Source organism: Sorex fumeus, unplaced genomic scaffold (assembly GCF_029834395.1).
Source record: "Sorex fumeus unplaced genomic scaffold, SorFum_2.1 ptg000006l, whole genome shotgun sequence".
NCBI lineage: Eukaryota > Metazoa > Chordata > Mammalia > Eulipotyphla > Soricidae > Sorex > Sorex fumeus.
The window spans coordinates 57894367-58028258 of NW_026606063.1; the positions used below are offsets into that span (position 1 = coordinate 57894367).

Sequence of the window (133892 nt, forward strand, 5' to 3'; positions counted from 1 at the left end):
AAAGGCATAGACGGGAACCATGGTGTTCTCTCTCCATCTTTCTAGTCTGTTCTTGGAGAATGCAGGTCACACTCAGGAGACCCACAAGTCCTTGGGACAGCTCTTCAGGTACAGAGTACACTTCTAGCTATTTCTTGTACAAATAACAACACATCCTGTACACCTTACATGTGCACGTGTGCACATGTACATTTGCGCGCGCGCACACACACACACACACACACACACACACACACACACACACATCTTTGTATTGCTACGTGGCAGAGATAGCCCCATGCTCTAGGGAGGAGCATGGAAGTAATTTCCGATCCCAGCCACTACGAGAGTATGGAAAGCATACTGCTGCCCATGCTGCACTAACATTTCTGCCAGTTTCATCGGTGGATCGGTGGATTTTTTTTTTTTATCTCAAAGTCGATTTTTTTTTGTTTTTCTGTTTTTGTTTTGGGGTCACAACTGGTGATGCTTGAGGGTTACTCCTGGCTCCGCACTCAGGAATTACTTCTGGCGTTGTTTGGGGGATCGAACCTGGGTCAGCCATAGGCCAGGCAAAAGCCATACTTTTTGTACTATCATTCCAGCCCTCAAAGTGGTTTTTAATTAACTTTTCATCAATACCTTTAGACCAGCTTTCATAGGGCACCCAGCTCCTAACTAATTTGCAGTCCTCTCTCCTCTAAGGAATTTGGAATTCCAGCACTCCCCCAGCTTCTCAGGACTTCTCTGAGGACACTAAAGTTGCAGACCACTATAGTAGGCAGGCCAAGTTTTGGCTCTGCCACCAAAGGTCTGAGCATGGGACAGTCACCCACCCCTGGCCTCAGTTTCACCCTCTGTAGACAACCCTATCAAATCTCTCTCTCTCTTTTTTCTTTCTCTCTCTCTCTCTCTGGAGGGGACAATACCCAGTGATACTCAGGGGTTACTCCTGGCTCTGCATTCAGGGCCATATGAGATGTTGGGGGTTGAACCCGGGTCAGGCCCATGCAAGGCAAATGCCGTACCTGCTTTACTATTTTTCCAGCCCCAAAGATCAGATTTCTAAGGCTCTTCACCCAAAGAACAGGGAGAAAGGAAAGGCAGGTGGGCCTGCTCCCCTGCAAGTGCCGCCTGCTGGTTGTTTCCCAGGGTGAGCAGAGAAGCAAGGCCAGAAGGCTGCCTGCTAATGCACCTTTTTGCTATGGAGAATGTGGCCTCTCCCTGCTCCAGGAACTCCATCATCGTCTTGGGCAGTGTGGGATCAAAGGCATTGAGGTTGATGACCCCGCCGCCATTCCCTGACTCCAGGCCCAGGTGCGGTCCCTTCAGGTGGGCTGTCTGGAACTGTACCAGTCGCATGTCCCTGGCTGGTTGGTAGCGCCACCTCTGGGTCCGTAGCAGAGTTGTAAGCACCCTTCTTCCGGAGACCAGCATCGGAGCCTGTGGAGAGAAGGGCACATCTAATGCATGGGCAACTACCTACTGCAGCTGCCATGAGCTGTTTTTTTTTATTTTATCATTTTGTCTTGGCTCATATCCAATGATGCTCAGGCTCTGCATTCAGGAATTACTCCTGGTGATGCTCAGGGGACCGTATGGGACGTCAGGGATTGAACCTAGGCCCTATGTGCAAAGCAAATGCTCTACCCACTGTACTATCGCTCCTGCCCCCATGAGTGATTTTGAAATGGCACATTGATCCTGTTACCCTCCTACTTCAAATGCTTCCTAGCGCTTACATGACCAAGTAAGAATCCCACCAGGCCGCTCAGCCTTCTAGAAGCCTCAACTTTGCTGTCCAAACAATAGTCATTTCCTTTCTCCCAGCACTGTGCCTGTCACAGAGATAGGGCTTAGCTTCTCTGTTGGTTGAGCCAACATGACAGCAGGGGAGAGCTGGGTGGCTTCCCTCTCCCATCAGTCAAGGGTGCGAAAAGGGCAAAGGTCCCATTTTTAATGCCAGGCTCCAATCTGAGCCTACTCTCTTGTTCTGCCTCTAAGTCTGGCTCCATGCCTCCTCCTGCATCCTTGCATGGTTCCCTGCTCTCTAAAGCAACCCTTAACAGTCAGGCCGATACAAATCCCAGACTCCTGTTGCTCAACCCAACTGCTTTGCTCAGGCAAAGTCCCAACAGATCCAGGTCACCAATCTGATCCCTGTGGTGGCAGTTGAGTGGGACCAGAAAACCAGGGGTGTCAAAGAGCACCCACCCTCCTCTCCCATGCAAGCACTGTCAAAAGGCTGCGCAAGGCCAAAAGACCTGCACACCACAGATTCCAGAACAGTCACTGCTCAAGCTGAAAAACCAATCTGAACTTCGTACTTCCCCAACAGTGTCCGATTTCATTCTTTTTATTTGGGGGGGGGGGGTTCCCCAGTGAAAGGCCGAACCATCAGTTCTATTTTGCAGATGAAATCACCAAGGCTTAGAGGTCAATGGATTTGCCCAAGTTCCCAAGGACTGGAATCCAAATCTGGGTGGCAATGAAATGTTGGACTTGGGCTCACGTGTCCTGGGTGGTGGGGTGGGTCCTACAAGAGAGCCCTTCTAGAGGCACAGGCCACCCCATCTGCCACACTTGGGGTTGGGGCGGGCACTTGCTGGCTTGCTGGCGTTGACTGGGGGGAAGGCTGGGCTCTGCCCTCCCGACCACCAGGCACTGGTGGCTTCTCATTGTGTCCTCCACAGCACCCTCGGGCAGGGCGTCCCATTTGACAGAGGGCACTGAGGCTTGCAGAGGAGAGGCCAGGTGCCAAGTAAGAGTCAGCAAGAGGTCCTGGCGCGTCCTCTTCGCCTCGTGCAACAAGGATGAAAAACGGGACTTCTTCCAAAGAGGCCGAGGCTGGAGGCCGGGTTGTGCTGGCACACACGTCCCCTCCTTGCGCCAGCGGCTCCCGGTCCCCTCCCTGGGCCCAGCTCTGACGCCTGCATAAGTGGGCCGGGCCTGCGCAAACGGTCAGAGAGGCCCGGGCCGTGTACTGTGTCCCATGCTCAGAGAGAGGACAAGAGGGAAGGGGGCTGCAGCCCCGGGGCCGCCCGGCCAGGTCCAGACTCACCCTACCTGGCCGCCGGCGCTGGTCCTGCCAGGCGCCTGCGCTGTCGGGCGAGGGCTCGCGGGGCCAGGGTCCAAGGTCAGCGGGCGCGGGGACGCCGGCACCACGTCCTAGCGCCGCCACCGCTGGGCACCAGCACCCGCTGCACCGCGGAGGCGCCTCTAAGCAGCGGGTGGCCGCGGCGGGCGCTTCCTGGTGACGGCACAGGCCGCGGCCAATCGCAGGGCGCTCCTCGGTCCGTGGCAGGCGCCCGCGCCGCTTCTCCCGGGGGAGTGGCTCGCGCGAGGGGCGGGCGAGCCCCGAGGTCACCCCCCACCCTCGGCGCGCCGGGCAGGGTGCCGGCGGGGACACGCACGGAGGTAGCTCTGTGGTGCAGCATGGACCCAAAGGATGCTGCGTGCAGCTGGCTCGCTGGGTGTCCGCCCGGCCCCGCCCTGCTTCTGAGCTGCCCGAGGCACTGGTTGTTCAGTACTTGAAGTGTTGATGTTGACCGGGTCTTTTTTTAAAAAATAATATTTTATTAATGAATCACCATGAGGTATAGTTATAGGCTTAGAAACTTTTGTGTTTGCATTTCAGTATACAATGATGAGTACCCATCCCTCCACCAGTGCCCATTCTCCACCACCAATGATCCCAGTATCCTTCCCACTACTCCCACCCCCGCCTCTGTGGCAGGGCATTCCCTTTTGTGCTCTCTCTCTCTCTCTCTCTCTCTCTCTCTCTCTCTCTCTCTCTCTCTCTCTTCTCTCTCTCCCCCCCCCTCACTCCCTCCCTCTCTCCTTTTGGGTGTTGTAGTTTGCAGTAGAGGTATTAAGTGACCATCGCGTCTGGTCCATAGTCTACTTTCAACAGGTATCTCCCATCCCGACTGGGCCCTCCTAGCACCTTTTACTTGGTGGTCCCTTCTCTAACTGAGCTGCCTTTTTCCCCAGCATGTGAGGCCAGCTTCCAAGCTGTGGAGTAATCCTCCTGGTACTTATCTCTACTATTACTAGTCTTGGGTGTTAGTCTCCCATTCTGTTGTTTCCACAAATGAATGCAGTCATTCTATGTCTGTCCCTCTCTTTCTGACTCATTTCACTTAACATGATACTTTCCATGTTGATCCACATATATGCAAATTTCATGACTTCATCTTTTCTAACAGCTGCATAGTATTTCACTGTGTAGATGTACCAAAGTTTTTTTAACCAGTCATCTGTTCTGAGTCATTTTAATTTTAAAAAAAGAGCTTACAAAAATTTGAAGTTTTAGGGTGACTAGCTTTACACCTCTGTGAGTGTATAATTTCCCACCCACTTCAATTGCCATAAAGGCCCCTCTAACTCCTCTCTAACTTCCCTCAAATAACTACCAGAGTGTTCTAGTCCCTCCGTTAGGTTTTTTTTTTTTGTCAGTTTGCTTGCTTAAGTCATTCATAGCTCACATATGAGCGGAACCACCTGGCAGTTTTCTTTCACTTCCTCATTTGTTTCACTTAGCTGTATACCTCAAGTTTCATCATTTTGTTCCCAATGGCATGAGTTCATCTTTATCCCATTGAGTAAATATTATTCCACAGGTTCTTTATCCACTCACAAAGTTGATTTTGTGTTTTGATTTGTGAATAATGCTGCCCTGGGCATAGGGTCCAGACCAGTTTTTGTTTTGTTGTTGATGTTGTTAATTAAATCACCATGAGACACACAGTTACAAAGCTGCTCATGATTGGGTTTCAGTCATACAGTGTTCTATCACCCATCCTCCCACCAGTGTACATTTTCCACCACCAATGTCCCTGGTATCTCTCCTACCCCGCCCCCTCCTCCCCCAGCCTACCTCTATTGCAGGCACTTTTCTTCTCTCTCTCTCTCTCTCTTTCTCTCTCTCTCAGCATTCACTGTATCACTGTCATCCCGTTGTTCCTTGATTTGCTTGGGTGTGCACCAGTAATGTCTCTATTTGTCCTAGCCCTGAGATTTTAGCATTCTCTCCTTACTCGTCCTTCCCAATCGTGCCGCAGTGGAGGCTCTTTCAGGGTCAGGGGAATGAGACCCATCATTGTTACTGTTTATAGCATATTGAATACACCACGGGGAGCTTGCCAGGCTCTGCCTTGTGGACAGGATACTCTCAGTAGCTTGCTGTGTTCTCTGAGAGGGAGAACTAGACTATAAGAGGTTGCACCGTGAATGACAACACAACTGAAGATCTCTGGAATCCAACCACATCCATGCTCAAGGCCACTCTCCACACGCTTGGATGAGCCTCACGCATGAAGAAACTGGCAAAGGAACCCAGGTGTGCGGGACCCAGGGCTGAGATCTCCAAGCTTGCTTGGATCGGGACTCGGCCTCCTCCACCCAGATCCCCCATTTTCCAGTAGCTAGGCAGTCATGCCCACAAACTGCCCCCTGTGCCATGTAATCTCATCAATAGCCAAGATCCAGAGACTATAAAACAAAGCTCTTTGAGCATTGTGGTTTGAAATACAGATACTGAGAGGTTATCATGTTTGGTCCTTTACCTACTTTCAGCATGCAGTTCTTATCCAGAGTGATCATTTCCTGTAATGTGCAAACCACAGGTTTATTTTTATTTTTTGTTTTTTTGTAGGAATGGGTTGGTGGTGGGCGTTGGGCCATAAGTGGAGATGCTCAAGGGCTATTTCTGCTCTGTGCTCAGTCGTGCTAGGGATTTGAATCTGAGTTGGTGAGATGCAAGATATGCATTCTAAACCCTGTGCTATCTCGCTGGCCCAGTCAGAAATTTTTTTTTCAGGGAAGGTACTTCCAAGTAGTGTTCAGAGGTCTCCAAGGTTGAAGATGTTGATACTCGTGGGGGGAAGCCAGGTGGTGCAGGGAATCGATTTAGACTCAGTAGCATGCACTCTAACCCTGTACTACTTCTCTGACCTCCATGCCAAAGATTTTAAGTGATAAGTTTTACTCTAGACTCTAAATATTCACTGTCAAATACCGATCACCTAAAAGAGTACATTTTCAGCAACCAAATACATGATGGATGGATGTTTCGTCTTTTCTCTTACAACTGGCTTCTATACCATTGCCTGCTTTCTGAAGATCTATGGCTTCTCTAACTCTCTAAATTCCTCACTAGATTCTCTCCCTTCCTGCTTCAACCAAATGTCATCTTTCCAGGCACAGCTCCAACTGACATCTAGGAACTTTAATTGTTACCTTGATAGCTGAAGACAGAACCATATCGTCACTCCAACCTTTCACTTCTACGTCTGAGGAAAAGTTGAAGTTCTTACTTTTGAAAGGCTAACTGTCAGTGCTTTTGCTAGTTGTATTTATATCACAGCTGTATGTATATCTTCCTCTGCCCCCCACTCCCATTGTTGTTGATATGTGGTGATTGCCATGACCAGGGTGTTGCACATGTTTAGTTATGGTGCTCACATCCAGAGGAATATAAGATAGTAGAACCTCCTTTTTTTTTTTTTAAGAGCCCGGCAAGCTACCGAGAGTATTCGATATGCCAGACACAGTAACAACGAAGTCTCCAATGGAGACGTTACTGGGCCCGCTCGAGCAAATGTAGGAGTACTGCTATTTATTCAGCCACTGATTAGGCTGATTGAATTTTGCATGAACTCCTCCTTACTTTTTTCCCCCCATTTTTTAAATAATTTTATTTATTGAATCACCATGAGAGCAGTTACAAAGCTTTCAGGTTTAAGTCTCGGTCATACAATGAAACACCCATACCTTCACCAGTGCCCATTCTCCACCACCAAAAAACCCCAGTGTGCTCCCATGAAAGAATCCATATTAGGGCATCAAATTTTTGTGTACTTCAGCTAACTTGCAACATTGCTTTCTGTAAAACTGCTTGGCTGCTTTGCACCTGGGGGAGAGGGGACTTGGAAAATGAACAGGGCATAACTTCTTTCTAAACCAAGTGTGACAGGATTAGTTGTATTTACTGTTCCTGAAATGTATTGTCTCAGTAAAGCACCCTGCAGATTTGGGTAAAGGATAACTCAGGATGCGGGTGGTTGGGGGAAATTGCCCTTTCCTGGAGTGTATTGTCTCACTAAAGCACCCTGCAGACTTGGGTAACTCAAAATGAGGATGGTCAAGGGAGATTACCTAAGGCTTAATGATTCCGGCTATAACCTTGCTTGTGCTGACAATCGATGTATGTAAATGCCGATCTTTGAATCTATAGGCTAAGGAGTGAGGTACTTTTAAATGGATTGGTTAAGAAAGTATATGTTGTTACAAATCTATTGGCTATGAAATGCGCGGGCTTTGCTGTAACGGCCAGTGAAGGCCTATATAAGATCTCCTTTGAAGAAGTTCGGGGCTCTCAGCCACTGCTCTCTCTGGGGTATGCTGTGGAGCCCCAGCATGCTGGTCTAAATAAACCCCGTTTTTACTCCTGTAGGAATTGTGTCTATCTGGTCTCTCCGCGCCTCCCAGGGCTAGGGAACTCCCGATCCCAACACCCATCCCACACCCTCCCCCTACCTGTGGGGTAGATGATTTCCAAATCACTCTCTCTATACTTTGATCACATTCAAAATTTTGACACCACATGTGTAAACACAAAAAATAAAAAGGCCGGCGATCAGGCCATTTCCTCACTCCAGGGAGGTCGATGGCGATGGTCAGGTGAGGGAAGGAAACGAGGGCCAGGCTGGTTGGTCTTAGCAGCAGTTTATTACATGGAAGAGATGTATGTCATGGAGGCCCCAGGATCTCTCAAGCATGTGCGCCTTTGTTCTCTCAGCTTCTGTCCTCAGCCCCATCTTCCCAGGTTCTCTGATGCACGTGTCCCCCAGAGGGCCCTAAAATTTTCCTTATATAGATCATAGTACCTCTAAAGGGCGCAATATAGTGATGTCATCAAAAGGAGTTGAGGCGGCAAACCATACATTGTTTCTTTACATCCGCAGGCCAGTAAACCTGGCCTCACCTTTTTCAAGCTACAAGCACTTAGATTAGCACAACAAAGACCAGTCTGCTAGAGCTTGGAATCTACAAAATCAGCCAGCCTGGAGCCAGGCATCTACATCCCAAAGATCAGGCCTGGCTTAGCACCTGGGATCTGTATACCTAAGGCCAGCTAGGTTCCTGTGAGATAAGAGAAACTGCCTCAATATACTGAAATCATTTGCTGAAGGCAGTTTGAAGGGGAGAAAGTTCAGTCTCATCCAAGCTAGTCAGGACACAAGGAAAACTGCTTCTAGGACGTGTTTCTCCTCTCCTTGTCCAACCAACATATAAGCATACATAATATTAATCGTTTTGTATGGACACAGTAAGAAATACTTTGAGCTTATAGAATTGCTCTCCTAGGGCCATCTCGATCTCAGACTGCAGTGCTCAGGCCAGGTAGCTTTCCTATTCCTAGCAGCAGGGTCCTAGTCTCGTCGTTACTTTTGGATCATGACAGCATTTGCCTATGATCAAACTCTTAACTTATAGTTAAGAATCATGGTACCTTGGCCTGGCCCATCGCGATGCCAGGGTAGCACATAACTTACCGGCTTGCCCTGGTTCCATCCAGTCCCACGTCAGGACCTTGCCCTTGGGGTGCTAGGAAGTGAGGGCAACTGAGGCTTAAGTTGAGAAGGCAGATGCCCAGGAGTGAATAATATTCAAAGCCAATCAAATCCTAAGTTATAAAGCATAATATTAATTAATTGTCTTCCTGTATCTATACAAAAGGACATTGCATTAAAATAAACTGCTCAAAAGACATAAGGTGAGGAGAAAGGCGATATTAACTTACAGTACAAGTTCAGTGTCCTAAAAGGATGAGACCTTAAGTAGTTACAGACAAACAAAGTAATGGGAGTGACTCGGGAGCACTGTGATAGGTGCAACCTGATAAACCTAAGCTCCGTGTACTCCAACAACCACACCCACCATTATTATTTGGGATTTTACCCCAACACTCAGATCTGCTAAAAAGGCAAGAGTAGACACTTCGTTTTCTATTGCTGGTCATGAATAATATATGATGTCGCACAGTTGCAGTAGTGGCTGCACAATTTTGAAATTATGAAATTTTAACAATTAAATCTGGAGAGAGATTTCCTGCCAAAACCTGCTAGGTTCCGAGATTTGTTCCTGAGACTCTGGGATCATGGCCATTAAGCAGCTTAATCAGGAGCCAGAGAGGCTGTTCGTGGGCGGTGACTCAGGGTCTCGTTGAAATGGGGAGGAAAGGGCCAGCTCCACCCCCATCCCATGAGGCCCTGCGTGTCTCGTCACTGCGGTCCCAAACCTGACTATCCAATGGTCTCTGGTGGATGGCGGCCACCGAGCCACCAAGAAGGAGCAGGCCAAGGCACAAAACCTATTCCCACCTGGGGTGGCCCATAGCCGGTAACCTACTGTGTGGCCCACATGCATTTCTGCCAAAAGCCGTTGGGTTTCAAGATTTGTTTCTGAGACTCTGGGATCATGGCCATTAAGCAGCTTGATCAGGAGCCATAGAGGCCATTTGTGGGTGGTAACTCAAGGTCTCATTGGGACGGGGAGGAAAGGCCAACTCCACCCCCATCCCGTGAGGCCCCGTGTGTCTCATCACTGCGGGCCCAAACCTCACTGTCCAACGGCCTCTGGAAGATGGTGGCCACCAGGCCGCCAAGGGGGAGCAGGTGTAGGGACAGCACCCTTTTCCCCCTGGGGTGGTCTGGCGATAGTAACCTACTGCGTGACCCACACGCATTTCTGCCAAAGCCAATGAGAACCTCCTTTTTGAGGCTAAAGCTGATATATTTACAAAAGAACCATCCAGGAGGTCCTTGTTTTCAGGCATAAACCAGGTTGCGGGAAGCCACACAAGACCCTCTTGGAGAGATGCGCCATTGATTTCCCAGGCAACCACAGCAGAGAGACAAACCCCTCACTTGCCTCTCCAGGATGTCCCAGCGGTTTATGTTCCTGTTTTGGTGTCTGTATATACATCAGGGATCTCGGTTGCTAATGTCCAGCCATTCAGCAAAATACTTATCAGTAAGGATGTGGGTAGCATCTGAGTGATAAAAAGAAACTATCTCAGGACTGACCACAGAACAGCACTTAGCCTTTTATTCTTTGGAGGAGAGTGTCCTTTCTTTGCAAGGGCCTAGTTCCCTAAGAAATGGTTTTTCTGCCTCTACTGGTCTCTGTGAATTCTTTCCCAAACCCTACTCCCCAGCCCCATTTTGGTCACAGTGTTCACTTGCAACTTCTGGTGGTGCCAGGAATCACAAATAGCTGTGCCTTTGGGGTCTCCATGATGAAGAGCATGGCTGGGATTCAAATTCTGGGGTCTCCTGTGAGCAAGGCAGGCGTCCTGCCACAGAGCCACATTCTTAGGCCCTGTGTGCAAACATTTTATCTTCCTTATAGAATACAAATCCCTTAAAGGAAATCAATATATTTCTTCTCTACAAAATGTTCCTAAGGTGTTATCAATGGATATTTACTAAGAAAATGAATTATCTCTGCCTTCCACAGGGAAACAAATCAATGAATTATTCCAGTTCTCTCTCTTCTATCTCTTAGCTTGCTTGCTTGCTTGCTTGCTTTTTTCTTTTTTTCTTTCTTTCTTTCTTTCTTTCTTTCTTTCTTTCTTTCCTTCCTTCTTTCTTGTTGTTGTTCTTTTGTTCTTGGGCTATACCTGGTGGTGCTCAGGGCTTACTCCTGGCTCTCTTCTCAGGAATCACTCCTGGTGGTACTTGAGGGACCATATATGGTGCCGGGAATTGAACCTAGGTAAACTACATGCAACGCAAGCAACCTTATCCACTGCACTATCTCCCCCCCCCTTTAAGTTTTTTTAAATCTCTACATTCCTGGCAATACTTTATTATTATTTATTATTTTTTTAAATTTTATAATTTTTTAAAATTTTTTATTTATTTATTGAATCACTGTGGGAAAGGTTACAAAGCTTTCAGGTTTAGGTCTCAGTCATGCAAATATCAAACACATTTCCCTTTACCAATACTTATTTTTTACCATGAAGAACCCCAATAAAACCCCACCCCCACCCCTCCCCGTCCCTGTGAGGCAGATGAATTCTAGTTAACACTCTATCTGCTTTGATTAGATTCACTGTTTCAATAAAAGATTCACCACGATTATTTAGAGTTTACCCCCCCCCCCCAAATCAGACATGCTGAAAAAGTATTGTGAAGTGATTTGCTTTCTACAGCTGGGTTCAAGAATTAAATGTTGGTTTTGGATTTCTGCTATTTTACCTATTGACACTGGAAGTATTTCTACTGAAAGTCAGATAGTTAAGAAATTGGTTTCTGTGTTCTCTCCCGTGCTGGAGAGCCGCTCGTGGGGGGCAACTGGTGGCCTCGGTAGGGCGTGAAGGGCGGACCAAAACGCCCCCCTTCCCATGAGGTTTTAGTCGCCCACACACCCCCGGCTCATACTTGCTGTCCATAAAGCTCCCATGCGGCCACCATCTTTCTTTCCAGAGAGGAGAAGGCGAATGAGGCAACACCCTTTCCCCTCCGGACAGACATGATGGCCTGGATTAACGCATAGTCCTTTCACTTTTCTGCTCCAAGCTGCTGGTTTCTGCATTAAGTCCTTGTGCTTCTGGGGCTGTGGCCGTGCTGGAGAGCCGCTCGTGGGGGGCAACTGGTGACCTTGGTAGGGCGTGAAGGACGGACTGGAACGCCCCCCTTTCCATGAGGTTTTAGTCGCCCCCACACCCCCGGCTCATACCTGCTGTCCACAAGGCTCCCATGTGGCCGCCATCCTTCTTTCCAGAGAAGAGAGGGTGAATGGGGCAACACCCTTTCCCCTCCAGCAGACTTGATGGCCTGGATTAACGCATAGTCCATTCACTTTTCTGCGCCAAGATGCCGGGTTCTGCATTAAGTACTTGTGCTTCTGGGGCTGTGGCCGTGCTGGAGAGCCGCTCGTGGGGGGCAACTGGTGGCCTTGGTAGGGCGTGAAGGATGGACCGGAACGCCTCCCTTCCCATGAGGTTTTAGTCGCCCCCACACCCCCGGCTCATACCTGCTGTCCACAAGGCTCCCATGCGGCTGCCATCGTTCTTTCCAGAGAACAGAGGGCAAATGGGGCAACACCCTTTCCCCTCCGGGCAGACATGATGGCCTGGATTAACGCATAGTCCGTTTACTTTTCTGCTCCAAGCTGCTGGGTTCTGCATTAAGTCCTTGTGTTTCTGGGGCTCTGGCCGTGCTCCAAACTTAACTCTGATTTTCGGGGAGAAAGGTTGGGTGGTTTACTTCCCATTGATCACTTTGTATATAGAGAGATGTTGCGCGGCCGCATAAGCGGCCGCGCGGTTTTGAGAAAAAGTCCTAGTTCCCGCATACTCGAGCTGTGCTTGTAGAGGCTTCTGGTCACCGGGGTTCCATCTGGGGGAGGCGGGATGCGGTACCTACCCCTTCTGGGACTTCCCGGTGATCTCGGCTCTTTTTGGAACCTGTTTTTTTTCCCCCTCCGGGATCTGTGGTTCCCGCCCTCCATGTGGTCCTTCTCTTGGGCTGTATGTTGTAAAGATGGCGCTGGGGGGCGGGCTGTGGGCGTGACTTCCGGAATCAGAGGTTACCTGGGAGCTGTAGTCCCGGCAGATTTGAGAAAAAGTCCCAGTTCCCGCATACTCGAGCTGTGCTTGTAGAGGCTTCTGGTCACCGGGGTTCCATCTGGGGGAGGCGGGATGCGGTACCTACCTCATCTGGGACTTCCCGGTGATCTCGGCTCTTTTTGGAACCTGTTTTTTTTTTTTCTCTGGGATCTGTGGTTCCCGCCCTCCACGTGGTCCTTCTCTTGGGCTACTTTATTATTTTAGATCTGATGTTTCTCAGCCTGATGTTACACATCAGAATGGGTTGGGCAATTTGAGGGGATTGGATCACTAGGGAGTTCTGTATGGTGAGTGAGATATCCGTCTCACATGAGACAAGAACGTGCTGTATCTTTCACAGGCTCATTCACCCTGTGATACTAGAGAATCCTTGGGTGGGACTGAGCATCCTCTGGAACAGGGAAGAGAAGGCAGGGAAGGAAAAGCTCTTGGGTGTGCCAGGAGATGGCTCAAAGGGTTTGAGTGCATGTGATGCTGGGATGGATCCAGGGTCAGCTTCCTGCCTGGCATGAACCCCATAATAACTCCTTTGATTGGGGTGCTCACTGGGACCGTGGAGGATGCCCTCCTGACTGCTGAGCTAGCACTTTTTGGCTGAGCTGACCAGTATATGCAGGTCACTGTGTGCTGCAAGGGTCACAATTGTCATCTTCAGCACTGGCCCAGCCCTGGATGCAGATAGAGCTCACTTATGGCACTGACAGCTCAGCTGCCAGCCTTGTGCTTAGGTCTGCGCTGACACCAGGAGTCAAAACTCAGAGCTTCACATTTGTGAGGCAGGAGCTCCAGCCACTGAGCCCTTTGCCAGCCCCCTGAAACAGCATTCCTGACTCCAGTCTTTTAGACTCACTCTCAGAGGCCAGATGTTTATATGTACCAAGTTGGGTACAGGGCAGGGCAGTGGGAGGTATGGCCTTTAGCATCTGAGAACAGGCACTCCAGCAGGGTTTGAAACCAGAGAGGGCTTCATTCAAAAGGAAGTTCCAAGAGTTTCGGCTTTCCAGGCTCTGGGTCTGGGCAACAGGCCCAAAACCAGCTACACTGAGGCTTCACTTGACCCGGGAAAGAGTCTGAGCTTGACCTAAGTGCATAGAAGATACTGGGAAGTCCCAGAGAGAGAATCTAAATGCTAGGAATTTTGCATTTGAACCACCATTGTGTATGTGGGGCGTAATTGATCAAAATTGTGTGATGAGCAAATGTCTAGGTTACACTGAGTTCTGAGCAGGGTACGGGGACACCTAGGACACCAGGGGAAAAATCATCAGAGGGAATTAGAAAACACAGTATTAAGAAATGGGCAGTATCTTGGGGTTGGAACAATAGCATAGCAGGTTGGGTGCTTGCCTTGAAAGTAGACAACCCAGGTTCAGTTTCCAGCATCCCAAATGGACCCCTGAGCCCCAAACCTCTGAGCACAGAGCCAGGAATAATCTCTGAGCATTTCCAGGCATGGCCCTAAAACCAATCAATACTTTTTTTCTAAAAAGAGAAATGAACAGTCTCTTCCTATGAGTCAATGGGAAAAAAACATTGAATTGTTGTGTAGAATAAATGTAAAAGTGTTAACTCCTGGTCAGAGTGATAGTAAAGTGAATAGAGCTCTTGTTTGCACAGCCAACCCAATTCGATCCCCAGCATCCCATATGGTCCCCTGAGTCCTTCCAGTAGTCATCTCTGAGTGCAGAGCCAGGAATAAGCCCTGAACATCACCAGGTATATCCCATCTCCCCTAAAAGAGTATTAACTCCTTATTGAAGAATGAATCCTAGACTAAGTGATATTCTGTTTTTGCCTGAAAAAATCTAAGACTTCAAAGAATCGAACTGTCTCCAAGTAACATAATTCCATTACAGACCAAACTCAATAAGGTTTATAGAAATAAAACTATCTAGCATTTAACAAGGTAAAATTCATAAGATCTGGTTTCTAATCAAAAAATTGGAAAGGAGCAGGAAAACATGACTCATCCTAAGAATAAACTGAGCAATTTAACCCAACTCAGAACCAATAGATGTTAGAATCCACAAACAAGGACATAATAATAGTATTACAACCATAGTTTGTATTCTCAAATTTTAAATAAGACGTGAAAGATATATTTTTGTAAGAAGTCAAATCAAATTTTTGTTGATGCAATGCTTGAGATTAAATAAAAAAACACTATATAGGGGAGAGAGAGAGAGAGAGAGAGAGAGAGAGAGAGAGAGAGAGAGAGAGAGAGAGTACAGTGGGTAAGGTGCTGACCTTGCTTGTGCCTGATGTTGGTTCAATCTTCAGTACTCCATATAGTCTCCTCAGTCCTTCCAGGAGTTATCACGAGTACAGAGCTAGGCATAAGTGCTGAGCACAGTCTGTATTCCCCCAAAAATAGGGGAGGGAAGAGAGAAAGAGAGAAAGAGAAAGAAAGAAAGAAAGAAAGAAAGAAAGTAAGTAAGTAGGGAAGGAGGAAGGAAGGACAGAAAGAAAGGAAGGAAGGAAGGAAGGAAGGAAGGAAGGAAGGAAGGAAGGAAGGAAAGAAGGAAGGGAGGAGGGAGGACAAAGAATGAAAGGAAAGGGAAGGAAGGAAGGAAGGAAGGAAGGAAGGAAGGAAGGAAAAAATAGATTAGTGACAGATTCAATGTTACAGAAGAAGAAATGTTTAGGGAATTTAAAAACACAGCATTCGCATTTGGGACTGGAGTTTGCAATTTTTGGTAATTTTCCCAAGTGATCAGCACAAATGGGTAAAGAAGGGGTGCCTGCTCAGTGTCTCTGGGCCTTCTAGAAAACAGGGAGCTTTTCCTTAGGCCACAGGCATACAGATCTACAGGCAAGGTGATATTTAACATTCAGGGAAAGAGCACTACTCAAAAGGGAATATTCACAAATGTGAGCAAATGGTGAAATGGGGAGGGTATAGGTTTTCCAACATTCTATTAGTGTTGCTATAAACAAAGTGAAGGGGGCAAGCTTCTTGTTGAGAGAATAATCGTTGAGTGCATCAAGCACTGTAAGAGCTGAGCTAGCTTCCTGGAACATGGAAAGGAAAAGGGTCAGAAAAACAAGGAAGTCCAGAAAAGATCCAGACCTGGGCTCAACAGAAGGGCCAGTCTGCTCCCTCCTAGAAATGGAGACGATGGTTCTCCATTGGGAGAATGAAGGGAGAGGAAGCAAACTGCTGGAATCTACTTCCTGGAAATTTATAGCAGAGATACGGTAAAACAAAAACAAACAAACAAAAATACAAAAGCAATCGAACAACCGAACAAACATAAAAAGAGGAGTAGACGGGAAGGAAAGAACTCTGGACTGTAAATGTTTCTCCTTCTTGAGCAGATGGTACCCTATTCCCATAGAAGTATTTAAGCAAACTTTTAGAAAGAAGAAAAAGAAAACATCGCAGTAGGAGCCATGCCAAATGAAACACAGGGTGGAAAAGAACTTAAGCATGATGAGAAGGCCATCAGGAGCTGTGGGGGACATTTCAAACAGCTTCATAGATGCGTAGTTGGAGTCCCTGAAGGAGAGCAGAGGGAGAGGGGAACAAGGAAAACAGAGGAAGTAACAGTCACCTCTCCATGTCTGAGCCTAATGAAAACTAGAAACCCACACCCCAAAGTTTCAATAAACCCCAAGTGCAAGCAACACGAGGATATTTACAGTATGACATTTCATAAGTTGTTTGAAATTACTACAGATAAAATCTTCCAAGCAGTCAGGGCACTTCCTGTTCAGAACAATGAACTAGAAACATGGGTCCCTGTTAAGCACAGTGACAAACCTGTACACAAGACAGACTCAGGAAGAAGATGGGAGAAGGCAGGCAGTGGTGTGACACAGCGCCCGGAGTGGGGGATCTTCTCTCCTCGTGGGGGCTAAAGAATATGACATCGGAAATGCCAAGGGGCAAAAGGCAGGCCCGAGAAAATTCCGCTCTCTGAGTCAAAGGGTCAAGAAAAGGAATTTCTGGCAAGAGAGAGAAAAACTGCTGGATTCCAGCCAAACACCACAGAAGAAACTGGCCCGGTGCCCGCCTTCAAAGGTCAAGTGAGGAGGCCGGATTTTCCCTCTGGTCAGCTCTAATGAGGGATCTCAGTCCCTTGCATGTCCTCATACGTGGCAGAGTAGTGAGAGGGGCCAGTTGGGAAGGGCAAGAGGGAACAACAAGGTTCCTCTCCACTGTGGAGGTTGAGTGGGGAGAGACAGCCCCCGTCCTGCTCAGCAGTAACAAGACGTTTCTCCTGACGGATCCAGGGAAGCCGATTAAAGAACCTGGTGTCTATTCCCAACCAGTGAATAAGGCAGCATCTCCCCCACCCTAGCAGAGGACACTGGAGAGAGATCAGAATATAGGCCAGTCTTATAATACTCAAGAATAGTCAGACTTCAACAATGAAACTGAAACAGAAAGATAACAGAATTTAAAAAAAAATACAACAAAAGATGATTATTTGTAAAGATAAAGAAACAGCAAACTTGGACCAAAAATTAAAAAGAAAAACAGGTTCATTCTTGGTATCAGTAAGGTGTGCTTTCTTCTTTTTTCCATGATCACAACTAAATCTGAAGACATCAATAAAGATACAAAAAGAATGTTATTAACAACTTGCATATACCAATCTGTCAATTTTGATAACAGAGACGAATACCTCAAAAGACAGACTAATGTAATTCATCCAAATTGAGTAGAACACAATCTACCTAAAAATTAAAGAGAAAGGAACATGTCTTTTTTTGTTTGCTTGTTTTGATTTTTTTCTATTTTGGGGGCTGCGCCTGGAAATGCTCAGGGGTCACTCCTGGCTTTTTTTTTTGCTTGGGGGACTATATGGGATGCTGGAGATTGAACCAGGGATGACCGCATGCAAGACAAGTGCCTTATCCTCTGAACTATCCCTCCAGTCTAGAAACATGACTTAACTTTATTTAAAAACTAGTATTACCCTGATTCCAAAAAGAAGTCTAAGACAGTATAAAAAAAGCAAACGCCAGGTCACCGGGGCTACACCTGCATGTGACTTTGACCCACAACTTATTTCTCCTGCTCCTTAGACACAAATATTAACAAAAAAATTGGGGGGACAGGGCTCACCTGTCATGTGCTCAGAGATTATTCCTGGCTCTGTGCTCAAGGATAACTACGAGAGGGCTCAGGGGATCCCATAGAGTGCCAGAGAGCAAACCCAGGTTGCTCACAGGATTTTTATTCTGTAGCTAAAAAACCAACAATTTCCACCAAATCCCAAGGAGAGTTTTTATAGATATAGACAAAATTCTAAAATTTACACTGAAAGGCAAAAGAAATAAACAGTTATATCAATTCTGCAAAGGAAGAATAAAGTTAGAGTAATCAATTTACCTGTCTTTAAGATTTAATTACAGTAGTCAATAGTTTACGATATTGGCAGAGATGAAACAATGGACTAGAAAAAGAAAACCTAGAAATGAACCTGCACGCAAATACCCAGCTGGCTTCTGAGAAAGATAAAAAGGCAATTCAATGGAAGAAGAATAGTTATCTCAACAAATGTGTGGGAACAAATAGTTCCCTCAATAATTCAATATTTGTCCCTTAAAAGCTTTGTGAAAACAGAGAGAGAGAGAGAGAGAGAGAGAGACATACAGACATACAGACAAAGACGGAATGACAGACAGAGATAGAGAGACAGACAGATAGAGGGACAGAGGCAGAAGCAGAGAAACAGACAGAGACAGAAAAAGAGTACAGGGGTTAAGGCATGAGATAGAGGAACAGAGACAGATGCAGAGAAACAGAGACAGAGAAAGAGTACAGGGGTTAAGGCATACTGGTTTTATCCCTCACACAATATATGGCCCCTCAGGTACCGCTATACATGCCCCCTAAGCTCAGAGTCAAGAGTAGCCTCTGAGTGCTCCTCAGGTATGGCCCCCAAATCCAACCTGGGTTTCATCAGGAAATAATGCAAATGGCAATTTGCACAGACTTTAATACAAGGAAGTATTATCAGCCATATGCTGTGCCATGAGGAGTAAGTTATAATAAAAAATACAGGGGCCAGAGCAGTACGGTGGGTAGGATGTTTGCCTTGCACATGACTGACCCAGGTTCAATTCCCAGCATCCCATTGGGTCCCCCAAGCACTTCCAGGGGTGATTCCTGAGTGCAGAGCCAGGAGTAACCCCTGAACATAACCAGGTGTGACCCAAAAAGAAAAAATATAGAGAAGTAACACAAGAAGAAATACAAGGAATTTAGATTTGGAAAGAAGTGAAGCTGCAATTGTTGGTCTCTGATAAAATAACAGGTGGAAAGTTGGAGAATCTTGAGGTGCAGAGATGGGCCCAATGGACTGGAGCATATGTTTGCGTGCAGGAGACCCAGGTTCAACCCCGGACGCCACATGGTCCCTTAAACCCTGCCAGGAATCAGCAGGGCACCAAGAGTGGCCCCATGAGCACTATCTAGTATGGCCCAACTCCCCTTGAAAAGGAACTTGACTTAAACTTTATCTCTTATACAACAATATATTTTATACATTTATCAACATAACATATATATGTGTAAATATTTTGGTTTGTGGGCCACACCCAGCAGTGCTCAGGGTGTACTTACTTCTGGCTCTATGCTCAGGGATCACTCCTGGTGGATCTTGGAGGACCATATGTGGTACCAGGGATCAAACCAAGGTTGGCTGTGTGCAAGGAAAGAGTCCTACCCACTGAATTAATGCTCCAACCTGACATTTATATTTATGCCGTATATAATTTAAATTTGAGTCATATATTTTAAATAAAAATATAATATTATTAAAGTCTTAGCAGGAATTAGGGGAGAAGTTCTTGGAGACCTTGGAGAAAATTTGGATGAAGTACTTAAAAATAGCAACATCTAGACCAAGAACTCATGTCTAGGATATATACAGGAATAACAGATATAAAAGTCATCAGAGGAGGACTGGAGAGATAGTAGAGCAGGTAGAGCATTTACCTTACACGCAGCCAAACTAGGTTCGATCCCTGGCACCACATATGGTCCCCTGAACCCTGCCAGGAATGAATCCGAGTGCAGAGCCATGAGTAAGCCTTGAGTACTGCTGGATGTGGCCCCAAAGCCAGAAATAAATCAATAAAAATCAATCATCAGAGGAAAAAAACATTCTTACAAGTTAAGTATCTAAATGACATGCAGAGATGTTTCAGTGAAGACAGGAGGCAGAGAACATACAATCATGAACAGTGCTCAGTATTACATTATGAAGATGCAAGTTAAGACCACAATGAGGCAGCCCCCCACAAGTTGTAGAAGATATAAAGTGAAAAGTAGCGACAATACCGAATGCTGGAGAGAAATCAGATACGGGAATCTCTCAGACATTGCTGGGTGGAATGCAAAATGCTAATTGCCACTCTAGAAAAGAACTCAATTTTCTAGAAATAGAAACATTATTTCTTTCCTATTTTCTTAAAAAGAGAGGCCGGGAATAATACAGGGACTCAGGTAGCTGCCTTGAATGCGGCTTTATGTTCAGCAATAGAACTTCTGGGCTTTTATCTCAGAGAAATAAAAACTATACAAGACTTTCCATATGAATTTTGGCAATAGCTAAACACATGGAAACCAAAATGTTTTACAGTGGGTGAGTGCATACATAAAATGTTTATATCTATACCATGAAATAACATCTTGTCAATAAAAATAAATCAACTTTGAATACACACAATGACTTGCATAGGTCTCAAAGGCAATATGCCAAGAGGAAAAGGTGAATCTCAAAAGATCACATTCTGTTTGATGCCATTTATGTAACAACTCAAATTACAGAGACAGAGAACAAATTAATGATTGCCAGGGTTTTTGGTCTTTTATACAAAAGAGAAAAAAGTTTCTTTTTTTAAAACCCACTGTTATCTTGGAGCCCTAGGACTTGCAGCTATATATACTCTGAACCAGTAAGCCTGCAGTCACACAATGCTCTCTTGAATTTCTTCTATCTCTGTCTCTTTTTGAAAACTCACCCTACCCATTCAATCTATAAATGTTGGCATCTCTTAAGACACATTCTTTGTCTGTCCTCTCCTCCCTGGCTCAGAAGCATTACTAAGTAATCTCTTTCATGCTTGGTGCTTAAGTACCATCTACAGAAGGAAGATCAGATGGGACAAAACCCCAACTAGCTACTGGCTCTCTCTATTTTGATGCTTCAAAGGCACCATAAACTCACATTGTCTGGGTCAGAATTCCACCCGCCCCCCGCCATCATACAAGGTACTCTTCTCTGTGTCAGGGGATGTTGTGACTTTTCATCTAGCCAGGAAGCTCTCCAACCAGAATTCAGTCCTTCCCCTCCCTCCATCTTTCTCCCTTTTCCATCCTATCTTCTCCTAGAAACTTTTCCTCTCTAAATCTCCAGGATCATTAAATTTCTCACCATCCCAGACAGAGTCACCATGATAGTCTGCCTCAATGGCCTCCTGTGATGCTTCTGTGATGCTTTTTAGATTTGTTCCTCTTCTTTGACACTTAGCCCATTAATAGGCGGTATCTGATTCCCAGTGCCTTTCCTGTGGGTTGAACTTAGAGACTCAGCCTTATTAAACAGAGTGCAGTAAATGACACTGGTTAACTTCCAAGGCTGCACATTAATCAATTTGCAAGGCCTGCATATTAATCAGACTACCCTAGATTGGATGGTTTAAACAACAGAAATAGATTTTCTCACAGTTCTGGAGGCTGGAAGTCTGAGATGTTGGTGTCAATATGTTGGTTTTCTCAGGAATCTCTCTCTGGCCAGCAAATGGTCACCTCTCTGCCTTCCCACATGGCCATCATTATGTCTACACACTGGTTTCCCTGTGTGTCCCAATGTCCTCACCTGATAAGAACACTGGATTAGGGCCCACCTTAAGAGTCTCATTTTGGGGCTGGAACAATAGCACAGCGGGTAGGGTGTTTGCCTTGCACGTGGCCGACCCGGGTTCAATTCCCAGCATCCCATATGGTCTCCTGAGTACTGCCAGGGATAATTCCTGAGTGCAGAGCCAGGAGTAACCCCTGTGCATCGCTAGATGTGACCCAAAAAGCAAAAAAAAAAAAGTCTCATTTTAACTTCATTAAATCTTTTAACCTCCCAAAATTCTTATCTCTAAATACAATCATATTCTGATAGAATAAATCCAGAGCACCTGCAGTTCATTTGCCGGGGTCCTGGGAACATTTCACTGGCGGAAGAGGTGTGGGTCTCTGTTACCCAACCACCAAAGGTGGGGCTGCAGGGGGGGGCACTGCTGGTAACTGGTGCTATTGGCACTGGCACTGGGAAGTGGAGCATGTGGCAGAATCCTGGTGCTGGATTAAGCTGACAGGTCTCACAGGGCAGGCACCCAGGGAGCACAGGTAGTGCAGGAACTGACCTCTCAATACCAGTGAAACTAGGGAGCAAAGCTGTTCCTCTCTAGGGCCCTCTGTGGTCAATGCTTTAGTGTCAGCTAGCAAGAAAAAATACTTAAAAGGCCTGGATCCATCTCAGAGAGAAGGCCAAAAAAGTGTCAATCTGGCACTGAGACCCATAATAAATATGGGGTCTCATATCACAATAAACGCACAATAAACAGATAGCTGATACAGTTTCTCTCTTTGACTATTCTGCTTCCAAGACACACCTTTTTCCATGCGTTTGAACTTGGCGTAACAACTCTTATTTTTTATTTATTGAACAGTGGAGGCAATTCCTATGAGTGAAGTTTTTGTTCTTTTCTCCAAAGTCATGGTAGCCATCACTGGCTAGGTTAATGTTTCCTTCAAATTCAGTAACAGCCTTCCTGCATGCTCTGTTGCCTAAATTGTAAAATTAAGCTCTCAAAATGTGCATATAAAAATGTGCATAGAAGTGGGAAGGAGAAGTGCATATTCAAGTCAAGCCATCAAGCAGAAGATACACAACACAACATACTTCTCTTTGCTGTCATTTGAGGTCGGCCATCACCATTTTACATTCCGTATTTCCCTGTACGTCCCCTGTCCTCAATGTCCTCAATGAGAACCTCAGCGGGGGGGCGGATTCCTACCTAGAGGAGAAACCTGGAAAGGTTTGAGCTGTCAATTATTCGTCTTTTGGGATTGTCATAGTTTTCCATTAAATTTTAGCATTTTTTCTTCCATTACGCTTTATTATTAATATGATCTCTGTGAGGGTAAATCTCTGCCCCTTTCATGACAGATGAAGTCCAACGTCGTCAACCTGCCACTAGATGCTCAGCTGGTGTCCATGACAACATATTAGGGATTTAACATTGGTCTCTGCTGTGGGCCGATCAGGCACTGAGCAGCCACACTGGCCCAGTCAGTAAGGGAAAACCCGTATTGCTGAGATGGTGAATAGTCTTCGTTCCTGCCACCTTGGCCATTTTGTTCAATGGTGCATTGAGCACCTACCTGGGGTGGCTGGGGAGAGAGGCTGTTGACACTGATCATTGGTCATTAAATGTCTCCTCTGCGGTGGGGTGCCTTTTGAGTAGCGTCACATGTAGATGAGTAGCTCTAGTCTGTTCCCAGAGAGCTCCATCCACATACCCCTTCTCCAGATTTTCTTTTCACCCAGAAAATGACAAGAGTAGAGGTTTAATGTCTATGTTAACTTGGCTTGCAAAGAGGTTCTGGTATCTGTGCAAACATTATTCGGCATCTGTCTTTGAGAGCTTTGCTTGTTTGTTTTGGTGCTCAGGGCTTACTCCTGACTTTGTGCTCAGGAATAAATCCTGGCAGTCTTCAGGGGACCATATAGGGAGCAGGGGATCTGCCGCATGCAGGGCAAGCATCCTACCCACTGTACTATTGCTCCAATCCCTGAGGATATTTTCAGGATGAGATTGAAATGCAAGTTAGTGGGCTTTGAGTACAGCAAACTCCCCTTCATAATGATGGCACTGTAATTCAAACTCTTCCCCAAGTCTCCAGCTTGCTGGATATACCATCCTCCACAACCATGAGAGTCAATCTCTCTCTCTCCTCTCCTGCCCTTCTCTCTGTCCATCCATCCATCTGTCCTGGCTTATACACCAACCTTCCATTCCTAGTTCTTCCAAGTGTCTGTTCCAGTGGTTCACCTAGTCAGCATCTGGTCATGGCTCAATGTCAAGTGAAACACACAAAGTCATAAACTTTCCAAAGTCCCATCCACAGGAGAATTTTTTTTTCACATCCCCGACCTTCACAGCCATCCCTGAGTGGACTGGTCAGGCTGCAGCTGATAACCTTTGAGTGAGATCAGCATCATTTTGTGTAGACCCATCTGTAAGTCAGAATGAATTTTGTCCTCCTTGATAAACCATTCCTAGAAAACCACCCAGGAGGCCACAGGTGTGGGTTGAAAGAGAAATGAGGTGTCTGGGGTTCAAGTCAAACAAAAGTGAGTTCCTGCTGCTCTTGCTCAGCAGGAGCTCAAACAGCCACTTGGGCTCAGCCTCGCACACATCGCTTCCATCAGTGGTCAAACCACCACTGTGCACATCCACATAATGATGTCAATGACACTCGGATTGTTTGGGAACACTCAGGCCACGTGGTCACGAAGTTCAACAGTAAGTCGGGGATATTTTTGTTCATTTTCTTTGAACCATTTTTATGGAGCTATCAGAATTGACAATTAATTGACAATTCTGTCAATTATCCGTTCCATGCACACATCCCTTCAGCGCCACACCCAACATCAGCGTGCCAGTTCCCTTCTCTAGAGTTCCCAGGTCTCTTCCCATGCAAGCTCAGTCCTGTAGACAAAGTCTGTTTCTTAAAAGAACAGAAGAGGGTGTCAGATGCCCCATCTCAGAGTCTGGGTTGTGGTGATTCTCCTACTGGTGATCCCTACGGGCTCCACATGCATCTCTGTGCACCATGAACATCAGCGAGTGATGGCTCCTCCCCTGCCACCACCGTTTGCAAATGCATGAGACATGTAGGCAAGAATCACTTGACTAGTGCTCTTCTTGCTGGAGATAGTATAGCAAGAAGTATACCAAGAAGGTGCTTGCCTTGCTTGCGGCAGACCTGAATTCTATCTCTGGTACCCCAAAGGATCCCCTGAACACATAGCACAGTCGTGTGTGGCCCCAACACCCTTCTCCCTCCCTACCCCCCCCCCCCCAAATAAAGAGAATCACTTGGCTTAGTCTGTGTGATATACCAACAATACAAACAGTTCTGCAGTAATTGCTGGTCACAACCACCTCTTACCTGGTGTCCCCGCATCCATGCCGGCCGCCTTTACCCCAGTGTCTTTTTCAGCTGAAAGGTAGGTATCAAAACACTGACTGAACATGCATATCAGTGGCTTCAAGCTGCTCTCCGGATGAAGAGACGCTTCACTCTATCTACCTTCCCGTTCACCCACACTGTGTGAGGATTCTGGGCTCCAAACCCCGGGAACCCTGCCCGATCCTGGATACTGCTGACTTCTTCCCCATCCACAGTTCTTTCCCAGACTCACTCCCGCTCATCCTTCCTCAGGGAGACTCCCAAGATCATATGACCTGTCCAAGGAGTCCTTCAGATCTCCGCTTCATGGCAGTGGCACTGGTTGTACATTTACACTTGTGTGTACTTTGGTGGGGGGAGGGGCGTTTGGGCCACACCTGGAGGTACTAGGGGCTTACTCCCCACTCTGTGCTCAGGGATCACTCCTGGAGGGCTCAGGGAACCAGAGGCCATGCCAGAGGGACCCTGTGAAGTGCCTGGGATGGAACTGCAGTTGGGTTGCTTGCAAGACAAGCATCTCAGCTTCTGTACTATCTCTACAACCCCCTGTGCAATGTACCTTACTGACATTGCACATGTCTGAGATTTGGGTTTGTTTTTGTATTTGTGCTGCACTCAGTGGTGCTTGGGGCTTACTCCTGGCTCAGTACTCAGGAATAATTTCTGTAGTGCTTGGAGGACCATATGGGATGCTGGGGATCAAACCTGGGTCAGCCGTGTGCAAAGCAAATGCCTTACCCACTATGTAAAATTTATGTAAGGAATGATAGGCACTTTGGGGAAGGCATTGCAAAAATCCTGCTATTTAATTTCGGACCTTGACACAGTGTGAGAGCACAGGGACTTAAAAAAAAAAGAATGCATGATTGGGGAGCAGTGAGTCAAGGGGCAGGCAGGGATGGAAGCTGAATTGAAGAGGCCTCCCAGGCCAGATTCTTGATGTCACGTGTAGCACAGAACTGAACGGCTCTCAACACAGATCCTGCATCCACAGAAACGGTTAAGCTACCATCACAGAGGGCAAAGGGCTCTGCCACCATGGCTGTTCATTAATGGCTCTCTGGGTCATCTGGGCATGGACCCCGCCTCCACAGGAAGCTCACACACCCATGTCTCACATACAGGGCCCTGGGGTGAGGTGTGGGATACCAGTCCAAGACCGGGTCACATCCCTTCTACCTTCTAGGTCTCCCGCACTGTCCTGGACAGTCCTTCTCCAGCTGCCAGAGTCTGTCAATAGAGCAGGGACTCTGAGGGCTCCCCGGTGCTGCTGGGTGGGCCGTGACTGTGGGGACTGAAGGATGGCCTGCTCTGTGGGGCTCTATTTTTAGTGTTGGATGTTTTACTGTATTTGGTGATTTCTCAAAACAGGGAAAATGCTCTGCCAGACTGCATTTGCTATGCTCCTGGGGCTGGAACACAGCCAACACGGCACAGGAAGGGAAAATTGGTGGAGGAGGGGCTGGGCTGGGCTGGGCTGGGCTGGGATGAGGTGGGGACAAGGGTGTATATGTGTGTGTGTGTGTGTGTGTGTGTGCACGCACATGCTTGTGTGCCTATGTGCATGTGTATGTATTTTGTGCATGTGTGTGCCTCTGTGTGTGTGAGTGTAGTGTGTGTATGTATGTGTGTATGTGTGTGTGCATGTGTGTTTTGTGCATGTGTGTGCTTCTGTGTGTGCTTCTGTGTGTGTGCGTGTGTATGCATGTGTGTGTGTGCATGTGTGTGCTTGTGTGCGTGCGTGTGTGTGTGTGTGTGTGTGTGTGTGTGTGTGTGTGTGAGCGCTCCAGCTGAGGTGCCCTTCCGGGCAGGTCAGAGCTGTTTCCAAAGCACTTGGATCCCTCACTGGGCTTGTTTGTGTCCTTACCCTGGTGGCCACTCCAGAACCTTCAGTTCCACAACATCAGGGGCCAATCCCTTTCCGCTGTGTGCCAGCTGCAGTGCCAATATCACACTGGTAGGTGTCACTCCTGAGCATAGAGCCAGGAGTAGCCCCTGAGCACCCAGGGTGTGGCCCACCATCAGACCCCCAAATTTAAAAAACAAAAAAAGGTGCAAGTCAGCCCTTTTGCAACAGGCCTAAAGGGAAGTTGGGAGGGTATTGGAGGGTCTAATTTACTGGCAATTTGATTCTGAGCTCCAGGACCCCCTCCACCACCACCACCACCCCCTCCCCCCACTCCCTGACTTTCTTTTTTTCTTTTTTTCTGGGCTCTGGTTTCACTTCTATTGCCTCCCTTGGTGGCAAATAAGCAGCCAAAATCCCAGAATGGGGGGTGGGGGTAGGATGGGGGGCTGGAACAATAGTACCATGGGCATGGGCAGGGCACTTGCCTTGCACACAGCCCACCAGGGTCCTATCCGCAGCATCCTAAATGATCCCTCAAGCACTACCAGGAGTGATCCTGAGCACAGAGCCAGGAGTAACCCTGAGCACTGCCAGGTGTGCCCCTCCCTAAGGCCCAGAATGTGTCTGTGTGTGTGTGTGTGCTTGTGCCTGTGTGCGTGTGTCTGTGTATGTGTGAGCACTCCAGCTGAGGTGCATCACCTAGTGCTGAACAAGCTCTGCCCCCAGCACCTCCTTCCCCAGCTCCACTCTGGCCTCATTGGTTTTCAATCACTTGGATTTGGAAAGGACAAGGAACCAATTGGCTTAGGTGGGGCCATGGTGGCAGGGGAACACGAGGACCCCACAGGGAAAGGTGGGATCCCCAGAGAAATGGGGAGCTACTGCCAGGAGGAGAGGGACCCTGCTGGGAGGCAGATGGCCTGGCGGCACAACTCCTACCTGGAATAAATCCGTCCAGGAAGGCCAGACTGATATACAGACTCCTGAGTACATGGACTTCACCAAAGTGCCAGAGACCCAGAATGATCTGCGTCTCCTCAGGCTCAGTGCCTCATGCTTTACTCAGAAGCCTGTGTCCAGTCAGTTGACCGTCCTCCTTGCCCCTGTGGTGTGGAGGCCTGGAGAGTGACAGAGAAGTTCCCGAAGGCCTTTTCTTGCTGGGGATGTGGAGGGGCCAGTTCAGGAAGAGGGAGAGATGAGGCAGGCACAGAGCCACTTCCACAGGGGGTGCAGTTACCTTCAGAGGCAGCTAAGAGGACAGAGCAGTGGGGTCGGTGCTGCGGGTTCAGGTACGAGGCCTAGATGGGGTGCGACTGGGGCAGCACTGGCTTCTGGGGACACAGTTGTGTGTGTGTGGGGGGGAAGGCCCATGCAGGCCAGAGCCCTTGGTCTTGGCCTTCCCGGCACAGGCACTGTTCCCCGGGCAGACGGGCCCTCACCTGTATCTCGCTCTCCTTTGTAGTCTCTGAGCCCCGCTGAAGTCTGCACATTCCCTTACATGCCAAGGGACAAAGTCCATGTGAACCCTGCTGGTGTGCGTGTGACTAGCGAGATGGCTGGCCTCCTGCACAGGTGAGTGAAGGGGAGCCAGGAAGGGGCTCAGGGGTCCTCAGGGCTCACCGAAGCATCCATGGCCTTGGGGGTCTGGCCTGTGGTGGAGAAGTCTGGGGGAGCAGTGAAAAGACAAGGAATCCTACTGAGGATGTCAGAACCTGCTCCAGGCCTCAGAGCCTCGGGATTCAGTGTCTCTGCTTCTGTCTGGAACGTGTGTGTGGCAAGGAAGGTGGGGCAGACATAGGGGCAGGCAGACTTCAGATGCTCACCGGCTTCACGGACACAATGGACACTGCAGTCTGAGGAAGGTTCTCACACTGAGCTCTTTAGTCACAGTTCTATGCGACAGCTTGTGCACTCGCCGAATCACTGACTTCCCAGGACATCTCTGCAGCCTAGTATTCCCATCAGACTGGGCTTCATAAAGGCAGAGGCTGGTGTAACTCATGGTGCCAGACTGCTCAGCCTTGGGTTCCTCTCTGGAGGCTGCGACCGTTGGGCTTGCAGACATGACAGAACAATGTAGCCTTGATGTCTTGATGCCCTCCTGGAACCCCCTTCCCCCATTAATGCTTTCTTTGTATTGAGCGCATTAGACGTGTGTACGTAGGATAGTGAATAAAAGAGGCCGTGGGATGCTTCCTCGCTGCTTCTCTGCCTGAGCGAGCAAGGAGCCTCTCCAGCAAATCTCATGTCTCTGGCGTCTCTTATCTCAGTGTCCCCGACCGAAAGAATATTCGCACAACAAAACTGTTCCAAAGGAGCCCGATAAACCTTGGAACCTCTGAATTCCTAAAGTCTGATTCCCTGTGGGCTCCTCATGCCTGGTGGATGGAAGGTGTTTAACATTGATGCTGGCATGTGTCACCCGGGGGCTCACTGTGCCTGGGGTTAAAGGAGTCACATCAATGTGTCACTATGTCTAGAGTCCCTGTGTCCAGCCTCCCTTAACACCAGCCTGGATACCTGGAACTCGGAAAGATCCGGAAAGAAAGAGGGTCACTGGATTGTGACTTCTGGGTGTGAAGGAAGAGGCAGGAAACTCACAGAACAGATGCCCTGTGATTGGCTCAGAGGGCAAATGGCTCTGCAACCTTACATGACTAAGGCAGAACACATGAGTGCAGTGATGGTGTTCCTGAGGGTCCCAGGTCACTGATCAAAGGTTAGGGACTGAGGAACGCTGGTTAGAAACATAACTCCAGGGTAAGGGAATGGAGGGGGGTTTCTTCTAGAGTATGGGTCTATGAAAATCCCACTTTGGCTATTTGAAAGGTGTTACACACTCCTTTCCCGGGTGTCTCACACCATGGATATTTATGGAACAGACTACCCTTCAAGACTGTGTGTGTGTGTGTGTGTGCATGTGTGTGTTTGGGGGAGGGGCGCGTGTGGTCTTCAAGGTTAGAAATGAAAGCAAAAATGTTTGACTTTATTTGCTTCAGGCTGGGATGAAAGCAATGCAGTGTGGAAACAGTCTCCCTGCTGTGTGCTGGTGAATAGAACGGAAGGACTCACCATCCATCCATCCATCCTTTCCCCAAACCCAGTGCAGTGGGGGGGGGAACCTGTAGAATTTGATAGATTTGGGGTGTTGGGCATTTGCAAAATATAAAAATGTCTTCGCGGCTATAAAAGGAAGGACAAAGAGCTTCTCATCAGAGGATTTTTCCCTTTCAGGCAGCTTCCAGGGGCCAGTCTGGAGTGTGGTCCCCCCCTAGTGGTCAGTAGGGAGCACAGCACTTGTAACCTCAGGCCAAAGGCTGCAGGCGCACATCAGACCTCCCTGCAGGAAAGAAGACGCAAGACCCTTGGCTGTTCTAGGTTCTCATATCTTTTTTGTCAGTTTGTTTTTGTTTTGAGCCACCCCCGGCGGTGCTCAGGGGTTACTCCTGGCTCTGAGCTCAGGAGTCACTCCTGGAAGGGTTCAGGGACCATATGGGGTGCTGGGGATTGACCAGACTCAGGCTGGGTGAAAGGTGAGCGCCCTACCCTCTGTCCCATCACTCCGGCCCTGTGTTCTCATTTCCTGCCCCTCCCCCGACATAAACACCAGCTCCCTCCCGAGAGCGTGACCTTTGAAAATAAACCCAGAAAGGGAAGATGCCTGCACGCCTAGTCTGCATCTGTCCCCACCTGGGGGCACAGCCCAAGCACAGAGCACACAGGGAGGTGGCCAGGGGGGCAAAACACAAGAGATTGGAGAAGGTGCCCAGGTGCCCAGGCTTCTGGCTCGGGTTGAGCTCCAGGGCCGGACCTTGCCGGACACCTTTCCTGGCAGGAGTGGGTTGGGGGTGGGGGCATCTCTTCCGACCATGCCTTTGGGTAGGTGGCCCTGGGCAAGGCCACCATGTGCAGCCCGGCGTCACTCCCAACGACCTCCAGCACAGCACTGGGCAGGGGCCAGGCTCACCGTGTGGATGGGCAGAGCAGGCGCGTGATGTGGTTGGGATTCAGGCCCCAGGAGCTCTGCTCCTTGTCAAGTTTATTTTATTAAAATATACAGAACTGAATACCGGTGGGCACTGAGAACAGAGACACCCTCCCCCCCTCCAGGCGGTGCCCAAGGGAGACGCTTCTGCCATGCAGACATGCGGCCAGCTGGCGGCCCAGTGTGGGGGACAAGCCCTGCAGCCAGCCTGGTCCCCGCTGTCCCCCTAGGCTGTGGCCCCTTAGAAGCAGAGCTGCACCAGCAGCAGGGCAGGGCCAGGGAGGGGGTCCCTGAGCCGGGGGAAGCTGCCGCCCTTCAGGAAGAGGGGAGAGTGGGTATCAGTGCAACTCCCGGGAGAAGGATCCCATGGGGGGGCTCCCGGGGGTCCTCCAAGCCACGCCTGTCTCCACAGTCTCCGCCACTCCGCCTTTCCGCAAGGGCCCTGCTCTCCCGGGGTCAGGCCTGAGCAGGTGATGGAATGTACGTGTGGGGATGTCCCCGGAGGCCTGCCTGCCGTCATCAGGGCCACCTGGGGAGGCGGCCAGCAGGAGCAGCGCTCTCTCTCCTCTCTGCCCCTCCCTCTCCTGGACATTTCCTTTGACCTCAGGGCTGGCTCCAGCTCTCTCTCCCCTCCACCTCGTTTGTGCTTTTGAACCGGGCTGGGCTGGATCTGGGCTTAAGCTGGCCCGCGCTTCTTCCCCGGGGCAGTCTCACAGAAGCAGAGTGTTCTTGGCCCCCCACGCTCGCACTGCTGGGGTGTTTGTGCTTTGTGACAGGTTCCGGGTGGGCCCACATAAAGGGCAGCACACTGAGGCAGAACCCTAACTGGGGAGGGGGTACTCAGCCGAGGGACAGCGGGAGGGAGGCCCCCACCAGAGCTTCCCACTGATGACCTTGGGCTGCGGCAGCCTCCCTCTGGGGCCTCCCGGGGCCACAGGGCTCCTGAGCCCCGTTGGGGGGCAGTTTGCTCCAGACCCTCCTCCAGGAAGCCAGGCACTGAGAGGGCGCCCCTTGCCTGGACCATGCCCCAGAGTCCCCCAGAGGACGGTGCGTCCCTCTTGCTCAGCTCCGGTGCCCTGGAGGTCCTCTGAAGGGTTCAGGGAGTGGGGCTGGTGGACAGACGAGGCCAGAGCAGCCCCACACAGCGCCGGTGTGGTGGAGACAAACGGGAGGGAGGGTGGCTGGTCACTTCTCGGCGGGGGTGGGGTGGATACTGGCCTCTCAATGGCCACCTGACACAGCATGCCCCACTGACCCCTCTGTCAGCCTGCAGTGTGTCTGCATGTATGTTTTGTGTGAGTAGGTGAGTATATGTGAAAGTGTGTGTGTGAGTCTGAGTGGATGTGTGAGTGTGCGAGTGTGTGCGTAAGTCTGAGTGTGTGGGTGTGTACGTGTGAGAGAATGTGAGAGTGTGTGAGTGCATGTGTGTTTGTGATTGTGTGATGGTGTGAGAGGGCATGTATGTGGTTGTATGACGGTGTGAGAGTGCATGTGTGCGACTGTGAGAGTGCATGTATGTGAGAGTATGAATGAGAATGTGTATGCATGTGAGTGAGTGTGTGTGTGTGTGTGTGTGTGTACAGCAACTGTCCACCTTTTGTAAATATATTAGTGAAAGTTTTTTATGGAGACTTCTCCTGGCAGGACTGAGGTGTCTTCGGGGGCAGGCCTTAGGGACCCCTGCGTGTCCTAGATGACATTCTCAAACAGCTGCATGGAGCTCATGATGTTCTCATCCTGTGGGAAGAGAGGGCAGGCAGCCTGTCAGAGCGCTCTGAGTGGGCCAGTGACACCCCCACCCCACCCCACCACGAACAGCATCTCAGGGGACCTTGGAACCCTCACAGGTGCCTGTGTCATGGGGGTTGGGTACAGCCAGACGGTAAGCCTGCCTGGCGACCACTGTTCCCTGTGAACCCCCAGGAGAGGCGGGGAGTAAGGTACTGAGGGACAGTAGAGGTCGGAGGTGGGAGGGTGCCGGGGACAGGGGGTGTTACCACGTTCTGCCACCGCCCACCTTCTGGCAGGTCTCCAGGAACTCATCGATGGTCACCACCCCATCCTGATTCCGGTCCATTTTCTGCAACCCAAGCCACACCCTAGGTGAGTGTCGCCCCAACCTGCCTGACCTGAGAGGGTATAGCAGTGGGTGGCTAAGACCGAGGGGTCCCCAGCTTGGGGCTCAGTGCTGCCTGCCTCCCAAGTCCCCACATACACCCATCCCAGTTGCTCCTGAGCCCCACTTCCCGAGCACAGTCCCAGGCTGCCCCAGGCAGATGCAGCAACCAAGGCCCAGCTGGGATGCCTGCAGACCCCACTCCCACCCCCACTCCCCTCACACCGTCCCTGAGGGAGTTTAAGCAGCTCTTGGAAGGCTCCAGAGCATTGGCCTTGGGTGTGAGCTGCCCACCAGCCTTGACCATCTGCAGGTCAGGAAGCAGGGATGGGCACATCACAGCCCCCAGACAATCGGGTGGGAGATGCAAGGTCCTCTGTGTGTGTGTGTGTCTGTGTGAGTGTGTATCTGTGTGTGTGTGTGGGGGTGGAGCTTCCCTTAGGCTCCCTCCTGGCCCACCGGGGACACACCTGGAAGAACCTTTCTACGTGCTCCAGAGGGGCGTCGTCCCGAAGCACTGGGCAGGTGTGGCGGCCCATCATGTCATAGATGGACTTCATGATGGCCAGCATCTCCTGCGGGATGGGCGCCGTGTGAGTCACAGGATGGGCTGAGTGGGAGTCAGGGCACCCCCACCGCGTGCCTGCCGCCATCCTAGCCCCACAGCTGGGGTGGCATGGGGGAGCCAGACTTGGACTCTTAGGTGCCCTCTCCCAATTCTGCATCTCTGCATGTTCTGGCTCAGACCTGGCCTGAAAAGGCCCTCACTAGCTCCCTCTGCTGGTGGGAACCGGGCCAGCCCCAGATGAACCCTGCAAAGCAGTAGGAGTTGCGGTGAGGGGCATGCAAACCCCGTTGTCCTCCCCCCCCCCCCCCCCCCCCCCGAGCGAGTCCCACTCCTGCCCAACAGTTCTCTCAGGGCCAGGCTGCAGCTGCAGGGGAGAGACAGGGGTGTGTGGGGCGGCGGGCGTGGGGGCACAGGCCGCCCCCTACCTCTTTGGTGATGTAACCGTCCTTGTTAATGTCATACAGGTTGAAGGCCCACTTCAGCTTCTCGTGCACAGTGCCCCGCAGGAGGATGGACAGGCCCACCACAAAGTCCTGTGGGCGAGAGGGTACGAGTGGCCACCGGCGCCCAGGTTCTACTCCCAGCTGCTGTGCGGGCCCTCGAATTCCACTCCCTTGCTGGGGAGGGGGCCTGTCACAGGCCACGCAGGGGGCTCTCAGCTCAACAGCACGAGCGTGTGTGCACATAGTCATGCGTGTGTATAGGAATCTGTGTTTGCTTATGAGCACCCGCATGTACATGCATGTGTATGTGTGTGATATGCGTGCATGTGTGTGTGGCGGGGGCGAGCATGATGGCTGGGAGTCATATTCTCAAATTCAAATGCACCACCTAAGGCACAGTGAGAGACCTGTGGGTCCTGGGAAGGTAGAGGCAGGCGAAGTACCCTAACGGAGGGAGCATACCCCTGTCAGCTCCCCTCGAAGCTGCCTCTGGGCACCTGGAAACTTCTATTTTACAGGCTCAGCTCTGGGTCACCACACACAGGAGGCCTCCTGCTGGACAAATGTGACCAGACATGATGTTCCAGTGGGGGCTGGCTGGGAAGCCCAGTGGTCTGTGAGAGCCGCTGGAGGAAGGCCTGGTGTGGGCCAGGCCCCATACTCGGGCCCAGCCTGCTCCATCCAGGTGTGAGCCCAGATGCTGGGCAAGGAGGGACAGAGAGGGCTGCAGGGGGGAGACACCAGAGACGTAGACCCCACTCAATATGCTGGGTCTGGGGAAAAGGAACAGAGTAATATGGATTAAATATTATTCCAGGAGGAAGAAAATTAACCTATTGGATTCAGAAACTAGGACTCTGGCATTCTTAAAGTAAAACCAGGCTCTTTTTGGAAAAAGACCATTAGGGAACAGGAAAAAGTGCCTGGGAACTGAAAAGAAAGCAAAATGATAGGCTCAGAAGTTGGACTGGAGGGTGCAGACTCTTCCAGAAAGCAGCAGAAAAGAAAGACGCTGGCAAATCAGAGAGAAAAGAGGAACATGAGAGGGAAAATGAGGAAGAACTGGAGGAAATGGGGGGAAGGCTCTGAGTGAGGTGAGAGAGTGAGTGTCCCCCTTTACCAGAGGGACAGCCGGGCCCAGCTGTCCCACGAATGCAGATTGTAGGCAGAGACATATGATGGAGACATTATAAAAGGGTGGGTCTAAAGAGAGAATCCTACAAACTTCCAGAGAGAAAAAAATCACAAAATAAACAGAACCAGATCCACACACAGGCATAATTAGTTCCACCTTATGAGGTAGGATCAGGTGCACACAGGAGGGATCAGGTACACACAGGTGGGATCAGGTGCACACAGGTGGGATCAGGTGCACACAGGTGGGATCAGGTGCACACAGGCAGAATCAAGTACCCAGGGGCAGGATCAGGTACACACAGGTGGGATCAGGTGCACACAGGCAAGATCAAGTACCCAGAGGCAGGATCAGGTGCACACAGGTGGTATCAGGTGCACACAGGTGGGATCAGGTGCACACAGGTGGGATCAGGTGCACACAGGTGGGATCAGGTGCACACAGGCAGAATCAAGTACCCAGGGGCAGGATCAGGTACACACAGGTGGGATCAGGTGCACACAGGCAAGATCAAGTACCCAGAGGCAGGATCAGGTGCACACAGGTGGTATCAGGTGCACACAGGTGGGATCAGGTGCACACAGGTGGGATCAGGTGCACACAGGTGGGATCAGGTGCACACAGGCAGAATCAAGTACCCAGGGGCAGGATCAGGTACACACAGGTGGGATCAGGTGCACACAGGCAAGATCAAGTACCCAGAGGCAGGATCAGGTGCACACAGGTGGGATCAGGTGCACACAGGTGGGATCAGGTGCACACAGGCGGAATCAGGTACACACAAGCAGGATCAGGTGCACATAGGCGGGATCAGGTGCACACAGGCAGGATCAGATGCACACAGGTGGGATCAGGTGCACACAGGTGGGATCAGGTGCACACAGGCAGAATCAGGTACACACAGGTGTGATCAGGTGCACACAGGTAGGATCAGATGCACAGAGGTAGGATCAGGTGCACACAGGTGGGATCAGGTACCCATAAGCAGATCAGGTGTACACAGGCAGGATCAGGTGCACACAGGTAGGATCAGGTACACACAGGCAAAATCAGGTACACACAAGCAGGACCAGGTACACACAGGCGGGATCAGGTGCACAGATAGGATTGGGTAAAAACACAAGCAGGATCTCCCTCCTTCAGGCCCTCCTGCCCCAGGCCTCCTATGCTGGCTTAAGGACCTGGGATCTCCCTTGGGATAAAGGCATCTCTGCCAGAGCAGGCCAGTGAAATCCAGATGCCATCAGGGTTCAGAACACACGCACCACCTGAAACCAGAGGCACTAACTCCCCAAGAGCCAACTCTGGAGCGATCCCTGAACACAGCAGCAGGGGCCCAGAGCACTGTTCCCTCTGCTTCCCCAAAGCACCAACCAGACAGGCACATAGAGGCCCAGATAGCAGCAGAGAAGGCCTGTATCAGAAGGACTTCGGCACCAACACCCTATCACAGTGCCCCCAGACAGACCTAGCACACAGAACCCAGGAGGCCGTCGGGGTGGGGAGCCAGGCCCACTGACCCAGGCCCTTCTCTGCTGGGCCAGAAAACCTGTGTGCCAGGCCTGTGCCCACACGGGCCCTGGGTTCCTCCTCCTCCCTGAAATCCTGGCCGCTTCCTCAGGGATACCTGGCCATGGGGGGCTTGGCACAGGCACTTCCCTGCCACCACTGGGCACTGGGCACCATGTGGTGTCACTGAAACCGTGGTGAGAACACTCAGGATTGAGGGGGGCAGTCAGCCAGCGGTGTCGCATGGGAGGTGAGACACCCACAGATGGTGAGCGCGGACTCCTGCAGTGCAGAGAGGCACAGCAAATCCATCCAAGCCGACAGTGACAAAACCCCTCCCGGGTTCCTCACACCCCTGCCTGGGCGCCTGGGGGAGAGGGCAGGGCCCTTGAAGTCACTGGCAGAGTGGGGGCCCCTCTGGTCTGAGTCACTGGGCTGGGCTGACCTGCAGCATATAAATAAATGCAGCAGCATTAGGACGAGTTATTATTACACCAGCACGGCCAGGGGCCTTCTACCCGCCCGCCCGCCTTCCTGTCAGCTGCCCATGATCCCTAGGAGCGGAGCAGCAGGCGCGGAGCTGGGGATCGATCGGGCTGGCTCTCAGCGAGGCTTTCCTCTCCAAAGAGGTTTCAGTGTTTCTCCCGCAGCTATTTATAGGGGCCGCGCTCCACAGATGGGCCACTCTCAAATGACTCCAGTGCTGGGCCTGCGCAGAGGATGGGAGAGCTGGCTTCTGCCTCCTGCCGGGGACCACCAGGGTCCCTGCATCCACACTGCAGCCCTCTCAGGCTGGGGCCTTCCAGCTGGGCTCCTCCAAGGGGGTGCACTCCCAGGCTGCTGCCGTGCCTCTGCACTGGGCCCACTTCTTAGGGGCAAACGCAGGCTGGGGTGACCTGCTCAGAGGCAGCCCCTGGGCTCGGTGGGGCTGCAAGGGCAGCAAAGGCCGAGGACAGCATGGCCAGACGGTGAAACCCAATCCCCTACCGCACAGTCAGGCTCAGAGCCAGCTGGGCACACTCTGCCCGCTCCCCCAGGGCCACACGGCCAGTGTCTGAGCCCTGGACATCCTGGGAGGGAAGACCCCACCCTTCCCCTCACCACATGGGCTGCAGGGCAGGAGACGGGGGTGGGGGGACCTACCTCAAAGTGGATGGCCCCGTTCCCGTCGGCGTCAAAGGCGTTGAAGAGAAAGTGTGCGTAGGTGGTGGCATCTGGGGGTGGCAGAGAGAGGGCTGGGGGCAGGCCCAGGCAGCCCCAAGGGTTCCGGCTGGGTCCCCTCTCCTATAGCACTAGGGCAGCCCCAGGCCTCCAGGGCAGGGAGGGGGAGAGGGGAGGCTGGATCCAGGTGAAAGGACCCCCTTGTGCAGGGCTGTGGGCAGGCAAGCAGGGGAGAGGTGGGTGGGTGCACGGGTGGGTGGGGGCACTCACACTTACCTCCCTGAGGAAAGAACTGGGAGTAAATGAGTTTGAAGGTGTCCTCATCCACCAGGCCTGTGGGACACTCCTGTAACAGAAAGCCACCTTACTCAGAGACCTGGGCGCCCCCCACCCCCACCCCTAGGGCTGGGCTCTCTCTACTCCCTAGGACTGTCACTGCTGAGACCCTGCTGAGGGGAGCACAGAGGGGCACTAGGCAGAGGCAGAGGCAGCGGGGGTGGGGGTGGGGCACCAGGCGGGGGGTCGGGGAGAGGCATGGGGGAGTTGGGAGGGGGACCAGGCAGATGCTGGTGGGGGAAGGCAGGAGAGAGGTGGGAGGGGCATCAGAGTAGAGGCAAAGGAGGCAAGGGAGAAGCAGGAGGGGCACCAGGCAGAGGTATAAGGACCCTTGGAACGCTTCTTGGGGGTGCTGGGAGAATGGCCGTTGGCTGCGCCTCTAACACCTGGCCCCCTCGGAGAACTCACATTCTTGAAGCCCCTGTAGAGTGACTGCAGCTCCTTCTTGGTGAACTTGGTCTGCGCCTGCAGCTGGTCCAACCCTTCGGGCTGATGTCGTACTGTGGACAGCTCCAGCTCACTGTCGCTGCCATCTGCAGGCACAGACCCAGGAGGGGAAGGTGTGTGACGCCCTCCTCCATCCGGCTCAGAGAGCAGGGAACGCCCTGCTGGACACACCCGTCCCCGCCTGCCCATGGTCACTCTGCCTCCAAGCTGGTTCCCCTGCCTGTATGTCTGCCCTTAGTTCCAGAGGTGGGATGGGAGAGGCGGAGCAGGGGGGCTTGTCCTCGGGGGACACTGAAGAAAGGAAGGCTGAAAGGAAGCCAAGAGCTAACATGTGGATACCTCTTCCATGCAGCCCTTCCTGACTGCACGGGATGGGAGAGCACCTTTTAGCCCCTGGCTGGGGCCACCTGGTATGTTGTATGTGAGTTATTCACATGTGGACCAAGACAGAGCAGAGACGAGAGCTTTCCTGCTTCGAGAGACCATGCAAATGTCACTACCTGTGACTGTCCATAAAGGTTGCATTCAGACGGCCTCTGCACCTCTGCCACTCAGATGTGCAGACACCTCCTGGCATCTTTGGGAGGGCACATGGCACTTCTACACACCCTCCCTGAGTGTTGGCGAGAGGTCCTCCAAAACTGTGACTTTGAGTGAAGTGCTGCTGGTGAAACCGGGTCCTCACCCCTGAACGGTAGAAATCTTCCCCCTCCGGCCGGTGGACTCAGGGGACTGGATGCAAGAGACCACGTGGTTAGTGGGGGGCACTAGCCCCTGAGGGCTGAGCCGTAGGTACAGTCCCTGCACACAGCCACCCCCTTGGGGCTGTGGCTTTCTGCACAGGCACCTGCCAGCTGCCTGCTGTGATGCCCGCACCCCCATGCAACCTCCTGTGGAGCCCGGCACTGCGCTGGCACAGACCACTGCTGAGTCTCCCCAGGCAGGGGCGGCTCTCTCTGGGGCCTCCCTAGGAGCCCCGTCCGCCTGCACTCCTCAGGCCTTCTCATGGAACATCCCGCCTGTTTAAGTGAGCATCGCCGGGAGTGGACCTCGGGCCTCCTGAGCACCACAAGGAACACCCCCCACCCTGCAAAGAAAGAAAAGAAAAGGCAAGACCCCTCCAGCCGCTATTCATCAAAGGGGTGTCCTTCACACTGAGCCGCAGGCAGATGCAGGAAAGAGGGAAGAGATCTAGCACTGCCAGAGCAATAACGGGACAAGCAGACGCAAGGTGGAGAGACAGAGCGCCACGGAGCGATGAGGGGCCTTTCATCAGGAAGAGAGGATGCAACCGGAAACACATCTGTGTGCCTGTCACAGGGCTTTGAGAGACTTATGGCAAAAATTCAGTCCTCTAAAAGACATAAACCAAGAGGAGTCAGGGCTGCCTGTGTGAATATCTTCTATTTGTACCTTTCTAAACGGTACAAATGAAAATAAATGAGGGGAAAAGACTCCACGATCACCCAATCTGACTTGATTCAGATTCACAAGGCAGAATATGCACATTCTTTCAAGAGCACATTCGGTGGTTTCCAAGACAGAGCAAACTGCAATAGCACAAACCATGGCTCGGATCATAATAATATGAAATGAAAATCCCAAACAACAAGATATCAAGGAAAATTCAAATATTTGGAAATTAAACAACACACTTCTAATGAAGGCTTAGGACAGAGAGGAAAATATCAGTAAAGTTTTGCAACACTTTGAATTGAATGATAAAGAGAAGTCAGTAAATCAAGTTTTTGGATGCAGGTAAATATGAGAGGGAAATCTATAGCTTTAGATTTCTTGATTAGAAAAGACGATAGCTAATGACATTAAATTCTAGATTTAGAAAAGAGCAAATGAAACTCATTATTAGAAAAAAAGTCAATAAAAACAAGAGTAGAAACCAACAAAAAATAAATAAAGAGAAATATAAAGAACACTAGTCATTAAGAAACTTAATAGACATGCTATAGGCTGGGCAAAGCTTTCTGCTGCATACATAGCTGTAAAAAAAAGGACTCATTTCCAGAATATATAGAGAACTACAACTCAATAGAATTAACAGCAGTAACTCAATTTAAAATGTATTTTTATTTTGTTTTTTGGGCTATACCCAGCAGTACTCTTGGCTCTGTGCTCAGGGGTCACTCAGAGATGTGCTGGGAGACAATATATGATGGTGGGCACTGAATCAGAACTGGCCACATGCAAGGCAAGTGCCTCACCTGCTGTGTTATCTCTCCAGCCCACTGAAACTTTTACTTAGGTTTTTTGGGGGGTCATACCTGGCGGTGCATAGGGGTTACTCCTGGCTTTGCACTCAGGAATTACTCCTGGCAGTGTTCTGGGGACCATAAGGGATGTGGGAATCGAACCTGGCTCAGCCGCGTGCAAGGCAAGTGCCCTACCCGCTGTACTATAGCTCCAGCCCCCAGCCCACTTAAACTTTTAAGTAGGCAAATGAATAGAACATTTCATGAAAGAAGGAAAAAGTGGTCAAAGGAACCAGAGCAATAGTACAGAGTGTAGAGCATTTGCCTTGCACACAGTTGACCTAGACTTGATCTCTGGTATCCCATCTGGTCCCTGAACAGCAGCAGGAGTAATTTCTGAGAGTAGAGTCAGGTGTAAACCTAGAGCACTGCTGATGTCACACACACACACACACACACACACACACACGCACGCACATGCACACACACGTGGTCAAGCTCAGGAAAAGATGCTCCAAGGCATTAGTCATCAAAGAATTGCAAATGTGACAGTGCAAAATGCAAAATACCCAGTGTCAGATCATTTCAAACACCAACAAAAACAGATGCTGGTGAAGATATGGAGTAACTGGAACATTCATCATTCTCGTGGAAGTGCAAAGTTCTATGAACACTTCGGAGAACAGCTTGGAAATGTCTTACAAAGCTAAACATATATATCAGCCTTGTGGCTGATATTCTGAGTATTGATGAAGACATAACGGTCTCAAAAAGACTTGTGAAAGAATATTCATAGCAGTTTTAGTTAGAGCAGGAACTTCCAGACAACAGAAGCCCATGAAGACTGTAACTGTGGCTAGTTCACAGAATGGAACACTACCCTAAATTAAAAAAAAAAAAAAGAAATACTGACATCTGCAACAACAAGAATGCATCACAAAAATGTTACACTCAGCAGAAAGCCAGCACAGAATTCTCACTGTGTGACTCCACTTTCAACGAGTTCTAAAGTGGACTACACTTAACATGTAGTGACAGCAAGAAACAGAGCAGGTGGTGGCTGAGCTGGTGGTGTAGACGGGTGGGCATTTTCATGCTGGTGCAGTACAGTTATGCCTCAATAACTACACCTGATCAGTGTTGTAACATGCTGCCTACACTGTAGCACTGTAGCACTGTCCTCCGTTGTTCATTGATTTGCTCGAGCGGGCCCAGTAACCTCTCCATTATGAGACTTGTTGTTACTGTGTTTGGCATATCAAATATCAAATAAATCACAGGGAGCTTGCCAGGGTGAGATACTCTCGGTAGCTTGCTGGGTTCTCCGAGAGGGGCGGAGGAATTGAACTTGGGTTGGCCATGTCAGCCGCGTGCAAGGCAAATGCCCTACCTGCTGTGCTATCGCTCCAGCCTACACTGCAATGAACAAAAACTTCCTCAGGACTAGAGCTACTGAGTACAGCAAGTAGGGCACTTGCCTTGCACATACCTGACTTGGGTTCAATTGCCAGCACCGTATGTTTTCCTGAGCTCCACCAAGAGTGACCAATGAACACAGAGCCATGAGTAAGCCCTGAGCACTAGCAGGTTTGCCCAAACAAATGTCCCACCACCAATGACCCCAGTTTCCCTCCTGACGCTGCCCCCCCCCCACTGTCGCCGCCCTTCCTAACCTATCTCTATAGCAGGAAGTTTTCTTCTTTCACTCTCTCAAGAGAGTTTTGTTTTCTTATTGGTGTGTACCCAGTGGCTGATACTCTGAGTATTAATGAAGGCATAATGGTCTCAAAAAGACTTGTTCAAGAATATTCATAGCAGTTTTAGTTAGAGCAGGAACTTCCAGACAACAGAAGCCCATGAAGACTGTTAACTCTGGCGGCATAGAAACATTTAGGGTATTTGTTTTATTTTAATTTTTGGCTCTCAGGGACAAAACTTCTAATCACTCTTATTTTTGTTGTTGTCATTGTTGTTCATAGATGCTAACGGTCTTGACCCATCTGAAATGCCTCATGCTACTGCCTTTTCTTTCCTGCCTTTACTTTTTTCTAATGTCCCCTGAAGCTTTCTGCTGGACAGTAGGACACTGGCTTTATCAATCATACAAACAGTTTTTAGAGGAATCACCACTGACCTGAACTCACTACGACAGTGATCCATACAGTCATCAAATGGTTCTCAAATCATGGAATTCCAATACGAGAAGGAAAATGAAAGTGATGACACAGATGAACTGTAAGTCACATAAAGACAAATACCGGATGATCTCATCTATAGGAAATCTAAGGACATCCAAACTCACAGTCACAGAGAGCAAGCTGGTGGCTGTCAAGAGTGTGGGATACAGCAAATGAAACAAAGTTGGTCAGATCTAGAAACTTCCAGTTACGAGTAAGGTTCTGGGACCTCATGTCCATTCTGGTGACTACACTGTGTATTAGTCGGATTTGGCGATCAGGATTCTATAATACACTTGAAAGTTGCTAACAGTAGATCGTCAGCACAGCAGTGACAATGCCTAGGCATTGAGTGTTAACCCACATGGGGATAAGGATTTCACAATACATTATGTTGTATATCACGTTGTATAGCTCAAATTTCCACAGTGTTATATGTCAATTGTGTCTCAGTGAAACTGGAGAAATAAACAAAAACAAAATTACACTTTTGAACATAGACACAAAATCTGAAACCAAAAGCTAGCGAAATGGACTCCAACTGTATGAAACAATAAAAAGTACACAATAGCCAAGAGGGTGTCATCTGTAAGAGTATTAAAAGGGAACATATAAAAAATTAATGCAGAAAGGCATATGATAAACATCCAAGCCTATTTATAATTAAAATAAACAAAAACTCTTAGTGAAGTAGGAATCAGAGGCAATTTCCTAAACTTGATGGAACTATATATGCAAGTCACATACGTACTTACAGAAAATATTACATTTAATGGCAGAGGCTAAGATATATTCTCTTAAGATTTTGGACAAGCCTAGGTTGGCCACAATGACCACTAATTGATGTCCTACCAATGCTCCAAGCATATTTCAAAAAAGAAGTAATTGGTGTTACTGGACTGTAAAAGATCAGACTAACAATATGGTCCCTACAGGGACCAGGAGAATCAATCTACAGGACTGGAGAGTCCAGTAAGGTTGCCAGATATAGGATTGATTTATAAGAATCAATAGCAAATTTCTACACCAGTAATTATCACCTGGAACATATAATTAACAGAGAACATTCATAACAGCAATAAAATCTTAAAAGTATATAAGAATTAACTAAAACTCAAATATTTTTCTACATAGAAAAATATTCTGAACAATTAAAATACTGCTTTTTTTTCTTTTTGGGTCACACCCGGCGATGCACAGGGGTTACTCCTGGCTCTGCACTCAGGAATTATTCCCAGCTGTGCTCAGGGGACCACATGGGATGTTGGGAATCAAACCCAAGTTGGCCGCGTGCAAGGCAAACACCCTACCTGCTGTGCTATTGCTCCAGTTCCCAAGATATTGCTTTTTTAAGTAGGACCACAAACATGTCATTTCTTCCCAAAATAATCTATAAAACATAATTGCAATAAGGAATACAGGAGGATTTTTTTTTCTTTTAATGTCAGAGTTTAGGTCACATTCCAGTTGGATTTTTTTGAGACTCTTGAAAAATGTACTCTAAGAGAGGAATTTTAAAAATACCTAAAAATCTATAGGGGGGTTGGGGAGGAGGCTCTGAGAACCAGCATATGTGCTTTGTATACCAGAGGCATAAACTTGGCACCAGATGGTTCTCCAGGCACTGTGAGAGCAACATCCGAGCACTGCCAGGTGTGACCCTAAACCCAAAATAATATAAGCTACAAAGGAAGAATAAAGTGGGAGCTTCTCCTATTAGATACTCATGTATATCACATAATCACTGGGACAAAAAAATAATCAAACAAACTCATCCCCAGACAGAGCAGATACCAGGGGAACTGCAGAGAAGACTGGGGGAAAGGTGGGATTGTGGAGGAGGTGGTGGAGGAAAACTGGGTCCTCACATAAAGAAGATAAACTTGGATCCCTTTTTTTACGCTCAAGGTAAAAGTGGTCTCTGGGATGAAGTAAAGACGCAAATGTCAAAGGTACGAGAGATTGTTCAAGCTACTTATAAGAATCTTTTGCCAACCTAAGGTGGGGGAATGCTTCTTAAAACTTCCAAAGTTCAAAGTCTAAGAGAAAAGCCAGTCATGAATATGAATGCATCAAAGTCAAGATTCTGTTTAACAAAGGGTGCAGTGGCCAGTTGGAGACGTTCATGAGGATGGGAGAAGAGAGTGTTGAAAGACCAGAAGAGACGATCATCAGAAAAGGAAACCAGGAAAACAGATACATTCATGAGAGACAGCTCAACTTCTTTGACAGGAAATAATAACACTGAAATAAATCTGGCAACATAGTTCTAGAGTCAATATAGAGCAATGACAGTGTTACTGTTTTGTTCACTTAAAAAATTTTAGTGCTGGGGCTGGAGTGATACACAGCAGGTAGGGCGTTTTGCTTGCACCTGGCCGACCAGGTTCAATTCCAGCATCCCATGCGGTCTCCTGAGCACCGCCAGGAGTGATTCCTGAGTGCAGAGCAAGGAGTAGCCCCTGACCATCACCGGGTGTGACCCAAAAAGCAAAAGAAAAAAAAAATTGTGGTATAGGTGACATGGTTACAATAGTGTTAACACAGTTTTGATGTACAAAGGTACTATTCCTTGATACCACCAAGTGCCCAGGACCACTGTTCTTAGGCCATTTCCTAAGTGCCTAGGTCACCTCTTCATGCCCCCATCCTCTCCCCCACTGCTTGGTGATCTGAGTTTTGAAGTTCAAGGCCAAGGGTCTGTCACTGTTCAATAGTCTATTTCACTGTTCTGTTCTCTCTATATAATAGACGAGTGGGATCATCCAGTATTTATTCTTCTTCCTCTGACTTACTTATTTCACTTAACATATCTTCCAGTTCCACTCAAGTTGCAGCAAACAAGATTTCATCTTTCCTTAGAGCTACTTTATCCACAGCTACTTTATCTAATGAAACATCTCTTTCCCTTCCTTCCTTCCTTCCTTCCTTCCTTCCTTCCTTCCTTCCTTCCTTCCTCCCTCCCTCCCTCCCTCCCTCCCTCCACCTCCCTCCCTCCCTCCCTTCCTAAGAGAAAAACCATTCATGAATCTGAATGCATCCTTCCTTCCTCCCTCTCTCCCTCCCTTCCTTCCTCCTGTGCTGGGGGAACCACATTTCATGCCTAGATTTGAACCAATGTTGTGTCCCAACCTCACATTTGGCCAAGTGTCTTAAGCTTTGTGCTATATTCTTCCAGCCCAACTTGCTTCTCACTGTGCAAACTGGCATAACCACCGTGGAAGACTTTGAATTTTCATACTAAAGATGTGTAAATCATATAAAATACATTTGCATGCCACAGGGCTCAGTAATCCCCACTTAGATACAACCATCAGAGAAACTTATGTAGTCACTGGAGCACTCTTACATTAACAGTCCCTTGAATCAACCATATGTGCACTGACAACAGAGCAGACAAATAGATGGTGGGGAGGCCACTGGAGGAATCGATGAAGAATGAATGAATGAATGGCAGTTAACACACAGCAATCTGGATGAAAATCAGTCCTAGAAGAGCAGGATGATTCCCTTTTTAGAAAATTCAAAATCAAGTCTAAAACAATAGTACCAGAGAGATACAGGACAGAAGTCAGGGCGCTTTCTTTGCATGCAGTCAACCTGGATTTGATTCCTGGCATCCCAGATGGTCTCTTGAGCTCTGCCAGGAGTGATCCCTGAGCACAGAGCCAGGAGTAAGGCCTGAGCACTGCTGGGATAAAACAATATATTTGTAGGGGTACAAAAGAGAAAAATTATGAGTAAGAACAAAAAGAATCGGGGAATAATAAACACAAGTGTGGGTGTGGGTAATCTCTAGGGGTTGGAATAGAAGAGGAACAAGGGGGGAGAGAGAGAGAGAGAGAGAGAGAGATCTTTGGTCTAGATTAAACACTGGACCATTGAAAAAGCAGAAAAGGACACCGATTCCAAGAGAAATGGTTAAAGGACATGCATAATTTATAAATTGGGGGTGGGGGGAGCTAAAAGCACAAATAGAAGTTCTCAAAATTCCTCAAAAATCCATATAAGGAACAATGAGGAAAATAGTTATACTCACGAAACATGCAAAATCTGGGAATTCCTTAAAGTCAAGTCTCAGTGGTATGCAGGCAAACTTGGCCCTGCTCCAGACTCCCCGGCCAGCTTTGTCACCCCAGAGGGCTCAGGACGGTTCTTAGATGGACCTTATGTAAACTGAGTTCCTGCTCTTCCTCCCCAGGACCCAGTCCATCCTTGATCTTCCCCTGCTCGTGCTAGACCAGAACCCTGGGCTTCCTCCCCAGCCTCCACTCCCACGTAGACCCTGCCAGCCCTTCAGCCCACACGGCTGCTCCTTCTCCCATCACCAGTGTTCTGGCCCCAGCTGGGTTTGAAGCTCCAGCATTGCTCTGTTTTCTGTCTTAGGCCTTGCTGGTCTATTTCTTCAGCAGTGCTGGGGAAGCCACGGGAGGCAAATGCCCCCATAGAGCCCTCAGTTAAACCAGCTACCAAGGGCTCCAAGCACAAAAATACAAGTCTATACAAGGCCTATCAATGAGCATCTCCCCCAACTAGTCCCAGCCCTGATCTCACCCCCTTTCCAGCCCCTCCACGTCAGTGAGGCTGGACCCTTGGTCACCCCAGGAACACGCCCCCAGAGGTCCACTGGGCGGGATGCTCGTCTCTGGGAACCCTCCAATCAACACTCACTTTAGCCCTTACACCCACCCCCCATCTTGGCTGTACTTCTCTGCATCTGGCTGTGATAGGCACATTTCTCTCTTTTCTGCTACTATGGGCTGAACGAAGTCTGCTGGGCCTTTAAATTCACAGGTGTACCCTGTACCCTCGCCCCCATGTGATCCCTCTCTCCCTGCCTCTCTACATACAAATGCCAAGAAACAGCACATGAGGACTCAGTGAGGAGGTGACCATCGGCAACCAGGAGGACAGCCTTCCTCCCTCCCAGGAACCCATCCTGCCAGCCCTGTTCTTAGATTCCTGCACCCCCAACTAAAGGGTTGTGTGTCTGTCTTGGAGGGGATGGATCTCAGGTACTCGGGTACTCGGGTGCAGGAGCCCCAGCGGAATGATGCATTTGCTCGACAGTCAGGCCCTGCGAGCCTCTGCTCCCTGTTGGACCCAGTGCTGAGACAGCAGCCATATGTGAAGGTGCTCTGTCACACAGCGGGTGGATGGGTCCCCATGTCTGTTTGTGGATGATTTCTGGGGCTTTGACGTGAAAGTGCCATGTCTCTAGTACGGCTGCTCATCTGCATTTTGGTTTATGGTTTGGGGGCCACACCAGGTGGTACTCAGGGTTTACTCCTGGCTCCACTCTTGGGGATCACCCCTGGTGGAGTTCAAGGGGCCATATGGGGTGCCGGGGATTGAACTCGGGTCAGTTGTGTGCAGAGCAAGTACCTTCCCTCTACTGCACCATCTCTCCAGTTTCCAAGGCTGCTCCCCTGTTGCCATGTCTTCCTCCCCACCCTCCACCAGGCACCCTTCAACTCCCCCCAAAAGTTACTATGCCTTCTTCCAACCAGAACCCTTACTGAACATGCCAATGATCAGTGAGCACATCTTAAGTGTCATATGTACACTGGACTGCCACAAACTAGGCTAGAAAAAAGAATGTGTCTTCAGAAAACCATCAGGGAGGAAAAACACACGTTCACAATACTGCACTGAAATCATCCTGCTAGTCAGTGGAGCCACGTAGAGCTCAAGTCCTTGTGGATTGAGCTCCAACAGAACAAACAGCATGGACAGCCTGTCCTGTGGCTCCTGTTGAGCAAAGCAAAGGGGATTTTATAAGTGTCCTTGGACCAGAAGAGGACAAAGGACATCTCCCTGTCCTGGTTTGGGTCATACTCCCCAGCTCTCTCTGTCCCTTCAATTTCCCCAAGCTCCTTCCCCAGGGCTGCTGCCCCTGCTTGAGAAGCTTGAAACCCCCAAACCTGGCTCCTTCAAGCATCCCCCAGAGCCTGAGGCTCTGTGCTGGGGACAACAAGTGCTTTTAGGGGATACCAGAGGCATGCTCATAGGGGAATCCAAGGGTTGGCGTTGGCTGAGATGTAGCCAGATCTTTGAGGAGTAACCAAAAGCATCAGACCACCTTCTGCAGGTCCAGGGCATGGCGCTGTATGGCATGATCTCCGCAGACATGCACAGCTTTCCTTAAGGCTAGACACTGCATGGCTTTCCTTAAGGCTTTCCTTAACATGCTGAACTTTTTTGGCAAAACTGGGAGGAAAGCCTGCTCCCTGCAGTTCCCTTTCGCCTCTCTCTGAGTTTAGTCCTCCAGTCTCCTCTCCAGGGGCTCATTCTGTTCATTTATCCCATGCTTGAAAAGTCAGTGGGACCTTAATAAATATTTAACCTCTCTAGTCAACAAGTATTTGGTCAAAGAAGTGCCAGCATTGAACTTTAAAAAATTCTGGGGAAGCAAATGCTTCTACACTTGTAGAAGAACTGGGCAGCATACAAACTCTCACTCACGGCTCAGCCCAGCTCCTTCCTGCTTTCCGGCAGCTCCTACAGGACCCACCAGTACCTGCTGCGAAGGTTGTGCATCTCCCTCTCCCTCCAAGATCTGTAACTCTCTGAGCAATCACACAAAGGGTACTGTGTGAGGGTGCTTTTCAATTTTTTAATTGAATGATCACAGATTACAGCATCAATCTCATCACCAGTATCCATCTTCCCCACCAACGTCCCCAGTTTCCTTCCTGCACCCCCAGCCTGCTTCTATGATGAATACTTTTATCCCTTTCAGCACACTGTCCTTCTCCAGAGTGACCACTTCTCTCCACCATTGTCCTATTGCTACCTTCCCTAATTCACCACTCCCACCCCCCTATCAGTGGCAAGCTTCCTATTAAAAACTATTCTCATGCTCTTCATTTCGATCACTTTTGGGCATTTGTTATCCCCCTACAATGTTTCCTTATATCTGAGAGGTGCTTTTTGATCTACCTCAATGCAGGAGTCTGGTGAGGTGTGCCTGAGCTCTAATAGCTCTGACAGGTACCCCTGTGGCCAGGGAAACCTCCTCTGTGCTAACGTCCCTGCCAGCATCATGCATCTTGGCTACCCGTAGAAGCATGGCTGCTCCAGGGTGCTGGCAGCGCTCACCGGCTCCAATCTCTCTTGCACCTGGTCCCTCGGTCATGTGCTCCATGATGAACATTTGCACCAGCCTGGTACGGTACACACAGGAGCCAGAAGTGGGGAGACATGGTGGAGGCAACAGGTAGCACAGCACCCGTCACTGGGGTGCCAGTGAGGCACTGCTCTTAAACCCGGGTGGGATGGAACCTGGGGTTGCTAGGTTCCTAACCCAGAGGTGTGTCCCAGCTCACAACCTCATTGAACCTGCTGGCAGGGGCGAGGCCTGCCCAGGGGGTGGAGCCAAGGGATGAGGTCAGGGCTGAGCACTGGGAGGAATAGTCCAGCAATCAGTCTTGCAGCACACAGGTGGGGCACAGATGGGGGGTATGTGGTAGTTTGGGCTCTTGGGGGAGGGAGGCATGGACCCCACCCCCAGGGGGGCCTGGCCTCTTAAGGAGGAGAGGGCCAAAGGCCCCACCCAGCCAACTGGCTGGAGAAAGTGTCATCAGGCACAAAGAAACAGGGTTCCCCTGCCTGGTTCTGGATAAGTGTTGCTTTTTTTTTCTTTTTGGGTCACACATGGGTGGTGCTCAGGGTTATTCCTAATTCTGCACTCAGGAATGACTTCTGGTGTTGCTCAGGGAACCATATGGTTTGCCAGAGTTCGAACCCAGGGCCACTCACATGCAAGGCAGATGCCTTACTCGCCAGCAACCTACTGTTGCACTGGCCCCGAGGGGTGCTTTTCGAGCTACCCAGATGCATGGGTGCAGTGAGTTCATCATTTCCCGGGTCCCTTGACTGTGCCTAATACAATACAGGCTGGGAAACCTCTTGGACCTACCTCCCTGCCATAAATCATGCATTTTGCCCCCCTCCTCCCACCACTAGGCTACAAACCCTTCAAAGTTGCTCATACCTGCAAGGCCCACTGTTCTTGTCCCCGCTAATGGGTCTCAGCCCTCACTGGGTCCTTGCTGGCTGAAGCGGTCCCCGGAGGAGCGCAAAGGAGCACCGTGAGATATCGCAAACGCCCTTTGGTCAGGCACACAGGCTCCACAGGCTCCCTTTGGAAACCACAGCCAGGCAGATGGGCATGAGTCAGGGCAGTGAGCTAGGGAGGGAGGAGACCAAGCCCAATGCCATCCCCATCCCCCACCAACACCTGGCTCAGGACTCCAGCTGTTCCGGGGAAGCCACACAGGGACACCCACCTCTCCCTACCCTGCCTCCGGGGGCCTGAACTGGTTCAGAACCCTCAGAAGTCCTGAGGACCTGCTGCCCTCCCGGGCTTGGTGGCAATTAGGGGCAGCAGAAGGGACACCAGGTGAGGCTAACAGTCGGGGCCAGCACTGTTTTATGAACCTGCAGCACTGCCCACATCTTTAGTCACCACAATGCACCATGTGGTTACTTTCCTGTATTGGATCTGGCTCCAGGCAGCTGCGTCCACTTTGGGAGGAGGCTGGGATGCATACAACCCGCCAGAAAGTTTCCAGCTTTATCCTGCTAGGTTGGGAAAATGGAGGCAGCAAACACTTGTTCCCCTTGGGCCTCCCTCAGTTTCCTCATCTATGATATGGGATGAAACCTGATACACAGCATTAGCACCGCGAGATGCTCACGGGTGTTGGCTGCTGTCCTTGCCACCAGCCTCCCCACAAGCATCCCAGGGGAGAGCCTGTGCCCAGGGTTGCAAGAGCCGCCCCTAGTGGGGGTCTACAAAGAGCAGTGGGTGCTCATCACTAGGGTCCCTGGGGCAGCTGGAACCTGCCTCCTAGGATGGGGTCCCCACTGTGCATGGCTCTGTGCTGGGCCATGCCTCTGCCCCTCTTGTCCTGTGTACCCTCCTCCTCCTCATTAGGGGACCCTGGGGCTACCCTATAGGGAGGGCAGAGACCCTGCTCAGAGATGCCCCCTGGGGGAGGCTGCTGGGCTGACAATGAGCCTAGGGGGTGTGTCCTGGCACTGTGACACTGGCATATCACTTCATACTTACTCAGCCCCTATGTGTGCCAGGCACTGGGGCAGGGCAGGCCTGGGGCCAGTCACCAGCTGACTAGAGTCCCTGCCACCCCCAGGGAGCTCACACTGGTTGGCAAGGGGACTCGGGAAAATCCCACAGAATAGTACAGTGACTGGCACAGGGTAAGGGCTGAAAGTAGCTCTCCCAGCCTGGGCCCGGTTCCATCTCGAACAAGTGCTTTCAGCTTTCCTGCAGAGGACCTCCCAGTTCCTAATGGCGAGGGAGATGTAAACTGTGAAGTCACAGCCCATGTACACACAAGATGCCTTAGTGCCCCAACACTGACCGCCGACTACACATTTCCAGACACAGTAATGCCCACCCAGGGGGCAAGATTCGCCCTCAGCGAGAGCGAAGACTCTAGACCTGGGGAACCCTGAACTCAGGGAAGAGAAGCAGAAGCCAAAGCCAAGGCTTGGGCACAAACCTGGGTGCAAAGGTGTGAGATCGGGGCAGAAGTCTTGCACATAAGCACTTCCCACGCACTTTAGTGTCCTAGCCCCAGGAGGTGGGGAGGGGGTCTGGTATGCTGTGATTCTCCTCATCCTACTGATGGAGAAGGACAGACTTGAAGAAGTTAAGTGCCTTTGGCTCACCAGTAGACCAGTGGTGAGTCTAAACTGGTACTCCCCCCCCCCCCCCTTGTAAGTCCCCCAGAGACAAAGACTAACAGGGACCCAAAGCAGGAAGAGAACGAGAAAGACCTTCCAGCTTCTGCATCTTCCAGAAAACTGCATCCCTAGAACCTGGATCCATTAGTTCTTAAGAATCCCCAAGGGCATCATAACTGGTCTTTTACAGATGCGAACTACGGAGCCTCAGAGAGGACAACAGACTACCTACATGTGCGCATGCTTAGAGGGGAAGCTGGGCAACAGCTGACATTCACACCCAGGCCAGGGCCAAAGGTCCTGGGTTCCTCAGAACCCCACCATCTTGTAGACACTGACTGACCAAGGGGCTCTTCCAGGCCCGAAAAGGCACCACTCCTGCAAACAAGCAACAGACAGAGGAGGCTGCCAGGTGAATGCTTTCAAGATGGAATCACATTATTACAAAGCAATCATTTCATTGCTAATTACCAGGGATACCAATGATGCACAGTTATTCTAGGCCAAGGATGGTGCAGAAGCTATTAAAGCCCCACTGACTGAGTTACAGGTCCACCACGGCCTTATCAGTGGGAATTGTAACTGGCCACATTATAGACAGTGAAACCAAGGACCAGGAAAGTGAAGGGCATTTCACAGGCAGTATGTGTGGATGAGTCCCAGCTCAGACCTGGCTGGTTGAGGCTCTGAGTACTTGGAGCTGTGTCAAGACCCCAGAACTCCAAGGGCACCCGAAGTGAGCAGGTCACATAAAATGCCTGCGATGGGGTGCATTTAGGCCACCCTGTAAAGAAATCCCTTCTCCTTGAAAATCTCAAAGGCCAAAAACAGGCTCACTGGAGCTGTGGGCAGCAGAGTGGGGCTGGCTGGTGCTCCCAGCCCCTGGTGGTTGTTTGAAGGCTTGGGAGAGGCCTCACACCTTTCCCCAGCAAGGTGAGGGGGAAGAGAGCAGGTGGATAGGCTAGTGGCTTTCAGACGTGGGAATACTCCCCCCCTCAGCACCCCAGACATCTGTACTTTCTACTGTTTCCTGTCCTAGCTAGTGCTCCTCCCAAACTGAACTTGAGAGTGCCCGGTGACCCCTCTCAGGATCACCTTGACCCATCGGTCACTCTGGACCTCAGGAGCTCACCCAGAGAGGCGTGACAGACCCAGGGGTTGGACTGGGAGGGGGAGAAGAGGGACTGTGGGCAGGCGCCCTCAGTAGCTCTCCTAAGGGGGAGGGGCTCTGCAGGAGCAAGGATGGGACCAAATACACACACACACACACAAACACCCTACGCCCCCTCACCCGCCCCCCACCAACTCCCCCACTACGCCAGACAGAGCAGAGCCCCCGAGATTCAGTTTGGAAGCCTGGCAAGATCAGCGAGCGCGAGTGTGAGCGCGGAGTCAGGACCCTCTCCTGAAGGTCCCGGAAGGGGGGGCGGCTCCTTAGAACGGCGGCGGCAGGGGCATCTGTCCAGCCCTGCTGGGATCAAGGTCCCCTTTAGAACGGGTGTGCCCCAAGGGCGGGAGCCTTCCTCTGAGCAGTCCTCCAGGTGCCAGAGGCGCGGGGTGGGATGGGACGCAGCTCCGTGGGCGCGGGCCGGAGGGAGACCCCCGCGGCCGGCCGCAGTGTCGGATTTAGGAACCGGTCAGTTTCTTTAGCGCTTAGAGACCAACGTGGTGCCGGAGGATTCGGTTACATCCCGAAGGCCTGGGTCTTCTCTGGGCAAAGGGGGAAGGGGTGCGACCGGGCCGGCATCCTGAGGGTCACTGTCACCTATCTCCGCACGCACCCTCGTCTCCTTCACCCGCGCCACCTCCTTCCTGGCCGGCGGCCGCCCGGGAGGTCCGCGCTCCAGGAGTCCCCCGGCATCTCTGTCGCGGGCTCGCACCCACCCGGTCCCCTTCCCTCCGGGTTTCTCGGGCCCCCGGAACGGCGCGGGGGCGGCGGGCGGCTGGGGGAAGCGGGGTGGCGCCCGCAGCGACCTCCCGGGGACTCCTGGCCCCCGGCGGCGGGTCACGCGTTACCTTCCATGGACATGGGCTCCAGGATGCCGAACTGCTTGAGGACGGCGATGAAGAGCAGCACCACCACGGCCATGGCGCACAGTTCCATGCCCTGGATGCCCATGGCGGCCCGGGCGGCCTGGGGCCGGGGCGTGCCTGCCCCTCGCCCGCGCGCGGCCTGGGGAGGCGCGGGGCCGGGTGCTGCCCGCCCGCCGCGCTCACATGCCCCGGGCAGGCGGGGTGGGGCGGCGCGGGGCGGCGGGCCCGGGGCTCGGCGCGGGGACCGGCCGGGAGCGGGGGTACTCGGCGCCGGGGCCGAGCCCGAGCCCGAGCGCAACTTTCCGAGTCTGCCGGCAAACTTCGAGGCGCCGCGGCGCCCAGCGCGGCTCAGGTGGCCGCCCCCGGCCCCCGGCGCCTCCAGGCCCCGTGCGGGCGCCGCGCCGCTGGCCGCCCCCTCTCCAGCCCCGCGGGCGCGGGGGGCGCGGAGGGGTCCCTGGCGCTCCCGGCCTCCCCAGCCTCATCGCGGCTCCCCGCGCGCTCATTGGCCTAGGCGGGGCGACCACCCCGGGAGGCGTCCCTTGAGGGCCCCCCCCCCCACCAACCTCGTGCCCGCCCTCGAAGGGGCGGAGGGAGGCGACTCCGCCCCTCCCCGGGCAGCCCCGGGGCGCGCCCGGCGCGGTGCCACCGCCTCGCGGGCAGTCCCCGGAGGCCACTCGGGGAGAAGTGCCTCCCCGCGCGTGCAGAGACGGGGCCGGACAGCCGCGGGGTGCGCTCGGAAGTGGGGGGGTGTTCCACGCTCCCGGCGGAGAGGGGCCGAGAGCCGGACCACCGCCCTTTTCGCCCCGCCGAGAGGCGGAGAGCTGGCGCTCGAGGGAGTCCAGGTAGCCCCGCGTCCCCGGCGCGTTACCCACAGCCGTGAGCTGCAGGGTGCACTGGGCGCTCGTGTGGTCCCCGTGGGAAACGGAGAAGTTGGTATCCGACGTGCTCGGTCTGCAAACTGGCGTGCACTCGAGCTACGGAAGGGCGTGTGGACACAGCGAGCTCAAGTTCCGACCGTGCTGCGTGACCTTGGTGGAGCGCGGTGCTGGCAGCCTCCTCCACGAAGAGGGGGCTGGTGCCCGCTTTTCCGGCTGCGGGAAGGGGCCGGGCGGATGCCAAGTGCTCCGCGCGGGCAGGGCACGGGAGTGCTAACTAATTTGTGGGTGGCTTTCTTCCTGCCCAGGGGCCCTGAGTGGGAAAGAAAAGGTGTTCAAAGCAAGGAGAAAGAGCAGAGTGAGAAGGAGGCGTGGCAGGGCGGAGCCGGGGATCCTTCGAGCCTGCAAACTCCAGGTCCTGTGGTCTGCCCCGGCGACTCTCTGCCGCCCCCCAGCGCGCGCTCTGCACCCGACTCCAGCCTTGCCGGCGGGAAGCGCTTACTGCTGAGAGCATCCATCCTCCCCGAGGTCTTTATAGGAAATACTCTGCTCGGTGCCCGTGACAGCGCACTCTGGATGGTCCACAGTAGACTGCAGTTTCGAAGGCTCTGCTCCTAATCGGTTGCTCACGAATGGACAGTATTGTTCCTCGAATACTGAGCTGCATGCAACTCTGCACGTGGAGCTTGGGTGCCCTCTGCACCTCCTAAACCTCTCCAAACCATACCTGAAGGTTTACTTGTAATTCTTAAAGACACAAGCGTGCACGCACACACACACACACACACTCACACACAAACATACACACCGTGGATAGTTCTCCCCCATTATTTCTGTTGGATGGGGGTTGGGGTGAAACCGAGACTAAAGCGGGTAAATTACAGCAGAGGAGAGGGCTGCCCTTGGGAGGTACAGCCCACGTCTGCTGTTCCAGCTCGTGCCCTTCAGTCTGTGGAAACTGAAAAGAAGAGAGGCTGCGGTATTTCTTCTGGCCAGTGCAACTCAACCTCGCTATTTAATACACTTGGTTAAAAGTCTGAGTTATTGGAGATATCTTTAAAGAACTGTAAATGCACAGCTCAATTCCATTTTAGTGGCATGTGGTGAAGCCTTCACTGACCAAAGGCAAGAGTTCTAGCAGAGATGCTAACGGTTGCTGTTGGCGCACATGAGTCACTGAAGTATATGCATGTGTAGGAAAACCAAAAGGGCTCCTACAATCTCACCCACTGCAGTGCTAAGCAAAATATAGCCTCTGTCCAACTAATTACCACTCATCTTCAGCTCACTGAGTCCAGTTGTATACAACCTCCCTAAGCCTCAGCTTTCCCGTCTCTAAAATGAGCCTATTATGCAAGTGAAGGACTCAGGAGACAAGGTATGGCACCTCTTCAGGGTGCAGATATGTTCCAAATGTGCCCCCAGGAGTGCAGGGTGACAAATGTGAGACAGAAAGCAAGAGAGAGAAGAGTAAGACAGGGGTCTTCCTGAGACTGGTGCCCCCATGCTCACCTGCCTCAGTTTCCCCAGGTGATCCCTTGCATTTTCCCCCATGAAGGCATCGATGACTGCCCATAAAAATTGAACTCTAAACACTACATCGATTCCCTGGCTATGCAGCGTAAAATATTAACAATGCCTAAGTGGGTAGCAAGGCTGGGAGCAGAATGTCCGCCCGGCATTAGCAGCCCGGGACGTGGGCCTAATGGATGGAAACTGATTCCCCCACCTCGCTTCCCAGCTTGGACCTGCCAGCCCTGGGGCCTACCCAGGTCCACTGATGTCAGACTGATGGTGGTCCCCACATCCTCTTTTCCCCAGCACCGGGAGAGGGAAGCCAGAAAATTAGGCCCCCCCAAGCCCCAGAACTCCTGGCTGGGGCAGGGCCAGGATGCTGAGGTCAGAGATGGATACCATGAGGAAAGGATGGGGAGGGAGCAGCTTGTTCTGCCTCTGGTGGTGGGGGCAGGCTAGGGGGCCTGTGGTTGGCTCTCACAGGGTGAGGCTCTGGCGCCCAGTCTTAGAATGTCCCCAAAGGCCCAGCTACTTGGGGTGGACTGGACCACACGCCAAACGGAGTCCTGCACCCCAGCCTGAGGTCACTGTCTTCCTTCTGACTGGAATGTGAATGGAGCCACTTTAATTCTGCCTCCGGGAAGCCAACCCTGGTTGTGCCAATCCTGCATTCACCCTCTTCTGCGAACCCTCACCACCTCTGCTGCTGGTCCCTGCCATTCCATTTTGAATTTCTGCCATCTGCCTAGTCCCCTTAGGTGTCAACCTGTGCCCTTTTTTTCTCTCCACAGCAGGCCTCAGCTTCTGTGGGCTGGGATCTACCAGCCAAACCAGCATCCATTGCCTGCTCACAGCCTGTCCTCTCCTGCTCTCCTGTAGCCCCAGGACCTTTGACTCTCAGAGAGGAACTGGGCCAGACTCAGGCTGTTGGAGGGGCCCATTCCTTGCAAAGAGCTCCAAGTTGTTCCTGTTCCATCCTCTGCGTGGGCACCTCCCTTGGGTCAATGCATTTATGGGCAAAACAGTTACCTTGTCCTTCTCTTATGTAACAGGAATAAATTTAGGATGCCCAGGATGGCCGGAACATAGTACTGCAGACATGTGCCTTGCACACGACCAACCCAGGGTCAACTCCTGGCATCCATATGCTCCCCTGAGCACTGCTGGGTGAAGCCCCAGAGACAACCCCCGCCCCCCGGCCCCAGCACAGTCAGGCCCTGAGAAGCACTGCCTCCTAAGGCCCTCACATTAAACCTCTGCCTGCCTGGTTGGCCAAGAATTTCTGTGCAGCCCCAGGACCTCATGAGCACCACTTGGAAACTTCCCCCACCCCGAAAGAATTTTCAAGAATGTAATTTCGCACCCCAATGGAATGCCCAGGATTCCTCCCCAGAGTGATCCCAGTGTTCTTCCAAGAACAGGGTGTCCAGAGTTAACTTCTCTGGCTTTCCCTGACCAGACCTCAGCTCTGGTTCTTCACTACAGATGCCCCTGGCCCACTCCTGCCCGTCTCTCCCCAAGCCTGTCATGGTGCCTCTTTACCCTTCAGCTCTGCTTCTTCGAGACCTGCCTGCACACACCATTATCCCTACCTCCTGACTCCCTGACGTAGGGCGCAACTCCTCTTTCCACTCCACTCTGATATCCTACCTCCTGTCCATGAGGGGTAATCTAAAGAGGAGCATTTGACCCTGTCTTTCCCTTGATTAAAATTACCAGTAGCTCTTCACCCCAGCACCCAAGCACAGAAGACTGGATAAAGAAGCTATGGTGTGTGATTGCCACTCAATTTCTCTTTTGCAAACCACAGCACCCAAAAGGAGAGAGAGAACAAGGAGGAATGCCTTGCCACAGAGGCAGGGTGGGATGGGGGGACAGGGGGTGGGAGGGATACTGGGATCAGTGGGGGTGGAGAATGGGCACCAGTGGAGGGATAGGTATTCAATCATTGTATAACTGAAACCCAAGCACAAAAATTTGTAAATCTACAACTGTACCTCATGGTGTTTCACTAATAAAAATCTAAATTAAAAAAAAAAGGAAGCTATGGTATGTATACACAACGGAATTACTGGGCTATAAGAAAAGATAAAATCATGCAATATGCTGCTATGTGTATAGATCTAGAGAATATCAGGCTGAGCAAAGGTAGTCAGAAAAAGAGGAACAGACACAGAATTATCTCTTTTATATGCAGGACATAAACAAAGTAGGGATACGAGGTAGAATGATAGTACAGTGGGTAGGGAGCTTGCCTTGCATGTGACTGACCCAGGTCCAAGTCCTGGCATTCCATATGGTCCCCTGAATACCAGAAATAATTTCTGATGACCCCAAAACAACAAACAGCGCCCTCAAAACAAAAATGAAGTATAAAAAATGCACAGTCAACAGAAACAGAATTGGTCTTTAGTGAAGCTTACTGCAGGGGTGGATTGAGGGGGAGGGTGGGTTTGGGTAGGAAGGGAATACTGGGACAATGGTGGAGGGACACGAACATACTGGTGGAAGGAGTGGAGTAGGAATATTTCAAGTATGAAATCCTACTGATACAATTTTGTAATTGTTATTACCAAAAAAATAGCCAGCAGCTCTTGGTTCAACATTGGTGTTTGCTTACTCAACACTCCTCTCCCTGGCTTGCTATCAGCACCCCAAATTCCTTTGTGGAGCCCTTTAATTCTCCTAACCTCAGACTAGTGATTCCATGGTCTGACAGCATCAATTTCCTCTTGACTCACTACACACCATCTCTCCCTCACAGAGACTGGCTCAGGATGCACACCAGATGGGAGCCGGGTACCACATAACTTCTATGGGCCAAGCAGGAGAGACACTTTCTTTCACTAAATGGCCACCTTATCACCATGTGGTATGGCGATTCTGGGAAGAAATTACCTCATCTGAAAACAGAACAAATGGTGAGGAGCAACTGTTAAGTTCAGTTGAAATTCTAGGTGTCTGGATCTAGCGGTACCTGATGAGACATCTAAGCATTATGTGAGCCCATAAACTCCCCTGGTGTTGCTTAAGCCTACACAAATTGGGTTGTTGCAAGGCAGTTAGCTTCAGGTCTCATATATTGTTCATAAGGGTCCTAGGTTCTTTTGTATTTACCTAAAGTAACAGCCTCCAAGTGTTTACCTTAATCAGTTCGCTTCCTATCCTGGGAAGGAAGAAAGGACCACTTACTCCTATGTCTTTTTCTTTTTCTTTTTTTAATTTTTATTAGTAAAACACCATGAAGTACAGTTGTAGACTTACAAATTTTTGTCTTTTTCTTACAGTAAGAAAGACATTACAGTTAAGTTTCTCATGAGCAAAGGTAGAACAAGGAAGCCAAGAAATAAAGCAGCTATAAGAACTATGGCTTCTGAATGTGAAACTGGCTAGAACATCAGAAACTGACCCTGTCCCTGAGAGTCTTATTTTTGCGATCTTGCGCTGCTGAAGGAACCACAATTCTATGACTAATCAAGTCTTACAATAACAATAACTTTCTTTTCCTAATTTGAACTGGAAGAAAACTTCAGCAACTCTATGGTGCCCCAAAAGAAGAAAACACCTACCACCTATTGCAAATGTGAACAAGAGGAAAGTGGACAAGGCTTGGATCATGGAAGACAGTGGACAAGGGGTTGATTCCAGAGAGTAGAACAGAGGCAGGCAACTGAGCTTTCTTTCTCTCCTGCTAGGGCAGGTAGCCCAAGAATCCTCATGCAAATCTATGCTTTTCTTTCTTGTGGGGACAGGGAAGGGGGTGGGAGTTTGGATTCCACTGGCTGCACTCAGGACTTACTTCTGACTCTGCACTCAGGAACTACTCCTTGGGGGACTCAGGGGAATATATGGGGTGCCAGGGATTGAGCCTGGGTTGACTGTGTCAAGGTAAGCACCTTAGTTCACTGGGTCTCTCAGGGTCCATCCATGTGTTTCCTAGAGTCATAATTATTTTCATGAGCTCAGATCTTAACTTGTGTAATATATTATCTAAGTCTATGAAATCTTTAAATTTTGGATAGCAAGCATGAGAGTTCTGGAAGGAATAGTACTTTAAAAAAGATCTGATTTTGCTTAGTTCTTGAGGTTGAACATGAAGAATTTTGATAGAAGTTACATTTGTGTTTATTCCTAGCAGAATTTAATAATTCCTAGGGATCACTTTGCGCGGAGAGACTGGCAAGCTACCGAGAGTATCCTGCCCACACAGCAGAGCCTGGCAAGCTCCCCGTGGCATATTCAATATGCCAATAACAGTAACAATAATGGGTCTCATTCCTCTGACCCTGAAAGAGCCTCCAATACGGCACCATTAGGAAGGACAAGTAAGGAGAGGCTGCTAAAATCTCAGGGCTGGGACGAATGGAGATGTTACTGGTGCCTGCTCGAGCAAATCGATGAACAATGGGATGGATGACAGTGATGACAGTGATACAGTGATACTCTGCTGGGTGCTTCCCATTCTCACCTTAGCTCCCTTGGTCTATGTGGGGGTAGTATGACCTATATGCAGATGTGCACAGATGTTCATGGGTGGGTAGAGACTGGAAACACCTACTTTCACCAAAGCCCTTCAACCCTTCCATGGTGCTAGAGTTGTTTCTGAGTGCATACAGTTCTAACTCCCTGTCCTATTTGGGAAATGTGACTCAGTTTCCTTCTGCAGAAGGTGAGCATATGAGTAGAGGTGAATTGGGTACTTGTGACACAAGTTCTCTTCCCCAGCCTCACATCTGGACCCAGACAGGGCATGACAAGTCTTAATTGTCATAGTGACACAGCTGCAAGGGTGACAGAGTCACAGGGTAGAAGTCTCTGGCTTCTGTTCAGAGCAGAAATTCCCCAAGCTGAACACTCGCCCTGAGAAGAGAGAAAAGAATTTCTCTATCTTAAGTCACTGTGTTTGGGGGGTCTCATAGCACCTGATATACCCTGTTGAATATAAACGTGATGGCTCAGGGTCATCCGACCACTGCCCAGAAGAGCAGAAAAGCCCGGCTGTCTATGGCTAAACAAGAAGTCTGGAGCTAAAATCAAATTTTAGTAATGATAGGTTGCTCATCTCTCATACAGCTGATCCAATTCCTAGCACCACATATGGTCCCTTAGCCCTACCAGAAGTGATCCCTGAGTGCTGGTCACAGCTGGGTGTGGCCCCCAAACCAACAGAAAAATAAATTAAATAAAGGAGAGCAGAAAGTATAAGTATAAAAATGTGTTTAAAAGACTTAAATTTTCTACAGTGATTGTTGCCAAGGAAATAGTACAGTGAGTATGGCACTTGCCTTGCACATGGCCGACCCAGGTTCAATCCATGACATTCCATATGGTCTCCTGAGCACTGTCAGGAGCAATACCTGAAGGCAAGGTCAGAAGGAAGCCCTGAGCACCTCTGGGTGTGGCCCAAAAACAAAATAGAGAAAAATAAATAAGAAAATAAAATTTCTACACTTATTTTAAAATAACATGAGTTTGCACAAACCAATAATTAAAACATTCTTTGATTTGGTTTATAAAAATGTAATTATGAGTGATGATAATAGCATACAGGAGAGAAAATGTTAAATATATTGGAAGACACTCACACTTTACTAGAATTAAATTAACATTATTCTCAATGATGATAAATTAAAATGTGGTCTCTAATTCATAGGGCAAGTAATTTAAAAACAATAGTCTTTTAAAAATCAAGCACAGTTATCAAATGGTATGCTAAAAATATTTAATTGTCAAAGATGGTAATAGAGAAGGAATAAAGAACTGAAAAGAGATGAATGTAAGGCCAGGCAGGTCGTACTGTGGGTAAGGTGCTTGTCCTCAATGTGGCCAACTCAGTTTTGATCTCTGGCCCCTACATGGATTCCTAAGCCCTACTAGGAGTGATCCCTGAGTGCAAAGTCAGTAATAAGCCCTGAGCACAGCTGGGTGTGACTCCAAAAGCAAAAGGGAGAGAGGGATAAAAAGAAGAGACAAATAGAAAATAAGTAGCAGACATCAGCTCGACAAAATTAAAAATTACAATAAAGTGTGTGGATCAAAAATGAATGAAATTTTCCCTCCAAGTAGATAAACAAACATGAATATAAGGAAGATGGGGACAAAGTAAAAACGAAGTTAACAAATGTGTCATAGGAGGTCCAGAAGCAGGAGAAAAGAGAGAAATAAACAAAATTAGAAGAAATAATAGCTGGGAAATTTTTGAAACCTGAATTTTTTCAATAAGTTCAATAAAACCCAGGCAGAATAAATTTTTTAAAAAAACCCACAGTTAAGTATATCATAGTTAAACTGCTGAAAACCAAAGATAAAACCCAAAAAGCATCCACAGGAAGAAAAAGACTTTCAGTGCAATAACAATACAAATTATGATAGGCCTGTAAGTAAAACCATAGAAGTTGGAATACAATGAAATAACACTGTTAGTCAAAAGGTTCAAATGAGCTGAAGCAGTAACTCGACAGGTTGAATTCGTGCTTTGCATTTGGGAGACCTAGGTTTGAACCCTGGACCCCAGAGACTCCTGAGCACTAGTAAGAGCAACCCCTAAACACAGTGCCAGGAGTACGCCTCGAGCACTGCTGTGTGTGACCCCAAAATAAAAATAAGCAACACAGTGCTCAAAGAGAAATAACTGACTAACCCACAAATATACCTTCCAAAAAGAGTACATTAAAAAAATTGAGTAAAGGCTCAAAGTAATAACTATAATAGATAGGGTGCTTGTCTTGCATGTGACCAACCTGGACTCAATCCCCAACACCTCAGATGGTCCTCTGAACCCCACTAGGAGTGATCCCTGAGCACAGAGCCAAGAGTAAGTCCTGAACACTGTTGGGTGTGGCCCCCAAACCAAACCAAATCAAATTAAAAAATCGGAGTTAAACAAAAACTTAAGAGTATCAGGAGACACATTCCTCAAGAATTACTAAAGCGATTACATTTCCCACTTGGAACCAGCATCTGGAACTATCTTTGCTCATCACAGAAATTATGATCTCTTTCAGCATCTTGGCCCAGAAAGGGCACCAAGGTCTGTGCCAAGTCATTACATGGAAAGAGAATTCATGCTCCTGAATCAAATAGTTCTGCCCCTAGCCCCCACCCTGGTTCTCACAGTCTGGACTTGGAAGATAAGAGAGGACAGAACTATTTGGCCATGGGACATGCCCCTAAGAGTCACTGTGTAGTGGGTGCCTTACTTCCTACTTATCTGAAAATTCCCTTTTGATTCCCAGCCACCTGTTTGATATGCCCTGCATCAGGAGGATCGAGTTCTCTCATGCCTCCATCTTCATACAGGGAATTTCCAGAACCCCACTGAGTCCGAGGGACTTACAAATGTCTGGGACAGAAAGAGGGGGACATGAGAGCACCTTGTCCTCAGAACACCGCCTCCTCCTCCTCCTCCTCCTCATGCCCCTGGCATGGTAGCTAGCCATGCCTTCTATTACTGAAGGACTACTCATCTCCTCTTCCTCCTGTTTCAAGACCACAGCCAGCAATGCTCAGGGGCTATTATACCTGCCTGATGTAAGGTTGCTCCTGGTGGTACATAGGGGGCCATGGGTGCTAGGAATTGAACTACTACTGCATGCAGCAGTCCTTTGAGCTATTATCCCTGGCCCCTCTCATCTCTTCGTGTGTCTTTTCTTAACCCTACACAGTCTCAGTCCTGGGGAACCCAGCAACCCCAAAACATAGGTCCAGCTGGGGTTTTCCTCAGCAACTTTATTTCAGACTCTTAGCATTGGTGCAATGTCCACCATGTTGGCTTGTGAGTTTTTTTGTGCACATTTATGTTTCTTGGATTAACTTGGCTTTCCCATCTCTCTGTGTTGGCAAGATGACAGGGTAGAAATGAATCAGGAGATCTATGTCTATGTAGTGACCTGAGCTACACTGCTTCTCACCTCCATGGGCCACAATTTTCTCATCTTCAGAGTGGGCTAAATATTTCTTTAACCTTTAGGCAGGCCCCTGCTGATGCTGTGCTGAGAATCCTGGCCTGTGAGTGCACTCTCTCACAGAGAGGTCTCATGAACATGGTCCTGGAAGTTGTGTTATTTAAATTCCCCATGAACCCAAGTCGGAGTCTCATGCAACAGCACAAGAAGTAGCATCTGCAAACTCAGAGTCCACTTGTCCCCTTGGCAGATGCCCCAGTTACACTGGGTCATCAATCCTCAGGTTTTAGGGCACTTAGACTAAGTACTTTAAGTCACATCCTTGCTGATGAAGATATCTGAAGATAAGCATTTAGTTCTTTGAACTTAAGCCTTAAGCCCAAGAGTATGTTGGGGAATTTCCAGTCAGAAATGCCTAGGGCTGATTTCTGGGATTCTGTAGTAACCCTGGCAGCTCCGGGAGGTTTCTTGATAACAGGAACCAATATCAACTGGACACTAGTGAACATCCTTCAAAGCCCTGGGGTGTGAGATGGAGAAGAACAGAGAGGGGACCCTAGGCTGGGAATGAATCCTTTGCCTGCCATTAGGCTGATGGGAAGCCTTTGTCAGCCCATTTCTCTCTCTGAGCTCAGTAAGGCGAGGGGCGTGGGTGCTACAATTAATCATAGCTGCTTCACTGACAGTGCATGTGCCGAGAGTAAGCACTGTCCGAGGAGGTCATATATGTATATACTGACATTTGATCCCTGAAACATCCCTGCTAATACCCTGCTTCTTGGCGCCCATCTTGCTCCCGTCTTGTGTGACCATCCAGAATCACTGGGATCCTCTTGCTATGAGTGCTGAGAAGTCTAGAAATGGGCCAGCACACTCTGGCTCCTCTCTTGAGGGGAGAACGGGTCACCCCAGGGGCTGGTGAGGCAATTCCAGAAGGGCCGTGGGCATAAGAAGTCAGGAGCAAGGGGTTCAGAATCAGCCCCCAATCTGGGGAGACCGCAGAGCTAGAACAGAGCTGGGCCGCACCCACACCTTTGCCAAACAACAAATACTTTCCTGAGTTTCCCAGCTGGTTGCTGAAGCCTCTGCTGGTTCGGGGGAGCTACATTCTAGACAGTGAGTCTGTCCTCACTGGCCATAACAAAGACCCTGAGGGGAAGAATAGATCAGAGGAGTTCCATCCAGAACTCCATCCCAGCACAGGGATCCCAGGGAAGCCAGGCTGTTTCCAACCCCAGGGGTGGGGGACGGGGTTAGAGGCACAGAAAGAGGGTCTGGAGCAGACAGAGCAGAGAACAGTGGCCTGGAGCATGACTGATCCTGAGGGCAATGCAAGACAGGCCTTTTTCTTTGACTTGCTTCTTTTTCTTTTTTCTTTTTTCGGGTCACACCCAGCAATGCTCAGGGCTTACTCCTGGCTCTGCACTCAGGAATCACTCCTGGCGGTGCTTGGGGGACCATATGGGATGCCAAGGATCAAACGCTGGTCGGCCACATGCAGGGCAAATGCCCTACCCAGTGCACTATTGCTCCAGCCCCTGACTTGTTTCTTGCCTTTCTTTTCCATCTACATCTTCCCAGCTTCCTTTTCACAGATGAGACAAGAGAGGCCCAGGCCAGGACTTTTAAGTCACATGGTGGTACAGTGCAGACAAGAGCTCAGGAATGCCTTGTGCAAGGTTTTGGACTCAAAGACTGAAAAAGACCCAACAGTAGCTTTGGGGGTGGGGGTAGGAAGTTGGAGAGGAGCCCACAAGGCTTTCCCAGCAGTAGGAGTGATGCAATTCTGTCTGCCCTGGGTTGCACCCACAGTTCAGAGTGGAAGCACTGGCACATACCCTTGCCCAGTATTTCCTATTGGGACCTTCCACTCTCTTCTCTTTTCTTCTCGTAGAGAGAGAGAGCCTGAAGTCCAGGAGTCCAGCCTGCAGGAGAAGCAGGCTCTGTCTATCAGCACTTCACTGCCAGGAGCAGCAGGGAGGGTGGCTTTCGGGGCTGGAACTCACAGGACATGGGGACATCTGCATGCACACAGTCTCCCATGCACGCAGCCCTTTCACTTCTGCCACTTCCCCTAGTCCTGAAACACCCGCAAGACAGCCTGGGATGTTCCACGACCCCCGCTGAGGCCCGACTGGGACAGATGGCTTCCCCAAAGTCCCAAGAAGGAAAAACAAAAAGGCCGAGAAGGGTTGAGAAGGCAGGTCTGACTGTTGCCGAAGCTGGCACAGGCTTGAACTGCCACGTGGACTCCAAACTGAAAAAGGTCACAAGGGGGTTGGAGAGACAGAACAGTGGGGAGGGTACTAGCTTTGCACACGGCCGGCCAGAGCTCCATCCCCGACACCACATATGGACCCCAGGCATGATCCCTGAGTACTACAGGCATGACCCCAATCCAAATCCCTGCAATAAAAACCATAAAAACAAAGTTATCGAGGGCATAGATGCCACGGCTATGCCAGCACTTCTCAGAGGGTTGGGTCAGAGGCTCCCCTCTCATGGGACTCTATAACCCTACAGCACACAGCTGAGATACACTGTCCCATGTTTGTTTCTAGGAGATTTGGCAGAGCTCAGCATCACCCAGGCACAAACCCCCCTTCTAGCTATGGGAGCTGGGAGAGTAGACCGCCTCTCCCTTGGGGACATTCTCCTTTATCACCTGCACCTGCTCCCTGCACAGTTCAACTGGAATGAAATGACCCTGTAAAGTTTCCGGGCAGCATACCCGGCACTATTCCCTGAGGTTCACATACATCCTCTTTTTGGAGAAGTGGAGACTGCCTGGTTCTTCCCCAAGACTCTTTGTTTGTTTTCGTGTTGCTTCTGGCTCTCTATCTTTTGGGTGTCTGTGACTCGAGGGATGTTTGAGACGCCACGGTCAAGAGCATGAGTTTGCCTTTTAGGGGAAACATTGTGTGATTCCACCCAGCTCTGAAATTGTCTGCGTTTAGCAGTAAGAGTTTTACCTCCCAAATAGTTTATTCTTTGATGTGTGGTGTGTCCTCTCGGAGCTCTGAGAATATTAATTATACATATCCTATTCTGTACTTAAGATCTCTGAGACTATTAACCACACTGATGTTTCATCTGTACTCTTCCTGTTGTTTGTCTTCATGATAGTGGGGTTCAGAGTTCCTCCTGCAGGCTCCTGGGCTTGGTGTGTTCCCCCAGCCTATCACAGAGGGTTGTCATGCAGGGGGAAGGGTGCCCATGTGCCCCTAACTCTAGTCTGGTACCCACACATGCACCCTTGTGTCTTGCCCGGGGCTGTGAGCTCCTTCAGCACAAGTCTACCCACCTTCTGCCTTGGAAAGTTCCTTATCCTCCCCAGCCTGCTGAGCGAGTCCCTCCTTCATTCATTCATTCTCTGTGTGTGTGTGGTGGTGGGGGCGGGGGAGGCTCTCCTCAGCAGAAACCTCGACCTGGTTTGTTGAGCCTGATGGTTCAGGCCTCCTCTGTGTCCCTGCTTGGCCCTGAGGGGCTGGCAGCTACTGGGCAGGGATTGCCCTGCCCAGCTCCAGCCATGTTCCCTGGCACTGCTTTGTTCCTCCCCACCCTTTCTGTCCTTCCCAGGAGCTGCCAGCTCGACCCAGCCTCCTTGTCAGGAGGAGGCCGCTGCCCTGCAGACACAGACCCACAAGGGTCCTGCCCCCTCCCCCAGCTGCATTCCGGACCCTGAACTGAGGGTGCATCCTCAGTTCATCCTCAGCAGTGGGCAGGCAGGTTTGTTGTTGGTAGGGATGCCCAGGGCACTAATCAGGAGGCTTTGTAGACTTCTCTTCCCCAGTGCAATGGGAAGGGAGAGTCCCTGAACTGGGCACCCCTACACCTCCCCATCGGCTGCTGTAGATCACCAGTGATTTCGAGATCACCAGCCTGCCCTTCCATCAGGCCTGCAGTGGGCCCCGGTGACCCTATACACCCCTGAGGCCTGACTCCAGTTCCTGCCAGGGCTCCAGAGCCTTAGTGTAGCCTCCCAGGTTTCCTAGACCCTCCTTTCTCCACCTGGCAGCAGAGCCAGCAAGGGCTCCCTGATGGAGGCTGGTCAGACAAAGGGACCCAACAACCTGGATGCAAGTGGCAGGAAGAGGAGCAGGCTGGGCTGAGCAGGGACAGGCACACCAGCTGCACGGTCCCCTAATGCCCCTTTCCAAGGGACTTGGTTTCACCAGGCTAATACGCCTGGGTGTCCCTGTCCCTCCACTCCAAACCTGGGGCCATTCCAGGTCTAGAGACCCAGGAGCATCCCCTGGCTCTCTAGCCAGGCCAGGCACCGTCTCAAGATCAATACACATGTGCAGGCCAGCGCTGTCATCCCAGAAGGGGTCAGCCCCACAGAAAACTCATTTTTCTGGAACTGGTTCCCTCCTTGCTGCGTCCATCACTCAGTCTCACCATTACAGATTTTGTGCCAAGTTTTATTTGGCAAAACAATGGGGTTCAACCACGATGTGAGGCTTTTTTTAAGGTTACGAACCAATGTCTGGACGGGAGAAACCGGATATGCCAATTATGTGATGAAGTACAGTAGTCTCTGCCTCTGCAGAATCAACCCCGCATTCCCCTAGACCTCCAGAATTATTTGACTAGTCTGATGCTTGGTGGATAGAAGGTCAGGTGAGTCTTTTCTATACCCTGAGTCACCCCAGTCGGGCTGGAAGAAAGGGATATGTTGCTCAGAGAAGTGCTATGGGTGGGAACATTATCCTGCATGTTGGTGGGATACCAGGCAACCCCTCCACACACGTCCTCCCCACTATGCAGAGAGGCTCAGACAATGGCCCGCAGCTCAGCCAGCCAGGAAACCCACATGAGGAGGCCTTGAGACCTAGGAGTGTAAATACAATTTTAGTGCTCCCCACCACCCCCCAGACCTTGGCGGAGCAGTCTCTTGGGGTGAGCATCGTCAGGGACACCCGGGTTGGTGTCCCTCGTCACTTTAAGAACTGCCCCCCATCCTTCAGCACTGCTGTACAGCTCCCTGGGGGAAAGACTCAGCCCTGCCACTCTGTGATGCCTCTCAGCGACCTGTGACCCTCAGCCTGCATAGGGGAACCCTGGAGCCACCAGGTCCAGCCCCTTGAGGGATGGTCATTCACAGGTCACTCAGGCATCCAGGGAAATGAGGTGCAGGGAGGACACGAGGAGGACCAAGCGGGGACAAAGTCCCTGAGTTGGCATTTTCGGGTTTGCTGGTGGAGACAATTAGGAGCTGAATTATTAAAGACCAACGCGAGAAGGCTGTTTTTAAGAAGCATGAGTAAGCAGGTCTCACTGGCAGCACAGCGCGCAGGGTCCAAGGCGATCAATCCCCATAAAGGCTGCAAATACAGACGCGGTTCTTTTAGGACTCTGTGCGGCTCCTCCTCAGCACAGGGGCCTGACCAGCAGATCCCGTGCCCAACCCCCACCACGCCCGCACCCTCTCCCTGACAGCAGGCAGGCACCACGGGGCCTGGACTCCCTCAGCCCTTCAGCAGGAGACATGCCACCTCCTGGCCCTCAGGACAGTTCGGCTGTTCCCACCTAGGCCCGAGGGTGCCGGACCTGTGGCCTGGGAGCCGAGGCCTGGGTGCACGTGCAGCCCTGGCCCCTGATGTGTCGAGGAATCCAGGACCAGAGGCAATCGCTGCCTGTCAAGGTGATCGCGAAGGAGCCCCGTGAGGTCTGAGATGGCCAGAGTAGGGCCACCCTGAGGCTCAGCCAGAGCAGTTCCCTCGCTCAGTGCCAGGCACCTGAGCATTCTCCTCCTCCTCCCATCTCACAGGCCAGGAGACAGATTCGGATAGAGGAGAGGCTTGTCCACAACCTCCCAGCTGGGGAGACAAGCCATGACTGGGCCCTCACCAGCACCTCTCAGGCACCCTGCGCTGTGCTAAGACCCAGTGTCTCCTGCCCCTCCTCAGTGGTACGTCTCTACCATCCATGACAGGTAAAGGTGCCAGGTCCCGGCCAGCACCCCACCCACCTAGAGGCTACCAAAGGTCACAGCACAAAGGGCTCTGCTCCTTCACTTCTCTGCCAGGGCTAGTTGTGCACACCCCCTCCAACCCCATCCTGGACCCCAGGGGTTGGGCTCTCTCCGATCCTGGCCAGTCTCCGAGTGACATGGGTCATGGATGGTGCAGGTGGTTGCAGGAACAGCACCTGGTCTCCTCCACATAAGGGGATCTCCAAGTCCACCTGGCTCCAGACGGTATGCATATGTGAGCACATGTGCCCGTGCACTCAGGTACATGTATACTCATGCATACACACAGGAATCTGCATGCGTATGCACACATGCCCCACTTATGCATACACAGACCCAGGCACACACATACGTATCTGTGCTTGCACACATCTGCGCACATACACACTCGTGTACCTACACACCTGTGCACACAGACCCTCACACACACCTATGTGCTCACACCTATGTATACACACCTGCATGCACAAACACCTGAGCACACACACCCATGTTCATACATGTCTGTGCACACATCAATGAATACACACGCCTATGCACAAACAGCTGTATACACACCTGTGTTCACACATGCCTGTGCACATACATGCCTGTGCACACACACCTGCACAATACACACCTGCATGCGGGCGTGCACACACACACACACACACACACACACACACACACACACACACACACCCCTCTGCCCATACACACCTAAGGCACACAGCTAACTTAAGGCAATGGGGGTCGGGGCAGCACTGAGCGGTGGCCCCTAGTGACTAGAGCCTGGTTGACAGTGATGAGCTGAGCAGGGGTTCCCCTTTCCCTTCACCCCGGGGTGCCCCCTCCCCCCCACACCGCCTGCCCGCGCAACTGACTGCATCCATGGAAAGCTCTAAGCCTGGGAAGCCGAATCTAACTGGAAACCCAGAGAAAGCGGTTTTTGAAGGGCCATTTGATCCGACCCCGGCTCGGTGCCAGCACTGAGGGCATGAGACATATCCAGTCGTCTGAGGAGGTAACATTTGAACTGGGGCTTGAAGCCCGCCCCTTCTGCAGGTGCTCTGGGCAGGGAAGGCAGCGGCCGCTGACATCCTGCCAAGGAAGAGCAGGCCCGCAGGGTGACTCCCACGGGGCGCTGAATTTATTCGAGGTTTCAGGGAAACCACGGAGGGCTGGGGAAAGAGGTTTAGGTTTGCAGAGAGCGCTGGGGGCCGGCAGCTCTTAAGGCGGGGCCGGGAGGCGGGGCTATAGGGGCGGGGCCGGGGTAGGTGGGCGGGGCCAGAGGTGGGGTCGGGGGCGTGGCCGGAGGGAAGGGACGGAGCAAAGGAAACAGCATCTAGGAGAACCCGAACCTCTGGCAGCTCTCACCAGCCCTCACGCTGGCTGCTGAGCTGGCTGCTGCTGGGCCGAGGGGCAGGTTGGAGGGCAGAGTCTGCCCTCCCAAAGCACCGCATCTTTACAGTCCCCGTCCGTAAGCTCTCAAACCCCGACTCACGCCAGCGTCTGGCTCTGTTTCCGGGATGGGAAGATGAGGCTTGGGCCCTCTGAGCCCTGAACCCCGCGAGCCTCACACTGTCACTGCTGGTGCTCGTGTGGCAAAGGGCCTGTGACCTATGGTTTCTGGGCTGCTGCCTTCGATGGTCTCTTTCTGGGTGCACTGCAGCACCGCCCTGCTGGGCTTGGCCAGCTCAGCTTCCTGTGACTGCTTCCTTTTGCTCATGGCCTCCCTCCCAGCCTTGGCCCCTAGGCCTGTGTGGGACCAGTCATTGCCCAGGTCCACGTCCTCAGCTCGCCCTTCTCTGGACACCTTGCTCTGAAGGCAGGCAGGGGAAATCATCCTTCCTTGAGCCCAACCAGGCCCCTGCCCCCATTCTGTGCCTGGAATCTGGGTCTCACTCCTCACGGTGGGGGGGCCATCAGCATTCCAGCTTAGCCACTTTTTCACCCAAGTCTGCTTATAAATGTCATCTTTTATCTTGCAGCGGGAACAATACTAGAGATTTTAAAAACTGAGTACTAACCCACAGGAGATCTAGTACGGGGGTTAAGGTGTTTCCCCTGCATGTGGCTGACCCGGCACTGTATATGGTCCCCAAGCATGGAAATCCAAAAATCAGCAACAGCAGCAACACAAAAAAAACTTCTGCTGTCTCCAGCCTGATTTCAATGTCAACAAAGAGGTGAACCCTTGAAAGGGAAAACATTCAGCTCACCTGCTCAGTCCCGTTTCTCCTGGTTGTACCCTCACTCCTGGGGACACACACATGGGCCTGCAGACCAGCGTTGAGGTTATCCATATTAGATCAGGCTGGTCCCCTCCACCAGGCCCACTCCTGGGTGTGGACATGGACACTGTACAAGCTTGTTGTCTCTTCCACAACTGTATGGACAGTGAAACCAACCCCAGGCTTCCCCCCAGCCTCTGAGGGCCTCCAGTAGTGATTTATAAGGAAGAACAGCCTCCCCGAGGCTCACAAGAATCCCTGGTGACTGGGCCAGGAACTTCACTGGCTGGGGGTGAGGGTGGGGGTGGGGGAGGAAATCCCCGCCCTGTCCTGGCTTAACTCAGGGTGTCAGGAGCCACAGGAAGCAAGGTGGCAGCTTCCTGTGAGCACCAGATCCAGGTGACCAGAAGCTAAAGGAATGGAAAAGCAGGGGAGAGGTCCAATGGGTGTGAGCACACCTGAAAGTGCTCAGAAGCCACTCCAGGCTCTGTGCTCAGGGATTACTCCTGGTGCTGGGGGGACCATATGGCCGTGCCAGGGATAGAACCAGTGTTGGAAGTAAGCAAGCATCTGAGCCCCTGTAATGTCGGACTAGGAGTAGGATTCTTATTGGACAATGCAGAGCTGCTGAATTAAATTGAAAATGGCCAGAGCTAAACATCATATGATGTCACTTAGACAGGTTATAGAGAAGCACAGCAGAGAACAGACAAAATCAGGCAAACCCGCAAGGCTCAGACTGCAGAGCTGAGGTTACCAGCAGGGGAAGGGAGGATACTTCCGCAGTGGTTGCAGTGTGGTGATGCTCTAACGCTACCTTTAATGTTTCTCACATTATCTCAAAAAAAAAAAAAAAAAGTCAGGGTGCAGATGTGCTGGTCCCTGCTGTCCTCTAGTGGGCATATGGGGGAATGCCTACCAGCGACCTTCTGCAAGCAAATCGGCGAGGGCCGAAAGGCGCCAAGAAGACGCCAGGGGGCACCAGACACCTGGGAGTTTCTGCCTACCAGCCCTGTGGCTCCATCATTCACCATCTGCCTTCTCCCTAAGTAGCCCCTGCGTGACACAAGAACATCTCTCCCATCTCGGCGCATCAGTAAACTGTTCTCATTTCCTCTTCTTACTCTCTCTAAATCATCCCAAGTCCCCTCACCCCACTGAGCAGGGACACTCCACCACACACAGCAGCTCTAGGTGGGGTCTGGCACAGGTTGATGATGATGAGACCCCAGGAGTCCCCTTGCCTGGGCATTTGGCTCCCCAATACTTTTCGAGGGGCTTCTTGCCAGAGACCCTGTCCCGGTGCCTCTCCTTTGTACCCCAGCCAACCCCTCTGTTCCCCTACCCTTTGGAGGTAGGTGTTGGAGGAGGCTAGTGGTCAGGAGCCCCAGAGTGAAGAGACCAGCAGCCCATTCTCTCTGCTGGAACCTCCGCTAAGGCTAAGGGAATGCCCAGAGCTGTTCATGGTTCAAGCTTCTAGCTCACCTCCCTTAGCAAGGCCCTCAGAGAGTCTGGGAGTGGCTTTGGGGCAGGCTCACTGGGTGTAATAAAGAGCATCACTCAGGGTGTGAAAAGAACATCCACAGAGAAGCCAGAGGGGTAACAGTGGTCCATGGCTCTTGCAACAGCACCCATCCTGGGGTCCAGGAGTTATAAACATCCCCCAGATTCCCTCGACACTGTGCCAGGGCAAGTTGGATGTGAGGGAAATCACAGGATTCAAAACCTCTCCTTGACCTTGGAAATTATGTACTTCAGCTCAGATTTCACAGGAAACGAAACTGAAACCAAAAAAGGGGGAAGTCTCCACACTTGGATCACACTTGAGTCAGTCCCCATGAGTTCCAGTCCGGCCTCTGTAGGTAATAGGGAGCCACCATCCTAGGTCCTTACAGATGCCAATAGAAGGATATACCCTTTCAATGGGTGAGGCTTGGGAGGCAAAGAATCTTGCCCAAAGGCACACAGCACCACAGAGCAAGTCAATGCAAGAGTCCCAGTGAGGTAGAAAGTTGAAAAAGGCAAAGGCCACACGAAAGGTGCAGAGGTTTTTCTGTGCATCTACTCTTTTTGTTTGTTTTGGGGTCAAACCCAGTGGTGCTCCCTGCTCTATGCTCAAGGATGGCTCCTAGTAGTGCTCAGAAATAGGATCCAGATTAGTTGCATGCAAGGAAAGCACCCTACCTGCTGTACTATTTCTCTGGTCCAATATCTCCTATTTGTGTGACCATTTCACTGACAACGGAACAGATTTGGCAAAGCTGGGTGCTGTTAAAGCACATACGCAAGAAAGCCACAGGGCTGGGGTGGCTCGCAGGGTTTCGTACACGCCACAGCAGGTCAAAACCCAAGCCAGAGACAATGCATTAAAATCTGAGAAAATGAAACTGATGAGCTGGTCCCAGCCAGTCAGCTGGGCTTGCCTAAATAAGGCAACTGCTTTAGTGATGCCTATCAAACGATGCTTTGTGTCTCTATAAAATCCCTCCCCTAGCGCTTGTCTGCGAAGGGCTCCTAACCATCTTTGGTCTGGCCAGCCTGTGCCGGTCAGTCCTGTCATTCCCTTGCTCGGTAGCTGCCCTTTCTCCACAGGAAACTTGCCTATCTTCCAACTACGGACAGCAGGACACTGCTGGTGGAATTTTTGGTTTTGTTCCTGAGGGGGGCACTCCCCAAACTCCAAAAGTCTCAGGGGGCCATGAAGGCACTCCTGGTGTTAGTTGGCCAAATGGGTCAGTGGTCCAAGGGCATGGTGCTGTTTGACCCTGCGGTGTCAGAGATCTCCAGGAATACCCCAGCAGTACTGGGGAGCCAGTTCTATGTCCTGTGATGCCTTGGGGGATCAACTGGGCCAAGTGTGTGCTAGGAGCATGCCCTAACCACTGCATTATCTCCCATCCCAACTTGGCCTGAGTTGATGTCTGCTCAATAAACTCTTGAAATAACTGCCTCAGTTTACCTCTTAGCAACTCCAAGTGGGAGAAAGTCTCTGTTTAAAGAGAGATTCTGTTTAAAAACTGGAAATAAAGCCCAGAGCATGGGATGAACTTTTGGTCCTGCTGGGGTGTCTAACGCTTCCAGGGCACAGAACAAAGCTGTCCAATGGATTAGGGCATGACTGAGCTCCCTGCATGCAGCATACTGAGAAGTGGGGTGATCTCACTCCTCTGGCAGAGAAGAGACCCAGGGAGGGTGTTCCTGCCGGCTTCCTCCCTCACATCCTCTTCCTGAGAGCCCTCTCTGGCTCCCTCTCTCATGCCCCTTCCTCTGCAATCAGCAGTGTTGTTATGCGACTATCTCACCCAGGACTGCAGTGGCACCTTGACATGCACTCACTATTTGCAGAGCACTATTTTTTAACACATCCAGGATGATGCTGTGTCTGTCTGAGCCTGCTGGGCCCAGCTTTGTAACTGTGGGGCTCTACTGTCCCCATCAGCAACCTGAGCCTTTTCCCCGCATCTGCCCGAAGTTGAGGGTGTAACATGGATGAGTGGGGAGCAGGATAAGAAAAGCCAACAGAATCGTTGTTAAGAATGGTTTTTCTTAATAAGTTATCTAAAATACTAAGCGATGAAAAGATGAAGAAAACAACTTTGAACAAGAAAAGGGGGCAATCACAAAATGCCATTGATCTATGTGAATCTGTTATTTTGTCAAAGATTACACATAAGCCAAAAAGGTTGCCACGGTGGTACCCTGAAAGAAGAATCACTGGTAGGTACACTCCAGAAGGAGGAAAACAGAATCAGAGGAGATGGCGCCTCAGAGTCCAGAGCAAACAAGGAATCAAAGAAGCTGAGGAATCTGAGGTGCTGTCACCCGAAACCAGGTTCCCGCTGGATCTCAGCCTGGACCCTGTGGAGGTAGGAAGAGATGGTTCTGCTAAGGCTCACAGTGCCAATTTGGTCCCGATGTGCTCTGGCTCTGCGTGGCTCAGGCATCTTACTGTGTCTCTGAGCTCTGTCTGAAGCCCGGCGCGGATGGGACCCCCTGCGAATCGCCGCCCTTGCCAGTGTTAGGAGACAGCGGAGGGTGCAGATACCATGACCTAGTTAGACTAGAGCCACAGAGGCCACCGTGATGCTCCTGCACGGACCTTTGCTGACCTTGTTTATGAGCAGCCAGGGAGAGAAGCAGAGAGAGATGGAAGAGCGACCATGGCTGTGCCTCAGGAGCACAGGGGATCCCCGGGGGATGGTGGGCTTCATTCCTGCAGAAGGGCTAAGGTATATGGGTGGCTAAGATATGGCAAGTGGATAAGTGAGTGTCTTCCTTGGTGTGGGGAAGAAGGCAGGGCTGAGTGTGATGCTCTCTGCTCTGGGAGCCTGGACCCCAAGGCTGCTGGGATTCATCACTGTGCTACCTCCGGCGAAACCTGAGCTTCAGTGGGCTCTGCAATCTTGACACCATTTCCCATCCCAATGGCTGCCATCAACATGACTGGGGCTTCCAGGCCAGGAGTAGGGGCCAGGGTGACTGTCTAGCCCCTTTTTGTCCGATCTCTCCAAGCTCTGCTGGAACCCAGACAAACGCAGACGTCCTACTTAATAGGTACTTCAATGGGGAAAACGCCTGCTTTATTGTTTGTTCTGTGTGTTTGTTTTGTTTTGTTTGGGGGCCACACCCCATAATGCTCAGGGCTTACTCCTGGCTCTGTGCTCAGAGATCACTCCTGGTGGGTCTTGGGGAACTGTATGGGGTGCGGGGGATCAAAGCTGGGTAAGCTATGAAAAGACGAAGAAAACAACTTTAAACAAGAAAAGGGGGCAATCACAAACTGCCATTGGTCTATGTGAATCTGTTATTTTGTCAAAGATTAAACATAAGGGGGCTGGAGCAATAGCACAGCGGGTAGGGCGTTTGCCTTGCACGTGGCCGACCTGGGTTCGATTCCCAGCATCCTATATGGTCCCCCGAGCACCGCCAGGAGTGATTCCTGAGTGCAAAGCCAGGAGTAACTCCTGAGCAGAGCCGGGTGTGACCCAAAAAGCAAAAAAATAAATAAATAAATAAACATAAGCCAAAAAGGTTGCCACAGTGGTACCCTGAAAGAAGAATCACTAGTAGATACTAGCCGTGTGGGGGGTCACACCCACACGGCTTGCCCTGCTTTGGGGATCCCCAGCCCCCACTAGGTTTGGACCCCGCTTTGCTGCCATAGCCGCATACAAGGCCCTGGACACTCCCACTTTAAAGAGGACACTGCCAGCATTATGCCAAGAAAGTCTTCATGACAGAGGATTCTACTTAAAATTGCTTTTGCCAGCTTCTCGATCCTGAGCATCCCAAGGGGACAGGGGGAGAGGGAGCAGAAGGGAGGAGGCTTCTTGTTCCAACATATTTACTATTACTTTTGAATATTGTCTTCATGATCTTTCAACTGAGTTAGATGATTTAGGTGGCCCATTTGGGGTATAATTTTTTTGGAAAGGGAGTATTCATTCTCTTGGCAGTGTTTCCACTCCCAGACCTGAGCTCAGCCTCAGGACAGAGCAGGGAATGAAATCAGCATTTCTCACCCAGAGGCTGGGAGCCCTGGAAGCCCCCCAGAGATTCCATGGGGAGCTCAGGTGACACTCAGGCAAATGGGGGTCATGGCCCAAGACTAGGGAGGCAGTGAGTAGGACAGGGGGCCACAAGGAGGGAAGGAGGCTGAGAATCACTGAGACAGAGGCAGTTTGGTCTTGCAGCTGGGATCACCTTTGTTGTTTTGTGGGGGCAACTCCAGCTCTGCACTCAGGGTCCCTGTTCCACAGTGTTGGGCCGGATCCTGGCCTTCTGCACGCTAAGCCCTGGCCTTAACCTGTGAGCTGTCCCTCCACCTCTCCACTAGCCTTTAGTATTTATTTATTTATTTATTTGCCTTTTGGGTCACAACCAGCAACACCCAGGGGTTACTCCTGGCTCTGCATTCAGGAATCACTCCTGGCAGTGCTTGAGGGACCATATGGGATGCTGGGAATCGAACCCGGGTCGGCCGCATGCAAGACAAACACCCTACCTGCTGTGCTATGGCTCCGACCCATAGCCTTTAGCTTTGACCAAAGTGCAGGTCCCCGCAGATTGAGCACTAGGGGGCTGCCGCCCTCTTTAACCCACTTCCTTTGCCTCCCCCCAGAAAAGGAGAGAACAGAAGGATGACCAGGACACTATGCCTGGCCTCACCAGGCATACGTGGAGCTCCTGTCCATGGACCCTGGCCCCCTGCCCCTCTCCCTGGACCTGGTTCCCATGGCCCTATCTCACTTTGGGTCTTTCAGCACATACACAAGGGCTGGAAGGGTGGGGGCCAGGGAAAGCCAGGTCTGGCCTGCTGGGGGGGAGTCACACCCATATGGCTTGCCCTGCTTTTGGGATTCCCAGCCCCCCACTAGGTTTGGGCCCCGCTTTGCCGCCTGAGGCGTCCCACCTCCCTCAGCAACTTCCCTCACCTCCTCCCTGCCGTCTTTGAGGGGACAGAGGGGGGCCCAGTGAGGTAGGGTGGGACAATAGGAGGGTAGGTACCAGTGGAGGGGCTAGATGTGCACCCCGAGAAGAAAGCCCCCTTTTTCCCTCCGGGGGGCGGGGGGGGGATGCAATGGCTTGGCGCTCACCCACGGGGCAGGCAGGGATCCAGACAGCGCCCACCTCCCTCCCTACCCTGCTGTTTGGGCAGACCACCCTGGACCCCTCACCTCGAGCCAGGTTCCCCGAGATGAAGCGGAAGAAGAAGCTGATGACGTCCCCCAGGTGCTTCTTGCAGCCGTGCTGACAGTCCCGCAGCCTCATCGCCGGCCCCCGTGCCCACTGCGGGGACTCGCCACGCCCAGACATCCCGGGCCCAGCGCCTGCCTGTTTGTCCCTGGCCTTCTAGAACCCTCTCTCCCCTGGCTCGGCTCTGCCTGAGCCTCTGCCTCTCTCTGTCTCGGCCTTCTCTCTTCCACTCTGTTCCAGCCCCAGCCCTGACCTAACACTCTCGGTTCCCCGACACTGGGGGGCTCTTCCAGCAGCCCCTCCTCCCGCCCTGGGCCGGCCCTTCCTGGGTGCTGGCTCTGGCTCTGCAGGGCCCCCGGACTCACCCGCGGCTGCAGCTTCCAGGCGGGGCTGGGCTCTCCAGGGCTCCAGCACCCAGAGGAGGCAGCGCGGGTGTCACTGCCACTGAAGGTGTCACCTCACAGCCCAGCCCTGGCCTCCTCACAGCCCTGCCCCGACCTACCTCCTATCTGAGGGGCGGGGGGGGCGGTGGGTGGAAGTATGTGCAGGCTCTGAGCACAGCGGCAACACATTTGGGACTTGGTGGACTCTTGTCCTCTGACCTCTGACCTCTGACTCCTGTTCACAGACCCCCCCCCCCCAGCCCTGTGGGTGGCTCCATAGAGCAGAGGGTGGGACATGGGAAGGGGTCCCCCTTGATGAGGAGAGAGAGGGAAAGCCAAGGGAGTGGTGGATTAGGATTGGCAGACATTTACTGAGATTGTTCGCTCCGGTCAATGGCCCGGGTGTGGGTCACAGAGAATAGCATCTCAGTGTTCGATCTCTCCTGCTCGGACACCCACAGCATCTAGGCTTTATTTTAGGTGGAAATATGCCCAGTTTAAAACAATTTAACAACAACAAAAAATCTCTCTACTTCCTTTGCAGTAAAAGATGACTCTGTTCTGGACAGTGAAATGCCAGCACAAATCTTCCAGAGATTTCTGTAGCCAAGTTGCTTCCCTGATGCAGGAGTTACCTCTACCCCCTTCTACTCAATATCTTCTTCTTGCCATGAATGAAGCCACGATGGCTGGAGCCAAAGCAATCACCTTGAAAATGTGAGGAAAAGGGCAAAGAACCAAAAACCTTGACTCTGACATCCTCAAGCAGCTAAACTCACGCCAGCCACCGCCCAGCTCAGATTTCTCCCCAAGCTGACAAGTACACTTGTGTTCGGGCAAAGCCATGGTTATTTGGGCTTTCTCTCACATGCAAGTGCAGTGCACAGTCAGAACATTCTGTCAGGAATGGAGGAATGGAGGCTCAGGTGTGCCTGGAACCTTCTCAGACCTTCCAACCTGTGCCAGCCACCAGTGAAACAAAGCCCAGTGAAGGATCACTAGGAAGGCCCTGTGGGGGAGAGCTCTGTGGGGGCAGGGTGTGGGAAGCTTTTCTCCAGACCCGTGACCCAGGCTTCAGAGAAAATGAAACGGTTGTTGTTGAAGCCACGTTTCTGAGTATTTGATCCCAGAAGGTAAATGAGACTTTCCTCCCTCATCATGTGGCTACACTAAAAATGTACTTTCAGGCCAAAGGCCAAAGCAATAGTACAGCGGGTAGGGCATTACCTTGCCTGCGGCCGACCTAGGTTCTATCCCCGACAACCCATATGTCCCCTGGGCACACTACCTGAGTGTAAAGCTAGGAATAAGCCCTGAGAATTAGCAGATATGGCATAAAAACCAAAAAATAAATTTAAAAATTTTTAAATAAAAAAATAAAAATGGACTTTCCTCTGAAACTTCTTGTCACTTGTCACCACCCAGACTCTGAGCCTTCAACTTTGTACACTTTGGGGGCTAGAGCAGGGAGGGCACTTGCCTTGCATATGGATGACCCGGATTTGGTCCCTGACACCTCTTAGAGTCCTCTAAGTTCTGCCAGGAGTGATCCCTGAGTATCGCCAACTATGGCCCCCAAACTAAAACCAAACAAACAAAACCAAGCAAAAAACAACTTTGCATCCTTTTGAACAGTTCTTCCAGAGCCATGTAACTGGATTTTAGAGAAATCTGTGCAACTTTCTATCCAAAATGGCAGCACATGCTCGGGACATCCTGTCTCCTGAGTCTTGGTGCTTTCCACAGGTGGACATCTATGCGTGCAGCCACAGGCAGAGACAGTTAATCTAACTGGTGTCCCCAGACTTTTCCACTGTCACCTTTTATCAGGGTACTGGTGGCAGTAGTAGGGCGTTTACCTTGCACGCGGCCGACCTGGGTTCAATTCCTCCATCCCTCTCAGAGGGCCCAGCAAGCTACCGAGAGTATCCCGCCCGCACGGCAGAGCCTGGCAAGCTTCCCGTGGTGTATTCAATATGCCCAACACAGTAACAACAAGTCTCACAATGGTGGCATAGATGTGGCTGCTGGTGACTGAGGGTCTCCCCTCAGCATCCTGGGCTCACCTGTGTGTGCAGGGAGCACCTAGGGCATTTGTCCAGTATCCTGCGTTTCTACCAAAAGCCCCAGGATTGAAGCATTTCCCATCACACAGGCAGGTGCTGGCCTTGTCCTGGCCTCAAGGACATGCTATCAGCACCTGCAAGGCTTTGTGGAAGTGTCCCAGCAGCCTCTCCTCACACACCACCTGACTCAGCAGCCTCTGCCCCGACCACCTGATGTGAGTGAAACTGTTCTCTGGGTTCCAGGGTGAAGCAACCAGCCCTGTAGGCTCTCGACAAGGAGGGTTGGACGGCTCAGCCTGGCCCCTGGGGAGGTGTCAGTCAACCTGACCAAAATCAGATGCTGGGCAGATGCACAGAGCAGGTAAGAGCCACGGACCCTGGGTCACTAAGCGCACAACCCTGCGGTGCTGGGGAGTGAGGGGCCTCTCAGCCTCACGTCTAGCTCTCCGGGTGGGTCCCCCTGTGCCCGCTTCTGGACAGGCCCCACCAGCTTAACGCCTTCACCATTGACTAGTTTCAAACTCTCCCTGGGGCCTCCTTAGCCAGCTGGGCCCTTGCACCAGGCCTGGCCTCTCCTTCAGAGAAGCCCCGCCTGGCTCCCCCAGCCTGGGATTGGCTTCTGCTCCCAGTTGTCCCAGAACCCTTGCTCTCTGGCCACTTCTGCTTCGTGGAAAAACCCCATCAAGGGCAGAGTCTTGGCTGCCTGCCCAGACACGGCTGCCTGGGACACTGCACTGAGCACCTCTGAAAGGCCCTGATTGTCCCCTGGACCCTGAGCCCATGGGGCCTCTCGGAGGAGCAGAGACACCTCTTCTGGGCACCACTTAGTATTTCACAAGCACATGGAGCCTTGGCGTGGCCACGCCCACGACACACAAGGACTGTCCCAGGGACACACACAAGTCTGGGTGAGGAGACAGGCATGTGGGGTGGGGGGTGCTGCCTCCACAGACCCTAGAAGCTGCCACATCCCCCAGCCTCAGGCAAAGGTGCGAACATGACCCGGGCGACCCCCAACTCAGTCAGGCAAAAGCTCTAGGCCAGGAGCCCTCAGTGGGTGCAAAGACCTGTGTCACTCATGGGTGCCATTGTGAGTCACACTCACAGTGTGTGTCTCATGGGGTTCTGAGTGTGTCGCCCACAGTGTGTGCCTCACGGGGCCCTGAGCGTGTCACCCACAGTGTGTCTCACGGGGTATGCCTTGTCCCTGTATGTGTGTGAGTGTGTGAGTACAGCAGTCTCCTCTGTCTCCTGCCCGTGAGTCACACCCTGGAACAGCAAACCCTGTTTGTCATGGCAGGCAGTCCCATGGGAGCCCAGAGTGTTTCTGAAGGAGCTGGGGGGTCCGGGGCACCTGGGTGGGAGTGGGGGTGTCGAGTCAGGGGGACGCCTCTTCCCAGGTCCCCCAGGTCACTCCATCTCCCAGCAGCCCTGCAAATGGGTGGGTCCCTGTGCACAGGGGTGAGGGGGCCTGAAGGAGCAGCAAGAGCTGTAGGGGGCAGGGGGCTGCCCCTATCAGACCAGAAGCAAGGAGATCCCTGCAAGGTGCAGGGTGTGGACCTCTCCCCCCGTCTCGGTGGGTCCTGCCGTGAGCAACCCAGTGCACTGTGGGGGGAGCAGATGCTTCATGGGTGGGGAATTGTTGGCAACGCAGCCACCCCCAGGATGCAGCCCAGAGCAACTGGCCCTGCTGTCCCTCACCCCCGAGCCCGCGGGAGCAGCCCCCGCCTACCTGAGCCCTGTGGGGCGGCGCTGGACAGGATCCACTTGACCAGGCAGCAGCGCAGCAGGGCCTGGCGCGTGAGCCTGGGCCTCTGCCACTTGACCCCGTCCTTCTTGCTGAGTGCCGTGCGGCCGGGCTCGCCCAGGAGGCTGCCGTCAGACAGCTTCATCACTTCCTGCAGGGGGACAGATGGAACCCTGAGCCTGGATGAGTGCTGGCACCCCTAGTCCCAGCCAGGGAATTCCTGGGCCTCTCGGCCTCTCCTGTCAGGTTCCCTTGTCCCTTGGTGGAAAGCAACCAGGTGTGTCCAAGAGGAGAACCAGGTCACTCTGGCTTCTCTGAAACCCCCTTCCGGGCCAGCCTGCTCTGTACACTGCTGAGTCCTGGGGTCCTGATCTGCCTGGGGTGCCCTGTCTCACCCCTAAGGAACCTGGTGGGGATCAGCATCTACCACCCTCCCCACTCTGCACTCTGATGGGTGTGGACGGGGGTCTGGATCGAGAGTGTTGACTGGGGCGTTAAGCAGTCACCCTAACACCACCTAGTGCCAGAGCCAGGAGGTCTCTGGGGTTCACAGTCTATACCCCATCCCAACCCAGGCCCAAAGGGACAGCTGACCCCCCAGGCTCATGTAGCCCAGCGGGGTGCCCCCACCCCATTAGCTGCACGCCCGCTTTCATGTTCTACCTGGAGACAAGCCGAGGCTGAAAGGAAGATGAGGTGGCCTCTGGGGTGGGGATGCCTATGGTCCCCTCATAGCAGAGAGATGTTGCGGAGAAACGATTCAAGGAAGAGCAAAAGCATCCCCCAGGGAGATCCTCAGGAGGTTTAGACTCCAGACAGAGGCCCTGGGGGGGAGTTTGATTCTGGAAATGGCATCCCAGGCAGCTCTTGGTCAGTGGCTGCCCCGTGGGGCGGTGCCCAAACTTCATCCCTGTGGCCTTCCCCAGCCAGCCCCAGCTCCCGTCCTGGTACTCATCATTGCCCAGGCCACCTATACAACATCCCCGCACTCCTCCTTGTCCAATTCTTCATAGTAATGATGGGTGTCAGAGGGCCTCACAGCACCCCCACACCAATGGGACAGAAGAGAGGCCAGCGGGGGGCACCTGGAGTCCCAGAGTGCCAGCTGTACTGAGGAAGGTCCCCTACACACTCATGCACGCACACACACACACACATACACACACGTGCACACATTCATGAACTTGCACATGCATCCTCTCCAGGCTCAGGAAAGCGCCTTCTCCTCCCTTATTGGCCAACTCACTTGAGAGAGAAATGGCCTTGACCAACAGTCTCGGGCTGGGTGCCAGTAGCCTCACCTCTCAGGGGTTCTTCCTCAGGCTCTGCTCTTGGGGTAGGTGGGAGCCATGGGGGGGGCGGTGGGAGCTGTAACGGGCTGCCCCCTCTCAGGACTGCGGGCAGGGAGAACACAGCCCTGGGTTCGGAGGTGCAGCTGGGCCCCTGGGGGCCACACACAGTGTGTCCGTGGGCCTGAGGGCCTCTTTCCACACTTGAAGGGCAGGTCACAGAACTCAGGGTCGCTCACACGCCACGCCTGCCACCAAGTCACGTCCCTGGCCCACTGGCAACCCTCCTAAGAAGCTGTCAGGCTCCTCTCCAGCACGAGGCGCGTGCATTTCACATTTTTATCAGCCATGCCCGAGGGATGCGGCTTTCTGCATTGTCGCCACTGGCATTTGGTGCTGTCACTTTAAATCTGTCTCATCCATTCTGATAGGTACCAGTGATATCTAATTATGGTACAATTTGCATTTACATGATGACTAATGGTGTTAAACATCTTTCCGTGCGCTTATTTGCCATCTGTATGTCCTCGTTTGGAGATGTCTGTGCGTGTCTTTTGCCTATTTTCTAAGGGGAGGCCTTGTTCTTTTACTGTCAAGTTTGGGGAGCAAAGGCCTTTGGGGGGGTCTCTGAATACCAGGCTCTGTGGTGGGGAAGAACTCATACAAAAAGCCAGGACCAGACAGAACTAACACTGGGTGGGGGGACGGGATTGGTTGGGGGGGGGAGACAGACACGGCTCAGAAAGCAAATGGATCCAGAAGCAAAAGCATGCTGTGAAGTTTGGAAGGCTGCGGGGGAGCATGTAGGGAGCTGAGGCAGAGGTGGGACTCGGCTCAGAGGCTTAGAGAGAGCAGTTGACCTTTGATGCTCAGGGGGAATGCAGGTGGGAGAGGCGGAGGGCTGGTGGAGGAGGGGGAGTGAGGGTGGAGGAGGGGAGGGAGCTTGGGGAGAGGAGTAGGGGAGATGAGGGAGGTTGGAGGAGGAGGAAGAGTGGGGGAGGGAAGGGAGAGGGAGGATAGGGAGGGAGAGAGGGGGTGGGAAGGAGGTTGGGGAGGAGGGAGACTGGGGGAGGGGAGGGGGCGGGAGGGGAGGGAAGGTGGGGGAAGGGTGGAGGAGGACAGTGGGGAGGGAGGTTTGGGAGGAGGGAGACTGGGGGAGGGGAGGGTGGGGAGGGGAGGGAAGGTGGGGGAGGGATAGAGGAGGAGGGTGGGGAGGGAGGTTGGGGAGGAGGGAGAGTGGGGGAGGGTGAAGGGGGGGAGGGTGGGGAGGAAGAGAGGGGGTTGAGAGGGATGTTGGGGAGGAGGGAGACTGGGTTAGGGGAGGGCGGGGAGGGGGAAGGAGGGTGGGGAGGAGGGAGACTGGGGAGGGGAAGGAGGTTGGGGAGGGTTGGAGAGGGGGGTGGTGGGGAGTGAGAGAGGGGGTGAGGACCAGCAGCAGAGTGGAGGCAGAGGTGTGAAGCAGCCTGGAGGGCTCCAAGCAGAGTGGAGGTCCTGGTCTCTGTGGGAAACCCTGTGTTTCCCACAGGCTGTGGGAGGTCCTGTGTCACTTCCACCTCCCCTGATTGCAGTTCAGTTGCCCCCAGCTTTTCAGCAGTTTAAGGGCAGCTCTCTGGTCCCCTCCTCCAGCTGAGACCTTCTGCCTGGGGCCCGGACACTCCCTGAGGCCTTGGACCCTCCCAGACAGCAGTGTCAGGTACTCATGAGGATCTGCCACTCTCAGGCCTCTCCCCACCATGCCTTGGGCTCGTGGGCCCCAGGTTCTGCCATTGGCACTGGCACTGGCATTTGGTGCCCTCAGCCACACAGGCGAGTGCATGAGGGTGGCCTGTCCCCCAACTTCTCGTGTCACCCTGATGAAAGGGGCTGCAGCCCTCCAAGCATCACTGGGTGCTGCCCCCAAACACCAGCACAACAGGAAAACCCAAACCTGCAACCCCATCCAACCTGACACTTGTGGGCTTGAGCATTTGTCCCAGCAAACAAAATTTCGAGCATCAACGTTCATAGCCGATTTCTTTGTAATCACCTCAAACAGGCAATGTCTGGGGTGTTCTTTTTTGGTCTCTGGTTAACACACTGGTTCTCCCAAACACTGGACAACTGTGCACCAAGGGGAAGCAGGTGTGGTGGATGGAGCTCCCGAGAGTCATGCCCAGGCAAGGAGTTGGTTCTCACGAGGCTTCAAACTACCTGCGTCCTGCTGTATCATTGTCAGTGACAGCTCTTTAGAAATAGAACAGAGGGGCTGGAGTGATAGTACAGCGGGTGGGAAGTTTGCCTTGCACACGGCCGACCCAGGTTCAATCCCCGGCATCCCATATGGTCCCCCAAGCACCACAAGGAGTAATTCCTGAGCGCAGAGCCAGGAGGAACCCCTGAGCATCTCTGGGTGTGACCCAAAAAGCAAAATAGGAAAAAAAAATAAAGAAAAGAAATAGAAGAGAGCTGTGGGCCAGGGCTGCAAGATAGCAGGAGAGGCCGGAGAGTTAGCAAGTGGGGAGGGCACTTGCCTAGCGTATAGTCAACCCAGGTTCGATCCCTGGTACCTCAGATGGTCTTCTGAGCCTGACAGGTGTGATTCCTGAGCACAGAGCCAGGAGTAATTCCTGAGCAACATGAGATGTCGTCCCAAAGCAAACAAGACAAGCTAACAGGAGGACAGTGTGGCTCCAAAAAGGCCAGAGGATTGCTTTGCACGTGACCGCCCCTGTTCGAATCTCCTTCACCACCTGTGGTTCCCTGAGCACCACCAGGAGCAACTCAAGTACAGAGCCAGAAATAGGCCATGAGCGCAGCCACGAGAATCCTCCAAATAAAACAAAAAGGACAAGAAGAGGAGACACACAAATTAATCTCGAAACTGAGCAGTTTGCTGCAGAGATGCCTCCGGACTTTGCAATAGGCTACTTTCACCGGGCTACTCCAGATGGGAGTAGGTGCTGTCCCTCCACCTGCCCCCTAGGAATCCCGGCGGCTGCCATCTCCCAGAACTCAACGTAAAGTCCAGGTATGCAGGAGCAGTAGCAGCAAACGCCAGGCCTCATGGGATAGGGGAGGAGCCGGTCCCTCTCCTTCCCCCCCCCACCCCCATGGGACCCTGAGATGATGCCCATGAACTGCCCCTGACTACTTATTAAGCTCCTAAACAGCCATGATCCAGAGACACAAACAAATCTCGGAACCGAGCAGCTAGCTGCAGAGGTCTCTTCGGACCCTAATTATTAAAATTTTCGAGTTCCAGAAGTGCACGGCTGCTCTCATGGCCACGCAACATTATATGCTATTCATTACAAGCAACACAAAACAAATTGTCTGGCATTGGCTTTTCGGCAGGTTTGAGTGTTGGTGGGAAAATTCCAAATAATAATGGTGGGACTGGTGTCAAAATATTGAATGTAATCAAAGTAGAGAGAGAGTATTGTGGAAATTGTCTGCCACACAGGCAGGGGAAGGGCTGGGATGGGGGGGGCGATACTGGGGATTTTGATGGTGGGAAATGTGCACTGGTGGAGGGATGGGTATTTGATCATGGTATGAACAAAACTCTGTCACTATCCTCCTGTTGTTCATCGATTTGCTCGAGCGGGCACCAGTAACGTTTCACAACAAAATGTGAAACTTGTTGTTACTATTTTTGGCATGTTGAATACGTCATGGGTAGCTTGCCAGGCTTTGCAGTGTGGGCGAGATACTCTTGGTAGCTTGCTGGGATCTCCGAGAGGGGTGGAGGAATCAAACCTGGGTTGGCCATGTGCAAAACTCATACATGAAGGCTTTGTAACTGTATCTCACAATGATTCAATTTAAAAAGGGGTGGGCAAGAGGACGGGTCTGGTGGGGACCTTATGATGGCAGGTAGCACAGACCTGCATTGTGACTGAGCCTAGGCACATGGGAGCGTGTGTGGAACCAGACGACCGTCTGTCTCGCGACTAGCTCACCATCATGTCCAGGTGTGTCCTGGTCCTGCCCCAGACACACACGGTTAGATGCCCCCATCACGTGTGAGCATTACAGAGAACAATGACACATATGGGATGGCACAGCCTTTGGGGACTGTCCTCTCCCTGTGGCTTGTGCTTGACCAAAGTCAGTAAAGCATTCACGACTATGCAGGTGCTCTGCAGGTGAGACCACAGGGGAGCTGGACAAAGGATGTCCGGGAGCTCCATGGTGTCTGGAAAAAGTCTGATCTCATTTTAGTTTGGGGCTTGGGGACCATAGTGCTATGCCTATATTCAGTACTCCCTTCTGGCTCTGTGCTCAGGGATCGCTCCTGATAGGGCTTAGTATTTCATGAAAACATTCTCTAGGAGCAGGGATATAGCTCAATGGGCAGGCACACAAGGTCCCACATTAGGTCCCCAACATTGTGGTACTGCATATAGCCCTGCATATAGCTCTGGTGACTCCTGAGTTATGCTGGGGTGGCACTGGGGGCCCCTGGCACCACCAGATCCTAGCTGTCCGGCATGGCCAGGCCTGAGTATTGATCAGTGTGTCCCGTACAGTGAGAGTGACCCCTCAACTCACTCCTCACCCACCCTTCAAAAAATATACTTCCACATATACACACAAGAGCTCAAAGACCTTGATAAATATTTATACATGATCAATGAAAATTCCCGAGTGCTCGCTTTGGCAGCACATATACTAAAAATTGGAATGATACAGAGAAGATTAGCATGGCCCCTGTGCAAGGATGACATGCAAATTCGTGAAGCGTTCCATATTTTTAAGAAAATGGGAGGAATCAACCTCCCTAACTTCAAACTCTACTACAAAGCAGTAATAATTAAAACAGCATGGTACTGGAACAAAGGCAGAACTGCAGACCAACGGAACAGGGTTGAATATACTGACATCTCCCCCCAAGCATACGACTATCTAATCTTCGATAAGGGGGCAAGAAAAGTGAAGTGGAGCAAGGAAGCCTCTTTAACAAATCGTGCTGGCAAAACTGGATGGCTACATGCAAAAAGTGGGCTCAGATCTCTACCTAAATCCATGTACAAAAGTAAGATCAAAGTGGATTAAAGACCTCAACATCAGACCGGAATCCATAAGGTACATTGAGGAAAAAGTTGGTAAAACCCTCCATGACATTGAAGCTAATGGTATCTTCAAAGATGTCACGCCGCTGGCCAAGCAAGTGAAAACAGAGATAGACAAATGGGACTATCTTAAACTAAGAAGCTTCTGCACCTCCAAAGAAACAGTGACCAAAATACAAAGACAGCTTAAAGAAAGGGAAAGGATATTCGCCTAATAGCCATCCGAAAAGGGGTTGATATCAAGGATATACAAAGTACTGGTTGAACTCCACAAGAAGAAAACATCCAACCCCATCAAAAAAATGGGGTGATGAAATGAATAGAAACTCTCAAATAAGAAATCCGAATGGCTAAAAGGTACATGATAAAATGCTCCACATCATTAATCATCAGGGAAATGCAGATCAAAACCACAATGAGATATCATTTCACACCACGGAGACTGGCCCACATCCACAAGAACAAAAGCAACCGGTGCTGGCGCGGATGTGACGAGAAAGGGACCCTCCTTCACTGCTGGTGGGAATGCCGACTGGTTCAGCCCTTTTGGAAAACAGTATGGACGATTCTCAAAAAATTAGAAATTGAGCTCCCATTTGACCCAGCAATACCACTCCTGGGAATATATCCCAGAGAGGCAAAAAAGTATAGTCAAAGTGACATCTGCACTTGTTTGTTCATTGCAGCACTCTTTACAATAGCCAGAATCTGGAAAAAACCTGAGTGCCCAAGAACAGATGACTGGTTAAAGAAACTTTGGTACATTTACACAATGAAGTACTATGTAGCTGTTAGAAAAGAGGAAGTCATGAAATTTACATACAAATGGTACTACATGGAAAGTATCATGTTAAGCAAAATGACTCAGAAAGAAAGGAATAGACATAGAAAGATTGCATTCATCTGGGGAACATAAAGTAACAAAATAGGAGACTAACACCCAAGAATGACCGAGATTAGTACCAGGAATTTTACTCCATGGCTTGGAGGCCAGCCACACATGCTAGGGGAAAAGGGAGCTCAGATAGAGAAGGGAGCACCAAGTGAAGGGTGTTAGGAGGATCCTCCCAAGATGGGAGAAGCATGCTGAAAGTAGACTATGGACCAAACATGATTGCCACCCATTGCCTCTTTTCCAAACCACAACACCCAAAATGAGAGAGAACAAAAGGGAATGCCCTGCCACAGAGGCAGGGTGGGATGGGGGGAATGGGGGGTGGGAGGGATACTGGGATCCGTGGTGGTGGGAAATGGGCACTGGTGGAGGGATGGGTATTTGATCATTGTATAATTGAAACCCAAGCACAAAAAATTGTAAGTCTACAACTGTACCTCATGGTGTCTCACTAATAAAAATTAAAAATAAAATAAAATTAAAATTAAATAAAAAATAAAAAAGTAAAAAAAAATTCCCGAGAACCCCTTGTGGTTCGTCAGAGAGTTTCTCCCCTCCCACTCTTGCTGTACATCAGCACCATTTGGACAGGGGACAGTGCTGTCCTTCCTTCAGGGGAACCCAGGCAGCGGAGAGCAGGTGGCTGTGGTCAGCAAAGCTTCCAGTTCTGGGCTCAGGGTGCCAGCAAGCATCTCAAAATGCGGATGCTTTGGACCAGGTTCCAGCATTGGCCTCATGCCGGCCCTGGGGACAGCATTTCTGAGCCCTATAAGGCTTCTCAGACTTGGGTGCAGGATAGGAGGGCGGGCCACTTCCTGCCACTGACCTAGGCTGGGAGGGAGATGCTAGCCAGTGACTCATCTAATTTCCTTTCAACCCCTCTGGCCAGGGAGCAAGAGAACTTGGACAGGAAGGTGCCAATTTGGGGTCCCTCCTGTGGACAGCCATAGAGCAGGGTGCTGGGGGACTCCTGTCTTTTCCACTACCCAGGTCACCCTTCGCAGGTGCCTCGAGCCTCCCAATGACTTGCTAGCCCCTACCCAGTCTTGTGATGGCTTCAACCCCCTACTGGACTGGCCAGTTCACTCCAGGTCATCCAGGTGACCCTCCAGCTTGTTGGATTGGGCTGTCTTGGTGGGCTTTAGCTGGAGGTCACTGACCCCACAGTCCTTTAGATGCTAGAGCCTGGGCTCCCAGTCACCTGTCCACTCCCCAGGAGTCCTTCACCAGTGTCTCCTCAGGGCCAGGTGTGGCCTCCGTCAGCACCTACAGGGTGCTCATTTCCTTGGGTCATCTGTAACATCAACCACAATTTCTGTGTCTGCTCCCCGCTTTCAGCTTACAGTCATGATTCCAGTTCCCTTCCAAGAGGGTAAGGATTTATTTATTATTTTTGTTTTTGGATCACAGCCAGCATTACTCAGGGGTTACTCCTGGCTTATGCACTCAGGAATAACTCCTGGCAGTGCTTGGGGGACCATATGGGATGCTGGGAATTGAACCTGGGTTGGCCGCATGCAAGGCAAACGCCCTGCCCACTGTGCTATTGCTCCAGCCCCAAGAGGGTAAGGATTTAAAATGCATACAGCAGGTAGGGTGCTGGCCTTGCATGTCGCTGACCAGGTTCAATCCCCAGGGGCACCCCATATGATACCTCCACCCCTCACCACCAGGAACCATCCCTGAACACAGAGCCAGGAGTAATCCCTGTGTACCACCAGGTGTGGCCCAGGAAACAAACAAGAAAATAAAATACATTAAAAAGTAAGGATTTAGAAAGTGGGTTAAAGGCAAACTAAGAAACCACACAGCATTCGTTTGGTTGGAGAAGGCAGAGAAAGAACGGCATGAACCATCAGCATGATCCATGAAAGTCTGGAAGAAGAAGCAGAAAGAAGAAGCAGGAGGCTCATCTCCCAGGGGACAGGGGTGACCCCCTCAGCTGTCCTTCCAGCATCTGTGCCTTGGAGCACTTGAGACGTGGCAGGTCCAAACTGAGAGCTATGTCTGTGCAAACACATGCCGACTTGCAAAACCTACTTACCATGAAGAGAGCCAGTTTGCCAGTGATCTGGTTAGTTACTCTCTGAGGCAATGGCATAGATACCGGGGTGAATGAAATAGATTACCATTGATTATTTTCTACTTCCTTGACAACGCCGGACTGAGCGTTTCCATGACCTCTAGGGCTTGCATCAGGCAGTGATATTCTAGAAGTTGCTCAGGTCTGCCACCCTGCCAGGGGGATGATTTGGGGGAATCTACTCCTGCCGGGACATACTCGGCACCCCCACCTGATACCTCGCCTACCCTGTCCCAGCTAGACTCCGTGAGATTCTCTGTAAGAACAATCCAGAGAGGAGAGGCGGCATTTAGACAGTTGGCCAGCTGTGGCGGTGGGGAGGCCCACGGTGAGGAGAGGGGCTGAGCCCGGGCCAGGTGGTGGGACGGAGTGGGAGAGCTCAGTGCTGTGCTAGGGCATCTGTCCGGTCCACTGCCCTGTGGACAGCTGCACAGCTTCTGGCTGAAATGGTGAGTGGGGACTTGAGGGATACACAGGAGCAAGGCCTCTGTAAAGCTGACTCCGTGCTGAGCTTCAGAGAGCAGCCTATCCTGCAGGTGGGTAAAGGGGTTCCGACCACTCATGTCCCCCTCTCGGCAGTGATGCTCTGTCCCCGGGCTCCTGGTGAATTGCGGACTGCTCCATTTCCACAGAGCTCTTGAGTGGGCTTGGAGGCGCAGCTCATGTTGTGAGTGCTTCCCCAGCAGAGAGGGGGCTCCCAGGTCTGGTCCACGGCTGAAAGGGGTCTCCAGCTGCCCCGACTCCCCTGGTCCCAGGACTGAGGTCAGAGCATGGCTTGTGGGGTCCAGCTAGTGCTGTCTAGATGACGAGTTACCTGCTCCCACTCCGTGACCAGGGAGGGACTCTCGGCACAGCCTGGATCACCGAGCACCATCCCTGCTCACGGTTCTATTTCCATCACTCGGGACAGATGGCAGGAAGTGGCAGTGGGCGTCCCGTCAGGCGGCTGAGGATCCCGCCCACACAGGGGTGGGGCGGGGCTCTGGGGAGCCCTGTTTTCTCCACCTGCACCCCCACTCTGACGAGGCAACTTACCCTGGGTTGTGGGGGTAGGAGCTGAGATTGGCAAAGGTCCCTTGGACACACACATGCATGCATGGCCACTGGCATACGTCCTTGCCCCCATAGGGTTGGCACGGCCCTGCAGAGCACCAGGGCTGGGAGTGGGGAACCAGCGTGTCCTGACCCTGACAGCTGCCGCCTGCCTACCAAGGACGCATGCTCCTGATCCTGCTACCTAGGCTGGAGGGTGGCTCACTCCCCCACTGCCTGACAACATTCTCCTTGGGTGTCCTCCTGCTCCTTACTAGTAACGTTTCTCAGCCCCCCAACTGAGAGGGTTGGGCTAGAGGGTGGAGCCAGAGTACACTTGTCTTCCACACATTCAACCCAGGTTCAATGCCTGGCATCACCTTATGTTCCCCCAAGCACCAACGGGAATGATTCCAGGGCACAGAGCCAGGAGTAACGCTGAGCATCACCAGGTGTGGCCCCAAAAACAAAATACCCAGAGAGCTTGTTCGGGATCTCACTGGTCTAGGTGGCTGCATTTTTCCTGCAGGAAAAGAAGGAGAAGCGGGCACAGAGAAGGAAAACACTCCTCAGAGAAGGACACACGGGCAACACTTGAAGGCGGGAAGCCTAGAACTGTGTGATGGGAGCCAGGTTGCACCCCAAACACAAACCTCTGGGATCCTTGGCTTTGCAACGCTGGGAACCCACCCTACAAAGGACACGGAGTCATCTGGCTAATCCATGGGTCATGGCCAGGAATGGGGTGTCTCAAAGAAGGGTTCAGTGAAAATGGTGGCCCACAACCGTGCTGAGCCACAAGCCACCTCTCTGGCCACTGTCTTCTCTTGCCTGGGACCCTTCCCCTAAAGGGTGTGTGAGCAGGGGCTGTGGTGCGTTGGTGGTGGTCTCCACAGCCAGCTCAGGGTATGAGCGGGGATCAGAGCAGAGGCTTAGAGCACTTAGAGGGGCAGCTCATGTCGTGGCCTAAAAGTCTAAAGGGGAGCTCTGCTCAAGCTCAAAGTGACCAGAGAAAAGTGACCAGAGCCCTGCCCAAGTGACCAGATCAGATTGACCAGAGCTAAGTCAGGTCTAGCCCTGGTTGGGGCCACAGCCCAGGGCACCATCTTTCAAGGCCATAAGAATGGACTGGGGGTAGGGCCAGAGAGATAGTGCAGTGGGTAGGTGCTTGCCTTGCATGCGGCCAACTGAGGTTTGATCCCAGCATCCCATATGGTCCCCTGAGCACCGCCAGGAATAATTCCTGAGTGCAGATCAGGAGTAACTCCTGAGCATCGCTGGGTGTCGCCCCAAATTTTTTTAAAAAGTGGGGGGGGATGCTGGAGGCCTCCCAGCAGTAGGGTTTCTAGTTTACCACCTGCCTGCCCTGGCGGTGCCCAGCCCATGGTGGAGAGGCAGGGGCGAGGGGCAGGTCTGGAGACCAGCCAGAGGAACTGCAGCTGCTATGCCCAGCTGAGCAGTGCAAAGCTGATAGCAGCCTGGAGGGGGCGGGGAGGGTTCGGGAGGCCAGGTCAGCGGGGAGGAGACCAGCCTCCTCCTGGCAGCGGTCTCCACTCCCTCCAATCCCCCTCTGCCCCTCTGGCATTTGCAGTTTCCCAAGGTTCGCTCCACCACGTGACTGCTCCGTGGCATCCTAGGACACAAGCTGATGGCAGCTGACAGATGCACGTGTCCAAGAGAGAGACATCAGGCAGCTGGGGCCGGGGTGCCGGGCGGGGGCTGGCGGATTCACAGGCCGCGTGCCTTCCTGCAGCCTCTCACCCTTCCTGCTCCCCCAGCGGACACAGATGTGCCAAGGTTGCCCCCCTCTGTCCCCTCCACTGGGAAACTGGGACTTCCGGCCCCCTCACAGAGGCCACACTCAGGACCGGCAGCTGACCTCGGCAGCTCCAGAAAGCTCTGGGAAGGGGGGGAACAGCAGAGGCCCCCCCACCCACCCAAAGCTGTGCCCACTGGCAGCACTCCCTCTTGCAGAAGACGGAAAAGAAAAAGGATCCCAAACTCAAAACTTGGTGTCCTTTCCTTGGCAACTCTGGGTCCCCCACCCGGCAAAGGACACCAAGTCATCTGGCTGTGCCAGGGGACAGGGCTGGGAATGGGGTCTCAAAGAAGGTTCAGAGAAGGTGGTGGCCCTCAAGCCCACTGAGCCAGCTCCCCAGTGGGACCGAGGAACTGCCTCAGCAACTTGGTTCTAGAAGTGCCCCCTCTTGGCAGTCTCCCAGGACACCCCCGTGTCGCCATGGTGCAGGACTCACTGCAGAACTGGGCTTCAGAGTGGGATGAAAAGGCTCAATCCCAGCTGCAAAGCCAGGATAGGCCTCGTTTCCTCGGCTATCAGGGACCCCCATGGGAAGCCGAGAAAAGGGGTGTGGCCACGTGCAGAACCTACTTGCACCCGCCTCCTGGAGACCCACCCTAAGGGCCTCAGTTACTGTGTCTGGATTCTGTCTGGGGCGTGTGGGGTCGTGAAGACATACTCCCTGAAGCCACCTTCTGCACAGTGGGGCCCCAGCTCCTTCATGCTCCCCCCTACCTGCCCCGCCCCCTGCTCCTGAAAGCCTAGAGGTCAAGCCCAGATACTGTACTGATTGGGCACCTCTGTCTGCGCCAAGGCCCTGGGTCTGCAGCTGGGCAGGGCCAGCTCTTCTGGAGGTTGCTCGAACCCGGAAATGATGGGGAGAGGCAGGTGCAGGCTTGGGGGCGGAACACATGGCACCTTATTGCAGGGCCTCCTCTGGGCCCCTGGGGTGACTTAGTCTAAGGCCAGGACAGCCCAGGGACCCCACCGCAGGATGCCCGGCATCATAGCAGCATCCTAAGCATCGAGAGAAGGGCAGTCGCATCTGCAGGAAGCACTCTCTCTGCCCACCTGGCAGGGCAGGGGTGGCCAAGTCCCCCTGGGCCAGTGACTGCTGTGCCCCCTTCTGTGTGCCCATGCGGCACCTGGTATGGAAATCCCCACTGTGTGTATGCATGCGGGGCAGGTGGGCTGCAATGTGCAGGCTCCCCACGCGTGCCCTGCGCTGAGCAGGAACTGCAACAAGGCTCTGAGTCTTGGGGGGGGGGGGAGTGGTTGGCGACTCTGAGGTGGCCCCTTCACCTAGTGCCACCTGCTCCAGGCTGTGTCATCACTCCTGCCAAGCCTGGACACCAACCCCGGCAGGGTGGGGGGTGGGGGCGCCTCACTGGTGCAAGATCAGAGATTCATCCTGGGGAGGGCGAGGGGAGCCCGCCGGAAGCCCTGTGTCGGTTCTCCCTTGCTCACAATCGGAGTTTTTCTCTGGGCCTCGCAGCCTGCCCTCGCCCCTTCCTGCCACCTGCGTGTGCTGGCTGGAGCCCCGGCAGCCGGGCTGGCCCACCCGGCGAGCTCGGGAATGGAAGCCAACGAGACAGATGGCAGCTGGGCTCCTGCCGACCCGAGGATGGTGGGCGCCGGGGTGGGGGGGGGTGTCCTCCACTATCCTCTCCCTGTGTCTCCCAGAGAGGAACAACCAAGCCTGGGCAAACGCTGTCATTTGGGGGCGGAGGGTGGGGGTTCTGCTGCCAGGGGCCAGACCTAACTAACACTGGGGCTTCCTCCTTCAGAGCAAGACTATCCCAGACAGGGAAGTTTCATTCGGGGTCAGTTTACTCCCTTTCTTCTTTATTTAGTTATTCCTTCTTCTCAGCCCCGTACCACCCTTTCTTGAACTCTCTCCTAGGCATTTTTCTCACATTCTCTCTCCCCAGTCCCAGTAACTCTCTCTCTCTCTCTCTCTCTCTCTCTCTCTCTCTCTCTCTCTCTCTCTCTCTCTCTCATTCTCTCTTCTTCCCAGTAATGCCACAAAATGGAAAGAATAATTAGAATATGCCCTCGTGAAGCGCCCGCGCTTCTTGGGAAGTCTGCACTCATGAATCACTTGAATACCGACAAGATGCACTGCCGGCCAGCTCCGACATCAGGACATCAGAACATCAGGTGTCCCTCCTTTCCAGCACCCTTCCTCCTGCCCCCTTCCCCGACTCCCAACACCTGCCCAAGATCTGGGGTGCAACGCCCCCGCCAGAGGACTGCTCCACACCTCCTCGGCCAGTTTCCCTCCAGACCAGGCTCTGGAGCCCGGCCCCTCGCCCCAAGGCCCCAACACTTACTTTCCAAACACCGTCTTACCGAGGATCTCCGGACAGATTGAAGGAGGCACGGCAAGGCTCCGAGCCCAGCGCCGCCCCCGCGAGCCCCTGCCCCCCACCCTGGCCGGGCCCCTCCAGCACCTACCTTGGCCCGCTGCATCCTGGGCGCCGCGGGAAACTGTTGCCGGCCTCCAGGCTCCTCCGCAGCCCCGGGGAACAGCACCACTGGCCGGCGCTGGCAGTTGCCTCATGTTTGCTTGGACCAGACGTAATTGTTACCGCGGCTCCTCGCCCGCCCCCTGCCCACCCCTCCTCCCCTCCCCTCCTCCGCCGCCGCTTCCACGCGCTCCACCCCTTCTGTTCTGTTCGCTTCTGGCTTCTCTCTCTCTCTCTCTCTCTCTCTCTCTCTCTCTCTCTCTCTCTCTCTCTCTCTCTCTCTCTCTCTCCTCTCATCCCTGCCTCTCGCCCCCCCCCTTGTTTGCTCTCTCCCGGTTTTGCATATTTTTTCCCTCCCCCAGGCTCTTTCCCTTCCCCAGTAAGTGTAAATGGTACCGAGTAAGTCCTCCTCATCTCTGAGCTCCTGCCTGCCGGAAGGCACCTCTCTCCACTCCTCCCGTCTCTCTCCCAAGGGCACGCGCACACACGCACACATGCACACATATGCACACTCACTAACACACCCACACTCTCACACACATGCACACTCACAAGCATGCTCACGCTTACGTACACACACACTCAATCATACGCACGCACGCACACACAATCATGAACACATACACACACACTGATGCATGCATGCACACACATGCAGTACACACACAGACACTCTGTTCCCCGTAGGAGTGGGGGGGGCTGGGTCGGGGTGCTGGGGACCCTGGCCAGAGTTCCTGCCCCCCTGTGGGAGGGCAGCAGCTGTGCGACTTCCTGGGGGCCTCTCCCCCTACTGGCCCTGTCCCTCTCATAGAGTCAGGGTGCGGGGGTGGCCTCAGACTCCTCCATGAGAAGGGGCTACAGGAGAGGTCCAGCTTAATCCCCCTCACACGCCCTCTGGCCACCCCTGGTACTGAAGCATCCTGCCGGGGTACAAGGACCATAATAGCCACAGTCATGGGGCTTGCCAAAAGGAGATGGTGATGGCCACCAGCCACATCCCGGGATGGCACACAGAGGACCTGGGACAGCTCTTTCCTCTGCCCCCTGATTACCTCCTTGTATCCCACTGAGTGCTGCAGCATGAGCGCCCCCCGCCCCACCTGGAGCCTGAGACCCAGGGACCCTGTCCTCCCTGGGCTGGTCATCTGTCCCCATCTGGGTCTATGGTGGGAAGCACATTGGACACAGCTGGGGGGAGGCTGGTGAGAAAGTCTGGGGGGGGCAGCGTGTCTTTGGGAAGGAGGGCCTTCCAGCCCCTCGGGGAAATCACCCAGAAGTCAGGGGCGAAGCCCTAGCCAAGTTTCCCTTTTCTGCACCGAAGGAGCCAGCCTGTGCCAGTGGTTCCCATGGCAACAGAGGCCAAGACACCCCCTCCTCGCTGCAGAGCGCTTCCTGCCGCCCCTCACTGGAGCTTGCCGATTGGCTCCCACTCTCAGGCCCTGGGGAAGGAAAAGTTGACCCCAAAGAACCAGCCTGTTTCTGGAGAGGAGGCAGCACCATGGTGCGGTGTGGTGTCGTGTGCTGGGTGCTGGGTGGTACGGTTCTGCGCAGTCTAGTGAGATGTGTGGTATGTTATGTGGTATAGTGTAGTGTGTGGTGTGATGCATGGTGTGTGGTGGTATGCTTTAGTGTACCGTATAGTGTGCGGTATAGCGTGGTCCTGTATGAGGCGCGGTATGTGGTGACACAGGGTGTGGGTGTGGTGTGGTATGGTGTCATGCACTGTGGGGCGTGGTTCTGCGTGTTGTATGGTGTATGTTGTGAGGTGTGTGGTATAGTGTGATGTGTGGGGTGTGATCTAGTGTGGTGTGGTGTGGTGTGTGGTCTGCCCTTCCAGACCCACCTCCCAGGGCAACAACCTGGAATGGAGGAGGATGGGAGGACTCAGGAAGGCTCTTTGCAGGGTGCGAGGCTAGAGAACAGAGCCAGCATCAGCATCCTGAGCCTCGATCCCCACAGCAAGCATGTGGAGCCATGGCGGACCACCTGCGAGGCTCCTCCGCATCCACTTGAACACTTTGAATCACCCACCCAAGCCAGGGGCCGAGGCTGCCCCCAGGAGAGGCTCTCTGAACACCCCCCTTCGCCCCCAGAGTATCCCATTGCATAAAATGGGACAGCCATCCCTCTGCCAGGGCCCCATCCCCAAGTCTCTCGGGCCCCTCCCGCCCCAGGAACCCCTCAGGAAGTGAGATTTGGGGCATGCATCCCCCTCCTCTCCGACTCTCACCCTTTCCTGGAGTCTGGGACACTTGCAGGTGCGTCCCTGCACGGGAAGGCAGAGACCACTACAGTGAGGAGTGCTGGAGGGAAGGAAGGTGGGGCTTCCCCTGGCAGGGGGCCTGAGGGTGACAGTGTGTCAGCCTGTGGCCGTGGCAGAGTCTCTGCGAGTGGCAGTTTCCAGAGTCTCGTCGGTGCATCTGTGGGCCACAGTCTCTCCAGTCTGGGGGTTTCAGCCATACATGAGGGCCAGGGAGGACGGGCTGGGGTAGGGAGGGACCAGGAATGAGGGTGAGAGGGATGGGATGTGGTGAAACCTGGACAGACGCGGGTTTCCTCGTGGAATAAGCTGAGGTGCCCGTGGGACCTTTCACAGTGGCTCACTCGACTCTTCCCTAAGCCGTGGAGTCGCTGTGGCCAGCCCTCTCCCCTCCTGGCCCACAGCCGCCTCCTTGGGCACCCCGCCTGGTTTCATGAGGCCCCCACCTGAGCCTTCTCCTCGGGTCCTATAATAGATCAGGTGCCCTGGCCCCGGGCGCCCTTGGCTGGGATCCAAGGGGAAACAAAGCTGAGGGAGGCAAGAGCCAGAGAGTAAGAAGAGAGGGACCAGGGTTTGAGAGGAGAGATGTTCAGGGCTCAGGTGGGCCTCACTCGGGAACTTTCTGTGTGGAAGGGTCTCCCACCTTCACAAAAGCTGAGGAAGCACGTGGTAATTAAGAGCCCCTCACCTCACACCTCACTGACCTGTGGCTGCAACGCACATGGGCCCCACGCAGTCAGTCAGGACATCGGAAAGCTACTTAGGAGGCCACCTCTCTGCCACAGGTCCCTCAGATCTTTTTGGTGCACAGCATCTGTCATGGCTCCACCATGACACACAGCAGTGGGTCCTGCAGGCTGACTGAGGGGCTGTCCTGGAGCTGCACCTCACAGTTACCGGAGGCGGCAGGCTACATCTGTCTGGCTCCTCTCTGCTGTCTGAGCTGTCCTCCTGGGCTGGCCTGCCCTGCTGTCCCCCACACACCGGGCCCGCAGCCTGCCACCCTGTGGACTTTGCTGGTGGCACCGAGCTCTGAGCCCTCAGGCTCCAAGGGAGCTGGGAAGCCCTCCGGGAGCCCTCTGAAAGCCCCCTTCCCGGGGCTGGAGAGGCTGTGTTGCAGGCAGGGCACCTGCTTACACATGGCCGACTCCAGTTTGGTTTCTGGCACCTCAAGGGTCACCCTGATCCCCTCCAGGAGGGGTCCTTGAGTACAGAGCTAGAAGTTAACCCCGAGCACCACTGAGAGTGTGACCCCCAAATAAATAAGTAATAAAGCTTCTTTTCTTTCCTTTTTGTAAATTTTTTTTAACTTTTTTGGATCACACCCGGCAATGCTAGGGGTTTACTCCTGGCTCTGCACTCAGGATCTACTCCTGGCGGTGCTCAGGGGACCATATGGGACACCGGGAATCGAACCTGGGTCAGCCTTATGCGTTGTACTATTGCTCTGGCCCCTAAAACTTTTTTCCTTTCATCCCCACCTCCACTCCCCCAGTTTCATCCTCTGACCTCAACACGTGGCTCCTATGCACCCTTCATGGGGTCAACTTCAGGGACCAAAATTTGGTATTTTCTAGTGAGCAGCTGAAATCAAGGCCTGGGCTGGGGTCATCTCTGTGCACCCCTCACCCCTTTCTCATCCCTGGGCTATGGCACCACATGGGTGCAAGATGAAGAACGCCTGGCCCAGGAGGCACCAGGAAGGACCAGGGGACCACAGAGATGGTGCTTCAGTCACACCAGCAGCACCCGCACCCCACCCTGCCTCCCGTCTCTGTCCCTGGCACCCACAGGCCCTGAAGTGGGCATCAGGAGCAAAGCATAGGGAGGCTCTGGGTATGGGTGTCTGGGAAGAGGGACACAGCTGCAGTTTCCAGAGCAGGACTGCAGGCAGCCCTCCAAGAATTGGGCCGACTGCCTGCCCCCGCTCCCCCCCCCCCCCATTATTGAATGGTTTCTTTGGGTGGGTTGTACTGGGCCCATACTTGCTCTTTGCTTTCATTTGCTCAACTGCTAGCCAGTAAACACTGATTCCTGCAGCTTCACAGGACTTCTGGCTGGTGCTCAGAGCACCAAGAAAGCCTGTGGCCTTCCCTGTGGGCCTGGAGCCTGTCAGAACTGCCCTGACCAGCCCTTGGGACGTCTTCCTCCCCCTCAACCCCCACCTCTGCATGACACTTTTTTTTGTTTGTTTGCTTTGTTTTGTTTGTTTTGGTGTTCTGGTTGTGTTCAGGGATCACTCCTGGCTGTGCTCTGGAATCATTTCTGGAGGCACGGGGGAGACCCAATACAGTGCCTGGGATCAAACCCAGGTTGGCCATGTGTAAGGCAAATGCTCTACCTGCTGTACTACCTCTCTAGCCCACCCACACGGCAGTCCTTTGGCAGAAGTTGCAGATCATGGCTCTGGGGCCTTTCTTTGCTCCAGGAGGCCAGGCTGGGGCTTGTGACAGGGCTGCCCAACTGTCCCTCCTCCTGCCACGGGGACAAAAGGACACGTGCTTGGAGATAGAGTCTCCTTCTCACACTCACAAGGAAAGGGGACAGGCAGGTCAGAGGATAAGAGCCCAGGGTCACGAGGCCCAGACCGGATCCACAGCTGGGTACAGCTGTGTGGCTTCTCAGGCATCATTGTTCCATGGGACATGGACTGTGGCTCCTACCCTCTTTGGGGAATGTCAGGAGAATGTGACCAAGAGGAGATTTTTATTTTTTCACACTTCAAGTAGGATGCATATTTTTGGATCCCAGCATTTTGAAAACCAGAAAGATATATATTTTTTCTCTGTGGCTATTTCTGTATCTCTGTCATCTGACAAATGCCATCCCGATCTCCAGGAAAAGAGCCGACGAGGACATTCTCTGAGCAGCATTCCTTGAAAAAGTCAGAGGTCATGAGGCAAAAGCTCAGATTTCTGAATACAACCGAGAATGGGATTCTTTTTCCAAACTGGGGAAATTCCAGTGCAATTTCAGGACTGCTACTACTGGTATCGAGATGGGAAATTTGGGCTAAATTCCCTTCTGAGGGTAGCTAAAAAGCTGCATAAAATATGTCTATGTTTATTCATCTCTTTATTTGGGGTTTGGGATCACACACGGTAGTGCTGGGGGTTGCTCTAAGTTCAGTGCTCAGGGGTCACTTCTGGAGGTAATTAGACTCAAATCCTGCATGCAAAGCATGTACTTAGCCAGCTGAGTCATCTCTCCAGCCCTTAAAGCAATTGGGGGGGGGGTGGAGGGGAGGAGAGGGCAGTGTTGGGAATCCAGCCCAGCACCTCATACGTGCAGAGCAAGCGCTCTATCACTGAGCCACATTCCCTAGCTCTGGTATTTTAGAGTAGAATTAGGAAGGAGGGTGGTGTGTAAACAAATCAGTGAAGAATAACAGGGCCAAGATAAGGTTCTCCCAGAGAACCATTCCCGCCTGGGGAGTGGGGCACAGGAGGTTGCTAGCTCCCAAGACACTGAAAGGAATTGGTAACAATCCCCGGGACTAAGGAGGTAGAACTGGGCCCACCCAGAGGGCTGCCTGAGCAAGCATTCATCCTTGTGGTTGAACCCTGGCGGGCTTTGTCTCCAGAACACACAGGCATTGGATCAGTCCCTGAAATGATCCTGGTTTGCTAGAACCTAAGGCATCTGAGGCATGTGAGCATGATCCCCATGGAGAAAGCTCTCTCCTGTGCCTCGTCGCCATGGGTTTTCAGATACAACATGCATACTCTAATAGAACTGACCAAGTACGTCCGGAGCAGACACAGAACGCACAAAAACCAAGAGAAACAAGAGATATCAGAAACAGACTCACGGAAGCCGTATGAATGAGGGAGTGGCCGTACTTTAAAATGCTTATTCTTGGGGAACTCAAATATATCAAAGAAGATGTGCCATTCTAACAGAGGACTGAACATGCTTTTTACTTTTTTGAGGGGGACACACCCAGTGGTGCTCAGGAGTTACTCCTGGTTCAGGGATCACTCCTGGTGAGCTCAGGGAACCATATGGGGTACTGTGGTTCAAACCCTGCAGGCAAGGCAAATGCCCTACCCATTGGACTATTGCTCCAGCCCCTGAACATGCTTTTAAAATCTTTTTTTTTTTTTTTTTTTTTTTTTTGCTTTTTGGGTCACACCCAGCGATGCTCAGGGGTTACTCCTGGCTGATGCACTCAGGAATTACTCCTGGCGGTGCTCAGGGGACCATATGGGGTGCTGGGAATCGAACCTGTGTCGGTCATGTTGGCTGCGTGCAAGGCAAACGCCCTACCCGCTGTGCTATCACTCCAGCCCCTAAAATCTTTTTATATTCTATCAACTTTATTCTTAAAACTCACTATAGGGCACTATAGAACAGATGAGAGATTCAAGAAACTTTGATACATCTACACAATGGAATACTATGCAGCTTTCAGGAGAGATGAAGTCATGAACTTTGCTTATAAATGGATAGACATGGAGAGTATCATGCTAAGTGAAATGAGTCAGAAAGAGAAGGACAGACATAGAAGGACTGCACTCATTTGTGGAGTATGAAACAACATAACATGAGGCTGACACCTAAGGACAGTAGATACTCGGGACAGATAAATTGCTGCATAGCTGGAAGACTGCCTCATGAGCAAAGGGGAGAAGGCAGATGGAATAGAGAAGGGATCACTAAGAAAAAGATGACTGAAGAAACTGGTCGGGGTGGGAGATGTGTGCAGAAAGTAGATAAAGGACCAAATATGATGACCTCTCAGGGTCTGTATTGTAAACCATATGCCCAAAAGTAGAGAGAGATTATGGGGAATCATGTCTGCCATGGAGACAGAGGGAGGATGGGAAAGGGGGGGTATACAGGGGATATTGGTGGTGGGGAGTGTGCACTGGTGGAGGGATGGGTGTTTGATAATTGTGTGATTGTAACCCAAACATGAAAGCTTATAACTACAAATAAAAATAGTAATCTTCAAACTGGGGCATCACAGTCCCCCAGGAAAATAAGATTTTTTAATATTTTATTTTAAAATAATTTCAAGCTTTTAGAAAAGTAATTTCAAGATTTCAGAAAATTTTCAGGAATAGGACAGTGAATTAAAAGTAACTTGCAGAGAAACAAACAAAAAACTCAAGGCACTAGAGTTTCTGCACACAGGGGAGCAGATGAGAAATGAGGCAAACTTCCTTAGGGACAAGCCACAGGCTTGACCCTCATGAATGCTCACTAGGGCGTCTGCATGCAAGAGTGAGGATGCTAATTCCTAGCAGCAACTTTGTCACTGGTTTGCAAAATACAACTAAACAGAGACCCCCAACTCCCCTGCAGCTCAGCAGACCATAATCTTGAAGGGCTTCATATTTTTGAACTGGAACATAATCTCACTCATCCCTCTGCTTGCCAGACCCCGCTGCGCCCCTGGTAAAAACTAGCAGCACAGGAACAATTATTTGGTGATGGCCCCAGCCAAGAGCTTCCACCTCATTACCATGTTTTTCCCCTATGAGAAGGCTATTAGTAGCCTCCCCATTTTCTAAGGAGAGAAAATGAGAGCTGGGTAATACGTTCAAGGTGGCCCAGTAACAAGAACTGAGCCAGCACATGAGCCCAGGTATGCCTGCTTCCAACGCACCCCAGTTCCCATCTAACTGGCTGCCTGGACAATCTGCACGTCTGTGGTCAGGGGACATGTGTTCGCCCTGCTCTAACACTCCTGAGACACCAGCTGTATATGAGGACCAGCCTAGAACTCTGGTATCAACCAACAACCCAAGCGGAGGCTTAGGGAAGTTGAGAACACTGGGGTGGATTAGTCCCGTCCAGCTCTCTCCTCTTCTCTCTCTCTCCTCCTCTTGCCCACTCCTGCAACTCAGGACCCAGTCAGCAGAGAGGGCAGCGAATGGGCTAGTGATGAGCCCAGGTGACTGGCCCTGTCATCCAGCAGGAGGAAAGGGTGGGAAAAGGCTCACTAGCGCCCCCTGGGAGATGCTGCCGCTGGGGTGGGTGGGGTCTAGGAGCAGCTGGGGCAGCAGCACTTATTCTTGGGTGCAGGAAGGATGCCCTGCCCACACACAGGGGCCCCCTAATCCCGGCGGGGGTGGGGGAACGCAGGAGTCCACACTGTGTTCTGGGGAAGGTCCACGTCCCTGAAGCAGAGCCACGAGACACAGTCTGCATTGGCCTGAATTCAGGACACAGAGACCCCTGGCTTGCTCCACAGTTTTACCTGCTAGGGTGGGAGCAGCCCGGGGATGGGGCGGGGGGTGGGGGGGGGCGCGGGCACCAGCAGGGGAGCAGGTAAAGATCTAGAGAGGGAACCAGAGAGGAAGGGACTTCCGGAGGGGCAGGAGGCCTGATGGAAGTGAAAGTGAAGGGGTAAGGAGAATGGGTGGCGGTGAGGAAAGGGGTGGAAGGGGTCAGGGGTTCCCCTGTGGAGGATCGGTGTAGGACACAGGGGTGGGGATGTGCTTCTGGGGATGAAGGAGGGGCATCCCAAGCAGGAAAGGGCATGAAGGGACCAGGCCGGTGGGGTCAGAGAGCCGTGGGACTGCCCACCCAGGTTCTGGGGGCAGCATGTCGGACGCCCTCTGGTCAGGAGGGACTGTGCCAGTCGGGGGTGCAGAGCCCTGCGATGAGAACAAAGCCGAGGGAGGGGGCGCTCAGACAGCAGGTCCCCAAGCTTCCCGGAGCACCCAATCCCAGCTCCTCCCAGCCCACCAGCACCCCGGCTCAGAGGACTGAGGATAGACAGGGCCAGGGACACTCACCCCGCTGAGGTCTACAACTTCAGAGAGGTGACCCGGGGGATGTGGAAGAGCTGCGTCTCCTCCGAGCTGGTAGAGCTAATCGTGGAGAGCTTGAGTGAGCACCAGAGGCTGAGCCACCCACAAGAGGGGAACTTTCTGGCCCAGAGCTCCCACGGGGTGTGGCTTTCCAGGGCTGGACCCCCACTTCAGCCAGAAGGAGCAGAGGGGTGTGGGGTGGGGCGGGGATCAGGCCAGGGACTCCTGCTCCAGGCGCCACTGCCCCTACCCACGGTCCTGGCAGGCCCCTCACCTGAGCCGTTTGCGGATGGGACGGAAGTATTTGGAGGTCTTGACAGCGAAGATGATGCTGGGGATCAGGAAGAAGGTGCACCAAGCCAGGCAGAACCAGAAGGCGTTCTAGAACGGGAAGGTGGGCTCAGTCTCCGACTCCCGGGGGCCCCTACCCAGAGGAAGCTTCCAGAACAGAGGCCATGCCCAGTGCCACTGTGGGTCGATAGCCAGGCGCTCACCCAAGGGTCAGTGAGCATGTCACACACAATCACACGGCTGTTGTCCAGGGCCCCAGACAGAGGCTGGCAGGTGGCGATGTGCTGTGTCACCTGTGGAGTGAGGGGCAGGCCTGTAAGGAGGTGCGGAGAGGCAGCAGGGGCCCAGCATGGCCCAGGGACCATGAGGAGCCAATGTCCAGGGGATGTAGATGTCCATGCAGGGACAGGAAGGCACAAGGACATGTGGGCGGAGGCGCCTGCCCTGGCCCCCATTCCTCCTTCCCGTTCTGCCCCTGTTGATGGCTGGTGAGGTTAGGCACTGCGCTGGCAAGACCCGATGGACCCGCACCAGTGTGCACAGACACAGCTGGTCACAGGTGGGCTCGAGGCTCGCCGGGCTGGTGGCTGCAGGGCACGCCGAGAGGTGGACCGAGAGGGCTGGGTAGCTCAAGCTGGGCATGAGGAAGGGCCGGTGGGGAGTGACAGAGGGCCACAGGCCCCGGAGCCCAGCTCACAGCCAGGTCGCAGAGAAGGACACAGCCGAGGGACAGCAGAGCTGGGGGCTGGAATGGCCACTTTGGGCTTTTGGGTCCAGTCTCGAAGCCCTGGGGCTGGGGGAGATGGGCATACAGGGAAAGAGCAGGTGAGAGGCTGAGATCACCCGACTGACCGCGGGCAGTTGCCCTCACTCACCTCCTCTCTCACCCAGTCCAGGTACTGGGAGAGGTAGCCAGTCTCCCGGGCCAGGAAGCACTCACTCTCCTGGGGAAAGAGGACGCTGGGCTGGGCAGAGGCGGGGACCGGGCATCACGGGGGTGATGGGCTGGAGAGGAAGCCTGGCCCGCTGCCCCTTCTGACTGGGGTGCCATCTCGCCCAGCTCAGGGTCCCACTGCTCACATTCTTCAGGATCCGGTTTGTCCAGGCCGGCAGCTCTCCAGTGAGGTGAGCCACTGCGTCCAGGGTCTGCGAGGTCTCCCGCTGGGAAGGACAGTCCAGCTCAGGCACATGTTCTCTCTCTCTCTCTCTCTCTCTCCCCCTCCTTCCTTCCCTCCCTCCCTTCCCCTCCCCCTCCCCCTCTCTCCCTCCCTCTCTCTCCCCCTTTCCCTCCCTCTCTCCCTCCCTCCTTCCCCTTCCCTTCCTCTCTTCTTCTCTCTCCCTTCCTCCCTCCCTCTCCCTCCTTCTTTCCCCCTCTCTCTTCTCCTTCCCTCTCTCCCTCTCTCCCTCCCTTTCTCTCTTTCCCTTCATTCCTCCCTCCCTCTCCCTTTCTCTCTTCCTCCCTCCCTCCCTCCCTTCCTCCCTCTCTCTCTCTGCCTCCACCCTCTCAAAGTTCAGACTCAGGCTCCCAACTCCACCTTCTCCTGCTGCCCCAGCCAGAGCCAGGGAGCAGAGTGGGCCAGGCCCCAAGCAACCTGGGTCCCTTCCTTCCTCCCTTGGCTGTCCCCTACCCCCGACCCACCCCCCTCCGCCATCCGCCATCGGGTCTCCTCAGCAGCCACCTGGAGACGAGGTACCAAGGACTCCAGGACTGCAACACTGAGGTTGAGCATGGCCTGTGGAGAAGAGATGGGGTGGCTGAGGAGCCAGGTGTACAGGAAGCGGGAGGGTGGGGAGGGTTCCCTCCTCACCCCTCCCCCACTTGCATGAGCCCAGCCCCCACAGGCACCCTGGACCTACCATAAGTCCCTGCCGAGGGACAACTTGGTGCTGGTGGAGGCGCCTCAGTTCTTGGGCCTTCTCCTGCAGCTGCGCCTGCAGCCCTGTGGGCCCCTGAGGGAGACGCGGATTCTCTGATTCTCTGCTGGCCTGTGCCTGCTCACCCCACCAGCACGCCCCACGCGTGCCCCAGTGACCAGAGAGACCATCCAAGGCGGAAGGGAGGCTCCTGAGCCCACAGGGACAGAGCAGGCTTGCAGGGTGGACCCCAAGCCCATCAGGAAATGTCCGAGCACTGTGGAAACTCGTGTGCCTCTCTCTGCACTGGAGCAGGCTGCATGTAACTTGTCTCCAGCAGAACTTTTTCAGGCACGCTCTCCCTCCCTCCCTCTCTCTCTCCCTCTCTTCCTCACTTCCTCTCCCTCCCTTCCTCCTTCTCTCTCCCTCTCTCTCCCTTCCTCCCTCTCTCCCTCCCTTCCTCCCTTTCCCCCTTCCTCCCTCTCTCTTTTCCTCTCTTTATTTTGGGGGACAGGACTCCAACCTGTGCTCAAGGGATCTGGGGGCCACTCCCCGCAAGTTTCAGCCCATCAGGCCCAAGAGTATGGCACTGTTCAGGCCCTACGGTGCCCAGCAGTCAGAAGGACCCCGCCCAGTGCCAGGGATCAAATGGGGTACTGTGGATTCAAAGTCACTGTCACTGTCCTGTTGTTCATCGATTTGCTTGAGCAGGCCCAGTAACGTCTCCATTGTGACAATTGTTACTGTGTTTGGCATATCGAATACGTCACGGGTAGCTTGCCAGGCTTTGCCGTGCGGGCGAGATACTCTCAGTAGCTTGCCAGGCTCTCCGAGAGGGGCGGAGGAATCAAACTCGGGTCGGCTATGTTGGTTGCTTGCAAGGCAAATGCCCTACCTGATGTGCTATCACTCCAGCCCTGGATTCATAGATGTGCTATCACTCCAGCCCTGGATTCAAAGTATGCACCCTTTATTATTATTATTTATTATCTCACTGGGCTGGAGCGATAGCACAGCAGGTAGGGCGTTCGCCTTACAAGCGGCCAACATGGCCGACCCGAGTTCGATTCCTCCGCCCCTCTCCGAGAGCCCGGCAAGCTACCGAGAGTATTGGATATGCCAGACACAGTAACAACAAAGTCTCCAATGGAGACGTTACTGGGCCCGCTCGAGCAAATCGACGATCAACGGGAGGGCCTTTACTTTTTACCTTTATTATCTCACTGGTCTAAACTCTCAGTCTTTAAAAGTACAAAATGCTACCACACACACACACACTCTACACACACATGTTTTAGTTCTTGGAGAGGACGGCCATGGTATCTGACCCATCTCTGAGCTCTTAGGACCTGTGATGCAGATTCTACAGGCAGTATGCACGTAGAGGTCCTGAGAGGTTGACCAATTAGTCCAAGGTCACACAGTCAACTGGGACTAAGTTTAATCAGCATGAACACAGCAAAAATCCTGCAGTCCAGGCTTCAGCCCTCACTGGCAGGGTTCTACCAGCCCCCTGACACCCTCATCCCACCCCCCCACCCCTCGCTCAGTTGTCTCGAGGCCACTGCCTGATGCTCTCCTGCCGCCTTCTCACCTGAGCCTGTGCCAGCCTGTCCAGCGCCTCGGCCAGCCGCTCCACCTCTGTGGTCAGCACGGGCTTCTGCAGCTGGAGGAAGCAGGAGACAGGGAGTGAGATGCAGCCTGGTGCTGCCAGTACCCCCGACTCCCAGTCTCCTCAGAGCTACCCTGTGATGACACGTCAGTCACACAGATTGCAGTGGGGCTGAAACACATCAGGATGGGAGGGAAACTGAGGCACACTTCACCCCAGCATTGATGGGGTGGCATCCCCCCAAGAGAACAAACACAAGGCACTGTCTGGTATGACCTTCCAGAGGCCACGTCCCACCAGCCCCTTCACCACTGTGTGGGGTCAGGATCAGGATCAGCGACTGTGGGGGACAGTCTGGGAGGGCTTGTGGCCTGCGGGCACGGGAAGTCCTCCACAATCACGTGCAGGGAGCCGGGAGGAGGCTGAGGGGAGGCTCCCTGCCCCGGGCTGCTGACCTGGCTGTGGAAGATGGGGTACTGGATCTGCTCGATCCCGCTGCTCTGCAGGGCCTGCAGGTCCCGGCGGGCGTCTGTGCTCAGCAGATCCAAGTTCTGAACATTCACCCTGAGGTTCTTCAGGTCCTGCTTCAGTTGGGCGGTGTACTGGGGCCAGAGGGAACACGAAGGTGAGGGGTGACTAGACCCCCGGCCCCTTTTCTGGATATCTGGGGCCCTTACTCCACCCCCACCATCCCAGCCCTCCTCCAGACTGGGGTGCACCCCCTCACCCCCACCCCCTGGCACTGAATGGTACCATGGACCTCCCCGGACCCCCTGAGGTGAAGTGGCATCCCTGCCCCCCTCCACCACGTGACCTGGTCTGATATGTGGGCACGTCACAGCACCTGCCACTTGGGCATGACATTGATGTGTGTGTTTGTTTATTGCCATCTGCTCACCGGGGTTGTCTGCCAGGTCTGGGCAGAACCCCAGAGTGGTGGCCTGGGGGTGGGGTGGAGACAACGGTTGGAGTTTGTTGAATGTGCAAAAGATGAATGAATGGCGGAAAGAATGAAGGAAACAGCCCTTTCTAGTGAGAATGGGACTGCTGTCTAACGAGGTCTCTGCGTCGGCAGAGGGCAGGGGTCACCCTGGACAAGAACTGAGTGCTGAAAAGTGGGAAAGGGATGGATATACAAGACAACCTCTTGGTACCAGTATTGCAGACCATAATGCCCAAAAGGGGTGTGGAGAGAGAGAGAGAGAGAGAGAGAGAGAGAGAGAGAGAGAGAGAGAGAGAGAAGAAAAGTACCTCTCGTAGAGGTGGGGGGAGGGGTGGTAGGAGGGGAACTGGGGACATTGGTGGTGGGAAATACACACTGGAGGGATGGGTCTTGGAACATAGTATGATTGAAACCCTATCATGGAAAAACCTTGTAACTGTATACCTCAAGCTGATTCAATACAAAAATAAATAAAATCAAATAAAAAGGGCCTCTGCATTAGGCAAGTTTCACTGGGAGAGAGTGAAAAGGAAGAGCAAGACCCTCAGCTCCACTGTTGGCCAAATGAGAAACTGAGGCCAGAGACTTGCCAGGGTTAGCAGTGAGTTACAGCATGGAGGCTGGATGTGCCTGCTCACTCTTAGCCTTGCCATGACACCCTCTCCTAGGGCTAGAGAAGGGTCTGAAAGCGGTGTCTCAGGAACACATAAAGGTTTCTGGTGTTTGCGCGCAGACAACCTTCCTTTCCTGGAAAGCATGCCAGGTCTAGTTATTTGACAAGGGCAGGATAAGTGGTTTTTTCTTTTCTTTTTGGGTCACACTCCTGGCTCATGCACTCAGGAATTAGTCCTGGCGGTGCCTGGGGGACCATATGGGATGCTAAGAATCGAACCCGGGTCAGCCTTGTGCAAGGCAAACACCCTACCTGTTGTGCTATGGCTCCAGCTCCAGGATAGGTATTTAAAGAGCAGCAGACTAGACTCTAAAAGTCATATTTGGCCCCAAGATGGCAGTGTCCCCTGGGCCCAGGGGCCTTCTGGGGCCTGTTGGACATCTCCTCTTGCAGGACCAGGGCTGGGCTCCCACTGAGCAGGGCCTGGACGGAGCCAGGCTTGCAGTCAGAGCTGGGTAGCAACCCCCAGCCCATGCTACTCTGTGGGGATGAGAGTGGGTTGAGCATTTCAACGGAGGAGGCAGGGTTTCTAGAAAGTTCTAGTGTTGGCCTGAAATGGACAGCAGGTGAGAGAAATGGGGGTATTCCCATGACTAGCCCAGGGTCACGGCAGCTGGACTCCCATCTCTCTCCGGCTGGGAGAGAAACAAGGTGGGATCACATTCAGGAGGCCACATGCCTCGGGAAGGAAAACCAAAGTTTTTCTTGTGGGAAGTCATTCTGTTCTTCGTACCAAACGTCCCTACTGGCAGGGCACTTCTCTCCAGTTCTGTTCTAAACTCTGCTACCACCACCACCAGCCATGCAAGCTGGGAAAGAGGCCTGGGTTGAGCCTTCCCCTATCACGTCTGTCCGTCACCACCACCAGGACACATTTCCCAGACACTCACAGCGGCCACACCCCCACGCAACTGGCCTGGGCTATCACACAGTCCTGGGGCCATCACCAGTATGCTCTACCACTCGCATGTGCCCTTTCCTGGAGGCAATGCTCTGAGCGTTTCCACCCCCAGCTCCCCACCCCCACCTGGAACCTGCCCTGAGGTTCTAGCCCTGGGGCAGGCTCTGAGCTTGCCCCCTGTGCACCTTGCTCCCTCCTCTAGATTTCTGGGGCTCCAGGAGATTGTCCCTCCACAGAGGCAAGGCCAGAGGAGAGAGCCTGCAGCCAGGGTCGCCAAAGCCTTCCAGAAGTTTCCCTCACCTGGCTGATATCCAGGTGCTTTTCCAGGTCATAGGAGTCATTGAGCTGTAGAACCTTCCAGAGCGCAGCTCCTTCCCGGCACTGCCTGCAGGCGAGCATTGTGGAGGAGAGAAAGGAAAGAAAGCTGAATGGCTCTCACCTGAGAAAGCAGGCAGGGGATGAACGTCACCCAGGATCCCTCGGGGGAGCCTCCCCCTCACTTGCCCACAGCCCCTCATGCGTCCTACTCACTCATAGGCTAGGAGAATGCTGATGTTCTTCTTCAGACCAAGAAGTTGGGTCAAGTTCATGGAAGGGGGCAAGTTTCCTGGCGTGTCAGCGAACTGGGGAGGGAACAGAGGGAAAGATGGGGCCTGGCCGGGGTCGGGGTCGAGGGAGGCCACACCGGCACCCCTGGCCCTCGGCTGCCTGAGCCAGCTCAGACCAGATCCCACCCAGAGCTCCTGCATGGAAGATCCTTGAACTCCAGTCAGCCCTGACCCTGCCCTTGGACGGAGGAAGCGACCTGATGCCTGGTCCTGGGCAGGGAGATGAGCATCTGGCTGGTGGGGGCTTTTCTGGGTGCGGAGGGGCTGAGGGCCAGAGAACCTTCCCGGGCTCCTGCCATCTGCTTAGCCCGCAGCAAACTTTGGTTTTCCTTCCCAGGCCTGCCACGCCCCCCCCCAATTGGCCCCTCTATTCCATTTGACTCCCCTTCCTAAGGTGGGCTGGAGCGTGGGGCGCACCTCATAGAGCTCCCCGCTCTCCCAGCTGCGGCACAGCAGGGTCTGAACGTTGCCCCCCACCAGGAAGGTGGCGAAGACCAGCAGGATAAGAGGGGCGGCAAAGAGGAAGCTGAGTCCTGCGCTCCTGGGAAGGCAGAGGGCAGGGGTGAGTGGAATGGGGGGCTGGCAGGCCAGGCCAGCCTCTCCCGGGGGGTAGCAGGGAACCTAGAAGGTTAACGGTGCCCACTCCAGCCTCCCCACGTCCTCCCCCTCCCCCTGGGCTGTGCACCCTGGGACTAGGGGTGTGTGTGGGAGGGCTGAATGACTCCAGGAGCCAGCAGGGAGTAGGGACCAGTCCCAGGGCAGAGACAGTCCCAGAGCCTCTGGCCAGAAGGGCTCCTTTGTGAGGGAGGCAGAGCCCTGCAGGGCAGGAGACTTGGGGGCTGGGGCTGGTCCACTGTGGGCTGGATTTGCATCCCTGCTCACAAGTGCTTCTGAGTGCTGGGCCTCAGGAGGGGGCTTTGGTGGCTGACACTGGGCTCAGAAGGGAAACATGCCCGCTTCATGACCAGTTCCCAAGAGGGCAGGAAGGTTCTCAGTATGCCCTTCCTGCTCTCACCCCATGCGTGGAAACACACAGACACGAAGGCCCACACAAGGCAGCAGCATGAGCAGAGTTGGGGTTCCAGGTGGTGCTCTAACCCCCAGGACCAGCCCTGTGGCCTCTCGAGCAGCTGTCTACAGATGTGGGAGGGCCTGGGTGGCCCAGCGTCAAGAGGCCCCTCCGCCCAGCCCTGCTTACATCAAAAGGAGGCGGGCTCCAGCCTCGCCCTTGGCTTCCGAGTGGCTGGGGTCCTCCCTGGCCCACAGCCCCCAGATGCCAAGGTTGAGACCCAGCAGGTTACAGACCACCACCAGCAGGACCATGGAGCACAGCACGCAGCCTAGGATCCACCTGCCATGAGAAGTGCTCGCATCAGTAACCCTGGACAGTCTCTCACTGACCGAGCAAGCGGCTAGGGGCGGGGGCACACACCCAAAGGTGGGAACATTAAGACTGTGGTCTAGTCGGTTTCTGAGACCCTCCCTCTGGCCACTGGTCCCGACCTCCAAACCCAGGGGTGCTCAGCTGGGACCCCAGAGGGCCTAGAGCTAAGGGCTCATGTTCAGTGTCAGCAGAGGCTGCAGATGACAAGGTGCAGAGGTGTTGGGAACTGGCACCTGTATCTCTCGTATCGCTGCACCTCCTTCAGGTAGGGCCGGCTGCGCTGTTCCACGTCCTCCAGCGCCTGGCTCCAGCGCGCGGCGGCCTCCCAGCTGGGGAAGCCCTCTGACAGCGAGCTCAGCCCCTTGGGCTGCTTCTGCACCACCTTTCTCAGCTCTGTCCAAGACAGCAGGGACACAGGGGATGGGGAGGGTGTCCAGGGGCCCGGGGGTAGGGGTAGGGGATGGGCGTGAGGCACATGTAGGGGCCCAGAGAAGGCTCACTCCACCCCAGCCCAGGATGGACCACCTCCCCATCCTCTCCATGCTCCCTCCCCCTCTGGCTCAGCCTCTTTGGAAGGGTTTGGGGTGCACAGAGCAGGCCTCACCTTGGACCCTGTCTGCCACCTGGAGGGCGGTCAGGAACGGGAGGGCGTTGAAGGTGTTGTTCTCCTGCAGGACCAACACAAGGCTCTGCCCTCCCATCTCGGAGCCCCGAGACACGGTCTCTCCTCTGCTCCCAGCTCCCAAGAGTGGAAACCACACTCCCTGTTGTTCCCTCTGGCCGCCTCAGCCGAATTCAGCGCCCCCAGAGCCAGCCTGGCTACCCCCAGCCCATGGCCCAAGACTGTAGGGGCCGCCTTCCCTCACACCACTGCCACCTGGAGCCCTGCCCAGAGAGCCAGGTCTGCTCCCCACAGCTGTCGAGCTCCAACCTGCTCTTCCCACTCCAGCAGTCACTTCCTTGCTCCTGGAACCTTCCACGCCAGCCACCTTGTACCACTGACTCACCATTTCCCCAGCTCTGGCATTTTCCAGGCCCTGGGTCACGTTGCTGACTCACACGGCACACACACACACACACACACACACACACACACACACACACACACACACACCAACTAATCTCCACCCAGGGGAGCCTTCTGCTAGCTTGGCTCGCGCCCCCACCCCCTCGGGGTTCCCGCTCTTCCATCTGAGCTGTGTCCCAACAGACCAGGGCACTCAGAGCCCAGCCCCGATCCCATGGGACATGATGGCTGGGGTCTCAGGCAAAAGCACCCCGGTGGTGGGGGGACCTCAGATAGGCAGGGTAGGGTGTGGAGGGGCATGCTGATACGCTTGGTGGTGGGGTGAAGGGACACACTGACATGTCCAGTGGTGGGGGACACCAGACCCTCAGACAGGCAGGGCAACTCACCTCCTGCACCATCTCGGAGAAGTTGGCCCGGGGCACGCCCTGGAGACGGCGCAGGGCATCCTCCACAGCAGGGACCTGCAGATTTGGGGCCGGATAGAACTGTGTCCCTGCAGGGTCTGAGAGGGGACCTCAGGCAGGACAGGAAGCAGGGGCTACAACCCTTCCCTGTCTCTGTGTCGCAAATGGCCCGGGATGGTGGGAAGCCACCAGAGCACAGGCCAGCACCAGGGAGACACCCTCCCCTCCCCCACACACTCCCAGGGTTCTCCTCCCAGCCTGCACCTGGCTGAAGTCAGCGCCCAGCTCCAGGGCCCGGGCCTGGCCCAGGGCAGAGGTGCAGCCCCGGCAGCCTGCCTCCTGCAACAGGGCCTCGAGCTGCCCCCGGAGCTCCCGCACGGCCCGCTCCAGGGTGTGCTGGCCCTGCCTCAGCTCCTCGGTGGTGGCGTTCAGCGCCCGGAGGTGGTCCACAGACATCTGCAGGGCTGAGAGACCCACGCTACTGAGCAGTGGCCCCTCATCCTTTGTAACCTGCAGGAGGCGAAGTGCCCTCCCCTCCCCCCACTGAGTCCTGAGTGCCCTTCCCCCCCTAATGTTCTCCCCCCAATGCCCTCCCCTCTCCCCACTGGTCCTGAGTGCCCTCCCCTCCCCCACACTGGGTCCTGAGTGCCCTCCCCTCCCCCCCACGAAGTCCTGAGCGTCCTCCCCTCCCCAGCCAACAGTGGGCAGGGCTGGAGGGAAGCCTCAGGGCATGGCAAAGCAGAAACTGGCAGGAAAGCCAATGGAAGTGAGGAGATCAAGGTATATAAAAGTCAAAGAAAGTCATGGGTGGGGGTTACAGGGCTGACTGGGGCTGGGGTGTGGACACCTGCTGCCGGCTCCCTGCCCCCATATGGGCGCCCCCACTCACCCTGACCCAGGCTCTGCACTGAGTTCAGTGTATGCTCCACGGTACCCCTGAGCTGGGCATGGATTGTGTTGCCGATGTTCAGGCCAACTCCTGGAGAGCACATGGCAATACAGGCTGGGGGGGGGGGGGGAGCTGCTCCCTACCCCCTCATCCATCCAGCCTCCCTCCCCAGATCCCAGCGTCAGACTCTCAAATCCTGCAGCCCAGTCCTCTGTCATGGAGTTCCCAAGCAGACGGATACAGGGTGCAACCAGCTGTGAGCCTCACCATCCAGGTCTTCCAAGACACGCTTCTGGGGCAGGGAGAACTGCTCTGCCACAGCCTGCAGCTCCTAAGCAAACACAGAGCCACGCGCCTGCTCTTCCCTGCATTCCGAAAGCCCCCCCTGGAGCGTCCACCCAAACCCAGGGCTGCTCACCTGCTCGCCCCCCCCCCCCCCCAGCGCGCTGCAACGACCCTCCAGCAGGGGGCGGTCGGCGCGGGAGCGCGTCCCTAACCCGCACGACCCACCCAGCCTGGGGGCGCGTGGGGCGCTCACCTGGGGGACATCGGCGACCAGGCCCCGCAGGCTGAGCAGGGTCTCGGGCACGGCCTCCACGCTGGGGCCCGTGTGCTGGTGCACGCGCTGGTTGGTGACGAAGGCACACACGACGCCGACCCTGCGGGGATGCGGGAGAGGGAGGGGCTGGCTGGCGAACGCGGGGCAGCGGGCCCGGCCCCTCCCCACCGCGCCTGGGCACTGCTCACAGCAGCACGAGGGTGGTCAGCAGCAGGAAGGCCAGCAGGGCGCCGCGTTCGCACGCCAGGCCCTTGTGCTCCGTCTTCACGCGGCCCCCGCAGTGCCGGCGCCGGCGGCAGCAGCAGAAACACAGCCCGGCGGTGGGCACCGCCAGCAGGTAGAGGCCGGCGATCACGGCGCACACCACGTAGCCCGCCTGGTACCGCACCACCTGGGGAGTCGGGCCGGCATGTGGGACGGGCCTGAACCCCGCGCCCAGCCTCCCACCGCCCCGAGAGAGAACAAAAAGTGCCCGGAGGAGGCTCGGCCTGTCCAGCTGGGGCCGGAACCCAGGCTGGTTCCGTTGGGGGAGTCCCTAGACTCGCACCCGGAGTGGGGCTGCTCAGGACTTACTCCTGGCTCTGCACTCAGGAATCACTCCTGCTGGGCTGGAGGGCCCGTATGCGGTGGCCGGGACTGGACCCGGGTGGGCTATGTGCAAGGCGAACACACTGCGCACACTCTCGGTGCCTGGTGGAAACCCCTTCCTGCCAGCCCTGGTACTGCCCGGCGCTCCCTTCTCCCCAGCTCACCTCATCCACCTTCACGGACTCCGGCTCGTTCAGTAACGACTTCACCAGCTCTAGGTAAAGAGGCAAGCTGGGACCTGGTCTTCCGGGTCCTGCCCACCTCTTGCGGGGATGTCCGACCCCCCAACCTCCCCTGGAATCTGGGTGGAGAGAACTTGGAGCTGTGGCTGGGTGGAAAGCAGAAACCACCAGGCCTGTGGGAGCACCTCTCAGTCCCTGGGCAGGGGACAGGTGGGATGGGGTTCCGCAGCTCCCACAGGCCGCCTGGTTCCCAGTGCCCCCAGTTCTCTGTTCGGGGAGGAAGACAGGCAGGAGCAAAGGGGCTTGCCCAAGGTCACATGGGAAGGCAGGAATGGGTCACCTCAGCGGATGTCCCAGGCCTTCTGGAAGGTGCCCTGGCTGGCTAGTGCCTGCTGGCCGCTGGCGTCCCTTGGGTGGGGGGAGATGCAGCTTGCCTTGACCACCACCACCCCCCCTCCCCAGGCCAACCCTGGCAGGGGCGACTCACCCGCGGGAAAGGGGTTCAGCTGCACCACCGCGAGGAAGCGGCGCACGGTGCTGTAGAGCGGGTCCAGGGGTCCCGGCGCGCGGACGCGAGGGGCCAGCCACCGTGCGCGGGACGCGGGGGTGAACACCAGGCGCTCGGCGGGGCCCAGAGACCCGCAGTCGGCGGTGGCTCCCGCCGCGTGCAGGCTCAGGGTCAGCCCCAGGCCCAGCAGGGGCGCCAGGAGGCGCGACGGCCGCGGCATTGGGGTCTGCGGGCGGGCGGGCGGGCGGGCTGCGGGTAGGAGGGAGCCAGGCTCAGGCAGCCAAGAGTGCCGACCCAGCACCGGCCCAGCGGTGCATCCTTTAGCACCTCCTTCCCGCGACTCAAAACCGGCTCGACAGGTTTGCGCTCCCGAGCTACCTGGGCTTGCGCCCCGAGCGCTGGAAGGGGAGGGGCCGGGGGGACTGGGCCAGACCCGCCCTCGGAGCCCAATTCTCCCTCCCGAGTGTCCCCAGATCCTAACTCGGGACGCCCGTTGGAAGCTCTGGGCGTGTCGAGTGGCCGATTTCTAACATTCTATTGCGTGCCCGCCACCCAGCAGTCCAACCTAGGACGGCAGCCACGGACTGAAGCTCTGGTCCAAGAGACAAGGACAGCCTCACAGGCCAGGATCCCAGTTCCAGGGCCTGCTCCGTCCCCCGTGGCCTTCCTTGCTCCAAACCTGCTGCCAGCCCAGGCCAGAGCACAGTGTTCCATGGCTGAAAACAGAGTGAGTCCCACAGAGGACTCTGGGACAGGTAAAGGTGTGTCTTGTGGCCCAGCAGTGCCCCTGCCAGGCCCGCGCTGAGCTGAGGAACTCCTCAAGGATGTGCCCAGAGATGTGTCTGCTCATGCCTCTGTCTTGTCCATGGCTGCATGCCCAGTAACCAGGTGATGCACGTCCCTGAGCAGGTCAAGGGGAAATATTGCTAAGTGGATGGAGAATATTCCAAGATTATTTGCAATACCAGAAGCAACCCAGCTGTCCACCACAAAAGAAACTGACCGGCGGGGCAATGGTGAGGGAGAGCAGAGGGGAGCTGGTTATGTGCCCCTGAGAGGTAATCAGAATGCAGTTGATGTAGGCAGGTGGGTAGACAGGGAAAGTCCCTCATAGCAATGAAATTCCTGGGAAATAATAAAAACCAATAGCCTTGCAAAAAAAGCCCTCACCTGTGAGCATAGGAATTAAGGCCTGATAAGACCTTGCTGGTGCCAAGAGACTCTGAGAGAAGCTCCAGCAGGAACAAAGGTTAGGAAAGGAATTTCAAAAAAGACCATGGACCACTCCCAACTCTACCCCCTTGGCAACTACCCTAGCAACGGACTTTTACCTAGGTAGAAGCCCACGTGGAGACAGTTTAGAGAAATCCTATAAAAGCCACCTGGTGTGCATATGCTGCCTGGACCCATGTGCTGCTTGTACTCATGTGGCCAAGCACATGTGGCACCCACATCTCCCCTCTTGAGATATGTACTGGGGTTCTCTCCATCTCTGGAGAAGCCAGTGCTCTCCCTTGAGCTCTTTTCCTTTGTTCTTCTCCCTTGCCCTTCCTAAAAGTCTCCAAATAAAGTTCAAATAAAATGTTTTACTTCACTGCTTGTCTCCTCCTGAAATTCTTTTCTGCCAGATAGGATAAAATACCTGGAGACCTTGGGTAGGTCAGTTGGAGGCAAGGCTAAGACTGATTTTCCTTTCCTGCAAGGAAAAATTACTCACTCTAGCCTGAGTCCGTGGCTCCCCAAGATGGTGAGGCTCAACTCCTGTGCTGAGAAGACCAAGTAGAATTCAGGTGGGGGGCAGAGGGAGAGATGGTCATCTGGCCCGTGCCACTCAGCGGCTCATTTGCAGGCTTTATAGGTCCTAATCTTCCCATTAGGTCTCAGGGTGACAGAGGTGGATAGGGAGAAAGTCTCTCTCCTCCCCATCTCACTTAAGTCTAAGGGTGTGGCAATTCCCTGACAGAAGGAGCAGTGAAAGCAAGGCTCGGCCATCATCTGACCTGGAACCACAGGTGGCTTCTCTCTTCTGCTCTTCTGCATGTCTTCTTTTCTGTGCAAGAACCGTGCTCTTCAACTTCACAGAAGTTACAGGAGTTTGTAGGTTTGTGGGTTTCCATGGCAATGGGCTGGGAGCCCTGGAAGGAGGAGCTGAGTCTGTGGCCCTGACCCCAAACTCAGCTCCGATTTGAGGTATGGGTGCGGGGACAGGGTAAGTGCCTGGGTTGGAGGCAAGGCTGGGCCTGCACTGGAGTCCTGGCCTGCCCATCACTCCCCATGGTTGTCTGGGAGACAAGTATACACAGTCAGAGAAAGAACAGTCCAGTTAATAACGGGGTGCAGACAGGAAGTGGACCTCATCAAAGGGTGACTCAGAGATGAGCATCGGGCTGCAGTGAGGAATAAGCTGTGGACACCCTGGCACCTGGGGTCTGGGGAAATGGCAGTGGGGGCAGGGGGAATGCTGGAGCTAGCACAGCTCCCGAAGGCCCAACCCCAACATGGAGAGGAGACTGGGGGCTGGGCGACTGGCATCTGCAGCACCTGGGCCCCCTGGAGGGGGGTATCAGGAAGGGCTGTCCCCATGCAAAGGGGCCACTGTACTGCTTTCTTCCCTCCTCAATGCCAGCTGTTAGAAGGACTTGCTTTTCTAATGAGCTTTTGCTGTCTTAGGCCTCTGCCCGTGGCAGGGTGGAAATTCTAACCCTTTCCTAGGGGTGAGACTCCATCTACTATCACATTAAGCTTTTTCCAATTTCCAACTTGGGTGCCCCAACTCTTGGAGTTTAGGGAATGGGCAACCCAGGATCAAAGACCTTTGTCTTCCTGTCCTCTTCTCAGCTAATGCAGTTAATTGCAGTCACTTCTGCTTTTCTTCTTCTTCTTCTTCTTCTTCTTCTTCTTCTTCTTCTTCTTCTTCTTCTTCTTCTTCTTCTTCTTCTTCTTCTTCTTCTCCTCCTCCTCCTCCTCCTCCTCCTCCTCCTCCTCCTCCTCCTCCTCCTCCTCCTCCTCCTCCTCCTCCTCCTCCTCCTCCTCCTTCTTCTTCTTCTCCTTCTTCCCATAAATGGCAGAGATAAAAAAAGTTTATTTTTTTGTTTGTTTTTTTATGGGAGGGGGCACACCTGGCAATGCTCAGGGATTACTTCTGGCTGTGCACTCAGAAATCACTTCTGGCAGTGCTCAGGGCACCTTATGGGATTCCTGGGATCAATCCTGGGTCATTCACGTGCAAGGCAACTGCCTTGCCTGCTGGAATATCTCTCCAGACCCTATAAACACCGTTTTAAAGATAAGATACCCCTTATAAAAAAACTTGGACAGTTGAGAAAGATAAAAAATATGCCTATTTGACAGGTGTGGTGACATGGGAAAAGGGAATTTCTGGAGGAGTAGCAGGCTCAGGGACCAGCCTCAGGCTCTGGGCAGAGGAAAGAAAATTTAATTGAATTTCCACTACAGACCCTTGGGCTGTGTCGGGCCTAGAACAGCTGCTGGGCCAGTGGGGATGGGGAGTGCTTCTTCAAGAAGTGGGTCCAAAGCCTGCCACTCCTTTTATTTACATTTTTCTTTGCCCTGCAGAAAACAGTTGGACTCTCAGCTACCAGATATGGACCTGTCTGCCTCTTATGCGGCCTCTCTGAAGACAGAGGAGGGATTCATGCTTCTCAAGGAAATAGGAGGAGAGCTGAACATCTGCTCCTTTTCTTGCTGGCCTCAATGTGGTCAGAAACCAACATACAGAGCTGGAGCAATAGTTTCACGAGTAGGGCCTTTGCCTTATACACAGCCAACCTGGGTTTAATCCCCAGCAATATATATATATGGTCCCCAAGCCATATATATATATATATATATATATATATATATATATTCCCACTGCCAGGAGTAGTTCCTGAGCCAGAGTAGCCTCTGATCATTGCTGGGTGTGCTCCCCCTGACCCCCGCAAAATAAAGAGAAAAACCCAATAGAGGACACAAAAAATGATCAGCATGTTTTAGGAGGTTCCCAGCCAGGCTCTTAGGCCCTGACTTGGGGGTCAGGTCTGATCAACTCATTCAGTTATGATTCAGGAAATCACTGAAGCACTGAGTCAGAGAAATCGAGTACAGAGGGAGGTTTTGAGAGAAAACCTCCTCACACCTAAGAACCAGAGCAATGTAGGCAGAACAGAGCCAGGGCAGGCTAGTCCTGGGAGAGTGGTCTGGCTCCTCCACATACATCCAGGTTCTGTAGCTATAGAAGTGGGTGAATTAGTAAGAGGTGGAAGGTACGTCATATTTCAAAGAGGGCTGCAGGGTGGTAATTTTCTGGGGTCAGAAGTTTCCTGCGAGGTGGCTTCCCAGGAGAAGGGCAAAGCCTATCATTCAAACACTCTCTCTGGGCACAGGATGAGTGGGTTTTTAAGGAATACAGAGGATTGTGAGGACAGGAGGCCTGAGAGAAGGGAGTCCACTGACTCCTTATAAAATGCCATGGTCATCAATGACTTCTGGGAGATACCAGATCCCTGATGTTATCAGTGCCAGAGTCTGGGAACAAAGAGAGAGAAGAGATAAGAGGAGAGGGGGAGAGAGAAAGAAAGAAAGTGAAAGAATGAAGGAAGGAAAGAAGGGAGGAGAGAAAGAAAGAAAGAAAGAAAGAAAGAAAGAAAGAAAGAAAGAAAGAGAAAGAAAGAGAGGGGGAGGGAGGGAGGGAGGAAGGGAGGAATGGAGGAAGGGAGAGGAAAGGCCAACACCCCCTACACTAGGGCCATTATACTGTGCGTTCAGGAGGTTGTGCTCAGTGAAACGTTCTCTAGTTCAGAAGGAAAGAATGTCATGTCCTCTAGGTTCAGGTGAAAGAGAACTCAATGTCTCTGGTAATGATGAGCCTGAAGGGTTCTAGTTTCTAATATTCCCTTACCCTGTCCCCATGATCCACATTCTGAATCCAAGCAAGAAAAAACTGATGGTGGGGATGTGGTGTCACCAATAGGTCAACTTGTACCTGCAGGGTGAATGCATCAGCAGCCTGATGGTAACTTAAGGCTTCCTGATACCCCCAAATTGCTGCTGTGCCTATGCCAGACCCCAATAATTTGGGACCAAATTTACCAAGAAATTAAACGGCCAAAAGTTAGGTATGTGGGAGCCATGCCCATAAACCACCTCCATCTCAGCTATGCAAGCTCATTTTTGTCCTTGTTTCAGAGACCCATAAATAAATCTCGAAAGAGATTAGAAGCCACAGTTAGAATGGGCACTGGTGGAGGGATGGGTACTCGATCACTGTATAACTGAAACCCAAGCACAAAAATGTGTAAGTCTACAACTGTACCTCATGGTGTTTCACTAATAAAAATTAAAAAAAAATAAGAAAGAAGAAAACCGGCTGGAGGGCCTCACAGCTCCCAGAGAATTTTCCAGGCCCCAAACAGAGTGTAAGCGGCTTGCGATATTTCCTTATATGCAAAGTGATCAATGGAAAGTAAATGACCCTGCCACAGAGTAAGGGTGGGACGGGTGGGGGAGGGTTGGTTGAGGGGGAGGGATACTGGGACCCATAGTGATGGAAAATGGGCACTGGTGGAGGGATGGGTACTTGATCATTGTACAATTGAAACCCCAGCACAAAAATTTATAAGTCTACAACTGTATCTCATGGTGTTTCACTAATAAAAATTTTTAAAAATATAAATAAAGGCCACAGTTAATTTTGGACCCATGCATGGCTGAGCAGACTGGGGTAAATCGGAGGGGGCAGATTGTCTTGTGCCTGCCCAAGCATAGCCCTCAGCAGCTACTTGCTTCCACAATCCAAAATCGCTGCCATACCCCTGGCCTGACTCCACCGTCCCAGGACGAACCTCACCAAGATATATCTGCTGAAAATTCTAGTATGCGGGTTTTGTGACTAAAATCTCAAGGCGTTCTCAGAGTTGGAGAGAGTTGGAGTGAGTTGGAGTGAGCTACCTCCCCCCACTTCCCAATACTCATTGAAGCACTGGCAGTCATCCCCACAAACCAACTCCACTGCCACCATGTAAGCTCTACTACCGGCCTTGCTTCAGAGACCCCTAAATAAATTTCAAAAGAGATAAAAAACCACAATTAAGCTCGGCCTCGTGCATGGTCAAACAGACTGGGGTAAATCAGAGGGGGTGGGTTGGCCTGTGCCCACCCAAGCAGAGCCCCCGGCAGCTGCTTGCTTTCACAATCCAAGATTGCCACCATACTCCTGGCCTGTCTGTCTCAGGACGGACCTCACCAAGATATAATCTGCTGAAAATTTTGGTATGTGGGTTTTGTGACTAAAATCTCCAGGCTTTCTCAGTGTCAGGATATCTTCCCCTACCTCCCTGTACTTCCAGAAGCCTTGGCAGTCACATCCACACCCCAAAGCTTCCACCTAGCTGAAAAGCTACTCCAGCTTTACTATCCTGATAAAAATACTAAATGCCCTGAACAAACACCATGACTTATTAAAATAATGCATAAAAGGAAAGGAGAGGAAGAGCAATAATGAAAATGCCTCCCATAGAGGTCGGCTGGGGGTAGAGGGATGGTGGTGGGGAAACAGGGGACATGATGGTGGGAAATGAACACTGATGGAGGGTGGTGCTGGATTATTGTATGACAAAAACCCAATTATGAACAGCTTTGTAATGGTCTATCTCACAGATACCCAATTAAAAAATTTTTTTAAAAAAAGTAATGTGGAGTTTGGGGCTGGAGTGATAGCACAGCGGGTAGGGCATTTGCCTTGCATGTGGCTGACCCAGGTTTGAATCCGAGCATCCCATATGGTCCCCTGAGCACTTCCAGGAGTAATTCCTGAGTGCAGAGCCAGGAGTAACTCCTGAGCATCGCCAGGTGTGACCCAAAAAAGAAAAAAAAGTAATGTGGAGTTCATGCCCAGTTCAATCAGCTCAATCAATGGCTGAATAAATAGCAGTACTCCTACATTAAAAGAAAGAAAGAAAGAAAGAAAGAAAGAAAGAAAGAAAGAAAGAAAGAAAAAGAAAAACCTGATGGTGCCAACTTAAGGCAGCAGCTCTCCGGAAGCTCAGGGTCCAGCCTGTGCACAGCCTGATGTTGGGAACACTCCCAGAACAAGGGCAGGTGATATTTGAAGGTAGAGCCCCACCTCAAGGGCATGAGTATAGGGTTGGTAAAAGAATTTACCCATTGGCAAATCATTTACGTGAAAGTAAAGAAAGTTAGTTTTAAGATATACTGGTCAGAGGGCGACTGAGAGACTCCAGCTGGGGAAGTCCCTCTAGGAGAGCATCGAGCACTTTATATGATCTCAAGTAACCATGGAAAATGGGAAACCTGTGTGTGGGTTTTGACACAGTTAGCTGATTTGCCCTGGGTTAGTTTTAGTCCTTCTTGGAAAAAGCTGGAAGGTCAGGCCCAAAATCTATGGCAGTTTCATCTTTGACACCCCCAGCCTGACTCCACTGTCTTAGGATGGACCTCACCAAAATATAATCTGCTAAAAATTTTGTAATGTGGATCTTAGCAAACCAACAGTACTGAACCAGCCCTGTATGTGAGCTGGGATTGACCATCTTGACATCCAAAATATACTGGTCATAGAGTGGAAACTGACCTTTCATTCCAAAATACCATCAACGTCAGATGCAAAGGCCACCCAATGTGTATACTTCTCACTTCTCATCTGGGGTGACAAATCCAGGAGAGGGAATCAGGGACATCTTTGAAGGGAAAGACTGGAGAATTTCTACCCCATGTACCTAGCGCCATCTCTGACTTCTTTCTGATTTTGTTTTGTTTTGTTTCTGGACTACACCCAGTCATATTCAGGGCTTACTCCTGACTCTGCACACAAGAAATACTCCTGGAAGTGCTTGGGGGACCATATGGGATGCTGGGGATTAAACACGTCAGCTGTATGCGAGGTAAGTGCTCTACTCACTGTACAATCTATCCAGCCCCCATAAATTCTCGACCCTCATTCCCACATCCAGACACTCACCTGTGTCCTTTAAGGGTGCCCCTGCAGCATCCGTGTTGTCATCCTTGTCAGACCCTCCAGCGGCCCCCAAACAGCCTCAGGATAGTGATTCTTGCATCCCTCCTGATACTGGCCAGGAGTGAGCCCCTGACTGCACAGCCAGGAGTGAGCCCTGAGCATCTCTGAGTGTAGCCCGCCCACTGGGGGCTCTGAGTCCCCCCTGGCATTTCCTGCACGCTCTACTCTCCCAGCCACACCCCCCTCAACCTCCCACCTGGCAAATGTCCCCTCCTTCTTCTTTCCTATTCTCCTCTTTTACTTACTTACTTACTTACTTACTTATTTATTTTGCTTTTTGGGTCACACCTGGCAATGCACAGGGGTTACTCCTGGCTTTGCACTCAGGAGTTACTCCTGGCGGTGCTCAGGGGACCATATGGGATGCTGGGAATCAAACCCACGTCGGCCGCGTGCAAGGCAAATGCCCTACCGGCTGTGCTATCTCTCCAGCTCCTCCTATCCTCCTCTTTTAGGGGGGAAAGAGAGAACTTTCTGTCATCTGTTTGCTGCTTGACACCAACTTCACCAAACCAGAAGAAATGATCCTGCAACAGAATAAGGAGTTCAGGAACTCTTCCCACCCCCCCCTTTGCAATGTCAGGGATGGAACATAGGGTCTCACGAATGTAAGGCAAGCGCTCTCCTTCTGAGCCACACCCCCAGCCCTGCAGAGGGTCTTGGTCCCCTTGAATAGGGGCTGGGGGAGGGAGAGCCATCTGTTTCAATCCTGCAGCATGAAATGGGACCAGGCCATTCACAAATTTCTAGATTCATAACTGCTGGTGGAAAGAAAAAACACAATGGATTATCTGTCCACCAAGTCAGCAGGAGTCAGTGACCAGGCCAGACAGCTGAGACGCCTTGGTAATGCTAGCCTGGGGAGGGGATAAAGGTCTCCCTACATGGGCTTTGAACCATTGTCCAGGTAGGGAGCCTCATCAGATCCACTGGAGAGGAGGCCGGGCCAGAGCACCAAGCAAGGGGCAGCCACCCACCTCTAGGGTTGTAATCCCCCAAGGGCAGGAGGAAGGCCATGGAGGGCAGGGAAAGACCCCATTGGCCTCTGGTCTCCCACCATGGAGCCAGCACGAGAAAAACCTGTCCTCGGGCCTTTCTCTGTCCCTGCACACACCCAGCCCCTCACCTGGCCCCTCCCAAACTCTACTCCCAGCAGTGGATGGGGCTGAAAGTGTCAGAACCCCCCACATCATGCAAGAGGACATAGGAACCCCACTAAGTGAATACCCAGAGGTTATAGTTCCGAGGCTGGCTGTGAGAAGAAATGGGATTCTTGCTGTAGGGGGTTTTCAGGGGTTTGGTTTTGGGGTTATACCAGCAGGGTTCCAGAGCTCCTCTTAGCTCCAGTCTCGGAGTAACTTCTGGAAACTGCTGCTCAGGGGACCAGGCGGTACTAGAGATCGAACCTGGAACTCCTGCCTGCAAGGCAAATGCTCTGGCCCCTGAGGCACCCCTCAGCTCTTCTGGACCTTGAAGAGGTGGTCCCTTCTCTCATGGTGACCCCCAACAAGATATCAGCAGCAAAGGTGGGTGACCCTGTGACGGTCCATTTGACACACTTGCCTGCATATCAGAGAACTTAAAGTAGTGATATGGTCCCCCAGGAGTGACAGCATGGACATGGGGGTGCTCACCTGCATCCCGTACATGCAAGAGGGCAGCAGATGACAGTGGGAGGCTCTTATCACCGGCCCTTAGAGGTGCCAGCCCATGAGGGGGCAGGGCAAAGCCTTTCATTCTCACAAGGGACCCCTTGAGAGCCACACACACCTCTGATCTCCCATGCAGAGAAGCTGGGTGGGAACAGCAGTCTGGGCTGGACCCTGGCTGCCAGTCAGGGACCCGGCACAGAAAGCCCTGTTGCCCTGCCCAAGGGACCCTGGGTCTCTCCACTGGGCGCCCTTCTGAATATTCCAGGTTGTACCCCACCCAAGGTGGGACTCAGAGATAGGGTTCTGTGAGCACCCCTGGGCTTCTGAAGAAAGTGAGGCAGTGAGCCACAGCCCTGACGGTTGTGTACCCTCATGGGCAAGCATTCCCCGCCACCCTCCCCCCCCCCCCCCCCCGCAGCTTCCGTGGAGGAACCCGGAAGCCTGCAGGGTGCTCTGGGGACTGCTGGGGGCTAGTGAGGCCGAATGGAGCCGCCTGAGGTGGGTAAAACAGACGCAGCCAGTGTCCAAAGCTGTGCCGTCCACACAGGGCCACCTCCAGCTGGACCCCCAAAGGCAGAGGGCAGTTGGGCACAGATTCACAAATTACAGTGACAGTATGGCAATGACCACTCAGCGCAGTGGGCAGAGAACTGTGCTCACCAACGCAGAGGCTGGCAGGGCGCAGAGGAGGTGCACGGAAAGCCCTCAACGGCCTGTGTCTCTCCCAAATCCAGAGTGGGGAACCACGCCCTCAAACTCCGACAGGGGACAACAACGTGGAGCCATGCCTGCCCCCGCAGAGGAAAGAGCTGCCGTGTCCCTACAGAGGGGCAGAAAGGGGTGCAGAGGGCAGTGCAAGGTGCTGGTGGAGAACCAACTCCGGGGCATCTGTGTGTAGGCAACTGGGGAAACCTGCCTGCCAGGAGAGTCCTCAAGGAAGCAGTGCCCTGTCAGGGGGTGACTGTGCCCTCTTCGGATAACTATTCCCTCTCAGGGAGTGACTGTTCCCTCTCAGGGGTTGACCATCTTCTCTCGGAAAGCTGATCATGTCCTTGCAGAAAAGTGACCATCCCCTCTCAGGGGCTTACTGTGCCCTCTTGCGGGGGGGGGGGGGAGGGTTGTGTGGGAGGGAACCGTGCCCTCTCAGGGGATGATAGTGCCCTCTCAGGGGGTCACCATGCCCTGTCAGGGAGTGACCGTGTTCTCTCAGAGGGTGGCCATACCCTCTTAGGGGTGACAATGCCCTCTCGGGGGATGATCATGCCCTCTCAGGGACTGACTGTGCCCTCTTAGGGGGGGAACGTGCCTTCTCAGGGGGTAACCATGCCCTCTCAGGGGGTGACAATGCCCCCTCAAGGGGTGATGATGCCCTCTCAGGGGGTGACCATGCCCTCTCAGGGGCTGACTGTGTCCTCTTGGGGGGGACTGTACCCTCTCAGGTGGTGGCCATGCCCTCTCAGGGGATGACCATGCTCTCTCAGATGGTGGCAGTGCCCTCTCAGGGGATGACCATGCTCTCTCAGATGGTGGCAGTGCCCTCTCAGGGGATGACCGTGCCCTCTCAGAGGGTGGCTGTACCCTCTCAGGGGCTGACCGTGCTTACGCTCTTGCAAAGAGGTCATCAAGGATGCCCCAGAATGGGAACCTGTCAGGAGCCTGGCCTCAGCCCTGATCGGATCTCGGTAGGAAAAAGCAGTGTGTTTGTTCCTGGGCGTGACCAAGTGGGCAAGGGAACGTGTGTGTGTGTGTGTGTGTGTGTGTGTGTGTGTGTTTGCATAGGCGAGCAGCTCCTAGGAAAAAGGGTCCTAGATCAGGGAAATCCCTGTGGACAGTGTCTGGTGGGGGTATTGGGAGTAGCTCAGCCTATGTGCCTCGCCAGGATCACTGAGGGCTGTTCTCTAACATGGCATTGGTGAGAGGATGCACACAAAGCTCCCGTACAAGTAGGTCAACTCTGAATACAGAATTAGCTCCCCACATAGAGTTATTTTGGTGTGATGAGGAGAGAAGAGGGGTGTGTCATAAAGGAGCTCAGTTTTCATCCCTCATAATAACAAGTTAAAAAGCCAGGCCTACAGTTCATAAGCCAGATGTAGCTGCATATGCATGCGATTTCCAAGTATAGAGAAGAGACTCGAGAGAGGGAAGAGGGCAGGAAAGGGGAAGGGAGGCTTGAGTTCAGTTGGAACCCCTTCGTACCCAGCTCACTGAGGTCTCTCCAGCCCAGCAGTTAGTGCTCTTAACAAGGGCAATCAGCACTCTGTAGCATTCCGCGTTGTTGCCATGGGGCTGAGCTGTCCAGCCTTAGACTGTGTCTTCTCCCCGAGACGGAGGAAGACTGTCCCCAGTGCTCACCACAGCTGCTGGTTACTCAGATGGCTCTTGGAGAAACGATGAGTGGAAGTAAAGGTCTATGGCTCCAAGGGAGGGGGAGCCTTCTGCCTAAGGCCCATGGAGTCCTGCGGTCTGGCCCCAGTAGAAGACAGGAGAGATACAGGCTTTCTTTGGCTTCCTGCGGTCCATCTGCCAATGTTGCACAGCCTAGAGACACGGTTATAAATATCCAAATGACCCTTGCCATAGGAAAGGTCTTACCCCTACCCAGGCTCCTGCCGAGTTAGTGGTAAAGGTCTTGCTTCCTGGCTACAGTTCAGCAAGGCCCGCATTGGAGACCCATGACTCACTTCCCTGCCTGAGGCTCTGGAGTGGCGGCAATGGTGCCACTGCCTATCAGCCCAAGCCTGGGCCTTGGCAGAGTGGCCAAGCCAGGATGTCCCCAACAGCCTCCCTCCAACCCAGACTTGCATACGGACCCCTGCTAAATCCAGACATTGCTCAGAGTCCTTTTAGAGCAGACTGTGAAATGGGGGCGGGGATGGGGTTGTTGGTTTCCAGGGCCGAGGTTGGACTATCCTGGTGAAATAGAGCTACCGAGAGCACCAGGCACCTCCACAGGCTGGTCAAACGCCCACAGCCCCTTATCTCCCTGCATCCGCCTAGACACAGATGAGCTCTTCTGCTGCCTCTCTCTCTCTCTGCTGCTCACCGGGCCGGTCCCCACCCAGGCGAGTCTCCCACGGCCTCTACCAGCTCTTGCCCCACGAGGCTGTTCCCAGAGTCTGAGGCCCAAGTCCCTGTCCAGGGCCACGCCCTCCTCTGAGGGTGTAATTAGGTGCTCATCTCCCAGCTGTGAGTCTGAGCGCTGAGTCCTCATCACTGGGAGGGCTGACTGGAGCCGGCTCAGCAGGACGCGACTCCCAGCAGGCTCTCTATGTGCAGACCTCCACGCGGGGACAGAAGCATCTGGAAGGCATCTCCGGGCAGGCCTGTCAAGTCTCACCTGAGACTGAGGCTCTCCTGAGGGGCAGATCCCAAAAGACTTCCTTGCTTGGGCCCCTTTAGGTCTTCCTCAGGGCCCCTTCCTGTCTGAACCTGAGGAGGAGGCTCCCAGGACCTGTCAGCTCTCCTTCCGAAGGCCTCTGGGTGTTTCTATGGCAACAAATTTCCAGCCCTGACTCAGTGGGAGCCTGAGGGACAAGCCAGTGAGCTGGCTGACCCTGGGAGGGAGGACAAGTGTGAGATGCCCACAGGGGGCAGACAGCTCAAAGGCTGAGCCTGTGTATGTGTGTGTCTGTGTGTATGTATTTGTGCATATCTGTGTGCGTCTGTGTCTGTGTCAGTATGTGTCTGTATGTGTGTCTCTGTGTGTATGTCTGTGTGTATTTAAAACTAACACTAAGAGCTGTAATTTAGAGTCCTTATTAAAAAATGGGCTGGAGCGATAGCACAGCGGGTAGGGTGTTTGCCTTGCAGGCGGCCAACCTAGGTTCAATTCTTCCATCCCTCTCAGAGAGCCCAGCAAGCTACGGAGAGTATCCCGCCCGCACAACAGAGCCTGGCAAGATACCCGTGACGTATTCGATATGCCAAACACAGTAACAACAAGTCTCACAGTGGAGATGTTACTGGTGCCCACTGGAGCAAATTGATGAACAATGGGAGGACAGTGCTACAGTGTTACAGTGCATAAAAAAATGTTGGACAGGGCCGGTAAGATAATCCATGGGCTAAGGTCTTGCACACAGCTGACCCAGACACCACATATGATGCCCCAAGTCCTGCCAGGAGTGGTCCCGGCACACAGAGCCAGGAGTAAACCCTCTGCACCACTCAGTGTGACTCCTCCACCCAAAATATTTTTTCATAAAGATGTGCTTCAAAAACTAAAGCCAAAGACAGAATGTGG

At 53.0% G+C, this 133892-nt stretch overlaps 3 protein-coding genes and 1 non-coding gene across 5 annotated transcripts in view; 1 reads left to right on the plus strand and 3 right to left on the minus strand.

Annotated features, from left to right (window-relative positions):
- LOC130031411 (fumarylacetoacetate hydrolase domain-containing protein 2A) overlaps positions 1-3197 on the minus strand; it is a 7595-nt gene extending 4398 nt beyond the window's left edge. The window contains exons 1-2 of the mRNA XM_056122754.1: positions 3046-3197; positions 1175-1422 (exon numbers count right to left, since the gene is read on the minus strand). Of these exons, the coding sequence (XP_055978729.1) occupies positions 1175-1416 (242 nt within the window). The 5' untranslated portion in view covers positions 1417-1422; positions 3046-3197. The remainder of the gene's footprint in view (positions 1-1174; positions 1423-3045) is intronic.
- A 29060-nt stretch (positions 3198-32257) lies between these two features.
- KCNIP3 (potassium voltage-gated channel interacting protein 3) lies at positions 32258-98712 on the minus strand. 2 transcript variants are annotated; one of them, XM_056122778.1, is made up of 9 exons: positions 98499-98712; positions 83876-84041; positions 38344-38468; positions 37876-37945; positions 37582-37652; positions 33777-33884; positions 33254-33358; positions 32685-32747; positions 32258-32404 (listed from the first exon to the last, which is right to left on the minus strand). In XM_056122778.1, the coding sequence occupies exons 1-9, from the start codon at positions 98511-98513 to the stop codon at positions 32357-32359; spliced, it is 771 nt and encodes a 256-aa protein (XP_055978753.1). In that variant the 5' UTR covers positions 98514-98712; the 3' UTR covers positions 32258-32356. The 2 variants fall into 2 exon arrangements, with proteins under 2 accessions (XP_055978753.1, XP_055978759.1); XM_056122784.1 differs by lacking the exons at positions 83876-84041; positions 98499-98712 and adding an exon at positions 79676-79829.
- Positions 89809-89916, plus strand: LOC130038682 (U6 spliceosomal RNA). Its single transcript, XR_008794754.1, has one exon. It is a non-coding gene; the product is annotated as a U6 spliceosomal RNA (small nuclear RNA).
- An 8805-nt stretch (positions 98713-107517) lies between the features above and the next one.
- Positions 107518-120179, minus strand: PROM2 (prominin 2). Its single transcript, XM_056129110.1, has 23 exons — positions 119939-120179; positions 119434-119483; positions 118870-119072; positions 118661-118781; positions 118390-118453; positions 118123-118212; positions 117498-117697; positions 117216-117290; positions 116404-116467; positions 116033-116192; positions 115614-115766; positions 114833-114956; positions 114339-114430; positions 114108-114192; positions 111746-111892; positions 111273-111344; positions 109682-109774; positions 109504-109557; positions 108905-108985; positions 108700-108768; positions 108028-108117; positions 107808-107914; positions 107518-107593 (listed from the first exon to the last, which is right to left on the minus strand). Exons 1-23 carry the CDS (start codon positions 120177-120179, stop codon positions 107530-107532), a joined length of 2499 nt encoding a protein of 832 aa, XP_055985085.1. The 3' UTR covers positions 107518-107529.
- Positions 120180-133892: the final 13713 nt, after the last annotated feature.

Coding starts and splice junctions, on each gene's coding strand:
- KCNIP3 (XM_056122778.1), bottom strand. Junction 37,946..38,343: donor TCTACAGGGGCTTCAAGAAT/GTGAGTTCTCCG, acceptor TTTCTGTTACAG/GAGTGTCCCACAGGCCTGGT. Junction 33,885..37,581: donor ACGGGGCCATCCACTTTGAG/GTAGGTCCCCCC, acceptor TCTCGCCCACAG/GACTTTGTGGTGGGCCTGTC.
- PROM2 (XM_056129110.1), bottom strand. CDS start 120,179: ATGCCGCGGCCGTCGCGCCTCCTGGCGCCCCTGCTGGGCCTGGGGCTG. Junction 116,468..117,215: donor TCTCCGAGATGGTGCAGGAG/GTGAGTTGCCCT, acceptor TTGGTCCTGCAG/GAGAACAACACCTTCAACGC. Junction 109,558..109,681: donor TCCCTCGGCAGGGACTTATG/GTAGGTCCAGGG, acceptor TCTTCTCCACAG/GCCATGCTCAACCTCAGTGT.